Genomic DNA, 144,179 nt, shown 5'->3' on the forward strand with positions numbered 1-144,179 from the left:
TAGAGACTATTACAGTGGAAATGCATCTTTTTCAGAAGTAATTAAATTGCAGACAATGTAGACTAATCTAACACAGTATGGTATATCAGCTGCGTCAAGATGAAAGTGCATTTTTTTTTGCTTGTTGATTCACTTTTCTGTCATTCCAAAATTCCTTTTAGTATGCATTGTGTTTCTGAATGCAAGGTCTTGGTTTTATCTACTGCCAATCAACCCAAGGAGGCCAGGTTTATATCTGGATAGGAATTCAAGTAAGGAAATGGAACAGTTCCTTTCAAAATTTTTTTCCCTGGGAGTGGTTTAACAAATGCCAATTATGGTATGAAAGATCAGGTCCTTTTGTGGATAGATCTTTGTGCGGAACAATGGTCAATTTGTAATTGTTTTAATAGTGTCAGTCAGCACCCCTAAGTGTTCTTTGCTGGTCATGGTGAGGATGCTTGTCAAGTCTGAAGCCACAGGCAAATTAGGAAAATTGCTCATTTGCTCATTAGTTGCAGCACACAAACTTGAATATTTCTTTGCTCTAGACATAACGAGCTTTCTGATTAATGAATGATTTCTCTTTCTGATTTTATTTAATGTGTACTTACTGCCAGGAGCCTAGTGGGAATAGAGGGAATTAGCATAGAAGACTGTAGTGAGATTTCAATACATACATAAAAAGAAGTGTCCATGAGCGTCTCTAAAGTCTGTCAGAAGAAATGAGCCAGATCTTTTGTCATGAGGGCTGTTACTTAAGGTCTACAATAACCACATGATATTTGCTTTCTTTCCTTTCAGCTGTGATTTGGTAGCTAAAGAGATACACCTAGGTCATTTTTACACTAAAGTCTTCTGAACAACCAAATTAAATGTCCAACAGATGACGTGATGTGGAAAAACCGGCTCTATCCACATGCAAGCAGTCTTAGAAAACATAACTGACTTTTACTCTTCCTGATCTGGTCACCTGGAAAATACTACATTCAGCAGCAAGAAAGTGTTTTTAGAAGGCATAAGTATTTCGGCACTCCAAACAGGAGACTGGAGCCTGTTGTTCAATGGGATCCTCACTGTGTTATCAGTGTAACGGAATTATGCTGATTTGTATCATCTGAAAGATGTCTGGAGGGACTGAAATATGTCATCTCACCAACACTATCACTCCAAAAAAGAAGAGTGATAACATCTCGGTACAATTTATGTGAATGCTTGTTTTTCGCTCTCTTTGTGGAAAGAACAAGCATGAGGAGCCAAAGCAAGCCAGTGGCCACAGAGAAGTCATGCTAAAAGCTAACCCCAGCTGACAATTATCTTTCTCTTCTGTGTCACACTTCTTGGTTGGCAGTAAGTTTTCATGTATCATCGTCTTTAACCTCAAATATTGCAACCTGGCCTGGAAATCATGATTCGTAGTCTGATGATTCATTGCATCTTTGCAAAAACCACTGAGATAAAACTTCAGAAGTGTCATGTATGTCTGGTGCTGCCTTAGCCAGTGCAGACCCCTCTGGCCTTATGCTGAAGGCACCTGGTCTCAGGAATGGACAAGAAATCTTAACAGCATCTGCTAGCAAAGATTTCATGGGTGCTGCTCCTCTCTGATGAAAGTGAAGCCTTGTCGTCGGTTGGACACAAGGTTTTCGGGGTGAAGGAAGAGACGAGATGGGCTCCATGATCAGAAGGCTTGATTTATTAGGTTATGATATATACATCTATTATAACTATACTAAAAAGAAAAAGAAAAGGAGAGTTTCCAGAAGCTGCTAGCTACCTAAGAATAGAAAGTAAAGAATGATCAACAAACCTTGCTCTCTCGGACTATGTCCGAGAGAGCTCAGTTCCGGATTGGCCATTACCTCCAAACACTCAATCTGGGCCAATCCAGAACTGACCTGCTGCATTCCACAGAAGCAGATAACCTATTGTTTATGTCTGGTTGCTGAACTTCTCAGCTTCAGCAGGAAAATCCTAAGAGAGGATTTTTCATAAAAGAAATGTCTGTGACATCTGACTCTTTTTTATTTAATTAAATTAAAAAGAAAAATGTTTGTAATTTTCTCTGCTGAGTCATGCAGAGAAAAGAACAAACACCTGACAGGTTATCTGTTGCCAATCAAACTCAATCAAGTGCTTCTGTGGGATGAACAGGGAATTTCTTCACCTATAAAACATAAAATTCTATGATATCACTAAAACAATCTTACTATATAAGAAAATGCAAAAACAATGCAAAACAAAGTCCAAGTCCCAACAGCTGAGTTTCAGGAAAAAGTCCATGGACTGAAGATGTTCTTCTTTGCCATATCTGAAAGTCTCTTTTTGGTCCTGAAACAGACTTGCTGCAGAGAATCCATCAATAGTTATCAAACAGTTCCAAACAATTTTTTAAAAAGTTTCTAAAATGTCTTAGACACAGCCCTTTATTGAACAACTTGGGCTGAAGCTAGGTTTTGGCCCTTCAATGCTTTTTGAGCTGCTGCTGCAGGTATTTCAACCCTTTTTTATTAATTTTTTTTTTTTTTTTTTTCCCAAAAACAGCAAGCAGCAGAGGGGCCTGATAGAGACCCTGGGGGGCCAGGCCCCTCAGGCAAGCTCTGCATTAACACAGGCCAGCACCCTGCTGCCAGTTTGGCAGAGGGGGTGACCAAAGGCCTCCATTCCCTAAAACCACTGACACATGCCAGCAGTGAGGCAATAGAAGCACCCCCGAGAAATTCCATCTCGCGTTTGGGAACATTTGTTCCCCAAAGCAAACGAGCCATGATGGCTTTCCGTTGTCCCTCCTGCTTCTGCCATGCAGATGCAGAGGGTGTTGCTCTCATTTGCCCCCTCGCATCACCCCCATCCTCTCTGGACTGGGGACCGGAGGCAGAACTTTCGAGATCCACCCCCAGCTCGCCACTGGAGAGAGTGAGGGGCGGCGAAGGGATCCGCGCCCCCCAAGGGGAAAAAACTGACCAAACACCCCCTTTGGGCTGCAGACCAAAGGCAGACCCCTTGGGACCCACCGCCCCCTCGCCACTGGGGCACACAAGGGGCGGCAGAGATGACAATTTCCAAGGAAGGACCCCAAACCCCCCAAAAACGCTAATTTTGAAGGCAGGGATCTTGGCTACACCAGCATTCAGCTGATGAGCGACACCTGCTCCACGGAAAGGGAGGCTGAAGCCCTCTTCCCTTGTCCCAGCTCCTCCCGCAGGGACAGCCCTGGGACAACCCGAAAAACTCGGGGTGGGAGCCACGCTGGGTGCAGGGGACGGGGCCTCCGATGGTGCCAGAACCTCTGGGGCGGGCAGCTCTGAAGGCGGTCCCACGGGCCCATCGCCGCACTCGGCATCATCCTGGACTGGAACCGGGTCGGCGGGAGGCGGCGGGGCTGTTGGGGGGTCTGGTTCAGCCGCAGAAGGTGGTGGGGCCGGCCCGGGAGGGGCCGGAGGGGGCGGCGGGTCGCTCTTCTCAGGTGCAACCTCCGACCTCGGCGCTGCGGGCAAAAGCGAGGCCGCTGGAGGCTCTGGGGGCGGCGGGAGCTCGTGCCCCGCCGGGACGGAAGCAGCCGCCGCGTCTCCGTGCGTCACCAAGCAACGCCGGGGCCACGGGGGCGGAGCCATGGCCGGTGCCGCGGCCGGCGCTGCCGCCGCCGGGGCCGCTGGGGCACCTGCCTCGCGGCGCCCGGCTGGGGCGGGGTGTACGGCACCCGGTTGAGCGGAGCCGGCAGCGCCGGCTGCCCCCTCTGAGAGCGGCGGGGGAGGAGAAGGTGGCCCCATCTGCGCGCAGCCCCAAGACGGAGGAAAAAACCTGCAACTCCGGGCGAAACTTCGCGCCCCCCGCTGGGACGGGGGGCTGGGAAGCAGCCGTTTGTCCCCCGCCGAAGGGTCGTCCCCCGTGAGTCGGGGGGAACGGCGCCTGCCCCCTCGCTTCCGCGATCCAGGGAAAGGCAGCTGCTTTTCGTTTCAAAACCGGGAACAGTGCCATGAAGACGGGATAAATGCGAGAAACACGGGAAGTCCAACCCCAAACAGCTTGGCAGACAAATTGCATGCATTCCCATACATACAAATCCAATGCATATAGAACATTAGTAAAAAATCCAAAGAACTTTGCCCATCGAAAAAAGTCATATAAATCTTTTGTCAACAGGAGAATTCCATCCTCCTCACCCCATTTTTGCCAGAGGGAAATTTGTCTCTCCTCTGACGGAGAGAGATGGACCTCTGTTTCAGTGGGAAAATTCGTCCACTTTTCCAGCCACCACCATCGCAGGGCAGCATCTTCAGGAAGGGAAAACCCAATAGTACCTTCTGAGAGAGTCCAGCACTCTCTGGCCAGCTCCTGTTCGAGGCTGTAAGGCTCTCTGGGCATCTTCCCGGAGGCTTCAAAAGGTCCTTTTTTTGGTCAGCCTTGCTGTGAACTCTGTCCAAATCTGGATCTTCGGTTCTTCAGCTCCTGGCTAAATCCACTTCTGTGGTCACCTGTGAGATGACCATCAATGCCACATATTCGGGGTTTACCCAAATGCAGCAATGCTCCTCTGAAGTATCACCAAGTGATAAATGTCCTCAGAAACACGAGGGGTCACCAATTGTCGTCGGTTGGACACAAGGTTTTCGGGGTGAAGGAAGAGACGAGATGGGCTCCATGATCAGAAGGCTTGATTTATTAGGTTATGATATATACATCTATTATAACTATACTAAAAAGAAAAAGAAAAGGAGAGTTTCCAGAAGCTGCTAGCTACCTAAGAATAGAAAGTAAAGAATGATCAACAAACCTTGCTCTCTCGGACTGTGTCCGAGAGAGCTCAGTTCCGGATTGGCCATTACCTCCAAACACTCAATCTGGGCCAATCCAGAACTGACCTGCTACATTCCACAGAAGCAGATAACCTATTGTTTATGTCTGGTTGCTGAACTTCTCAGCTTCAGCAGGAAAATCCTAAGAGAGGATTTTTCATAAAAGAAATGTCTGTGACAAAGCCTCTCCTCCTTTCTCCATGTGGGTCTGGCAAATGAAGGGGGAGAGAAGTCCTGCCCTCTGCCCTTCCTTTGCTGGCCCTTACAGCCTCATTGAAAGTTTTAGGTCTGTAAAAGGATATCCTCAGAAGCTGACCCTAGGTGCTTGATCCAAACAGTGATACCCAGTATGTCTCTAGCTCTCTAGACTGGAGTTAGTTGTCATGTCCCATACCTGACTGGCACAATGTTTTTGTGATTTCATCTCAAAGCATAGGGGTAAAAATGACAATGAATATAGAAATTATGACTATAATAAAATTGAAATAATAATAATAACAACAATAAAAGTAACCATAGTAATAAAATAGTAATAGTAGTGTGTCGGAATCACACAGTGTATGATTTTACCATATTTAAATGAGCAGAAAATGAATCATCTCCACTATGTTAGTCAAACACACAGTAACTGTGTGTACTTCCCTTCTCTTCTGCTGTTCCACTCTGAACACCCACTTTCTCCGAGTTGTTGTCCAGCATTTGCTGCCTCCTTTCCCACCTCTTCCAATGTTCCTGACCACCTCAGCCCAGTTGCTTCAGGTGGGCTGCTCAGCCCACCACCACATTCCCCAAGCCCCCAGTGACCAACCTGTACCTGAGCAGCTCCCATGACGCCAGTGGGAGTTCAGTGGGGCTTTGGGGAGATTGCCCCTTCAGGGGCCAAAGGAAAGTGAACAACACTCTAATTATTTAGGCAAGCTTATTTCTTGTGTGGAGATAAGATATGGATGAGTTCTAAGAGGGGGTTAAATCAACAATATATTTAGAAATTTAGACTTCCTGAACTCTGAATGTATGACAGACTGAGCAGTGAGTGATGTTTGATCCTGTCTACAAGTAACAAGTGGGCAGTGCCAGGATTGTCCTAGTGCCTCCCTGTAAAGTTATCTCTGCAATATTTTGACAGTGATTTCAAACTGCAGACAAATCACAGTGCAAAAGTCTCTACCTCCGTAAAAGCTGATTCCTAAGTTCCAAGAACTCCTATTTTGGGAGGTCTTTTCCAAATTACCTTAGAGCTAATTTATCTTTCCTTGGAGGCTGAATGGCTGAATTAACCCTGCAGTGATTGGTACCCAGACACGTTCAGCACAGGGGCAAGTAAACAATGTTTTATCAAGAGGTCTGTCTTGCAAGTGATTTAATCGAGTAAATGCTACAATGAGTAATAACATTGTATTCTATCAAAACCTCCTACTGCCTTTATTCGAGTAAGTTAGTTCCTTTGATCAATGTTGTGGATAAGTAAAAAGAAAATAAAATTGCGAAGGAAAGTCTTATATTTAGGAATGTGCAACTCCAAAAGAGCTACGGCCTTGTACTTGATCAGGCTAATCTCTAGTTTAGAAATTATTATGTTTGCAAATAGTAATGTCATGTGCTGGTGATAAATCATCAAAATTTTGAGCTTTCAACAGAAGGAATGTTGTTAACAGTTACTTAAGAGCAGAAACAATCTGCACCCTCCACCCTCATTAGTGACAATGAATTAGCCTCCAATTTTTCAAAGTATTAATTAAGTATGTGCCTTTTCTTTCTCAGGAGGAGCTCACTTATCTAAATGTCTGAGGAAAACAATTTTGGCCTTGTCTTTCTTTTGCATCTACCAATTTTGCATAACTGGTTATTTGGTGCTTTGAAGGTAGTTTGTGGCTGCAAGCCAACCTAACAGCTTGCTGCTGCCACTGAAGGTCTCACTCCCTCCTCCTCCCCACTCTGAGACTTCCTTTCTTGCCCCACCCTCTCAGAGTCCTGTCCCCACTATTTTGGCTCACCTTTTGCCTCTTTTCTTGAGTCAGTTTCAACTAACTAACTCAGAGAATTATCTACTTTCTGGTTATTTTTTTCCAGGTCAGGGGGATGAATTGACTGACGGTGGCATCTGAAGACCACTGTGGTCAGCAATGTGTAGAGTGGCAGTATCAGGAACATACAGGAGCACAAATGTGGGAGGAGGTGAGATCTACACTTTCTTTGGCAATGACCAGTTAGATCCATCTACTACATCTTGTAGAAGTGAACCATGGATTGTTTGCTGCCAGCGAAAAGTATGTGTTTATACAAAAATGTGGAAAAGGGCCAAGAAGTTATCGCAGCAATGCTTTACTCTCTTCCATTTGGATTCCCTCTATCTCCTTATAGAAGCAGTGGAAAGTCAGACCAACTCTTCTAGACAGTTAACTCCATTTGAGAATCTTAGGTGGTGCTTGAAGGGGTAAGTAATTTCAGAAGAGGACTAAAAGTGATAAATATACGAGCAATTATTATTGTCCAAGGTCTGGGGTATTTTAAAGTTTAGATACACTCACACACATCAAAAAACTGTAATCCATCATCAGTGGAAGAGATAAACACCTCAAACAAATGTGTCAAAGATGTTCACCATATATGAGTCTTTACAACTGAATCTTCTATATGTTTTACACCAGAGGGTCTGGCCAGAAAGCGGGAATCAGTCTTCAGTTCTGTTCTGTTTATTTTGGCTAACAGAAACTAAAGCTCTATTTTCCACTCTCCCTGATTTGCTAGGCTTTCTTGTTTCACTGTAAAACAAATTAACAAACAACTTGTAATTAAAAGAAAAATGTTCCTCTTCTCTTCATTTTGCATTTACTAATGAATGGGAATGATGTGAAATATATCAAAACCAGGAATGGTTTTGCTCATGCATTTTCTAAAAACTGTTGTGTCATGACTTATGAACATCTTTGCACAAAATCTGATGAAGAATACTAGTAGCACTCTCTCATAGGAGCAGAAAGGTTTTGTTATAGAAGTTGTAGTATCTTTGACAGGGAGTGGAATCTATATACCTGCAGTGCTAAAGTTTGATTTCACCTTTGTCACTGTGCAAAGACCCTGTGTCCCTGTTTATCACACTATTTGCTTGTGTTCCACAGGGGAGATTTCCTCACAGTGTGGGATCATTTGGTTGATACACTAGGACCATATTCAGCTTTTGACTGACTACTGAAGGAGAGAGCAAAGGAGCTTCCCTGTGAGCACCTTCTGATACAGCAGTGTCCTGTGCCGAGATGTAATTGTGACTAAAAGCCTGTGCCATGGTCACTCAGTATACCATCCTCTTTGTCATTGATTATGTTACAGGTATCTGCTTACTCAGAACAGTAAAATGTCTAGCAAGAAGTACAAAGAGCATGGCAAGACAAAGAAAGATTGAGTAAACATAACAGTTGTGGATTATGTGATATTAAAAAGAGCCAATGTATGATGTTCATTGAATATTTTCCCACATGAAGGTTCTTATGTGTCATCCAATAAATTTTCTACATTCTTTTTTACGGCATCATCTTCTCTTCCTGTTTCCCTGTTAAGGTTTTCTTCCTCATATTTATTTGTTCAGTTTTGAGTTGTTTTCAGCATGTCTTCAAGCACAGAAAGAGGAGAGTATCTTTCTTGAGCTCTTTAGTGTCATTATAGGAAAATTTTCCTCTGAGTATGGACCCCAATATCCTGTTAAATGTCAGTGGGTCTGTAAAGGCCTTTTAAAAATAGTTTGTATTGTATTTGAAGAGTGTGTGGGAGAATTGGGGAAGTAGGATCTCTGATTTTGAGCTACTCTCTTTGGTGCCTCTCAGTCTGAGATGGATTGAAACCACCAAGCAAACCTTTATTGTCCCAACATTTGAAGACAGAAATAAGCTTGGAAAGGAAAGACTGGATTTGGCTCTGAGGAACTCAAAATTATATTCTATGTACAGTTTATTGTTATAGTGCTTATTTTAAGAGTGCTTTTGAACTCAATTCTGTTAATGTAAAGTCTACAGACTTAAGTCCATGCATAAAGTGTTGTAGAAGAAAAAAATCAAGATTCTTAATATGTATCTTCCTCTGTAATTTTCAGATGCTTTTGCAAGGTTCCTTGGCCAGAGGGCATGTGAGGGAATTAAAGGATTATTCTCTCTGTTTTCCTTACTATATTTTATTTTCTTACTGAAAAGTCATCGAGGAAAAAAAAAAAAAAAGAAGATTATACATTTTTATAGTGTCTTTTGGAAGAAATCAGAAAATAGTTTGTAAATATCATACATAACTGAATTGTGAATCAGACATTGTTGATTCCTAAAATATACTGCAATAGCTTCATAAAAGGACTTAATATAACAAATTTAAATTTAGCAATCCTAGTCAAAATACTTCTGAAGCTAACCAAATGTCTACTTAGGTATTTTATGATTACCTTGTTTGGAAACTGGCCAGGACATCATGGCTGATATTGCATCTCTTATGAAAAACTCCAAGACATCTGTTTTTGTCACAAGTGAAAAAGACTGTTTCATCCTAAGATTAAAATTTCTTTATGTCTATGTTTTTAAAGCCTGTTCAAATTGCTGCTCAACCATAAACCTGCTGCTTTGATCAAACATCTAAGGACACTTCCTTTCTCCCATGTCCTGAAAAGCTGCTTATTTCTATCATAGACCAATGTCCAGGCAGCCCTTGCAAAATCCCTTTCAATTTGGAGGAAGGCTAAGAAAAGTACATAGTGGGGGAAAACATACAGAATGTGTTGTTATCTATCATAAAACCATGACTTCAAAACTATCCTCCTCAGTATTTTTCATTCTACTTAGTATGCATGTATTCAAATTCAAACCCAAGAGAGATTGAAGAGACATTTTTTCCCCAGAAAATTAAAAGGCATTGTGTATGGTGGAAACCTGTTTCTACTCTTCTCCAGGACAGAATTTTGCCCTTCTTTGCTTTCTAGTCTTACATTTGGTTTGCCAGATTTAGAAAGTCTGGTTGTAAAATGAAGCCCATTCTTGGCAGTACAATGGAATTAGCCACAAGGATGACTGCACAGAACTCTTGGCTATATTGCCAGCCCATGAAACTGGGAAGAGAGAAGATCTTCCTCCAACTTGAAACTCTGCTTTCTTTTTTTTTTTTTTGAGGGAATATTTGTCAGCGTCATCAGCCTGATAAAAAGTCATGCCCAACACAGAAACTCACATACCCATAACAAAGAGATGGTTAATCTCAGGTTCTGTCTGGAGCCATAGTGTCGTCATGATTTTTGGGCACACATGTCTTCATTCAAGGGGGTGCCCTGGCTGGCACAGGGATCTCTGTTGATGATACTTTGCTGAGTTGGCTGCTGAAACCTTTGTTTTCCTGGAAGAAACCTCAAGCCCTGGCAAAAATGGAAAGAAAAGAAGGAAAAAGGAGATCCTGGACCTGTTTTTTGTCTTTTATGTAATGACCATACAAAGCTTGATGGAACAGAATGCACTGACTTCCAGATTCATGAAGCACATCATAGGTAATGCTCTGCTTGTCTTACCACAGACTTGGTGATGCACAGCATATACTATTTTACTCACTGCTATTTTAAAGCTGTGCCAGGGTTTTTCAAAGACCTACTCACCTTCTCTGCCAAAGTTGAAGTATTAGGTATATTCTTAGAAATGGATTAATGTATGCATTTAATAATCTGCTTTTTCTTTTTATTCAGTGGTTTTCCTCACCATTAGTCCTTGCAAGCAGAATAGAATTGACCTTATTCTATGCAGATGATATATTGAAATATACACTGTAAGAAAGTACAGGGGGTTTCACTAGAAACTGCAGAATTACAATTTGTAGTGTATGACAGCACTACAGATTTTGTCAAGTGCTACTTATTTTGCCAGGGAAATAATGCAGGGAAAGGTCATAATGTTTCTTGGCACTGTCACAAAAATGTCCTGTGAATTTCTCTTTCTTGAATTTTCCACCTCTTGCATTCTGTGCGTTCTTCTGGATAGTTAGGTCTGAAAGCTGATGGTCTTTGTCACCCTTACTATTTAGTATTCGGCCCTCTCACAAATGCTTTCATGCTCGGGCTATTAGATCAACTGAAGCTGGTTCTAAGAATTCTCTGTCCACCCTACAATGAACAGTTTGTTTCCATTCAAACTAGTAGAAATAAGGATCCGAGCACATGGGAAGATTTTTCACTGGACAAGGCTTTAATTAACTGTTGCATACATATGGACAGGCTTTGGGGTAAAAATACTCTTAGCCAAGAGGAGATGTATTTAAAAGGAAAAGAAACAGATTTTGGCTACATGATATTGCCTAACTATCTGTAATACAGAAGTTAAAGGGAGCCACATTTGAGAGGAGTTTGCTAAGAATTTTAGGTATTCCTGTTACTATTGACAGGATTCTATTCTCTTACTGATGGTAAACTGTCTGCCAGCTTGTTCTGCTACTTTATTGTCAAAAACACACCAGAAAGTTCTCTTATGAAATAAACTAAAATGAGAAATACAGTTTTGAGGGTTTCTCTCCCTGTAAATAAAAGTGTTTAACTACCTCCATGCTAGTATACAAACCAGTTAGGCACTGTCCAGTTTCAGTCAGTTGGTAATTTGATACATTTCAAATTACCATAGATATTCACTCTCAGCTTCCCAAAACAGGGTGATTGCATTAAAACTGCCTATTGGGAATGGTCCTGGCCCATGTTACCTTCTGCTTCTCTACAAAGAATGATCTGGGAGTTTTGTGGCTGACTGTGATCAAAAATGTGCTCAGGGATTGTAGTAGTGATGCAAAAGCTCCTGTAGTAGTGGTTAGCCTGTGTCCTGGCCATGCTTGGTTAGCTACAGAAATATAGCCCAGGGTTTTTGCTTCCTCAGTCATATATAGTCAAATATATCCTCAGACTCAGAGCCAGAATTACCCTGACTTTCAGCAGAGTTTGAAAGCAAGCAGAAAAATTTTCTTTTTGTGGCCATTGTCTTGTAGAGTTTGTTTAATTGTAGATGCCCTGGTTGATAAGAAGCATGAACATTCATGTCATACACAGTTTGCCTGAACAAACTTCTTTTTACATGGTAAATATAACTAAGGACCATCCTACTCTCTTATAAAACGTTAAAAACTTTTTCAAAGGTTATGAAAATTTTTATGACTGCTATTTAATATTAAATATTTTTAAGGCAATAAAAAGAGATTCACTTCTGCAAGAAAGTGCCAATATTTGCAATTATTTTCATTTAAAAAAAGCTTACTGAAAACCTGTGATTGTTGTTTGGATAGCGAGATGCACCTTTTGACTGTCCATAAAATAAATTTACACAAAAAAGCCCCATGTGTGGAAAGAATCATCTTTGTAGTGGGAATTTTGTGAAATTCAACTGTAAGTGTTTGTAGATTAAAATACTTCCCAGAAGGGCTGGCTGCCTCCATGGGCTGAGGTGTAGGGGCAAGTGGATGTTGCAGGTGTTTCCCCCAAAACAACCTATCAACTTCTCCCAGGTGACAGAGAGAGGCAGTCAGCTCCTGGGCCTGGACTGTACACAAGGGGTGTGGCAGCTAAGTGTTGAAAGGTCTTTCTTTCATTTGATCCCATTAATATCCAATACTAAAGTAAAATAGCTCAAATAACAGCAGAATTTGACAATAGTAATCAGTTTCTCATTGTTTTCCTCTTATCTCTCATTGCCATAAGACATTGATTTTTGTCCATGATGTAACCTTATTGACTGGTGAAATGATGAGAATGTCAGCCAAGTGAACTTTGTGTAGCTAATCACGCCTTTTCTTTAGAAACATTCTTTTGGGGAAAAAAAAAATGGTTTTGCTCACCATAGTCTGAATTTTCTTCACATTATCATTTCCAAAAGTTTGCTTTTCTTCATTAAAAAAGCGTGAAGAATTTCCTCTAATTAGTTTCGAACAGCAAACAACATCTTGACCTCATTTGTCAGAAAACGCAGAGCTGAACTGTATCATTTAACAGGGGAATACCACACATTTATGATTAATGTATGGCACTTTCCATGACCCTATTTGACTCCCTTTGTGAATATTTAATGTATTTATCATTGCACTTTCAATCTCAGATGACAAAAAAGTCAAAAGCTCATAGCACACAGTGCTTTATCTTATCAAATGACCAATAATAAATGAAAAACAGAGGTTTGTTTTATTTTTTATAATAATTACAAAACATAAAATACAATCAAAGGCTGCATAAAAGATATGTATTCCATTTCTTTCTGCTCCTCTTAAATGTAAAAAGAAATACCCTGAGGCAAAGGGAAGGTGGGGATGCAGGGAGGCATGCATGTAAAAAAGCTGTCAGTCTATCCAGACTGGGAAGCTTAGGCAAGCACACCAAAATTCCACCAGCTGGCAGACTGGGATGCCCTATTACACCAGCAGTAATAAAAAGGTCAATGTCATTTATCTCCTCAAAACTATTACTAATTTTTCTGCATATAGAGGATGGGAGTAGCCTCTCTAGAACACAAATCCTGTTGGTGGAAAAACATGATTACCCTAAAATTGAAATCTATATCCTTTTGTCTTCTACAGAACACACCATCCTGCAGAAGGGTGATATCACTTCGCAGTCTTCACCTTTGTGCTCCCCATCCTTCTTGGAACAATGCCCTGCAAGTCAGTCAGACAAAACTCCTATTGAAAGCCTTGGAATTTTCCTTGAGTCTAACATTAAGAAGCAGTTCTTGTTTTGTCTCAAGGACAAAAGGACAAGGAGGATTCCCACTGGTTTTTATTTCTCTTGGGGCCACATTATAATGTTAAGAACTATGTATGTCCTGCTCTGTGCAGCAGGAAGACTATGCAGTCTGTGTATCTTTTTTGGGGTTCACTCTTCCCTCACTCTGAGCCAGTGTTATCCAAGTGGCATACACGGCTTTATAATCAAGTAAATAATAATAAGGCTGGTGTAGAATTTGCATGAGCAAAGAGGTACTCATATTGTAAGTTCACATTTGCTTTGGAATTTTCTTATTCGGATCCTTTTATGTGCTTAGGTGGGTTACAGCTTCATACAGTATGATTTTCTTCCATCTTATGGTTCAAATATGTGAGCTCAAAATATTCAAATTCAGGTGTGGCTGAATTCGAGTATGCTACTGTAATCTGCTGAAAATCAGTAATTTGTGGCTGCACCAGTATAATTTGTCGTTTTGTATTAATATAAATTACCCGAAAGTTAGTAGTTAATGACATGTATACACTGCACTTAATAAAAATTAGTAAATACAGTTCTTTCCTTGGTTTTATTGTCTGGTTTTGGTGAATACCATGGCAGAAGCAAACACAATACTAGGAAGAGGAATTGTGGGTTTGTAGGCATCAATGACAAAATTCTCAACTTTTATAACAAGAACAAATTTTTTCTTTTGATGTAAATTTAATAAGAATATCTGTTTGTGACAATAATGTTGCTTGTCTACAGATGCGTCTACTTTTTATTTTTCTTTGTATTTTTTTCATTCCCATCAGATACTGCTCATTTTAAGGCTAAGTATCTTCCCAAAATGCAGGCTTATTTAAATTAAATTGACTAGAAACACTTGGATCAGAAAAAAACCAATCAGCTAAAATAAGTCTAATGGTTTGAGAAGGCCACATAATAGCTGTAGATTAAACTAATGGACATTTTAACAATGTGGTATGCTCGTGGCATAACATGTCCTTAATCACAGAGAAGAAAAACTAGCTGCATGCAGACGTGGAGAAATGTGAAAGTGCTATTGCAGACTCATTTTCAGCAGCAGTTTGTTACATTTCCACACTTGATTTTGCATGAGTCGTGTTCTGTGTTCTGAGGGGTGAAATGTGGATTACAGATGCACTGAGAGACTGAATGACCCATGAACAAGCCCTGTGCAACTGGATCCTCATGGCCTTCAGCTGGATTTAGGGGATAGAGTTTCTGGAGGGTAGTGTGGAAAAGTGGGATCAGGTTATATAACAACTTTTACTATGAAATGTATTTTTTAGGGGGGCCATGATGGTCCTATAGACCCTTGTTTTGGGTAGATGTAATAATTTTTTGTGAAAGAATGTGTGACAAAAACTTTTTATTTTTTTCAGAAACAGCCATAGTAGGCTTCGAGGTGATATTGGCAGCTATGTTTTTTAAACCAGCTGTTGAAGTCATGCCTTTCACTCTATCTGCACTTATCATTCAGAGCTATTCACAAAAGTTATTCTTAGTCCTGCACAGTGACTTACAGCTGTTTATAGATACCATTATTGCTGCCTCAGAGTTTGTATTGTAATGTAGTTTGTGTAATATGCTGAATTGCACAGCATAAAATGACAGTAAAGCAACTGTTCCTATGTAGACCCAACATTTAATTGAGATCATCTTAACAGAAATGAGTAGCCCAAAGAATTCCTATTTTTCAAGACTCCTTAGATCAACTTGAGTTTAAATCGTTACAAGTCAGTTTTATATTACACTGCAGGAGGAATAACTCCACAGACACCTTCTTCTGAAATAATCCTTTTTTTTATCTTAGGACAATTCTAGCTGACAATTTTTATTATACACATGAAGAGAAAAATACCAGGTCAATCTTCATTTTAGGCCAAGTCTTCCTGGATGATTAATAGACACTGAAATTATAGTTAGACTGGAATGGTACCAGTGAAGCCCTGGAGTTACACCAGTGTACAGTTAAAGACACATTGCTCCAGAGCATTACATGACTAACACATGACATAATATTTATTCACTTGTCATTTATCATTCCAGAAATGTTTCAAGGAATATCTTGGCATTCAAGCATCTTGAAAGATTTTTAAGAGTTTTCTCTCTGAAAGCGATTAATACATCCTCTTGCCTTTGTTTCAAGCTCTCTGAAGGCCACTGCATGGGCTACACAAAACTTCTTTGAGAATGTAAAGAACTTCATGTTGCCTTGCTGCTCCTGGGATCCCATTAGCTCTCATAGGAATGTTCTTAGATGTAACCTCCATTGACAATAATTTTTGAGCTATGGGTCACTCCACAATATGGCATGGTCTTTGTACCCTAGTACTAAAACAACTGAGAATTTCTTGAGGCTAATAGATTTTTGGATTATTGCTTTGAAGTAGTGCCAGAGGCACTTCATGTTGTTACTCTGTCTACATAATGTGGCCTTGGTCATAGTACTGTTTTCTAGTTTTCTGTACACAAACACCAATAAGACAGTACAGAATTATTAGTCCTCCTTGTCTGGCTTTTGTTTCCTTTAAAGATGCTGCTGACAAGCCTCGAAGCTCTTAGCTTTTTCTGTCTGAGGGCTGTTGTGCAAGGGAACCTTGCTGTGAAGTGTGAGTTTGAGGGTTTTACCTGACTTATACCCAAATAACGTCTTTTAGGTAACCAGCACTCATTTGGGTTGATATGATCACGGGACATGGCTGTCTGCCATTAGCTATAAAACCACACATAAAGCTAATTTTCTAGTTTTCTTTTACTGTTTTTTACTATTATTGTTATTATTATCATCATATACTAGCACAACTGTCATTTAAAATTGTCAAGATTTCTCTAAATACACATGTAAAACTACAATACCATAGTATAGTAGAACCAACAACAGAAAGCTGCTTCTGGAATGGAGAAGCAGGTGTGAGAGTGCAAATTAGATAGCAAAATGCACACAGAATGATCTTCCTGAAAAAGCAGCCCTGACATTCACATCCCTTGGCTTTTTAGCATGCTATGAGACTTGACTCAGCTTTGGATTTTGTGTTCTTTGATAGTATTATCATGAAACTGCATTTTTTGATACCACTGAGACACCAAATAAAGGTTTTGGAAGAAGAAGAAATGAGGACTTGCCTCAATAGACATGTCTCACCATATAGACAAGAGAATAGCATCAGCTGTGCTGGGATTCCATAGTGAGTTCCACTAGCATGACTGTGATGGATTGTAATATAATGCATTGGTATTGCAACACTGTGTATAGAACCATTTAGGATTTAGGATACCTACCATGAGTTAAATAATTTGATTTTGTGAAGTTTATGCATAGAATGAAAGGAAAACCTTTTTATCAGAATTATGGTCTTTGTCAATATGCTAATCATTGTAGGATTTTCAAGCAGAAAATGTGTAAAGATAGTTATCAACCACTTCCATTTCACTAGAGCATGTTAATTGTACTGTGAGCTGCAGATATACTCTAAGGATTGTCACACATTACTACTGGGTACCTGGAAGAAAATAATTAAGTCTGAACACAGACAGTTTTTGAAGAATGGTTTATTTTGTCAACCCATATTTTGGGAAAAAAAAAAATTTGAGTGTAATTGTGTGAGTTCTTACCCTTTCTTAATTGTACTTTCAATTGCAGATAAAACTAAGATCTGAATCTCCAGGCCAAATGGCATTTTTGTTTAATTTAATTTGCATAATTTGCATAGAATTTATTAATTATAACTTTTCATGTCTTTGCTAAGGAGCTTCAGTGTGATTTTGGATTTGGAACCAAACGGGAAGTTAAGTGATTTCATTTGTGGATTCAATGAGAGTATGCTCAAGCCTCTTTACAAATCCATTTTCTGGTGTTCACATACATAATGTAACATCTTAACATGATACAATACCAGCTGCATATTGTCATCTTTTGGATCAAATGTAATATAAACACCATTATGTAAATGTAATAGAAACACTGAATACTAGAAATAAGAAAAATACCTCAGGGCACTTCTATACTTGTAGCAGAATTGTTGCCTTGTTTTGACTCTAGTAGTTAAACACGTTGCACTTTTTCAGGTTCTTCCCTCAAAAGGTAAAACTGATGGTGGAACTAGACCCCACTGGTGGAGCTATATTTGTGCTGAAAGCACACATCTCTGCTTCTCCAGCTGCAGGCCATCACAGCACGCTGCTTCTTGGCACACACTCCCAGAGCCCTGTAAGACCACATTCAGGTGGTGCCTTCAGGATATTCCCACAGCCCAGCTCCACTCCATCTTCTGGGCTGCCTTTTATACTCCTTTCCCCTTCATTTCACAGGCAGTTGAACATACATAAAAGTAGTTACAGCAAAAGATCTGCTCTTATGTTGTCTTCCTGTTGGGCAGTGGGCCATTCCTGTTTCTTGGGGAGTGCATGTGGGTATTTTAGTCACCTTTTCCCCTCAAATGGATTTCAATAGATTCTCACATTTACTCCTAAACAGCATGGCAAGTTTACCCACTGTTGTCAACATTTATTAAGTCATAACACAGCAGTATTAAGGGACTTTCTTAAGGGACTGATCTAACAGTTCTTAGATGAGTAACTCTTCCAAAATATCTGTCTGACTCATTAGTTTCTTCCCACATAAACTCCCTTCTAGTTTCATTTGGCTTAGTGGCATTTTTCACTTCCTGTCCTAAACTATCAGACAGTGTTTCTGTGAACTGTAAACAGTGGCAGGGTTTCCACCTAAGAAACTTCTGCACTGGGTGATGTGTAGAGACAGTTTAGGCAGAGTGTGCTGGAAGGCTTTGCAGCGTCAGAGGTAGAATCCAGGTAGGGGGTCAAATTAACTTCAAATTCTGCAAAGTTTTTTAGAGAAAACATTAAAACAGGCTTGTCACCCATCACAGACAGATGGTCACCCTGCTTAAGAAGCATATTTCCCTGTTATTTTATATAATACAGTCAAGGCAGATTTTTCATCCTCTTCTGTGTTTGGTTGCAGCCGTTCTTTCTCTCCCTTTGTGCTCCGTTGCCTGGAGAGCTGTCCTCTCCCCGCTCCACTGTCACAGGCCACTAGTCTGTGACAAAGCTCAGTCTCAATCTCCCACAAAGCTGAAAAAGGTAAAGTCACAAAAGAGTCCTTTTTTCCTCCCTTTTGGCTTTTGCCTTTTTCCTCACCCTGGCTGCAACAGGGGCTGCACACAGCAAGGAGGTATCTTGCAGCAGATGAGAGAGGGAGGCATGTCAGAGGTAGGAGCTGGCAGCAAAGCCCCTGCTCATGATGCACAGGTGGAATATCTCACATCAGAGATCCTGCTGCTGTCTCTGCCTTTGCCATTTGTCACTTTTGCCTGCATTGCTGACAGGTCTTTTTCTCCTTCACATTTTTGAGAACAGTTCTTTCACTAAACTCTCATGTAAGCATGGCTCGGGTATTTTGGGACAATTAATTCAAATGGAAATAGCATTTTTGTTCTTTTTATGGAAATATATAAATGAACTGAAATTGAATATAATAAATATATATATAAAATATAAATGAACAGAAATGTTTACAGGAATAATTAACTGAATATTATAGAATTGTATACAGCTATTTTTATGGACTGATAGTTCAAGAGTGTGCTGATGTCACCATCACAGATTAAAGCTGACTAAAGATTAATAATTACCACTAATGAAATGACCTGAACTTCACAAGACAGTGTGATAAAGTAGAAAATCTACTGGAGAGTCTGATGTTGGGGTTGTAGCCCACACTGATTTTCAAGATCTTAGAGAGTATTTCTTAGTCACTGATAGTTTCACTAAGCATATTTAGATTGCTTAATGTACATCTGTTAGTACAGATTTTCAGTGCAGTGGGGACACAATCTAGACTAAGCCAGTTCTATGATGTTAAAAATCAGAAACCTCCTTTCATTTCTCCTATGAAATGTCCACTCAGGTTCTTCAATAACAGGTAGGTGGGATTGAGTATTTAAGGTTGACACCAATGTGAATGAGAATGCCTCAAAGTTTAGGCATCTCTATAATTTTGTTCTGCAAATGGAATTACTGAGAATTGCCTCTCTCCTAGGGTGCTTGATCCGTGACACCTGCCTTTTCTTTGCACCTTTCACAGTCTCCTGCTGAGCTTTGCTTTGGAGATTTTTTTGGTAAACATTCACAGAAACCATCCTCTAAAAGGGCAGAGATGATCACAAGCTTCAGATGATGTTTTCACATTCACATACCTTTTCTTAACTCAGTAGAATATTGTAGTTAGAGCGCACAACAAGGAAGTGGGAAACTGAGATAAGCTTCCTTCTCTGTTTGAAGGTCAGAGTAGTATTGACACAAATTCAAATTATAGGATACCTTCTTCAGTTTGGTACTACTGTTTTTCTCTGACTTCCATAATCTTACTGACAGTCAGGAGACTTCTGGACTAGGAGACCTCAGTGGATTTAGGGGGCTCAGTGTTGAAGATATTCAAGCTGATATCACCTTTCTGCACGTGCATTTCCTTGTAATCAGAATGGTATAAATGCTTTATTGCCAGACTCAATGAAGAAGAAAGAAGGCAGAAAGGGAAAAAGACTAATTTTATTCCAATTTATTAATTGGACAAATATAAATTACTTATCTGCAAAAAAACTGGAATCTTATTCCCATTAATGTATTGGGTTGGGGAAAGCTAGATTCTGGAGTTCTATTTCATACACCAGCAAATTTCTCCAGTGATTGTTCCATTCAAGCATCAAGGACAGCCAGAGACAGACATAATGTACATCTACCTTTAATCAAGGATTGATTTTTATTTTACTAGTTTGATTATTACCAATTTCCTTATAAGGCAGCACTAAGCTCTAAATAAGATAGCTGTCTGTATGATCCATGGTTTAGAAGTTAGATTATGCTTAGGAGCTTTGTGTCTGATGAGTTGTCTCACTGTTTTTTGTATGCATTCACTTCTGTACTACAGTTGTGTATGGGAAAATGTGATCCAGATACATTACAACCTTTACCTAACAAAAATGATAAGATTTTTTTGGTTCTGTTATCACTCCATTTCAGAAAATGTGTTTTTGCTAAGCTTTTATTTTCCTTCGTAGTTTTACAGGGTGAGCCGAAGTTAGTCCTGCATTAACTCTAGTAAATTTAATTTCATTTTTCTAGTGAAAGATGTCTCTGCCTGCAGGACATGAACTAGATGAACTTTAAGGTCCCTTCCAACCCAAACCCCATTGTATGATTAAATTAACTTCAGCATTGGTTTGGCCCAGTGTATTTCTATTCTGAAGTGATAAATTGTCCATAAAAAGCATAGTCCTTTACTTTGCATGTGATTAATTTCACAAGAATGACAACTATCATTTCTGAGGCTAAACATCCTAGGAGGCAACTCTGCGAATCATGTTGAGAATGAAAAAAATCATTATGCATAGCATCAAAGGCACCAACATAAAGTTATAGTTTAAAAAGTCAGCATTCCTGTGGTATTGAAAGGAATTAATCTGAGAAAAGGACAGAAATCATTCCTCTGAGAGGGCAACACTAAGAAAATATATGTGTGTTAAAAATGTGTAAGTGCTTTACTGTTGTCTAAAATTGAATGAGGTTCCAAGTGAATGAAGGGAAAATAAGATTGTTTGGAAAAGAGCAGTCAGTTGTACTAGTTGATTTAATATCAAAGAGGGAATGTGACAAGCTGTGGCCCTCCTTCACCCAAAAATAAGAGGACACCATGTGCAAATAAAATCATCAAAGAAATCTTCACATCCAAGGCATCTTCACATGTACAAATCATAGAATCCTAAGAATCAAAGAGTATCTCAAGTTAGAAGGGTTTAATATAGATCATTGAGTCCAATTCCTGATCCTTGCAGGGTTACCTACAACTAAACCGTATAGCCAAGAGCATTGTCCAGGCACGCCTTGAACTCAGGCCAGCTTACGGGTGTACCTACTTCCCTGGGGATCTTGTTCCAGTGACTGACAGCCCTGATGCACACCCTGAGCACAGAAATGTGCAAATACATCTTTGACAGGAAATTATCTTTACCTCATTTCACACTGATTCCTCACAGTTTTCTTAGCGAAACAGAAATTCTGTTTGGAAATCAGGACATACAATGCGATTCCTTATGACTAGATTCAGTTCAAAATTAAAATGCTTTAGTGAGTACTTCTGTTTACTGAATGAGTCATGAATTACATCTCTGCTCTCAACACTATTTCAAATCAAGAAAATAAGGCAGGGAGCTGTTAAACCCCTATCTATCCCATTGAACTATCACAATACAGGCCCTAGAACTTGGATACTGTGATAGATTCATCTTGTAATTACCCTGCTCCTGCAATAGCATTCTTCCACTTTGTAAAATTCTTCAAAATCCAAGCAAAAAAGTAGCAAATATAAAAGTAATGGCTGGCTAGTTTATTTTCTGATGCAACACGTGGTTTAAGTGCATCCAAAATGCACTTATTGAAAGTGGAAAAATAAGAGAAAAGACCAACAAATATTCTACATCTTAATGGCCAAGAGTCTTGCCTAAGAGAAAAGTTAATGAATAAGACCCAGATGCCATAAACTGTCTCTAAGTAATTTTTTTTCTACAGTTTTATTTTTTTTAACTGAAATGTGGTGTATTAGCTTGTTAGTTGGAAAGGTGAATAAAACATGTATTACAGAAACAAACTTTTTTTCTTTATTCTTTCTGAACGGCATTATTTTCTCTTTCAATTTTCCTAAGATCAACGAGTTTAAGATCTCTTCTTTGCAAGTTTCCATTGATCACAAAATAATTTAGGTAATAATTAATGTCTGGGGGCCATCTAGACTAATATCTTGCTTGAAGCAGGACTAACTTCAAAGTTATGTCAGAGAGGTGAGCTCCTATACCATGTCACTATATCTACTCAAGGTTTTAAAATCTCCAAGAAGAGAGCTCTACCTTAATTGTTAGAAAAGACTATTAACTCCTGTTTTCTTTATTATCATATTTTCGGTTTATATCTGATAAAAAGCTGTAGTGAAAAGACAATCTGACTTAAGTGTTAGTTATCAAGGACAGTTTTCTCTTGAAAAGGCTTGGTTCTCTAGACAATGAAGGAATGAGATTTATTTTATGTCTTGTATTTCAGGATAGGAAGCTTCAGCAGCTTCTCTGGGTCATCTTCTGAAGGAGGCTCCCTCTGAGGACTTAAAGAACTTTCATACTTTTGGATTACGCTTTGATTTTCCATATTTGCTGACTGTTCTTCAAAACAAGCTTGCAAGCAAGAATCTTGTTTCATTATTCTGAGGTGTTTTGATTGTATTTATTCTTGTACAGGAGTGCTTGTATGACTTCACCACATGGGTTCATTTTATGCTTACTATGTAAATTAAGACTTGGTTTGATTTTGAGCCAAGCAAGTTACTGTTTATTTGTGTGTCACCATATATTCATATGTGCTTCCAGAATTTACACTGTATTCAGTTCCACTGTTTATTTTGAAATTCATTCTTCCTTCATTTGTTGCATCACTAAGAAGAAATAAAAACAAATCTGAACAAATTTTACAGACTCCTACGAACATTTACAAGAGATAAGTGAGATAATGGTTTGTCTCTGCCTCACAATCAGAGCTTTATTCTCCAGTCTCTGTTCTTGGACAGATTGTGATTTTGATCTCTGGTTATCTTTGCAGATCATATGGACTCTGCAAGACATTTGCTTTCTTTATAAGACATGATTCCCCCACAGCCTGATGCCCTCGAGTTGTGACTGCCCCCACATTTATTGTGTTTGCTGTTGCTGTCTCTACAGTTTATTTATCCTTGCATTCAGTCTTTCTGACCGTGCATCCACTTTGTATCAATATATCTCAGTCCTTTGACTGTTTGCAAGCACTCTCATTTTTAGTTCCCTTTTACTGAAAACATGCACTCATCATTTTTAAAAATCAGGTAAATTTCTGTTGGTGACATTTCCTTCAACACTGATGCTCTCATAAAACTTTTGTCTCTAATTAAGCTCTTTGTTAACCATTTTGTTTACATTGCTTAGTTTGGTTGGTTAGATTTGCAATGTAATCACCCACAGTAGCAGCTTCCTGTTTTTGCTTTTGTCTTTCATTTTTGATTTTCTATTTCTCCCCTTTTTCAGTACAGGGGGCCCTAGACATGAATTACCTCTCAAAATTTGCTATTACCTTTTCTGGTCAAGGGGATACTTCAATCTTCTTGTAGTTCCAGGTTAGAGCCATTGGGTTATGCTTCACATTATTTCTTCATTGGCTCTTGACTCATTCAAGAGGACTAAAATGCAGGTATAATTTTTCTAGAATTCCTATTTGGTGTCTGTCATTTTAACTCAGAGTTCCACCCTAAAGACACTGAGACTTTCAGCTATGCCTTAGGTTTGTTTTCTCAAAAATTTAATGTAAATTATTTTTAGGCAATCTAACATGCCATTTAAGTTATTTGTGTTCCCATAATACTTTGCTTTTAAATGTATTAATTTCATTCCATCTTATTTTGTGTATTTCTCTTTTCATTTGCAACCAGTTCTCAAGTCTACATAGAATAATATACTTTTACTGTCTCAAATTTTCTATGCCTCGGTCTTTCTTAGAGTATGGGTCCTGACCACAAAATCTAGAACTTCACTTTACCTTCTTGATCGTCTGTGCTATCTGTTTCTAGTTTGTTACTTGATTAATGGATTCAACTGATTTAATAAGCTAAATGACCATATTTTTCCAGCTTAGTATTCTTTCATCTTAATTATTTGAATTGACTTGGTGAATTACCAGATGAATACTGGATCCAGGAGAAAAGAGGAGATATAAAAGGGTGACAAATTCATCAGTCTGCCTCTGTAATAGTAGAGAATCATTTGGATCAATCAAATGTACTTAGAAAACTGAACATTTCTTAACTTTTTTAAGTTAGTCACTCTTCCTATCATAATGTAATGAGTCTTCCTGATCTTTCCTGTACCTTAACTTCTTGCTTCAAAAAAATTGTTACATGTTATCTAAGATTTCTTGATAGTCCCAGTCATAATATATTGGTATCATAGATATCAATAATGATGAACATTTCATAGGTCTTCAAATTCCATATAAACCTGTGCATTTGATTTTATACACATTTTCCAAAATCTGTATTTCTTGATACTCCTTAACACAGTGTTAGTGAACTTTGTTAAGTCAACAGATTATCAAAGATCAGTTTTTGTAGGTTACAACAATTTGATATCTGGCAATCCTCTTCTCCTCGGAGCTCTTCCAGATCTCTTTTTCCTCCTGTGATTTAGTTTCTCGAGTCTTTGTGTTATGTCATTCCTTACTTCCTTTCCTTGAATAAATATCCAAGATGAACTTGGATATGATGTTATTCTTGAACATTTTGACTATAGACCATCTACTGTCATTGTCTGAGCCTTTCACAGATAAAACCTCTCTTTAAAGATTGACTGTGCTTTCATTTGTTTGGTTTTGTCATTGTCTAACTCATTATATTACCCCATAATTATAATCTAAGAAACAAAAAGCTTTATTTTTATCTTTTCTTATTTTCTTGCTGTCAATCTGATACCCTTTTCCCCCACATAGTTGCCTTTCAAACAGCACTTTCAATTATTAAACCTTTTATCTTGTCTACCATGACATATGAATACTGTCTCTCTTTTTTTTTTAGAGTGTTTTGGCTCTTTTTTATTTTAGTTTTATTTGGTTTTGGTTTTTGTTTTTGGGAGGTTTTTTTGTGGTTTGGTTTGACTTTTGTTTTTTTTAGTTTTTGTTTTATGTAGTCTCTCAACAGAAAACTGACATAAATTCTGAAGACATCTGGTCTTTGATGCATGTTCACTCTGGGCCATTTTCCTACCCTATTGATCACATCATGTTGTGAATGATATTTATAGTCTCTTTGTCAGCTATCCTTATCTTATCTCTGGGAGTTGTCTCCCTGGTTTTAACACGATCTTTTAAAGTTTCAAGTTTGTTAATCTGCTACCAGCCTTTATTTTGGCTATCTTTGATATCCTGTGTTATAATTGACTCATGCCTCTTTTCTGTGGTTCTTTCATGCTGCAATTATTTCTTTCTTGCACGTTCTTATTTGCTTTTATGAAAGAGTGGCTAAAGTCGCTGTTGGCTTTTGGTAGTCAGATGTTAGTCCTGTCTCTTGAATCAATAAATACACAGGGCTGATTGTAGTACTTGCATTCTTTTTAGTGACTTTGTTCAGCACTTTCAGATCTTCAGTGAGCTTATTGACTCCAGCTTCTGATCAATAAAATGTGTTTCCAGGAAATTCTGGAAGTGTTACAGACAACTCTATCACTCTCCACCACATTCCTCCCTCATAAAACTGTCAAATTTTTTGCTATGATTGTTCTCTTTAGATATTTAATTTTCTTAGGCACCACAGCTATGGTGAAAAGGGCTATTGCTAGGAGACTGTTCTGTGTTTCTTGGCCATGCTAACCTGACATGTGCCAATAAGATTACCAAATGTCATATTCCCTCATCATATGACAGGAGCCAGCATCCACTTGAAACAAATGCCTACTAGCTGAATGTAGCTCTTGGCAGCATTTGATTTTATAAGTGGAAAACCATTTCTTTTTCTCTTTTTATTTATTGTAGCAGCATAGAAGATGAAGGGGTTTTTTTTTCTTTTGGCTTCCACTGAAGTTTTATGGAAGCCATTGCAATTTAGAATTAATATTTGCATATAGCAAAGTGTTGACAATGACTTTCCAAAATTGTAAATTTGACATTTAGCAGTATCATTTAAGAGAGCAAGAGCTTTCCAAACTGCAGTTGAAATTAAATTAACTGTGATATAAATGTTTATAACTTTAGTCACTTACTGAGTGGCTAAGGAAGTTTGTGTTACAGCTGGAGACTTCCACATGGATGTTATGAGATACTTCCTCCCCAGTTACCTTGCCAGACATTAGGTTTTACCTCAGGTATTTCTATTTAAAATGCTCATTATTTTATCTTGCACAATTCAAACTAAATTCTGTGCACCAGGACCAGTTTGCTTTAGTGATTTCTTATCTCAAATGCTTTAACAACAGACTACTGCTTTAGTTCATAGCCTGTGAAGGGTTCCAAAGCAAGATGTTTGAGGACACTGGAAATCATACTCAATTAACAGCTATCTGCCTCCATCAGACCTTGTATTAATTTACTACATCAAAATTATTCAGTTGTCATACCCATAATTTACATATTTACCCAGCGAATGAATCAGTTTTTAATGTACTCAGAGAGAACCCTCTAGACTATTTACTGAAGAACCTCTTGAAATGGCTTTTGTCTGAGCTGTGTTCCTCCAAATCGTTCCTTTTTTAGAAAAGGGATTTAATCCTTTCTACTGACTGAGGGACTTGTCTTTCCTTACCACATTCCAGGGAGACAAGCGTGCATCAGATGTTTGGCTTTTTACACCCACATTAGTATTTGAAGAGGTATGAGGCTCTGTTAAGGCATTCCCTGATGTCAGTAAACAAGAGTCCACAGTTACACTAAGTGATTAAGTGGGAAGCTGCCAACTCTTGTATGATGAAATTCATAAGGCCATTGTTGAGGCAGTATATGTTGTACAGATGAACTGTCACGAACTTCAATCTGGGAAGTATTGATGCATGTCCTTGCATCCATCACAGAGGGACTAATTAAAAAAGTAGTAAAATTTACCTCTTTGTTATTTCATTCTGTGCAGCAAGGGTGGAGGATTGCTTTATTTACTAAACGACCAGGACATGAACCCCTGAGTTTCCTTGTGCATTACAAATGTTGGGAGTTTCTCTTTTTCTTCCATTTAAGAAGATCACATATATGATATTGCTGTGATGATGATGATCTTTCAGCATACAAGGTGTGTTTTCATCAGTACCTGAGCACTGTTGAAAGTGTTATCAATAGACATTTATGCAAGACCAACTTGTATTTTAAATAAAGCCTGAAAAAACCCCTTGCCACAGGTAGTTATTTAGCCAGCTAGATTCCTTCCTTCCTTCCTTCCTTCCTTCCTTCCTTCCTTCCTTCCTTCCTTCCTTCCTTCCTTCCTTCCTTCCTTCCTTCCTTCCAAAATAAATAAATAAATAAATAAATAAATGGAAAATAAGAGTTAAAAAGAGTAATTTTTATAAGATAGGCTTTTCTGCAGCCCTCTGTCAATCAACACCCACTCCACCCTGCCCAGAGACAGAAAGTGTGTCAGGTACTTCAGATCCTTCAATATGTGGCAGAGTTAATTAGCTCTTTTTTGTGAATTGCTTGTTTGTCCAGGTGTAGGAAAACGACCCTTTATCGACAACTCACGGCCCTTTAGCAGTGGAATGTGCAGACAGACTCTGCAACAGGGGATTTATCTGGCAGTGCTACTTCCATGGAATGTTTCTTTTCTGCCTGTAAAGCAGTTCCTCCCTCCCCACACCCTGCCATCCCTCCACTCAGTACATGTCTGTACTCCCATGAGTCTGTGATTTACTACCTTTTCTGGAAACAGGAATACTAAATCTATTTTCAAGTATAAAATTATATTCATGTCAGAGGTAGGAAATGAACTTTTTTTTTCCTAGATACTTTGTTGTTGTTGTTGTTGCTTTGTTTCCCTCTGATTTATGTGCAGATTTTTGTAGACTTGTAGGAAAGATATCTTCAGAGCATATACAATCAAAGTCAAATGATAAATTTTGTGATGGGTTATACAATTCTAGTATCAAAATCAGAACCCTCTTTCTTCATGTCTGTCCAGGTAAGTCTCCAAGCCAGTCTGGTCTCTGTGCCTATCATTCTGTAGCTAACAATTAAGGTATCAGTGGCATGGAAAGAATTTTATCAGCACAATAGCAGAACTTTGTATCACTAGGGATATCTCTAAAAGAGTTTGTTCTGCTGGTCATTACGTGTAAATGTTATATGCAGAATGTTTCACCAGTGATGAATTTGACTGTCCCCTTTGAATGGAGTGGTATTTGTTTGCTTTGCAGAGACAATGACTGATAGACAAATATTTCTGTCTCTTATCTGGACCAGATGAGTTATCAGAACTATTCAAGTATCATTGAATAATCAAGGATAAGAATGATGAAGGATTAAAGACAAGTTGCTGCGGAAATTAGACAAGACATGAACTGTATGTGATGGAATGAATCAAGGCCTTTTTAATGTATAGAGTCTTCATTACTGCTGAAAAGGGAATTTGTCAGTGACTATCAAGAGAGAGGACCATCCTTGAACTTCTCTTGACACATTTTTCTCTTTTCCTTTTGCTTTCTGCTACTCTCCCCTTGAAGGACTATATAATATTGCTTGTGTATGATATGTACCTTTACCTCCAGTATTTGCAAGCTATTTATGTGTGCTGATGCTCAATAGAATGGCAGTTGCTCAGTGCTCTTGCATCATGTTAGCAGTTCTGTAGGAGGAAATAAGAGATTTCACTTTGCTTACAAACTGACATTTGACATATGGTCTGTACATGTTTCGTCTTGGTTTTTCAGACATCTGTAGAGGTGTGCACAGAAGCCATGCTCATGGCATGTCTGACAGCTTGCAAATGCACACTGTCTGTGCTGATTGGCTCCTCTCCCCATATCCTTGGGGGTGTTTCTCACACTGGGGGGCCAGGCAGTTCACTCTGGCTACCACCTTCTTGTCAGATGCAGTTCAAAGCATTGGCCATCAGCTGTATCCCTTCCTCCTGTATAAAAACTGAAATGCCACCCCCAATAAAAATATGCATTGTTACTTTTTCAAGAAAAACGTAATTGATTTTAACTGTTTAGTTAATTGAAATAAGCACTAGTGACTCATCTGTCTTTGGATGCTGACCTTGCCATGGATTACTACTGGCCTAATTTTTAAATTATTCCAAACACATATCTAATCTGAGTCATCCATGTTAAAATGTGGGATAAGGAGGGCAGGAACTTCATTGTCATACATGATTTATGTAGGTGGACACTGATTCTGAAACTCCAAGTTATTGTTGTCTTTTAACCTTCCTCTGCCCTCATACTTACTGGAAATGGGCAAAATCTCATGACATGGTATGAGAGTTGTGACCTGAATAAAACTAAATTTTATTGAGAGATATTTTGTCCAGTGTAATTGTCTCAAGCAGAAATGTCTAAATTCTTGTGGTTGTGAGAAGGAAAATTCATCTGTCCAATACTGCCCCAAATAGAAAAGGTTTATATTTCATCATTCCATTAACATCTCTACCTAGTGTTGTTATATGTGCTTATGCCAGATTTTTACACAAAACAGACAAAATGTGACACGTGAGAGTGACATATTTGGCATTCAGTGTACCAGATCTTTGGTATATACAAGAACTGTGTACTTCTGGGGAGCTTCAGACCCTCCATGTTCTTGCTGTGGAGTCAATCACTGCACACACAGTAGATCTGGTGTGGAGCTCTAGGCTTCTGTATGCGCTGAAAGCCAATGCTTCAGTGTGCAGGTGATGTATCCAGAATCTCTTCTGTATAACGTAGAATCTGAAGCCAATATAGGAAATTCTGCTTGGCAGAATTTCTAAACATAAGAAAGAAAAAGGCAGAAAAAAACAGTGACATAATAATACCTCTCATACTCCAAAGAGCTGCCAACCTCATCTTATAATGGATCTCCATTATGGGTCATTTTTCATCCTTCTGTGGGCAGGGACCATGTCTGTATGTAAGTCTAAACTCTGAGCCTGTGTAGTTCCATCAGCATCAAGCTCATATACTTCTGCTCCTGATGTGGCCCCATTCTCTGGCTTTTATTAACTGATTGTTGGTGGTTGGGTTTTTTGTTTGTTTGTTTGTTGGGGTTTTTTTCCCTTTTGATTGTTTTTTAACAGTCACAGAATAGTAAATGATAATAATAGATTGCTGCACGATGGGTGCATCAGCATATGTCTGTAGGGGGATGTGAGAGACTGAACCATGGGATGACCTCCCTGACATTCTCCAAAGCCTTTTTTCTTTTCCCAGGCTTTTTGGGAGGGTGTTTGTCTGAGGGGGGGAATTTATTAGATATGCTGGAGAAGAGATTTCTTATGTTTGCTTGCAGATCTTTGTAGCTTTCATGGAGTGGGATGCACAGTTCCCATAAATATGTGATAATGATCATTTGGAGTGTGAATGTTAATTTGTGTAATGGGTTCCCAAAATATGGGCCATGTGCCTGCTGAGTATGTCTTATTTTAAAATAAATGTGCATGCATAATACACACACAGACACATGCTGCCTGCATATGCATCCATAATTTAAAATCTAAAATTATAATTTGTTTCTGAAGGAGACAAAGCAGCAGCTCCCCAGTACAGCCGTAGCCATTGAGCAGGAGCCCAGCCGTCAGGATGGCTTTGCGAGCCCTGCCGGAGATCACAGTCCCACACGGACAGCTGCAGCTACAAAGCACCCCAGTGACCTAGATTCAGCACTAGATTACTGTGTGCTTTGGCCTCTGCCTCCCATCACTGCACCAGGAGTCTGATTTTGTTGCACAAGCTAACTTGCTTACTGCTCTGACCCATTTTACCATAGCAACCTGGTTTGCTGTACCAGAGGCTAGAAAAAGCACACAGGCGACTTTTTCAGGATTCCAAGATTAAATTCACTCTCTGCTCTTTTTTTTTTCCTTCACTGCCCTCCTTCCCCCCCAAGAATGTGCTTAGCAGACATGACGAAGAAGAACTAATGCTTTCCAACAGCACTGGAAGCCAAGAAAAGATTTAGGCGAGGTATTACTTATGCACTTCTAATACATTGCTTATCCTGATGAATGTTTTTGACTTATTTTGCTTTCCTTGGCAGAATTAACCAGATGTTTCCCTTGCCCCAAATGTCTCTTTCTTGATTTTCCTTCATTCGTCCCCAACCCTTTCTCCCAATATCCTGCCATTTTTGGTTTCACAAGTCTATTTCATTTTGTGCTATTATTTTGATTTTTTGATAACACAGGAATAAGTGCAATCAGATGTGCAGGGCTAAAGCTGCTCTCACTGCAGTATCCTAGCTGTTGTCCATGCATTTGTATGTTTACAAGGATCTATGTGTTAGAAACAGGAGGAGGTAGTTTAAAGGCAGCTCTTCTCAGACATTAATTTAGTCTTTTACAGAAGTAATAATCTGGGGTACATCAGGCACAGCACAGCCAGCTGGGTAAGGGAGGGGATTGTCCTGCTCTGCTCTGCTCTGCTCTGCACTGGGGTGGCCTCACCCCAAGTCCGGTGTGCAAATTTGGGTGCAACAATATAAAAAAGATATAAAGCTATTAGAGAGCTTTATATCGTTAAAAAAGCTCTCAAAGCAGGGCTACAAAGAGGGTGAAGGGGTCTTGAGGGGAAGTTGTACGAGGAGCAGCTGAGGTCACTTGGTCTGTTCAGCTTGGAGAAGAGGAGACTGAGGGGAGGTTTCATTACCATCTGTCATATGCAACTTCCTCGTGAGGGGAAGAGGAGGGGCAGACACTGATCTCTCCTCTGTCATCACCAGTGACAGGACCTGAAGGTGTCAGGGAGGGTTCAGGTTGGATATTAGTAAAAGGTTCTTTACCCAGAGGGTGGTTGGGCACTGGAACAGACTCCCCAGGGACATAGTCACAACATCAGCCTAACAGAATTCGAGAAGCATTTAGTTAACACTTTCAGGCACATGGTGTGACTCTCGGGGATGTCCTGCATTGGACTTGATGATCCTTGTGTGTCTCTTCCAACTCAGAATTATGATTCTGATTATGTCTGAGAAAAAAAAGATAACCCAAACCACCATGTATAACAATGGTGAGATTTGAGAAAATCAGATGATGATGATTTTAAAATATTTTGTCCTTTTCGTAATGTTGTTGAGGTAACACTTTATGTTTGCTAAGCTTGGAAATGTGCACATAGATATAAGAATATGCAAAAAAATATGCAAAATCATAAGAAAGTCAAAAGGAGACAAGTGTTATGAAAGAAATTAGCTTTCCCCTCCATGTTTCATGTATTTCTGAAATGCTCTTTAAGCACCTGAGCATTTTTGCTAGCCAGCCAAAGGAACTTTGCTCAACACCTCTCAAGCTCATCTGTGGTTTTTCCTGCCCTCATGGGTGCTGGGAATGGTTCAGCCAGGCTTCCAGGCTAACAGGCACCAGAAATACATTTCATTTTGCAAAATAATTTGGGAATCTGTTTTGCAAATGACACAGAGAGTCCCAGATATTCACAAATCACAAAATTCTGGAGTCTGCTTTTGGCAGTGCTGCTCTGGGGGAGCGCTTGATTTAGGTTTCTTTCTGCTGTAGACACATAACTCCTGGTTGCGTTGTCTCATTTATTTTTAGCTCCAAAAACCTGTTAAGTGTCTTCATTTTTCACTAATCAGCATCAGTATTGTAAAAGGCTCAAGCTCCATATCTCTCCCAGCTGACTAGTAAAAAAAGGCATGAAAGTGGTACTACGTAAGGCTCTCAAAAAAAGTGCAAGATGCCAAAGTGGTTCTGATGAAATTGAAAAGTACATCTCTCAACATTCCTCCTTCAGAAGAATTGGCCTTATCTCCACGTACATAGATATTTGAGCTGTTTGAGCTGAGCACTCTTTCAAATACTTCAGTTTTAATACAGGGGCAAAATTTCTGAGACAGCTGATGGCCAGTGGCTTGAACTGTGTCTGGCAAGAAGCTGGTAACCAGGGATCCTTCTAACCCCACATGTAAGAATCTTCAAAGACATTGTCACAAGAGCAAATCAGCACAGACTAAGGGGTACTGTGTGTTTGTGAGGCCTGCCCATATAGCTCTCCTTGCCAGTGTGCTGTAACACCATAACAGAGATTACCTCAGAGTCGTGTATTGTACCATATCCTCCGTGGGGGACAGAAGTTGTATTCTGTGTAAATGCATTTCCAAAGTTTCAAATTGTAATTGCAAGATTGTACGTGAACAAACCACTCTGGAGAGGGGAGAGGGGCAAAGAGGAATACATCAACATCTGTTACACTCAGAACATTTCAGACTCCTTATCAGAAGACTTTTCATAAATAATATCACTGGTGTCTTTTAACCCTGCAAAAACATCCAAGAACCTCAGACTTTCTACCTTACTGACTACCCCTAGCTAAAGAAAATAAAAAATGTAGTTGAAAAAACCCTTAATAGCTGCTACTTACTCACCTCAGCTTCTGGGTATTTGACATGATTTCTGCTCACTTGGACTAAAAGTCATCTGCTTTGAAGAGATTGTAGATTCGGTTTTTGGTGCAAACAGGTCTGACAGTGCCAGGGCCAGAAGGCTGCTCTTGGTGGGCAGCACTCCCACCACTCATGCCGAGGCTGGCTGTACACTTTCTTCATCTCCCACGTCCTTTGGCAGACCTAGCTGTGACTAGCCTTGCCACGATAGTGTAGTCTTTGGCTTTCAGGCAAGTAAACATCTCTCTTCCATTATTAGTGGAACAAACCTTGAAATTCTCCAAACTTGGTCTTAATTAAGTCAAATTAATGAAGTTTAATTGCAGCATGGTTTCAATATAAATGGACAAGATGCTGTGTTGACAGTCATTGTTGTGCTCATGGTACAGTACTTCTAAATTTTTCCTCCAGGCTGGCCTAACCTGCATGGTGAACATGGAAGTAAACAAGGAAGTAATTACAATGCACAAGGCATGACAACTTCAAAGACAAAATTACCCTTCCTCCAAGGTTTCAGGGACCCAAAAAACCATAGTTTTCCTGAGAAATTCTGTCTTCTAAACATTGGTACTGAGCATAATTTTCTGGGCTTCCTGAAGAATTTAGAAACTTTTATGTGTAAAGAGAGTCACTCTCATATATCCATTGCTATATGCCCTTCAGTTATTTCGTAGACTGCATGGGAGTCATTAACTTTTCTTGTGGATGGACTCACCTTAGTGAACTGATCATTTTTTATTGCTTCCTGAGGCTCTAATGTTCCTAATCATGAGGATTATTAGACTGCTTGCAAGATGAAGAACCATCAGAGGTAAATTTTGCCAAATGTGGGGTTTAAAGAAAAATATGGTATGTAACCTGAGCAAAATTACAATGGTCCTTGGTACTGTAGGCTTTGTCAAGGTGCAGAACCTTGAAAACCACCCAAAAAATAGATTTTTACAGGCCTAAGTGTTGCCTTTTCTGTCATTTCTCATGTAAAACAGTTGCCAACTGAACAAGGGATATTCCAGACCCCATGACCTCATGGTCCATATATCAAGTAGAAGGAAGAAGGAAGATAGGTATACTTGGAATGATGGTATTTGTCATCCCAAGTCATTGTTACATCTGATGTGGCCCTGATTTCCTGGAGGTGGCTGAAAACCTGCTCCTGGGAAGCAGCAAATTAATTTATTGGTTTGCTTTGCTTGTATGTGCAATTTTTGCTTTCCCTATTAAACTGCCTTCCTCTCAACCCATGAGTTCTCTAACTTTTGCCCTTCTGGTTCCATCCCCAGTCCTTCTGGTGGGGGAGTGGGTGAGCACCTGTGTGGGGCTTGGCTGTTGGCTGGAGTGAAACCATGACAATCACAAACTGCAGATGCTGTTTTACAGATCCTAATTCTAGTGTTCCCACACACCACAGACAAAAACTGCAATCTGCATTCTCCAGTACACATGACCTTTAACCTGGCACAGTCTTTTAAATAAACTTCTCCATTCCTAGTCATCATTCCAACTCATCTTGAGAATCCATTGTGTTTAACTTACTATTTTGCATACCCCCAAAGCACCTAGAAGTTCTAGCTAAGAATGTACAAATGAAGTTTTCCATTTCTTTGTCATATATTGGTGAAAGATAGGCAGTCCTTTTTTTTTTTCTGAAAGCATAGCTGCAGATAAGTAAATGGTAGCTAGAAACAGAATGGAAACAGTTTATTTAGTTAGAAAAAAACCCAGAAAGTACTAGAGAGCTGTGAAAAGATGGAAGCATGTAAAGGTGACTACAGCAAGCAGAAGTAATGAAGCTGGCACAAGACAACTTGCAAGAGAGCTGGAAGGGGATGGAAATACAGGTCTCAAGACCATGGGTAGGAAGTTCCTCAGCTGGGAATAGTGAAGCCAGATTTGGAAGACAGTGCTAGCATCCAGTGTTTATGAAGACATGCAGCTGCTTCTGCTTTGGATGAAACTTTTTTGCAGCTGCTGGCTCTGCTTAGGAATGTCCTCTGCCTTTGGGGCCATATGATACACATCAGTGTTGGAAAGAGATAGAGCACTAGCAAGCCTTTAATTCCATCCTAAACTGTGCTGTCACACAGAATGAAGAGAAACATTTCGTGATTGAATAATAATTTAAACAATGTATTTTTATAATTGCTTAAGTAATGAAAGATTCCTTGGTTTTTTTTTTATTTGTGCCCACTCACTTTTCCAAAAATATTTTCGCAGTAGGTAGGACTGTAAACAGGTACATTTAAAACCACCTAGAAACAAGAGTTTCCTTGATTAATATTAATGCAGCAGGAACTAAAATAAAAGAAGAAAAATAAGGATTAAGGTGATTTTCAAAGCCAGTGCTTTCAGATAGGTGATAAAAAAATCACTTAATTTTTATGACAGATACTATTTTGGACCTGGATGGTCATACCAAAAGAAGAGAATGTGGTGGAAAAAGGAGTCTGTAAGACTGAGACTTGAAGTACTGGGTTTGCTTTAGTTGCCTCTCCTGAGAGGATGTAAGAGATGGAGATTGCAACATGCTCTCCTTTTTCCCCACCTCTGAGTTACTGATGGCAGTAAGACTGATTCTGCTTTGCTTAGGAGACAGAAGTTCACATCTCTTTCAAGCAGGTTTTGATCTATGCAGACACTCCAGCAATGTTTGGATTAAATCTCAGTAGCACTCTTCTAAGAATCTCTGTTCTTTGTGTAATAGGTGCAACAACAAGAAGGGTACTTTGAATGTTGCATCACACTGATTAAAAGCTGGACTGGGCTTCTTGAAGGCAAGAGACAGAGGATACAGAAGACAACAGAAGTTAAAAAAAGAATGACAGAACTGAACCGGGATATGTGCTCCACGAAGGAAGCAAGGATCTTGTTTTTGTTGGAGTCAAGTTGGCCTTGATGAAGGAAATGCAACTGAATTTAAGAGTTCAAGAATGTCTGCTCACAATTTAGCCCTTTGTGGTACGCATACCTTTCCAGATTCAACACCACTGAGTGTACTGCTAAATACTGAATGCGTGTGAAAAATGAGTCTTGACATCTGATTAGGAAGAAGATTCCCATTTTCACAGTGTTGTGCCATATTATTCATAGGGTTGTGAACCAGCAGCATGATGGGCTTTAAAGTTTACCTTTTTGTGTTTTAGGAAGTTATCTATGGTCAAACAAATGCTTCTGATTTTACAGGTGATTAATATTATACTATTCAAAGCTTTTCAGATATTGTGATATGAGCCTTGTATGCAAATTCTTATAGAGAAAAAACAAAAATAACAATTTTAATTTTTAATAGTTCTGCACATGTAGCCTAATAAGCAGTCTAGTCAAATAAGACCAATATCAAAGATATTAGATTCCTAATATCATCTTCCTAAAGAAGATGAAGCTGTGCTGCCTGAAAAGTGAAATAAATTTAGTGTCAAAGTTATAGTTCTGTCCAGTGCTTTCTAGTAGGAGAAATATTTGCAAGAAAAAAAAAATATTAATATGTGACAGAAATACATCAACAAGAACATCAACATGAAAATTATATTCATATGCCTACAGTCAAAGGTTCCAACATTTTGTGACAATACTATTTAATTGCTTTGGATATTTTTCCCATCACACCATCTTTAGAATTTTCAAATTCAAGCAGATACATAATTGTGCTGCTTAAAAGTACATGAAGTTGTTCACAATATGTAGACATTTTGTTTTTATTAAAGCTTATGTGCACATGAGCAAGTGTGCAGTCCTGTCCAAATGGGTGCATGGAATGAACAGAGAGCTGAACACCAGGCGTCTGTGCCACACATTTTTGCAGTGGGAGTTACTTAGAATTAGCTGTGTCTAATCCTGCGGATCAATTTTCATTGTAGTTTACAAAACAGGAGAGGAAATCTTGAAGAAAACCTTTTGTATCAGCTTCATCCAACCCCAAATTTAGTTCAGGTACTCAGAGTCTGCTGTGATACAAACAAAACTATTCATTGTAGCTCAGGATGCACAAGCTGTGCCTTTCAAAAATGCACTAGCATGCTAATGTAGATTGATCCTGGTTTACTGATCATCAGAAAATTTGTTTCACATGACACAAGAGGCAAAGAAGTTTAATTTCTGTCAGTTAAATTCTTAAAGCTCAGATAAGAAAATTCCATCCCACTGTAGGTGTAACAAAGCTGTAATGCATATAGGGCACGTAAGACAAGTTCCAGATAATAGTATTGATGGCTGCAGTCCCAGGAAAGCTAGGCATGCCTTCTAAAGGTGAAGATGTGCCATGCTCTGAATAATCTGGTCTCATTTTCAGTGTTCTGGTTTGTTCTTCGTGGTAATTACTGTGAGGCTAGAGGTCTGGTCTCTAGAGATGACTGCAGTTTAATGATGTTTGGTTGCCAGTGAGTTATCTTCAAAACTCTACTTAGCACAGAAAAGGATATAAAAAGATTATTTTTTCCCCACTTTGTGGGAAAAAAATCATAGAGTAATTTATATTTGAATGGATCTCAGGAAGTCACCTGGACTAGACCTTGTTCAAAGCAGGGCTAACTTCAACTGTCTTCAATGAGAACTAGCACATGCAATTCGTATGGCTTCCTCCAGCACTTTAAAGAAATGTTTTCACATTTGCTTGTCTTTACTGAGCACTCTATAGCAGATGCCCACCCTCATATCCACTTGTTGACCTTGCCTCTGATCCCAGCTCATGAGTTTGTCCTCTGTCCCTCAGCCATTCCATAGTTTTGCCTTTTCAAATAACTTCTCTGTTCATGTTTCATGGTTTTCCCAGTGTCATTTTACATTTCTCGTGAAGCATTTTGTCTCCAGCTCTTTACTACTGCAGGCACAGTCAGTGATAGCAAAAGGCAAAGAGCTTCTGACTGTGTGCTGGAGATGCATATAACCTTCTTCTACTGCTATGCTCAGAGAGTAAAAAACAGGAGGCATTGAAATTATCAGCAGAGAAGAAAAAAATATAAGAAAACACAAAATCTCAATGTATACATATAATTAGAATGCAATATAACTTTCCATTTTTTGCCAGAAATAAAGTTTGTTTGTTGCGATATACTTGTGGAATTATTTGAAGTAGTGTGAAAGGAATGAAACAAAGACATCAAATACAGCTTTCAGAAGAAAAGGGATTTAATAAAGTTTAGGGTATAAGATTATGTATTTTGGGTGCCTCTCTAAAGATAATTAGGGATATATAAGAGATATATATATACATGGAACATCTACATTTATATATTAGTAGATAGGTGCTCATCAGGGTAATTTTGTCAGAAAAGTGTGACTTTTCTTAACAATTTTTCCTTATTCCAAATTTTCAGCACCATTGCCTGGGTAAACAGTAGGGAAGAGCGTGCAAAAGTATTTTTACATCCATTCTATATACACATGACAGTATCATATATGCTCAGAATAAGCTGCAGGGATGTGGGGAATCATTCTAGTTTTCTTCTGAAAAAATTCTGATCTTCCTGAAGTTAGTAGAATTCAAGGAATCAGAAATTCACTCATTTACATGATGATGCAGTGAGGTGTTTATATAATGTTGCCTTATCAGTTTTTGGAGGTATTCTTATAAATATGCATCATGAATGGTCTTTCAAAACAAAGCTTCTGTTTTATATCAAAGCCCTGAGATTTAAAAAAAATCTTTACTTCTTTCATGCTGAAGTAAACAGTGAAACAGCAGAAGTTATTTTGTCGCTGCATTAACTGGAGTGGGATTTCTCTAGCATATTACCTTCATGAATGGGGCTGGGTTTCATTGTTTAAATGGCTATATGGAAAAATGTGTCCTTTTCCAGGGCATCTCATCCCCAGTAACAAATACTTCTTCTTTTTATAGCAAATTAACAGCTCTGTAATGAAAATGGACTATGTGTTTATTCTCCAGTTTTCAGTAGTTCTTCAGGTCTATTTTGAAGCCAGACTCTGGGAATGGGACACTGAAATCTTGAAGTCAAAAGCATGCTAAAACAGGACAGCCTGCATAACAAATTAGACATGAAAAATACATGGCTATCCCTTTACTTAAGAGGCAATTAAAACCACTTTCGTGGATAAATAGCCTGTAATTGTTATGGCAGTCAGGAAGAAGAACCAGTAAGGAGTTTTTGTAGCTAAAAATGAAACAGGAATCAAGTAATCTCTAAGGAGAAAGATGGGAGGAGAGCTAAAGACAACTTCTGCCTCAGTGACCATTTCACTTCCAGACATTTTTTTTTCCTTTTACATGAAAATTGAAAAGTGTTCATGGCTTTAGCAACAGGCTTTTGGTTGTTTTGTGTGTGTGTGTGTGTGTGTGTGTGTGTGTGTGTCTTTTCATATGATAATGGAGAGATTCTATGGCAACCATTGAAAACGAAGGCCTGGAAACAAAAGCTGAAGCAGCAGAGGATCAGTACATATTCACTGTGTCTGCAGGAGTAACGGCAGAGACTCCCTCTTCAGAAAGGTATCTGATGGCAGCCTCTAAAAGGGACGGCTTTGTTTTAACTCAGGCACAGTTAACTCACTCGACAGTTAGTGACAGGATTCCATTACTCCCAAGTTTCACTATAGGTTGGTTTTGCTTGGTTTTTTTCTTTTTTTTTCCCCACACAAAACCATATCTATGGTAGATGTGCAGTTAATAAGAGGTTAATGCTGTTCTCATCATACTTCGGGGGTGAACAACAGAAAAGGGAGACAGAAAAGAAGAGGTTTAGCAGCCAAATTCTGCTAACTTCCTCATGACTGGTTACAGCCTCAAAAAGAATTCGCGTATAAATAGTGTAAGCAGGATTGAGTCTATATAGGACTGATGTAATGTGAAATCAATGCTTAATTGTAGGCTATGAGTAATTACTTATATGTTGGTCCTAAAAACGGCTTGTCATCTGAGCAAATGGAGATATGAAATATCAAGCTCAGTTGTTTGCAGAACAGCAAATTACTGTTTTGGTGATTGTGCTTTCCCACAAAGATGAAGCATCAATCTATGTTGTGTCATGTAAAGTGATAGTGCAGACGTGAAATAGCATGTAGGACAAGTTACTATAAGTGTTCCTATTATTGACTGCAGGAAGAATATAAGTTCATTCAAGCCTGACTTTGGAATAAAGCAAAACAGAAATATTTAAAGTGAGAACTGATGAAAAGTAAAAAATAAGTTTAAGAGCCAATTAAGAAAACAACCTTTCTATTTGCTCTGTAATGTCACTGTTTTTGTACTACTTAGTTTAGAAACCATCACAATGCAGAGATACACTAACTGATGATTACAGGTGGTCTTGCTATTCTTGTTTCAAATATTTTCTTTTTACTTAACCATATTACTTTTTTTTAGTAAATTATTTTATTTTAAAAGCCAAATAAAATTTTTAAAACATTATAGCCAGGAAAAATTTTGCTAATGAACTTGATGATGTATCCTCTGCTTAAAGTGGCACTGTGACTTCATTAGCATGAGTTTCCAAGTGAATGCTGTATTACCAGAATAGTGCTACAAAGTGAACACCCAGTTCATCATGTTTTTCTCTCAGATAACTAACAGTCATAATATCTCATATGAGATTAAGAATGATATGCCAGCTGTTGAAAAGTATTAGTTCAGATAATTTTCCTGTTACTGGTTTTGCAAAACTACTGTATTTACAAATAAATTAATAAACTCCCAGTGAATGAGTTCCCAGCTTCCAAATCAAAGACAGTGTAGGATTAGTTTCAAATTCATTGATAAATTCTTTTGGAAGCTTCAGGCCAACTTACACAGATTCCAGGTGAAAAGATAAGAGTTGAAAAGGAAGGATGAAAGGATAAGGAACAGTTCTGTAAATAACAAGGTACCATTATCAAGGAAGGATGGTCCACACTGCAAATTTCTTTCGCAAATCTTACCAGTTTATCTAAATATTTATTTTCCTCATACTGATATGCTCTTAGACTTTCATATGAGTCCTGTAAATAAATTCAACATACACTCTTTTTCTCCTGCTTGTGTGATTGTGTCATTTTTGTTCTGGATGCAAGTTCACTCCAGTCTGTTACCCTTTCATGGAAAGTTGATCACATAGCACTCCAAAAGCACAAGGGCTCCAATGACTCAGGCCTCCTTACATGCCTCAATAACCTGAGCTCACACTCTCCAAATATTTCCTTTCCACTCAAGATGTCTTTTGTTTTGCAAAGTAGTGGAAACAAGCAAAGAAACATGTATGTTTTAGAAAGTTTCCAAAATAGCTTCTAATTCTATTTTTAACACAAAAAAACTGTGTAGACTTAGTCAAATCATAAAACCTCCTGCATTTTCCTGAGTAATTTTTCTGCTCACTCTCAATCTGTCTTTGAACTTAGGGAAAGTCTCTAGCTGTTCAATCTTCTTCTCACACAGGCCTTCTTCAGACACTGAATTCTCTCCCTCTTCCTGACCTTCCCTGAGGGGGTCTGAAGATGTTGAAGAATTCAGTATAAAAGAATTGTACCAGATAGAAACTGAAGGAGCAAAAAAACATTGAGACTGATGACTAGCTGTAAAATATTTTATGTTTTTTCCTTCAAAGAAGTCTTTAATAGCAGCTTGTAGAAATTCCACTTTTTCTCTCTTCCTTTTCTCATGTCAGATACTGGATTTCCCCAAATAACTTTCTGAAATACAAAAGCAGAAATGATGAGTGGGGGCTTGTGAAGAATTCTGACACAAATATGAAAAAATATTGTTGTTCATTTATTAGCAAAGAATATATTGTCTATCCTCTGCCTGTGATTCTCCAACGGGTTTGGACTTAAAATTCTTAGTTTAACTGCTAAGTTAAAATAGAAAGTTCAAAATATTTCACTGCAATTTAGTAAAAGATTACTGCTCTTCCACCAGAAACAGCAGATGTGGACACAGTGATGTCACAAAACATTGTAGCTCCAGACTTGCTCTCTATTCAATGGGAGTAGATTATATGTCTGCTGAGTTAAATGAACCTTATGAAACAATGTGGATTTGATATAACTTTCATGCAAATATGATGAGTATGGTAAAACCAGTCATGCCATGTCTGGTCTGTGGTAACTGGATGTGAACATAAAAGTCTCAGCTCAAGTCCCTGGACAAAGAAAGGTGCTTACTGTCACTGGGGATGATCAAGGAATTACATTCTTCTTGGCTTCTATATCCTGGCCCAAAAGCATATGTTTTCTTTGCCAGTCTGCAACTTCTGGCAATCCACCTTGGAAATGGCATAGTGTGTCGCAGAGAGAGCTAGATGCCTTACTTTTCAGTAACTTATATTGAAACAGATCAACAACAGTCAGAGAACATTCCTAGGCACTGCAACTCAGTCCTCCGTAGAGCTAAAACCTTGCCACAGCAAAAGGCATAGTTTGGGCTCACACCAGTTAATATTCCCAAAATTAAACTTGGGCATCATTTCATAATTAGTAGCAGCCAAAAGCAATTCCAATAAGTGTTTGGACATCATCACTTTATTTTGGAAGGTAACAGGGTTTAATTTAATTTGAAAAGGAATTTTGCTGGGCTAAATTCCCTAAATTCATGGGAAGAGACAATATGTGAAGCAGCTTATTGAATTTTCTATTCAGTTTTGGGCCCCTGAATGCCAGGAAGATATTGAGGTGCTGGAGTGTGTCGAGAGAAGGGCAATAGAGCTGGGGAAGAAGCGGGAGCAGAAGTCTTATGTGAAGCACAAGGGAACAGGATTTGTATGCCTGGAGAAAAAGTCTCGGGGGAACTTTATTGCTCTCCCAAGTACCTGAGAAAAAGCTGTAGTGAGATGGGGGATCAGCATCTTTTCCCATGTAACAAGAGATATGACAAGAAGTTATAGACTCAAATTGTGACAGAGAAGGTTTAGATTGGACATTAGGAAAAATTTCTTCATGAAGAGGGTTGTCAAGCATTGAAATGGTGCCCAGAGAAGTGGTGGAATCATCATCCCTGTAAGAATTTAAAAGATGTATAGCTGTAGCTCTTAGGGACATGGTGGGCTTGTCAGCTGAGTTAGTTCTTGGACTCAATGCTCTTAAAGGTCTTTTCCAACCTCAATGATCCTATGATTCTATGAAGAGGAGAGAAAAGGGAAAATCCAACATATAGGGGAATTACAAAGCTGAGAAACATTTCTATTTAGCAAAAAGTGACAAAAGAATAATGAAGAGAAAAGGGGAAGTAAAACTACCCTATTCAAGTGTTATAATGGTTAGTCTCTGCTTGCTCTATGTGAGATATTGCCATCAGGCATTCTGTCATGTGGGGGAAGATAAGACACTAACATTAAAGAAACAGGACCTGATACTCTTCAATAGAGCAACATCCTTGTTCATAAGAGAAAATCCACTCTGCTCACATAAGAAGTTTAGAGGCCAAGAGTTGATTCAAAGGCAGTCATGATGATAAAAATCACTAAAATAATACTACGACAATAAAAGTAATTTTTTATGAAAGACAGTGCAAACAATATAAGCAAACCTCCATAAAAACAATGAAAAAAATTGCTGAAAACAATACCCCTACTATATAAATGCGGCGTATTATAACATGCTTTATGCTTTCTTTTAAAACAGCAAAACAATACCTCTTGGACCAGATGAAAGATAAGGAGTGAAAGAGGCACTCGTGGTGCTCTGGCATGATCATTAAACGTTGAAAACATTTTGGCTTTGACCCTTTCTGTGTGAGTCATTTGAGACCCTCTGTATCACTGTACCTCAGATACTAGGGCAAAGAGGCAGAAGGTCATAAAAATGCATTGTGACCTTTTTTACAGGCAATGTGGTTGGAAACACTATCCCTGATCCATTACTGAATGAAAGCTTTCTAGCCAGAACCTGTCTATTGACCTAGAAATGCTAGTTTGAAAGGCTTTAAAAAACCCCTATTAGATAGTTATATCTTCTGGCTAATAGAAATGAAAAAAATATTAATTTTCCCCCTTGAGCTATGTATTTTTATTTATTGTATTAAATGTGCCATGTCTATAGGCATCTTGGACTAGTATTCAAAATTCTAATTAGTTAAAGCAACAGCTTTGGGAGGATTTATTTCTTAGGTAAATTAACCTGTTGAGTTTTTGGGGTTTCTTTCTAGCATTCAGAGGGATATACAGGCTGAAAAAAGTACTGATGTGTGTGTACCTAATTTCATTAGCATTGTATTCTGTGAAACCATAGTTTATTATAAAAAGAAAAACAAAGATTAAAAAAAAGTCTAAATGGCAAAAAGCCTGTGCCCAAGGATACAGACTCAGATCTATGTTTTTGCAGAACTGGATGTTGTCTTCACATGATACTTCATTTAATAAAAATGTGTGCATATATTTAACTTCAGGAATGAAAATATTTCTCTTCAGGTAGGAATTTTCAGCCATTCAATGTTAAGCATGTGTTTAAATGCTCCACTGCATGGAGTCCATCACCATGTTTTCTTGAGAGTACCTTTTGACACAGATTACAGACACCTTATTCTAAAACAGGAATGGGGAAATTTTCTGCTACAGTCAAATGGCACTGACTTTTCCATGATGAATCCCTGGCCTACTGAAAATTGCAGCTGATTTGACAACCTTAGATGCTTCAGTTTTTCACTTCATATTCCAAGGACCAAATAGATGAAAAGGCAAAACAGAGAAAATAGAAATCTCACGGCTCTGCTTTAGCCTGTTTCTCTGTGCCTGTGAATTCAAGTTAATTCTATAACAGAAAGAAATAGAATTTGCATGGGAAATATTTGCAAGGTCTGAGCATGTTTCACTATTTCACCAGTTTTTCATTAGCTTTCCATCAGTAAGGAAAAACAATTGTCAAGGCATCTGATGTACCCTCTTGACAAAAATCACACTACATTAACATCAGTATAAGGAGATGTTTGTGGAAAGGTGTACAGAACATTTTGTTACCTTGCACATTGGTGCTGGTATCACCAGCAAGTGTGCTGCAGTTAGAGGTGATAACAGTAAGTATCAGAAAATAAAACCAGGCTCAGTCTCAACCCTGCTTGAATTTGCTATGCTAGTGTATAAAAAATTCTTTTCCAGCAAACGTGGTGTGGCTGTTGCTAATAATAAAATTCGAATTTATGAACGTAGCTCCGACTCCTCACAGAAATATTGTAACACTGACACTGTCCTCAGAGTACGTGAGGGAAAACTTGTTTCCTGTGAACGCTCATGCGAGCAAAGTGTTTGGAAAAAGAGGCATGAGCATAAAAAAGCCAATTAGTTTTTAAATTCAAGTTACTACTTTGCAGACCCTTTTCCTCCTAGAGTTTTCACAGCTCCAAATAACACTGTTCTAATGACAAGGTTTCACATTTTTATGCTCTTGTAATTGATCTCTCCAGTACACATTCTATGACAGAAAAATTCCCTGTGGATTATTTTTTATCTCTTATATCTATTTCTGGAACCTGAAAAACACCGCCCATTACATACCTCTTTTTAGAAATGGAAGCTTTAAATTTTGTCACTACCTTTTAGTGATCAGCCCTTTGGAGAAAGAGGTTTTAGAAAGAGGTTTTGGAAGATGGTCATTATAAAATATAGTACAAATACGATTCTACCTTGTTGTATAGATAGGAATGGGGGCATTCTGTTAGAAGAAAAATGTTTCCAGGTTTTACTGATCATCTCTTTTAACATATATTCACTTCTTTTCACATTCCCTGGCACTGAAACTGTTATGCAGACAATACAGGAGAAATTTCAGATTTGAGGTCATCAATTATTCTGCTTGTTGGTGGGTGGGGAGACTCCGTGGAGACTGAAAATTGCTTTGTAGCACCAAAGCTAGAGATTCATATAAAACAAAACAAAAATAAAAACATATGCTAGTTTCGTCTAGGGCAGAGTTAATTTTCTTTGTAGTAACTGGTATGAGTTTATGTTTGGGATTTGTTCTGAAAACAATGTTGATAATGTAGAAATGTTTCTATTGCTGTTGAGCAGGGTTTACACAACATCAAGGCCTTTTTGGACACCACTCCACCAGAGAGGGTGCTGCTCAAGGAGTTGGGGGAAGACACAGCTGGGATAGCTGACCCCAACTGACCACAGGGACATTTCATTTCATTTCATTTCATTTCATTTCATTTCATTTCGTTTCATTTCATTTCATTTCATTTCAATGGCACCATACTCAGCATTTAAAGCTGAAGGAAGAGCAAGGAATGGAGATGTGCAGAGTTACAGTGCTTTTCTTCCTAAGTCATGGTTACACGTGTTGGAGCCCTCCTTTCCTGGGGATGACTGAACACCTGCCTGCCCATGTGAAGTGGTGAATGAATTCATTGTTTTGTTTTGCTTGTGTGTGTGTGGCTTTTGCTTCACCTGTTAAACTGTCCTTATCTCAACACACAAATATTTTTCACTTTTACTATTCCAGTTCCCTCTCTGATCCCACTGCTGAGGGTGTGAGTGAGCAGCTGTGTGGTTCTTAGCTGCCAGCTGGGGTTAAACCACAACAAAATACAGTAACTGAACGTGAAAAGAAAGAAACAGACTCTAAAGAAAGTGAAGAGAACTGTGAGAGAGTGGCCATAACTAACTCAATCTCCACTGACATCAGCAGCTTTGGGGTTTTTAAAATTTATTTTAATGAGATTTGGACTGGGTGGCAGAGGGTAAACACACAGAACTCTGAAATAAGTTGATATGCTGTTGTGTAATAGGTAATTGTATCTAACTGCCACATCCAGTTAGGTTGACTCTGTGCCCAGAAGACAGAAAGGGACCAGTTACCAGACTTCCAGGAGTAGAAGGAAAACTTGAACTGCAAAGTACTTGCAGAAGTTTATTGAAAGTTTGCCTCAAGAGAACAGGAGGATTTTGGCAGGTTCCAGTTTACCTGCATGTCAAACAAGTATAGAAAGCTCTTACTCAATGTGGACAAATCCTAATTTTGTTCTGAATAATGTAATGAATAGCATTTGATGCTGCATATGTCCTTAAGAGATTTGCCTAGCTTAAATTAAAGTGACTCCATTACCAGGCATTTCTAATATTCAAGAAAGTTATTCCTTGATAAGAAAGTATTGATTGCTGTGTCTTTTGTTACCTGAGTCTTCCCTAAAATGCAAAGTAATAGTGAGCAGAAAATGTAAACATAATACCAGCTCTGTTTTAGCAAGGTGCATCTTTGGCCTGTTTAGCTCTCATGAATTGGAAGGCAGGGCTTTAGGGAATACATTGTAAATTACTCTTTAAAACTTTTCCAAAGTATTTTGTCTCATCCAACAGTAACTTTATTTCTTTAGTTTACCTGGGCATGAAGTGTTGCTATAATCTACTCATTATAATCCACTGATTGCAAGATACAGTTTTGAGTTAAATTTTATGTTATTTGTCATTAGTCACCTCCCAGGTGCTGTGAAATAATTTTACAATGGTAGTGAGGGTATACAGAAAAACAACAATTTTTCAGAAGGATTTTTATTATGGATGTTTTTTAATGGACGATGTCAGATTAGGGAATTTTATTGACAGGATTTGGTCAGCTAGTATTAGCCTAATTGATGTCTGCTGGTGTATGTCTGAGTATGTATGTGTACTTCAATGAACATTTGCACATCCAGAGAAGTTCCCGTGAAGTATAGACGTGCTCACATCCCTCCAAAAGAGAGAAGTCTGGCAAAGCCCTTGTAGCTGTTTTCAGCACTTCCTGGTCCCAGTGTTAGCCTTCATGGGCAGCTTATACAAACCCCATCCTCTTCTCTGGGGAACTGAGATGACCATTTGCCCCTATCTCTCACAGGTGTAGTAACTCACAGGTGCTGTTTCAGCCCTCTTCCTTCTCCCCATGAGAGGCACTGGACCTGGCAGAAGTGTGATATGTCTTGACAATTTTTCCTTAACATATCTCAGCCTCACAGGAGCCTGGCATGGGGCTTGCTGTGGTAAACAGACCACATTTCCTTCAAACACTTTCATTTCTGCAATCCTGGTCGAGTGATGTGCTGCCCTGAAGGAAGCTTACTGCCGTTGCCTTGCTTCCAATTGAGCTGCTGTGGCAAAATGCCTTCCACCAGAGAGGCTTCAGGGAGGGTTAGGATTACCTAGGCCTGGGTTAGTGAAAGAGACACTTTTTAAAGGATGTACAATCCTTTAGGCCATTCAGATGCTGCTTCAAAGATGGGGAACTTTCTCAATAATGGGGACATGGGAATATCATGCAGGAAAATTTGGGTGCCCTGGATAGTAAGTAGGATGGAAATTTGCATTATGGTAGAAAGGGTCGTGCACTGAAGGATTACTAAAGCTCTGTGTGCCAGCAGTGGTTAATAAGGGAAGAAGAGAAAATGGGTAAAACAGCCTTGGAAAGAGTCAACCGCAATCCTAGAAGGAAAACTGGACAAAGTTTTTCCAGTTGAGGTTAGAAAGTATGATTGCACCGTGCAGGACCCTGAGGAAGTAATAATCTAAGTATTCTATACGGTTTTAGTCAGCCAAGGTCCAGCAGAATAAATTGAAATGGGAATGTGTGCAAAGAGGAAATAATGTATCAGGCAAGTGGAATACCCACATTGCAATCAAAGTCCAAAGTAACATAGTTTCACTAAGTGAATTCTTCCCGTCAGAAGGTCAAAGTCGGTAAAAAGTAGGGAAGAAAGAACAATTTGAGGTAAATGACAATGCAGGCACAAGACCAAGTAAGTATAAATGTGCAAGAATTCCTTGCATTGTGGTGGAGAAGCAGCTGAACTGACCCCAGCATGACTGCACACCAAATGAGCTCAAACCAAACAACTTGAGCATTTCTCCACAGCACATCAACCAGAGTCTGTGGGAGTGCTTCCCATATTCTGCTCAAAAACATTTTTCATGAGTGCAAGAATCAATCAAATTAATATATGGGAGAAAAAAATCCCAGTGAGATCTATTGAACAACTTTCAGCTGAGGAGCTCCACAAGCTGGGAACAAGTTAGGAAGTCCTTGAGCTAAGAAGATATGAAAGTTTCAGGGGGTTGTTGCCACATGCTTATGCCATTGTTATTTTCTTCCATGGATATTCATTGTTGATGGCAGTTTTCAGTGTGTTTTCAGAAGTTTCTCATAAAGCAGAAAACTAATCAGAGAAAGAAACAATGGACCTAACACCAGCCCTCTGTCAATCTTTCCCCCCCAAAAAAACACCAAAAAATTCATAATCCCCTAGGCTATTTTCTTTCTACTAAATACAAATGCATGAGATTTTTGGCATGATCTTTCCTACCTGTAGCCTGGAGAAAAGAGAGGTATCCATCAACATAGTAGACAGTGACTTCGGTGTGAAAGGACAGGCTGTTTTAAAACGTGTGATAAGGAGATCAGAAAGGAGTAGGCTTTGTCATTTGAGAAAGCATAGTTCAGAGGGCCTCTGAGATGCAGTGGAATAAGGGAAGATGAAGCAATATCATGAAATTGCCAGTTTTCAAGGGTTGAAAATTGAAAGCTGTAGCAGAAATTGTTCTGGTGCCTTTGCTGCAGAAGTGACCACTGCAACACCACAATTGAGTGTGTTCATGGAGGTGATTTGCACACGTGAAAGAGTAGCTGGGAGTCAGTTCAGTAACATGAGCAGGTGATCAGTGTCTGTAACAAATCTTCCTTGTCTCCTCCCGTGGGGGAAACCTATCCATTTCTGTAAAACCTGTAGTTCTTGTTCAGGAATAGAGTACCAAATTGAATCTTTCAGGAGTTTTTGGGGTGGTGTTGGGTTTGGTTTTTTTGGGGTTTTTTTGGGGTTTTTTGTTTTTTTTTTGTTTGTTTGTTTGTTTGTTGTTTTTTGTTGTTGTTGTTGTTGTTGTTCACTATTTTCTATTTTTTTTTCCTCTGGTAAGGCAGGGATAATTATTTCTGTACTACATCAAAGTGGGACACATATTTCTGTCTCCCAAACACTCTGCTCCAGCAATTATTGGCTAATAAAATCTGCACCCCAAAAAGGTAAAGAGAAAAGAAGTTTTACATGAACAGTTGGATAACAACCTGCTTCCAGAAAAATGCTCCTTTTTTCTCTCTGTAATCAGAAAAATCTTTTCTGCAATTTATATAATACTGTTCACTACTGGGTTTTTTAAGATATTCTAGTTATTTATGCAATAAATATTCTTTCTTATTGGAAAATATTTGCATTAACATTGCACAAAAATGTAGCAAGATTACCCCTCCTTGCTCACTGCTTATTAGTTATGAATGTTTTTCACTGCTTGTTGCAAGGGCACATGCTACTGTATGAGCTAAGGAGAAGAAAATTCTGTTTGCCTCTCTTGTGTCCACTGGCTCAACCTCTGTCCACTCCAATAGGGCTTTATCTTTTTATTTCTTCTCAGAGAGTCCTGACCTTCATGTCTTTGTTAATTTTTTTTATACCTAAACACATATCTTGTCTACAGCTGCAGTAATTTCTGGTGTGAAGAGTTACAGTCAAGTCCAAGTCAGCTAGCAGCACTTCCTTAATGCAGCAGCATCTCTGTTTATCATTGTTTTTGTCCCTTCTGTGCTTTGCAATCCTTAGAGTTCTGGATGTTAAGTTGACTTTCACTATTGATAGAGAAAATATCTTCACTACCTGTTGTCAAGCCCAGGTCCATTTTAATAGCTTGAGGCAGCAGATGTGAAATTTTGCCCACATCTGAGCTGTGAGAACAGGGAGCATGCTGGCTGCATCCTGACTTCATGCCAGTATCCCTGTTCTCCCTAAAAGGGAAATGTGGAAGGCATGGACCCAGATCTCAGGCTGGGAGGAAAGGCAGTACACAACTCTTCCCAGCCTGTGAGCTGTTCAAGAAACACAAATGGCTTCAGCCCTGGCATCAGGTTCCTTCTTCCCTTGTGCTGATGGATAAAACCTGCCTGCACTCAAATAGCCTCTAGAATGTTCCTATTCAGAGGACTTTGCAAGGCTGAGGGCAAGAATCCAATGGATTGCAGCAGAATTTCTGATCTTTACTGTGGATGGCATTACTTGTTCCTCATGTTGTTATCACAGGAATCTTAAGATACATTTGAAAACATTCATTAACAACTTTGCTACATGGCTTTGATTTTGATAATTAACTCCTTTTAATTTTGCTTGTTTCATTCCATTCACTTTGGAGTTTTTTTCCATCAGTAAACTTTCTGTAACAGAAGATCTTTAGATTTTTTTTTTATCAAGCTACTATAGTTACTGACTATTCTGATAAAGACTTACTATCCTAACTGTGTAAACCTATTATTATCTGGAAAAATTCAAGAAAACATATTTTTTCTTATTTATAATGCAGATATAATTATTTATAAGCAATTGCTTAAAATGTTTAAGTTTCTAAATTATGATATTTGTTCTCTTAATAAATAATTTTAAGAAACATGTCCAGATTTAAGTAAACATATTAGCTTCCATTTAAAGATATTCTCTGGGTTCTTGATTAAAAAGTATTTCTCCTTTTTTTTATATGACAGCTTTCATTACAATTACTTTTGAAAAAAAATATATTGCAGGCAGGTCCCATGCTGTCTCACCCATGTTTATTTCTGCAAATCACAAATTGGAAGGGGTTATGGATTTCTTTTTTTCTTCTTTGCTTTTCAACATTTATTGATTTCTAGTCATACAGTATCATCTATTATTTCTGGAGTACAATACAAGATGGTGTCTTTTTTACTTCATGTGCAATATAATTCATTATTATTGAATTGAATCATATTCAATTAAGAGTTGCTTTACTTATGCAGGAATTATGCATATTAAGTAATTATGTATGATTTTAATAAATAGCAAAATGTTATGAAAAGTCACTTTTTTTCCTCTTTAAATTTATTTCACCTGTGAAAAACTGATCTCAGACTCCAATGTTTCTTTTTCCTATGTTTGTTTTTTATCTTTAAATGCCTTCCTCCTCCTTTTATTTTTTATAACAACATTAGCTCAAGAACGACTACTGAAATTGAATATAAATACGAAAAACACACCTATTAGATTTAAACATAAATTACCTCATTCTATCCCTGGCCTGTGATTCCTTTTCCTTTAGCCTGCTGTGTTTCTCTGAATGTATTCATTTTTGGAACAGTTAATTACCATACCAGATTCTCGTTTAGAATATAAGAGATTTCAAACAAAATAACTTCCATATTCAGACATTAACAGCAAAATGCATCTGGATGGCACAGCCAAATGAGAGATGTGCAGCAGCACAAGCCCAGACCACAGTTTTTAGAGAAAAACTGATTCTTCCCTCCTTTCTCCAATCTGAGCATGGCAGCTGTATTTTCCCTTGCACTGCGGATGTGTGACACAGTGCAAAGGTTGACACAATGCTGGGAAAGCAGAAGAAAAGTGAATGGGACTGTAAAACTCCCTCTTTTGGCTCAGTGGGGAGTCTTCAGAGTTTACTTCAGCAGGGAGGAACTCATTTTGAGTTTTCCTTAAACAAAGCAGCACAGTTAGAGGAGCAAAACTGCCTCCTCTCTCTTTGTGTGCATCTGTTTCTACTTTAATCACTCTTAGCAGGAATATTGTATGGTTTCTCATCCCTTGAATATAAACAAATCTGGTACTCTCCTTTCTTCCTAGAGGATTTCAAGCAGTTCTCCAATATTTTTCTATTAATGTCTGCATGTGTCAATCCATGATTCAACTGGTCCCACAAACCACACGTGCACACGGGCGTACATACACTTGCAGCAGATAGTCACAGAAGTAATTAAAAGTTACTAGAAACACAGTTACTCAGTCCAAATAGCTATAAGCACTTTCCTAATTTGCACTTACACCCTTTTATGGCAATGACATTTTATTTCACCATCACATCTCTAGTATCTATGGCCCTAAGTTGCCCTTCTACTAATCTGCAGCCCCCATTATCACAGATAAAAGATCTTTTGTGTCTTGAGAAACATATATAGCAGTCAGTCTCAAAGGATACCTATTATTTCAGTAGGACTTTTTATGAGTGCCCTTTTTTGTTAGTTTTGTTTGTGTTCTAAAGCATCATGAGCAATTATAAAACTAATCTCTCATCTCTGAAAAAATAGGTTTAGCTTGGAAAACTATAGTGAAAACAGCATATGAGTGGTCATGCGTGTACTTTTCCAATGCAAGCAGATACACATTTCTTTTAGAATTCTTAGTCCAGTTTACTGAATCTTGTTGGATTAGCCAAACGAAAGAACCATGTTGTCACTACTGCTGATCTGTTGACCCATTCAGCCAGAATCCTAGCCCTAAAAGAGTGGTGAGAAGTAGATTAGGCCCCGCAAAGTTTTAAGCTGCTGTCCTCAGTAAGCAAGGAGGTCACTACATGTCTGCCACAGATCATTATTAGCCCTCAAAAATGACTTCATTAGCTGCCTACTGTGTAACTGCTAAATTCACCACAAGTTGGAAGTCACCCAAAGAGCAATGATGCTAACAGGAATGAACTAAATTATAATCACCAGTTAATGTGACAGTGCTCTACAGAGATTATTTTGCTGAAAAGAAAGAAACCCCAAAAAAAACCCCAAAACACCTCAAAAAGTCAGTAAGCAAGCAACCAAGAAACACCCCAACCCCCCTCCCCAAAAAAAAAAACCCAAAAAACCAAAACCCCAAAAACCCAAATGAACAAAAAACCACAAACCACCACATTTGTGAGAAATCAAATGAAAGCACCAGGTATCTCTCAGGACTCCTCATGCCCACAGTTACCCACATTCTGAAGGGTTTGTGTGTCTCAGTGCTAACAGTGACAAACATTGCTGTGAAGTATCACTGAAAGATTTAGGGTAAAGAACCTCTTTGACAATGTTTGCCATTGATGAAATGTTTCCTCTCACCAAAGTATTGCTCAGATTGTTTCTCTTTGTCTCTGAATTACAGCAGTTGTGGACTTTGTGTGGGCACAAATCATGTAAAGATACAGGGTTAAGAAAAGGGCTTGATTGCCTGTGAGGTTTAATTGCTAGCACCCTCCCCTGCAGTTTTGACGTTTTGACCTGCATCAAGCAGCACTCCAAAGGCAGTGCTCATGCATGAACAGGAAATAAATCAAGGGATGTTTCAATGGACAGTGTGATGCAGGCGAGACCAGGACAACTGTGTCCTGGCACCAACCCTATGAGCCAGCAAACAGTCCCTCAGTCTCTTTGCTTGGTAGTGTATTTGCAGAAAAAGCATCCTCTGAGGGTGTAGATTTCAGCATGAGCTAACCATCAGGTCATTCGAAGAGATTACCTTTTGTCCATCAAAGCAGCTGGGACACAGTGAAGCTGAAAGCCTTGGCATGGGCCTGACTCTGCTGCTGCCCTTGGTGCCCTGCTCCCCACCTGCCCAGGCTCCCTGTCACTCTCGCTTCTTCTCTCTGCAACTGGGCAGGACACTAATTTGGCTGAAACTGGAGAGGCACAGATGGTACCAGGGTACTGTCTCCAAACATACCAGCTGCTGTAAACCTTGGAGTTTTTGTCAGCATCCCCAAAATGGCTCTGTTAATAGTCTGTGCAATGGAAAGGGAAAGAGAGGTGAGAGACACTGATTTCTCAAGTTCTTAGTATTAAGTCAGTGAAACTTTTTTCACCTTAGTATTTTAAAAAAATAGGAAGTCAGTAGATTCCCAAGGTCCCTGCAGTTTTCCTCTGAGCTACAGCAGCACATTAAAAGGAGCTTTCTGAAAGGTGATAAATAGAATAGAATAAAAAAGGAACTGGCATTTTCTTGGTGTCAAAATGGGTGGAATGATTCATCAGAGAAGAAAATATGTGGCAAAAAGTGAGGCCTTTCTAAGACATCTGGTGTTTGAAAACAATGATAGATAATCAGAAAGCAAAGACAAAGCTTTTCCCAGCTTTGAAAGCTCATTTATTCCATGAAGTATGGTTACTGCTCCCTCCCCTATTCCTTGTATCCTCTGTTTCCAAGAAACAATGGTTTATATAACATTCAGAGTTCAGCCTGAGAGAAGAAAAAAATAATTTTGTACAAAATTAATACTGACTTCAGAAGAAAGCAAAACAAAATCATATACATTTTGATTTTGACTCAATTAAGTAACTTTTAAAAATTCTTACTGTTACCTCTCACATATTAAATATAAAATAAAAGATCAGATAAGGATTGTAGTTGTCTTAGTGCACACAAGGCTTATTTTTTCTCATACTGTTCATGACTTTGCTATTGTCTACATTCCTAAGGTATATCATAGGTCACAGATCCAAAAGTTGTTTCTACTGTTGTTATAAGTAGATTACAAAACCTCATATAAAAAGTAAAGAATGTATGATATGCATAGTTTACTCCTACTACATATGCATTTAATCAGCTAAGCATATATTTGTATATTTCCTGGTATATACAATTAAAATGTAACTTTATTGTAACAGAAAAAAAACCCAAACAAACAGTAAGATTAATTCTCCACCCTGGTTATGAGCATACTTTCTTCCTGTGAAAATATAAGCAATAGGAAAAGGTAATATTTTAATATTTCATTTTTTGTCATACTTGAGTAGGAGAAATATTGCTTTTCTCTCCCCTACTAGTGATGAATCAGTCACTCATTTCATATGTATGCAAAAATATCAAAAAACTCAGTATGTTCTTTGTAATAATTGATTTGTCAGTCCTTTTCAATACAAACTACTTTATCTGTCTATCCATGTATGCATCCATCCATCTTTTTGTTATGTTTTATTCCTTACTTCTATATTTCACGTATCTTCCAAAAACATGGAAGACCCAAAAGAACAATTTTGTTTATAAATTGTCTCCAGGAAAGCTTTCTGCTAGAATTTCATATCAAGTGCCACTAAGAATCTATAAAACTCAGTCAGAAGTTCATAGACATTAGAATCCTCGTTATTGATGGGTCTTGGGGTCAGACTCAGCTAATGCTAAGGGATCCCTCTCCTGGGAATGACTTTCTTCAATTATTTGGCCTTCTTCCCCAGCTAGCAGTTTTATGAGCAAATGTTGTTGCAATATCTATCTCTGAAATTACACCATGACCATGTTAAAATGATATAATCATCTCAGGCCCTGTAAAGCCCAGTGCTAACCTGCTGCACTCACTGATTAGCCTGGGACTGCTGCAGGATATAAACAAAGCTGGCAGTTGGACTAAAAGGCAACTGTTAAGGCCTGAGCAGACTGAGAAATTTTGGCCTTGGTTATTTGTTTTCTTGCCAACCTTCAACAAGCATGATGCTGCCACTCTGTCCCAGAAACTTTGCTTTAGCCTGGTGTGGGAACAGTCAAGCAACTTTTTAGCCTCCTTTGAGGAGAGCTGGAGGAATGGATAAAGTGTATGGAAAAACAGTGCTCAGACACTTTCAGAGAATAACAGGCTGTTAAAAATGCTTGTTTCCTGGAACCAATATATTTTGTTTTGTAGATGCTCCAACACAGCAGTAAAAATGCTCACATTTTCCTTTAGTTAGATACTATTAGGAAAGTAAAATTCAAGTGAAAAAAGTGAAAGTAAAATGTAAGTGTTTCTGACATAGGTATCCTTTTCTTTGGTGGTCTGACTGCATGTTGCAACTCTCAGCATGGAAAATTGAAAATTAACAAAACCATCCTATATGCACAAATAAATTCCATGGACATTTAATCAGTCAGGTTTAAAAAACCCAAATTTGAGATGTACTCCTAATTCTAATAGGGGTGTATGGTAGAAAATGACACAAAGAGGCATAAGCCCCTCTACACTCCCCAGAGCTAAATAAAGACCAAAACACAAAACAAAAAAAGCCAAAAGAAAACACAGGACAGTAATCACAAAATGTCTTGTAGATTTTTTTTATTTATTACATAGAAGTTGGAGGCACAGGACATTCCACTAGAAACTCTTAAAAAGAGATTTCTGGTATGACTTCCCAAATCTATGAAGTATGGCTAAAATTCTACACACCAGAGGGTTTTTCTGTCTTGTGGTTTATATGACTAAGTATTCTAAGAGTCTGTGATAGATACACACCAATCACAGGGATGAGTCATACAGAGGAAATTAATTCATCATTAATTAATATTAATTCGCTTGAGAGACATCTTAGCAATTGAGACAGGTTAAAATGTGTCAGTGTTGCCAACAAAGAAATACACAAGAAGCAGGCATGGGAATATAGCCCATATTTTGCTGGCTCTAGAAATTTTTACCAAAGACCCACACTTCTGTGTTAGACATGTCAGATGTAGCCAGCTGGGAATGACAATAACACTTCTAACCTTTCCTCACAATTGAAAGGAAAATCCAAACAGAATTAGTATCTGTAAATCCCCAAGCTTTTTAACAGTGCTTTCTGTTTTTGAATTGAAATGCATTTTGTGCAGTTGATATATAATGAAGGGGCCAAGATAGCTAGACTGCAAAAGCATTCATTAGTCAGCCATGAAGATGGAGTTTAGGATTAGTCTCTAGCATCAAGCTGCACCATCCTTTGGGGTTTTTCCTCACATATATGTGAGGTATACATTTCTGATCATGTCCTGTAACATTTTAAAGAATTGTACTCCTTGAAGCATTACAGTATACAAATCTTCCTGGATTAAAAGGTATTTTATGGAAACCAAAACCCTTCATATCTCCACCTACAAGGAGAGATTGTAATTTTGGCAGAAAATATTGAAATATTTGTTGTAAGGAAAAAAGAAAAAAAAAGAAATAATTTGGCCATGTTACCATGAACAATTTTAAGCTAAGCAAAACATTGTACTGTTCCCAAATGAAAACATGACTTTAGATAGGTCTGTTAATTGCTGCTCAGTTTTGGTAAATGTGAATGAAAATAAGAAATTGTGGTGGAGAATAGAAAGTGAAGTTGGAGAGGATGCTATGATCAGCAGTTAGGAAAGGGCCAGCTGGGTTCTCAATTCTGGTGACTGTAACAAAGCTTTTTTTTTCTTTAACCTAATTTTCAGTTTAGCTTTGTTCATAGCTAATTTAGACCCATTTGGTCAACTTCATCTCATTTTCAGTTTAAAATATTTGTTTCTAGGCCAGCTGTTTTTCCCATCGTATATGTAACACAAGAAAAAAATTCACTCACCTGAATAAGGCTTCCCATACTACCACAGTAGTTAAACCTTGCTACCTTTTCCATTTCCCATAAAAAAGGTTTTTCCCTCACCTGATGGTATCCCAGATCTATATCTGCTCTATTCAAACACAGGTGGACTAGAGCAGCAAAATCTTTTTCTTCCTCCATATCCCAGTGCTTATTTCCACCATGCAAGGTCCTTGTGCTTCACCCAGAGGAGAAATTTGCACCATTTAATGCCATACTTTTTTACTTGCAAATGCCCCTTAAAATTTGTACAGGCCCTGAGCTGAACTTGCTGTATGAGTGCAACTTCAAACTTGTCTCAAAGACTGGGGCTTGAGCCGAGTTGTAAGTGCACAGTCCTCCACAAGGCTAAGGCTGACCAACAGAAATTATGCACTCAGCCTTACACCTCCTGGCTAGCACACAAAAATAAGAACCCATTTGGCCTTTTCATTGTCTAATAGTTAACATTTTTTAGCCAATTTTGTTGAGTCAACACTCAGACTGGAGTGACGACCAATTGTCAACAAGTTACTATAAACACTTTAAAAAAATTACTTTGTTATGGGTTCCTGGTGTGTGGGTTCACAATAGAGTGAATTTTATGTGTGTAAGAGTAGACTAAATTTGATGGTTAACCAGAGGGTACTGGGCTTCTTGTTCCTGCGTTTAGATTTCCTTTGGTGCCCAAGCTGGCCAGCAGCCTCTGAATTTTCCTGAAGTAATTTCTGTGATCATGGTGTTGTCATGTCCAGCCCTGTAAGGTCAAGGAGGGCTTGGGACAACTTAAAGAGAAAAGAGAGATCAGTACATTCCAATTGTCTGCTTCCCAGTAGTGATTTACCTACCAAATATAATTGTGCTCTAAACCCTAAAAACCCTTAAACTGCCTTGTTTTGAAATATGAATGTTTCTAGGTATGTGAAATTCAGACTTCACAGCATAAGTTTGAGTGTCTTGTCAGTGCTTCTGTTACCAGGTGAAGAATACGTATAAGAAAGGAGCTGTGGCCCAAGATCTGAGCAAGTCTGTGTCTTGGTCATCCTCTGCACAGGGAAATGCAAAAAACCACTGTTTTGCAAAAAAAGCTGTCCTGCTGCCTGCAGGCAGTGACTTTTCAGGAACTTGACTATCTCAGATTCACAGAAAGTAACTGGATTTGTCTGGGTGGTGAGATTCAGTTTCCACTGAGAAGTTTATAGAGAATGACTTTTATTTTTTAGTTTTGTTTGCTTTTTTTTTTTTTTTAATTCTGAGTAAGTGCCCTCAGAATTTTATGAAATGCCTCTGATGCCCCCCAGATAGGGGACAATTAAGGTGATCCTGGTAGGAAATATAACAAGAGAGAAGTTGCACCATAGCAATTCCTTGCCTCTTCTTTGCCCAGAGACTGCAACATTAAAGTCCAAAACAAATCTGAGTTTTTGTGTACAGTAGAGAGCTCTTCACAGAAAAAGCTGTTCACAATTGAGGTCTGATGTGGAGGAAATAGCAATTAGAGATTCCTTTACTTCAGAATACTCCAAAAGAATGTTTTATATTTATTTGTAACCAAACCAATGACATAGAACTTTAGGGATTGTGGAAAAAGAAACTTTTTTATTTCCTATTCATTTTATTGCTGTCTTCTGAGAATTTCTATGGCTAAACCCTGTATGGAAGGTTAGTACAGAATGCTAGTCCAGAGTTTATTGGACCAATAATGTGTATAACAAATTGATAATTCTCTAACTGCCAATACCCGAATTCATGTGAAAAAGGAAGCCAAACTACCTTCTTCATAAAAATACATGAAACTAATAAGAAATCATAATTGAAAAAGTCCCTTAATTAAAAAAATAAAATAAAGGCTAAAAGACAAAAAATGTATCTAATTTTCATGAAGAAACACTCTTAAATTTTTTTCTTCTTCAATAAGATTGAAGAATGGGGATGTATAAGCAGAGATTGCAGAGCAACATTAATCCTATCAATATTTTGTAGCAATATCTTTATCTGATCTTTCCATGATGAGAAGACTGCCTTGAATACCTTCAACTATGCTGCCTGTGTAAAGACATCTACTGGGACTTTTGTAGTCACACAGAGTCCAAGCTCCTAGGGCAAGCAGTTCTTCTGGCAATGTGTCATTGCTCTGGGACCATGCTGAGGCATGTCTTGTACCACCTCTTTTCCTGAAGGACAGTGTGGAAGAGATGATTTGGGGAAAGGCTGGATTGATCTACAGCCACTTTGCTGTGATTTGCAGAGCCAGCATGCAAAGACAGGTGAATGAGGGAAGAAGTGAAAATAAAAGTTCCATAAAAAAGGAAAAGTGGAGGGAAGAGATGTAATACACTCTTTATAATGGGCCAGCACAACTTCATAACAAGCAGGGATGTAATGCCAAAGAAACCACATAGCTCTTATTTTTTTCCTTCTTTTTTTTTTAACCTAAGCAGTTGAAAAGAGACAGAAAAAAAATTCAGACTTTAACAGGGATCTCTGAAAACACCTTGCTTCTCACGAGAGTCCATCACAGCCCTCCCACACCCTTTGCTGTCCAAATAAACATTGCAAGGGAATGTTCTTTACATTCCCTGTTGAGCATGTATAGAAAAGATTGCTCTGGCACAGCCTGCTCTCTGTTGACAACAATGCTTCCTGTTATTGTGAAGGACTCACAGGCCTGCCTCCAGCCCAGATCTGGGGAGTGGTGGTGTCACAGATGTTTTTTCAGGTGTAAAATTCCTGTTGGCCACACAGGCCGTTCACACAGGATGAAATGGGTGTCTTCAGCTTGGCTCAGTGTGTCTGTTTGCTCAGCGCTGTGCTGAACCAGCTACTCTTTGTGGCAGTGATGAAATTATGGAATGTGGAAGGGAGTTTTAAAACCCTTCCTGTTGCATATAGGAAATGTTCTGAAAACCTGAGATTTCACTTTTTGTGCTTTTTGTGGGTCAGCTAGGGCAGGGGGGAGAAGAACAGGGAATTGTGAGTTCAAGGACTGCATGATAGGAAAGAGTTTTTTCGCTGGAAGAATGTGGTTGAACTTTCTCCCTGAAGAAGATTTATCCTGTTGTGATTTCAAGGACCCTTAAAAAACCAGCCTTAGAGAGCCACCCACACAAGACAGCAGCATAGCAGCTGCATAACAACGCTATCGTGGTTAATGACTGCAAATACAGCGTAGCATTATGAAAAGGTCACTGTGAGAGGGTATCCTGCTGTGCTAGAGCTTATGCAGGTGCTGTGGGTGTATCCATAATAGTATCATATCACTGGTGGCAGGGAATTTTTAGATACCAGCCTTCTCTGTATTAACCTGGAGAGAACTCTGCATTCCATAAACTTATTTAACCCCGACATGAGTGGTTTTACAGTACAGTAGCTACTTCACTAAAACTCATTTCACTGTCACTTTGATGTACTGTCAAAATGTGTTTTTCTTTTTCTTTCCAGTACAAAATCATTCTTACTTTGTAAACACTTTGTTTGTGTTAGATATGTAAGAATAATCCTCAAAATGATTGTTTTGATGAAATGCAGACTTGCCTGATATTACTTTTCCAGTAAAATGTGGAAAGGAAAACTGTGGTCTTCTGTAAAAGTGAAAAACCATTGCTGAGCTGTGTTTGTTTAAAAAGAAAGCTGCAAGGCCTGGGACCTGCTGTTGCAATGAGGGCAGGCTAAGAGTTCATATGATCCATTTCTTCATTCTTTCACTCAATTTTTTTTCACAATGGTTCTTCAGTTTGTTGGAGACAATCCTGAAGCTGACAAAACAGTCAATACTTTGTATTAAAAATCAGTTGTTAAATATTGTGCATGGGAAAATAAATGGTTATTTGGCATGTTTCTAAAACATCATCAACTCTTCTTTGCTATTCAACATATTTGCATAACTTTTTGGGGAATTCATATGAGCAGAGGCCTAAGATCAGTGAGAAAACCCAGAAAAAATAGGCAGCAGTGCTAAAGAGAATCATAATATTTTCCAAATATCCCCCATGTTTACCTCTCATTTTGAAATTTCAACACATTCTGAGACATACTATAGCTGTGGAAAAGAAGTAATGATGACAGTGCAGTCGCACTTTTACCTTTTTTTTTCACCCCAGATCAAAAACAACACAGAAGGAATAAAATCCTTGGTTCTTTATCAGATGTATCAGGACAGCCATCAGTAAGTTATTCAGGTAAAATATTTCTCAGCTCACACCAATGAACACATAGATACACACAGATATATTTGGGGGTGTGTACACTTATTTATGAACAACTGTTGCTAATAGGGGGCTTTTGTCTACTTCAGTGATAACAAATGAAAAGACTAGATCTGATTGAGTTGGTCAGACAATGAAACACTTTATTTTTATGCACCACCTTTCATGCAAGCATATCATGAAATTCTTCAAAGCCAGTTTATCTACACATTCCTGAATGGTGCAACTACAGTGCTCAGCTTTACAGGAAGCATCTGTACATGTTGCAGAGCAGGGGTGAAGATGGAAACAATGGCCAAGTTTCAGGAGAATGATTGAGTGCTAGAAAACTGGGAAGTTCATGCAGTGGGATGAACAATTTTTTTAGGCAGTTGAGGAGGCTCTGCCCACTGAGCAGATGACTGCTGGAAGGAATTTGAAGAGAATTAGTGGGAATGGCTATTACAGATGGCAGAAGGAATCAAAATAGAAAGCCAGTTCCTTAGGCCTGGACTGTCTCCTTTCAAGTCTGAAACATATTTCCTTTCTGTCTTGAATCTTTTGTATCCAGGAGCTCTTTATCCTGCTCTGGTAATAACAACCCAGAAAGAAGGCTCCAGGGGAAAGAAACTGGGGTGAGCTCTGCTTATGACCCCTTCATCACTCAGGCTGATGTGGATAGGACTTGCAAACTTTCTGCCTGTTATGGATTCATAATGTTTGGATATTTTCTCAGCACACCCCAACAGGATCCCCCAAACTCCCTGCCTCCTCTCCTCAGTAGTATTCAACAGGATCCTCCAGCTTGTAAACAGGCCCTGGCTGAGTACTGGCTATTAGCCGCAAAAGGAACATGTGGCAAATTTAAGATAGATTTTAGAAGTAGATTAGAGTAGACCTTGGACAAATTGACACTATTTCTATTTTGGGAACAAGAAGACTCATATTCACCCGATAAATATCAGAAAAATTGGCTTGATTTGACAAAATCATTATGTGGAACAGAATAACTTTAAATTATGGAAGTTTGTACTTCAGTTCTTTTCCTTATAAGGTCTCTTGCTATAAATAGGCAAAACTACATTCACAGTGTATGTTCAATAGATGTGATTTTAAGAAATTATGAAAATCTCCAGTTTTCACTTGAAAATCGTTGGTACAGCAAGAGTCTGAACTACAGATTTTAATAATGCTCTGACAAGTTTAATCATTACATATAGAACACAATTTTGAATTACATGGTGGAAATCCCTTTGGTTTCACTCAGGCAAAGTTCTTATACTGATCTTGCTATTTCCTAATTTTTTTCTCTCTTTTGGGCTGTGACTCTCCTTTTTTCTCATCTCTTTTGTAGAGTTTTTTTTTTTCAGCTTCAGCTTATTTTCTAATGCATTATTAGGTAGTAATAATTTAGTAATTTTTTCAGGGACATGGGGCATGGCTGTTCCATTTGTAATAAAAAAACCCCAACACTTCAGTTTACATGCAAAAAGGGGGATTTTCTGTTTTCATAAACAGAAGTTATGATACTAATATGATTTCAGCATAACAAAAGTCAACATCTGTAATTAAGAACATAACACAGAAACAGATTTCAGGTTGGGTCATCAGTGGTCTTCACATCTTGCTGTGGGTCAAAAATTAAAGAAAAGCAGAGTTGAGTGAATTTGGTGTAAGGGCCTTTGGTCTGCTGTGCTTTCTTGTCTGCTGGGTTAGGTGTTCAGGAATACAGGTGGCAGCTGAGACATTCTTTCACTCCCAGAGCCTGTGCTTAGCTATGGGCAAAAAACAAGGGACCTGGCTGTATACAGCTTTATGATCTTAGAACAGGCAAGTAATGACTTACTGGTGCTTAGTTGGTCAAGGAACTTAGGGCATGATAAATTGAATTTCCAGTTATCTATTCAAAAACAGATGGTCACATTTCAAAACACTTTGTTGCCAGCATGCTAACTTGAAAGGTCACACAGTGCTCTCAGCTGAGTTTTTCTATTGTTTGAGGTTTCTGCTTGCAGGCTGAGAGCAATATCCTGCACATTTTTTTAGCCTGTGGTGATACTAGTCACTGTAATCTGACATAAGTATGGCCTGCCACCCCCAACTGGATGTTCTCTTTACTCTTTAGGGTACATATGAGATTTGTGCAGCTGCTTGGTGATCTGACTCACCCTACAAATACTAGTTCTGGTACAGCTGATGATGGTGGGAATAGGCAGTCTGAGAGAATATGGGGCCATCCTTTCTGTCAGCAGGCAACATCTACATTAGTTCGCAATATCTGATAGAAAGTGCTGAAGTAAAATCATCTTCAGCTTCATGGATAAATTTGAAATATTCTGTAGTTTGGTTGCCACTCCCATGCATTTGTTATATTGCTGCCAAGTATGATTAAATCTGTAGAATAAATTTCACATCATGAAATGCTAAATCAGACAAAACAAACTGTGACATCCCTAACAAAACTATACCTGAGTTTCATGGCAGAGGCTCTTTACACTGGCAAATAATTACATGCTAAATGGAAGAATTTGGAGAAGCTTCAAGTTTATTATTCTCCTTGGTTTGTCTGCCAAGGCAGCAATGAAAGTAATTAACTGTTCAGTCACATCTAAACCCAAGTAGCAGGGAAGAAAGGATAATAGAGGGTAATAAACCTGTTTCTGTGTCCTGTCTGATTGTAGCCTACCACATTTCTAATATCTTAAAATATTTATATCATAACACAAAAGATAGAGATACAGAGACTCTTTAGCAGTCATCTGTTTCAACCACCATTTCTCATAGTTCATTTCTACTCCATCACATCAATTTTTTACCTTTTCATATTCATCTAGTTCTTTTTTTTTTTTTTTTTTATATAACCAAGCTATCATGTTTCATCACCTGATTTTTCCAGTTCTGTCCAAAAGGCCTAGGTTTGCACCCCTGGCCAGCTTTTAAGGGTTTCTTCTCAGTCTCTACAGTTAATGAAGGGCCAGGCATGCAAAAGGGAAGGAGAGTCTCCTGGTGACACTGAGCTACAGTTTCTTCGTTTGTCTTTTACCAGCCTTTCTCCACTTCCTCTCCAAGGAACACACACAGATTGTGAAGGAAAAGGTATTTAAACTCTAACCTCCAAAGAATTAACTGTGAGATTGAGATCTAAAAGAATTAGCTCATTTCAAGCAAAGGGCATTTTTGTTGCATGATCAGTGACACCACTTTTCCTCTTGCTCACACAGACTTGCTAGATCCTTTTTAGTAGGCTCTGTTACATACACCCAAGTGATAGTGAGTACCACAAGAAGCATCTGCCGCAACACGAATTGCTTAAATTTTCTCCTGGTTCCCAATACAGGTGTTTTTTGGAAGTTGTTGCTGGTGGTGGTGCTGCGGTTAGTTATTTTCATGTTTTTGTTTTGTTTTTGTTTGTTTGGAGTTTTGTTTTTTTCCCTGTTTTTTGCTTGTGTGTTTATTTTGTTCTGGTTTGGTTTTTTAAGCTACCTCTTCCCTTAGTGAACATAATATTGATTTCTTTTATTTGAGGCAGTACTGCCTGGTGGTTCTAGGAGTAATTGTTCAGCCATACTGAGCACTGTTGCAATGCTACCTGTCAACGCATTCCTAGAGAGTACAGTGGGCTTGCACCTCATGCCACCACATACAAGCCTGCTCAGGCTCTGCAGCACTCTCCATCACAGCGTGTCTGCTCCCTTCTGTGCTCTATGACAGCACAGATGAAGCTGGTCTGGTTTTTACGGAACTAATGGACCTTCTTTGGCTGTCTGTCCAAAGCAGATTTGTGTCTGTGCACAAATGTATGTGATACAGCCTGAACTTACAGATGATGTCTAAGAGGCTGCTGAAGAGAGACATGAGATCACCCATTTCTCCTCTTTTTCTCCTCACAGCAAACCTCAGAATCTTTGGAATGAGCTTACAAAGAAATAAGCTAGATCTCAGAAATTAGTCATTCTCTTTATTCTCCACAAGATGATCAGGAATGAACACAGTGAAACAATTAAGTCCACTGAGATACTTCTGACATCTTCCCAATTACTTCAGGGAATACTGCTGTTGTCTGAAGATCCCCGTATTTTTCCTGGGAAACCCATGCCTCATAGATGTTGCTTTGTCCTTGCCTATATATTTCATTGCAGTTATTTTTTAAATGTCTTGAACAAATTACTGAAAGTATAAATATGTGTTTCAGATTCCTTTAGAACTCAAATAATATAATTATTTTCCTTGTTTCACACCTTAAATTCTTTTCCTGAGCAATACTTTTGAAACCATCTTGTCTACCCAGCTAAAAGATAGAAGTAGCTTTGCTCTCTTGAAGAGCTGTCTTTTTTGCTTAAGTTCTATGGTAATATCTTCTTTTTCTACGATGACTTTTGTACTGTTTAAGCAAACAAGTTACAATTTGGAAGTCTTTTTTCTTTTTTTTTCAGGTGTCTACTCATTAATCAGTGCTTAAGAAATACCTCCCAAGGCTGATGTCTGAAGACAGCTGTGGTCAAATCAGGATTTTGATTAACTTCCTTTGTTTTTTTTTTTTAGTTTGAACAATAGATTCTTTTATCCCATTTGAGTCTTGCAATGCCTGGAGTTTAAAACTACTATTGAATGGGCTATTATTATTTTGGAAAACACCAGGAGCATGATTATTTCTTGTGAAGCTATTTATATTTGTGTATGGCATATGAAAAATGGGATTTGAATGTAAATGAGTAGAGAATTGTGGTATATAATTGTAGTATTTTCCATGCTGCCCAGTTTTCACAATTATGAAGTCCCGAGGTGCAAAGGAATGCAAAATCATACTCTTGATTAGGAATTCTTTGCCTTTTCAAAAGAAGTTTCAACTGGTAATTTCTTTTTTGTTTCAATTATGGTATTCTCTAGTTGATGCAATTTAGTGTAGCCTGACCTGAGTCAGAAGCATCAGAAAATCTTTGTCTTTGGAATTACAGCTATCAGCTCATACACTTGGGCAGTTATTTCCTGCAAGCTGGCTTGTTTTGCTCTGCAGCAAGTAGACAGTACATATGACAAACTGAGTGTTGTGGCAGCGCATGATCAAGCTGCATGCTTATTACAGATTTTGGAAAGGGAATCCTTTTGTGTACTCTGATTTACAGATGTTGTCTCTGAGTAAAGCATTTCTGTCTTTGTATTTCTTTGTGTCAGTATTTTCTACTTTTACCGTATGTGAAGACATTCAGTGGTAGAAATGTTGTGCTTGCTTAGAGCTAGCAGTATGCTCAGCTTTGTACAATACTCAGCAGCAGACAACCACTGCCCTGGAGAGCTTAAAGTCTAAAAATACCTCAGCTAGTGCTTCAGCTTTTTCCAGCCTTTTAACATTCTCAAGGTTTTCTTATTGTTTTGTCTCATCCTAATAAAACTCAATTTTAAAGTGTAAACCAAAGCAAATCAGCTTGGTTTCTCTCTGAAAATAATCTCGTAAAAGGTAAATTATTCATTTTTAGATATGAAAATAGTGTGGGTTCAATCCAACATTCACTGCAAAGCAGGATCCCGTTGTTATGGACCCCTCTAGGTAAACCTCAGTCTTGCCTACCTGCTCCCAGCAGTGCCTGCAAAGCCCTGTTTGTAAGCTCTCTGGCTGTATTACCTGTCCTCTCTCTGGCTGTAGAGAGCACTTTAATTGTAGCAAACTGCTGGAGCTCTGATTGCAAGTGAAGTCATCTGGGTAAGACATCCTGATGCTTTCATGAATATATGTGAGTACTGTGAAGCAGTGAGAAGTGTGTTTCTCATTTCAAAGCTGTACTGTGGGGTTTTTTCCCATCAGGACTGTCAGAAGCAAGGTGAAGATGAGTGTGATCTGCTAGTTTAGTACTAGGCAAGGGAAGGATGGCATGAGATGACATCATGTACTAATGGAAAAGGACTAAAGAAGAATGAGGAAAAAAACTCTAGCAGAAAGGCTTTGCAGTCCATTGGATACTGTCTCTTTTTGCTGTGGATATTTTTGTATTTTGGATATTTCTGTCTCTGTGGTTTCTCCTTTCTAAGAACAACATCAGTCAGCACTGAATTGTGGTATCTCAGATTCTTTCTAGGGATTAAGCTGCAGGTTTAATTTTTGGGCTGGCATAAGGACCATCTGTTCAATGTAGTTTGCAGGCAGAGTGGGGATATGTGTGTTGTGAACATACAGAACACACTGTAAGAAGAGAAGGCAGAGAATAGACTTTAACATCTTGTTATTTTCAGTGTTATTGTTAATTATGTTGTGCTGGGAAGAGAGTGCTTCCAAAGGATGAAGCCATCAAGTCCTGTTCTATACATGGTGAGCTAAGGGAGGACAGTGTCAGGCTCCTCATCAGAGGGGTTGAACTGGGTGATGGCTTACAGACTTGGTAAGGGATGGAGACATTCTCTGTCCCAAATCATCTACTATATTGGGGTGGCTACAGTAGCTTAATGATTTTGAGGAAGGGAGCATTTTACTCTGTATTCACACCTTTGGATTTCCCATCTCCTCAGCACATACCTTGTACTGACTTCCTATTCAGCTCCATTCTCATCCCATTAAATCACTGTATATAAAAAAAGTTCTCTTTGCTATTCCACCTGGCATGAAAATTATGCCACAAATCACTGCAGGAGCCCTACACACTTTTGTGTTTTTCACATTAAGGCCTACACCCATATTACCCCCACCTGACTAGGGCTGCTTCTGTTTTATAAACCAAAGCCTGTTCTCAGCCTTGACATGATACTGGATTACCAAACTAGTTCTCATGCCTTCTGCTACAATTCAGCCTCCATCTCCTCCATCATACATAAGAATGGTCCTCAACCTATTTCCTTATTGCTTTCAAAGGTGTCAAGTTGCTCCTTTGATTTAGAAAGAGTATATTGTATCTCTTTTCAGGAAGAGGGAAAGTACAATAGGAGGGCTCAAATCCAAGAGAAGATTGAAGAGTTAGAAAGACAAAAGAAAGAGGTATAGAAAGGGTCACTAGGTACCCTGTCACATACAGTTAGCCTCTCTTCCCATTCCTGTTCCATCTGATGTTAACACCAAAGATAGGATATTGGAGATTCATAAGGGAGAATCTTCAGAAATTCATTACTGACTTTAAGGTATACCTCATATTCTTTAGCTACTGCCCTTACTGATCTCCTATCTTCGCTCTTCATTGGGAGCCCCATTTGTTATCTCTGTAAAAGGCATTTGACTCACTGAGTCCTGATCCACAACCTCAAGAAGGCTAAAATGAGACAACTATAAAACATATCTCTTTGTCATATACTACTTGCATGGATCTTCTTCTGCCTGCAGATCTAGATTAGCTGATCTTGTGGTATTCCCTCAGTCATGAATGATAAACATGCTTCTGTGTGCTGCTGCTGCTCACAAGCACCTGAGCCATCCCTGTGGGAAGGAGGACACACATGGGGAAAGGAGAAGCTGACAAATGGGCATGGGAAGACTTCACAGTGATCCCAAGCCATGACTGTGACTCATAAATCAGAATCTTACCTCTAGTGAGCACATCAAAATATAAGCAGATGGATTTTTAGAGCAATTCAGGTACAGAGAAATGAGAAACATCTTGGTAGCATCAGCTTTTTCTGTCTGCTCCTCACAGCTCTGGCCCTGTCAGGTCCGCTGCCCCATGGGCAGGCAATAGCGTCTTTTAGTCAAATTAACCTGATGAACAATCTGTGTTCCTTAATATATTTCACCACATTGTGCAAGTTTAATCCAGATCAGGCATGAATGCATGAATCAATTCTGCAAAGTTAACTGTAGAGTGTGATGTACATTCTGACTTTATTCCTTCAGACTGGTTTGCACTGTCTTCAGGACCCCAGACCATTTCTAACCCAATATGAAGATGGAACAGCACGTGCAGAGAGTACCAGAGGTAACATCAGGTCTACTTGGACAAAATTACTTATTTAGCATTGTGTGAACCAAGCTGAAGTGGCAAAGTGTTTGTACTGGTGTAATGTGTCTGTGCTATGCAGCCACAGAGTTTTTAGCTTGATGCTAGTTTTCAGATGCTTTTAAAAACCACTGCAGGCTTTCACACTTGATTTATCATCTCATGGTGCTACAGCACTCAAATGTACTGAATGCAGGCATTTGCTATTACTGTTCTTTTTTACTGATGCAGTGTAAAAGAATTCCTGCTTGGCAATCAGCATAACTGGATTTGCCTATTAAAAGTCAGCCTGCAAGTAAAGTGGTTCAATACTCCTGGATGTTTCTATTTTTTTTCCAGAAAAATGCTACTGAGCCTAAGCAAATGCTAAATAAGCATGAAAGATGCTTTACATTTGTGTTAATAAAGTTTTGGGTATGCTATGGATTTTTTCTGCTAGTAGTTGTGAGACATAAACGGCAGGATTTTTTCAAATGTAATTATTAATTTACAGAAAGAATGACAGAATGAGAAACAAGGGACTGCAATAATGTTCCATCTCTATTTTTTGGAAATTTTACTTGAGACAGTCCTATTTTCCTCCAAATTCTTAATTTTTGATGGGTGACAATCAGGGTATAGACCAGACATAACAACATTAGTACTTTCCATGCCTTCTCTGTACTGCTTTTACATGAAAAGAGGGAACTGTGGTATTTCTGGATGACAACTTCCCAATGAATTGCATATGAGAACTTTTTATTTAGAATAATTCATTATAAACATATTGCAGCATCAGGATGAATTTTTGTAGAAATACTCTTTGCTTCTTAACTTTGCCATTGTGATAAAAGCATTCTGTTATCATGTGTTTTCATATTCATTCACCTTCTACTGTATTTCTCAGCTATACCATAATTAGTTTAATGCAAGAAGTCTCCAGGGTGCATATGTAATAACACATAGGCGAATTAATGTCTTGTTCATAAAATTTAGGCTCCTGAATAAAGGAAAACAATAAAGATTTTATGGTATAAGCCACCTGGTCTGTAGAAAAATCTTTTTAGTTTCCTTGAGAATGATTACTCTCACAAAAAATAGAGTTGCATTGTCTGGACTAATTATCTAGGACCCTATCCCTCTTCCCTTGAGGCACCGAGCCCTGGGCTTACATTTCTACTGCTGAACACAGATAAAATACTATTTGTACAAGTTAGCACTCAGCCCTGTACCACATGTGGCCCTTACAAACCCAAGGTGTCTCATGTTTGGGTCTATTGTATCTGAAATAAAATGTGTGGTCTTGCACCCCAGGAAAATGATGTTTTTGTAGCAAGAAACTGCTGTGCATCTACTCCCTGTCATGTGGGAAGATATTTAGGATATGTGGGAGTACTGGGGAAAATAACCAGGTGAAAATTCCATTGGGTTAGGATTGCAGGAGAGCAGGATGTCTGGCATGCCATACCAGTCCATTCTAAAGAACTTCAGTCGCCTGCATTGTACTCGGGCACTATCTGGAAGACCTGTAGCTCATCCCTGTGTCAGACTACTCTCTCAGTTTGACAGTAAAACAGCATTTGGGGCTAGTGGTCAAGAATGTGTCAAAACCAGCAGGACTGGACAAGCCTTGCTTAATTTCCCAGAGTAGAGATTATCTGAGTGCCTAATCATAAATAAAAAAACCTGTTATCTCAGCAATGAGATGGATATTAGATCAAGGAGGGTCTGGTGCCAGATTTAAGAATAGCACTTAAGTGCTTCCTTAATATTTACATTAAAGCTCATGTGTCTGAAAGACTTTGAGACTCACTTTCCCCAAATTTCTGCCTGGGTGGCTAATGCATCACAGTAGTCAGCATGCACTCTACATAATAGAAATCACATTTTTAGATATCATTTGGTATCTAAAAAATTCCTTGTTAGTATGAGTTTGGTCCATGAAAGCACTTTAGTATAAGATATGAAACCCAGCAAATTATAGCCTATCTTAGAAAGCTTAGGTAGTTTGTCCTAGATTACTCTTCAACCTTATCTCTCAGTTTTGCAAAGAATGTTTTTAGGAATGTTTTCCTTCTGCTGTTTCCATTCACAGCAATTAAAGCATTTCATGCTCTTTAAAGTTGCCTTGCGACTGTCTTTTGTAGATGTGTGAATGGAAGAAGAGACAGTCTCAGAAAATTGAAGCTAGCCCTGCCCACTAAATTAATTGAATTTTTCAGATATATAGCCTGCAGACAATTTGAATAGCTTTTAGTCCAATCTGGTCACCACATCGCACGCAGATTTTATATTTCAGTGATATTGAGGGCAGCATAACTCCCAATTTTTTCCTTAAACCTCCACTACAGTGCAGCAAGGGTCAGAGGTGGGACTAGCAATCCACAGTCACTCCATCCATTTGTAGCCAGAGAGAGATGGGATGATTCTGCTGTTTCATCCAGAAGGGCTTTGTAAAGCCTTCTTTCCCCTAACAAGCCTTTCCATTTGACAACTTCTCACCTATACGCTAATGCTTTTGGGAGCTAGGTGTGAAACCAAGAGGAGAAATACACCTGTTTGCATAGTGATTTTTTCTGAAGTTAATAGTGGGAAGTATTATGTAACATGACTTTTGCAAACAACTGGAAGTTTAGCTTGGCAAATGGCAAGCAGCCTCTGCACAATATTGTTCCCTGCATGTGGAAATTCCCAGCATGACTGATTCGAAAGTTTAACATAACTGTCACCTTGCTGGAAAAAAGTATCTCAGACAAACTGAAATTAAGTCTTTAAAACACTAGGTGTTCAGACATTAATCTAGCCGTGCTGAGGAATTTAAGTTGCTCATTCCAAAAAGAGGAGAATAAAAGAGAATAAACCTTTCCTCCTCGTGTTCCTAGCATCTTTGTTTCAGCAGAATGCTGCAGTGGTGGGTTTAGCTCCTTTATACATCAAAGGGTAGCTGTAACCCATTCTGGAAGTGGGTTAACATGTGATAATTAAGTGACTTTAAATATTCATTGTCCTATTTAAAAGTAATATTGGCAAAGAAAGACATCTCTAATAAGAGATAAAATTACATTATAAACATTATTTCATTAAAAATGGGGCTATTCAAGTGTTTCTTTGAAGCCAAATGAGAACTGATCCAGTGTCTGAGTACATTCCCAGGGTGCTATGAGTAAGCCAAATTCTTTTCATAATTGTTTGGCAAACTTCTTCCAAAGCACACAGCACACAGACTTAAAATGCATTCTTCCTGTTGTGTGTCTGTGTTTATGGGTGAATACCATATGGACTTTGGTCTGAGCTCTGCTCATCTGAAAAACTCGGCGAGAAGACTCCATGTTTCAGTAAACTGTTTCCCATTAAGCAGACAAAATATGTTCATCTAAAGGAATCAAAAATGACAAAGTTATTTTAAGGTAAACAAGCCATTTTGTTTCCTCAGGGTGTGCAGTAATTTCATTTTTGTTATTCACATCTGGATTAAAAGGACAGATTAGGTATCATTACTGTTAACTTCAGCTTTTCTCAGGGAAATAAAGACAGGATTTGAATAGGAAGCATTTATATAATTTGAACGCTAAGCTGACCCTGAAGGCAGTGATCAACTCAAAGATTTGTCCTATAGTAGCATATTGATGCGAATGTTGAAATTAGGTGGATGTGCCTGATTGACACAAGGTCAGACAGGGCTGTGTTCTGAGAAGGGATTCTGAAAACTGATAAAACTGGTAGAAAGTTATAATAAATTTGCTCTCTTTTACAGTTAAATTTATCAGTGGTTAAGGAAAAAATGGGAGCATTTGTGTAGATTGTATTGCATCAATGTGACTTTGTACCATATTCTATCTCATGCAGAGCAGTGACTGCAAACTTTCCCATAGGAAACAGACATCAGTAATAAAACATTGTTTGGTTAATATAGGAAATGAGTGAATTCTGCTATTGAGTTTTTTTCAGGTCTTTTTTTTTTCTGAAAATGTTGCTTAAGGCCCAATTCTGCTGTTCTTGTGCCAAAAGACATTTAACCAAATGAATGTTGAATTTAGTTCTCTGTCCTTATTCAATTGTTTTTCTGAGTTAAATATTCATTGACTTCAACAAGAGATTTTTGCTAAGAGCTGAATTAAACTAAGTAGAAACATCAGGACCTAGCTAAGTTCCTGACTTCTCCCACGTCCTTAGAGCTCAGTATACTGGAATTCATTAACTCTCATAAAATGCAATGCTAAAAGTTGATGTGTTATTGAGTAATGATAAGTGGAGAGTAACATACATGCATTAGATTGCTTGTTTCCAATTCTAAAATACATAGTAGGAGACTGTTTCCCCACATAGCTTTTGGACATATGATTGCAAAATTGTGATGGTTAAAAACTATTGGCATGGAATTTGTAAAGCTCTCAGTTCTCTGAGTGACTTGATCTAGGCAGGTGGTGAAAGAACAAGAAACTGGCTGATCAATATGATTCTCAGAGTTGTGCCTTTTATCTTGATACAGCTTGTAATTCAGTGATTAAGCAGGAGGAAGGAAATCAGGAAAAGGTTAGAGAGGGTTGTGTTATAAATTCAATAGGGAGTGAGTGAAATGGAGGAGAAGTTCCACTGATAAAATTACCGACCCATTTCTATGCTGAGATGGACTTAGCATAAGACTAGCTGTTGTAAAAAACATGAGAATGTCAGACTGCTTCAAAGTTTAAAGTAAGGCAATTTCAAGAATATTCTCCTCTATTCCACAAGGACATGTTCCCAGCTGATCAAATGGTCACTGACAGCAATGAATTCTGCTGTACTACCTACCAAGCCAACTTGTAGAAGTGTCAGGGCAGCAATAAAAATATTGACAGCAAGATTTTACATCAAGAAAAGTCTCCTTATGTAGGGAAATTCTTCACTGGCTTGCAGAATAAGTTCCCCACATTATGCCCATGTTCCGTCTTAATTTCGATTAAGGGTAATATGAAATCTGAGTTTCCTAAGGAGAACAGTATTAGAAGATATAGGGCCTCTCTGACAAATTTTCTGCTGGTCTATTTGTTGATGCCTGTGTAGACTATTTACCTCAACAGAAAAGTGTTTCTTCACAATGAAAGAGTAATTTGAATTGCTCTCCACTCCAGTTGAAAGACTCAAAGATTTGGTCTCTTTCTAAAAACAGATTGCTAAGGCTACATAATTTGTATGAATATTTGATTTTTTCCATCAATGGATTCTAATAATGAAATAAGATTTCTGTTCTTTGTATTTTTTTCATGGGTTTGCATGCTTTTTCTGCTTGTTTTGCTTGAGACTATTAGCACATAGAGACCAGAAAAATAAGATTGTATATTGACCTAAGCAGATTCACTCCTAAACAAACTATTCCTCAAATATTTCCAGAAGGCACCAGCAACTCTTTAAGAAGTAACAGCCTACAACAATGTTATTTTTCACAGTTAAGCAGACTTTGGTCTAAAGCTGTGCAAACAAGCCTCTGAATCCTTGTTGCTTCCAGGGACTGTTTTTGGGTGTGTGCTGATCTATAAATCAAAAGGATTTGAAACAATGCAAGAGAAAATGTTTAAAGAAAACAAATACAAAAGGAAACATTTTTGTCTTCTCCCTCCTGCAGATCAGGGTGCCTTCCAAAGGAGTCAAAGGCATTACAGGGATGCAAAATTTGAGTACGAAAGAGGAAACTAAAAAACACCTGGTCCAAATCCCGCTGAATTAGTGCCAAACTTGTCCTTGACCAGAGCGAGTTTTTGTTGAGATCCCATGCTCTGATTTTGGCAGTCAGGTTGGCTACCACATCACAGTCCACTTCAGTTTGAAGCAGATAAAATGCAAACCAGAGCAAAGAAAGTTAAAAGAAGGCACCAGGTCAATGTGGACCCTACCAGACTCCCTTATAAAGAGTATGTGACTCTTTGTGAAACCATATGTAACAGTGGCATTGTATAAAAAACCCAAATGGCTTAAAGGCTTTGGAGTAGCATTGATGTGAAAGTCCCTGAAGCAATGGGACGCTTATTAATGCCTTGCCAGTACTGCAGGATAATGCATCCCCAGGTGTTCTAAACCAGGCAGCTTGCATTGGGTCTTACCCTGCTGCTAGTGTCAGTGGCAAAACTCCTGGAGACCTCAATGGTGAGACAACCCCGGCAGTGGCGATTGAAGGGAATTTATTTGCTCTGATGGGAGCAGAGCTAACTCTGAACAGTCCCATTTCTCGGTGTTGATGTCCTCCTCTTGTCAAAATCCATGCTTGTGTTCCTGATATCCAAATGCAGTAATAAGAGTTCTGCCTGCCCAAGCAACCTAAAACTAGAGTGTGGTTGGAGGTGAAATCTCTGTCTATGAGAGTACCTGTAAGAAACTTTTTTTTCCTGCCAGGATCTTCTTAGAGAGAAAAATAAATAAATGGCAAATTTACTCTTACTGTTCTTTTTAAATAAAATGAAGGTGATCATTTTAGAAAAAAAAAAAGAAAAGAAAACTAATAACAAAAGCCCAGTAGTCATTTAAACAGCTGTAATTTTATTTGGTTTAAACAATAAAAGTATAAGAAAAGATAAGGCTGGATCAGGTGCTGTTAATTGATGATTCTAGGTGGGTTTTTTTTGATTTTTTTCCTCCCTCCAAGCATGTACTGACACTCATAGTGTTATCTAAAAGAATATAAGCATCTTAGTCCATTATCAGTATTAATTTTTGAATAGCCTGTCTATAAGAAAAATTGCTTCTCTGAAAAATTGGTGCAAGCTTATCCTTTGCATTCAAGTCAATGACAGTGTTGTTCACAGAAAAGTTGTCCCAATGCAGCTATCCAGTATCCCTGAGATCTGTGAGGGAACAGATTTTGTCCCTAAGGCTTTCCTTTGTAACTTTTTGATTAGCCTGCAAGACCATAAACAGCACATAGCTTTGATGAGTGTTAAAAAGTCCAGCCAGCGTCAGGGCTGCAACAAATGACTCTGTGTGTGTGTGTGTGTGTGTGTGTGTGTGTGTGTGTGTGTGTGTGTGTGTGCGCGCACGTGTGTGTGTGCATTACTGCCAGGTGGTGCTTGGGTCTGCAGTTTGTTTGCTAGTCCTGATCACTGCCTGCCTGTTCTGCACAAATCTTACACTTGAGCTCCCATTTAGAGTCAATCAGCCACATCTCTTTTGAAACAAACCATGGATGCAGCTCTGGGGTAACCCCATTCCTGGGACCACTACAAATAAGCACTGTGGCTAAGGGTGCACAGTCCTGCATTTGTAATCTTCCAGGAAACTTTGCATTTAGTCATCTCCAGCACATGCAGGGCATGCAGGACTTAACAGCATAAAGTCATAATGCTGATATGCTCCATCGCTGTCCTCATGGTGTTTCAGACCCTTTGAACTGAATAAAATACACAGAAAATCATAACTGTCTAATGGCCTGAGGATACCAAAGAGGGCCCAGGAGAGACCTAGGATCAAGTGCTGTGGAATGTGAACGCAGCCAATGGCCTTCCCCTTCAGGTGAAAGAGTATATAGCAGGGTAAATATTTACCAGCTCCAAGTGTATGTCAGTCATGGCTAAAAGGAATTTGTCTATGAAAGATGATAATTAACATGATCAAGTCTTCAGTATATTTTTCAGGGCTACTGATTATAACAACTGATGGAAACAGTCAGAAGAGTAACAGGCTGTGAGGTTCAGCAGACCTCAATCTTTTGGAAATTTAATATGGTAATTTCCCATTTACTAAGAACAGGGTGCCAGGTCACTGCAAGTTTAGATTGGGATATTAAGTATGACATACTATCACCATTTCAAAAACTGCATCTCTCTGACAGTTTCTATTTTAATATCCAAACTACAAGTGTGACACTGTGAATGCTGAAAACATAGAAAAGACATTTACTTTTGTTTCCCTGTAAGAGAAAAAGAAGCCTTTTGGAATTATATTTGCAGTCAAAGAAGTCGAATGTTTTGTCCATCAGATCTCCTCAGAGGTTTCTTCTCCTGTAATATATTTATCCTGCTGGGTGGGTTTTGTTTTTTTGAGTCATATTTCAGTATCATACAATTTTTAAGGCAGGCTAGGGAAAGACAGAAATGGCCTGGTTCATTGCAACATTTCTATAGGGAGATATCTGTAGTCCTGTCAAAATAAGACACTCTCATAAGTCCCATTCTGCAAGCAAGATCATGTGCTTATCGTATTCTGAACTGTGAAGATGATCGACTCATTTGCTAGTGTTTGTTAATCTTACATCACTGCATTGCAATTCTAATAAATGTTCCCTCTTCTTTCTCTCACATCTTATTGCTTACATCCTGAGGTGCAGGAGAGTGTGTATTTTTCTTCATTGGACTGCAGACATACCCCTATGGAAATGCTTCTGCATAATGATTGGACTAGATGATCTTGAAGGTCTTTCCCAACTGAAACAATTCTTTGATTCCAACAGCTGCAGAGAAACACTATGTGAGACATTTTGTCAAGTCATTGATAAGCACAAAGGACTCTGATTTCCAGAAGTACTGCTGTGAGACATCTTTAGTCACTGAAAACCTGATTCCACAAAGCAAGGAAACCATCTCAGTCCTTCAATGTGATGGTGGATTTTCCTTGGAAAATTTTAGGAGCCCCTGAGGGTCCCTTCCAGCATATTAATGATGCAGTTTAGCTGCACCTGCAACCTATTAAGATTTCTCTTTCTAATCTGGATGGCAGGCCACCAAGGGTAAATCTGATCAAAGTTCCTTACCCCCACACAGCTCAGTACATTTTGGAGACAAAACAGAACTCACTTTTTCATGGTGTATGATGAAAAGGAGGGACAAAGCTAAAAAACTAGCCATGGGCCATGTTCACCAGCCAGGCATATTCTTAAAGAAATTAAATGCTGATAAATTCTTTTTCTGGATTTCAGTATGGCATTTCATTACACACTTTCCCTGTTTTTTATATTTGCATAATGAAAAGCTGAAGCAACCAAAAAGTTTTAGGCTGAAAAATGTAAGTCTTTTTCAGAGCAGAAAAGCAAACCCAGCATCTTCTTGAGCTGTTAAAACTAAATCTTGTATCTTCAGAAGTTGTTTACGTGCTTCATATCTGCAAGCCAGAAAGCATAACCCACAAAGCCAGACTTGTCCCCATGACCCACTGACTTTTTGACATCTTGAGGTCATGCATCCAAAGCATGCACAAGCAGGAAACGCAAGGCTTCTTCCAACCACATCCTGGTGCGTCTGTAGTGTAAATTAGAGCTGTGAGAGCTCTGGGAAAATTCATCTGGCAAGCACGCTATGTTTCTTTTCCTTTTTCTTATAAATTGTGCTAAAGGGTTTGAGCTTAGTCTGAGTCTAATTAAAATTAATAAGAATTAAATGTAAGGGAAAAAAACAGAGCTTGCCCATAAATAATATGTGGTAGGGATGGAAAACCTGTATATTGAGCAGCAGGAGCCTCCTGTACCTCAGGACTGATGTAAGTAATAAGATGCAAGAGAAAGATGAGGGAACATTTATTAGAATTGCAATGCAGTGAAGCAAAAGTAACACATACTAGCAAATCAGCTGATCATCTAAATCATCCAGGATAAGATATGCACACATTTTTGCTTGTGGAATGGAACTTATGAGACTGTCTGTTTGGTGGTTGTTTTTTTGACAGAACTACAGACTTTTCAATTTCCAGTCCAAATAGAGACCATCTTCTCATCTTTTACTTATCTATCAATTTACTTATCTAGCAACTGCATTAATTCTCTGCCAGTGATATCCCTGTTGTGTCAGCCAAAGCTGGAAGGAATTACTCAGATGTCACTGATCCCTGCTGAGAACCTACTATTGAAGTGTCTCAGATAGCTCTTAAGAATAATAATCTTTTATGAGGCCTATGTAAACAAGAAGCAAACAAGAAAAATGAGACGTAAATGAAAAAGCAGAAAGTGCAAAGGGATTCTATCCACTTTTGGCTTCAGGATAGAGTCAGCTGAGATTCAAAGAAATTATCTTATCCTATATGATCCTTATCCCTGGTCCAGTTTAAAAATTAATGATATGAAGTTCCAAAGTGATCATCTGAAGATGAGGCTATTGAACATGGTACCGCATGGCTGAGTGTCAAATAAATAACATGGATGAACAGGGGCAATACTATATTTAAAGAAAGGGGAACTGCTGAGATTCTTTCCACATAAATAAAACAAAATCAGATAGGACCATATGTCCTGCACTGGCCTAATTTCTGAATGGCACAAAAAAGTTGTTGGTACAATTGAGATACCAGTGAAATGGATTGGAAAAAGAATTATCTTGCGTACTCAAACAGGAAAGGAATACACAGAAGCTGTAAATTTAAAAATTTCCCCAAGAAACAACTTGGGAAGAAGGACTTACGCAACAGCATTTTTAGTTTTGTTTACAAGCAAGAGCAGGTGCAAGTCCAGCTTGATAAATACCATAAAAATTCTGCAAGTTTGCAAGTTCTAAGTACTGCGGTACTGAAGCACCCAACTGTTCAGGCCTTGAAGATTTCAGCTGGATAGATAATCACATTTATGATCCATTGATATGGAATGAAGGTTGTCAGCAATACACAAGACTAATACTAACATTCAATGAAGCGTGAAATCTCCAACTGACTAGAGCAAGATGTCAGACTGGACAGAAAGAAGTGAAGCTCAGAGAACACAACTTCAGTAATAATGAATAAGGCTGACACATGGGATCAGAAAAATAAAGATGATCTCAGCCTTGGTACATCCCATAACAGCCAATCTATTCTTTTGACCACTCAGCAGTGCAGCGAATGTTGCTGGAATCTACTTACCTCTTTCTGACTATTCAGAATGAAGGACTTCCACTAATAATGCAATGTTGCAAGCTCACATTCTGAGTTCATTGTCTGATTTGATGTAATACAGAAAAGTTCCTTCAGCTGCAAATTAGCAATGCCATAACTAGCCCAAGATGTTGCTTTATGACTTAGCTTTGTTTTAATTTTTGAAAGATTGATGAAAGAGATCTGTCTGACGTCATTCAAGTCATGCTGCAAATACTGAAATTTTAATATTAAAATTCTATAATGCAGCTCTGCCCAGATGTTTTTTATTAGAAATAGTCTTGTTTTCTTCATTTGTGTATTTTTATTTGGCAGATCTTATAATCTCTTTCTTGTAAGTAGAAAGTAAAAATTCCATGCCTTTAAATCATAGAAGTCTGCAATAGCTGCACTCAGTGCAGTGCAGAAGGTTTACACAGTACATGAAAGGGTGCCTGTAAATGTGAGCTGAGCAAGAAGCCCTCTGTGCACAATCTCCCCAGAGCAATGCAGCAAGTGTGTCAGCGACAGTACAGAAAAAAATTTCCATAACTGAAGCTCTCATAAGTCTAACATAACAGTACCTGCAGATTACAGTACTCAAGAAATTGGAAGGCAATAAAGAGGTCATGCAAATGGAAAGATATTTAAAGACTTCTGAATAAGATTTCTGTTTCTCCTTAACAGATGAATTAAACCAACTTTATAGCAAGGCAGAAAGGCTTTGCCTGCAAGAAAGTTTTGCTTGTGACAAATAAATGAATAATAAGAAAAGTTTTGTTAGGTGATTTATTTAATCTATGGGGGTTATAAAGGGTATATCAAACTAATAATTCAAATTCTGAGTGTTCACTGGTTTTACTTCCATCTTTGTATTAGAGAATAAGGCAGGAAGCTGCTTCTCTCACAGCATGTTTGAACTGCTATCAGTCACTGCTTGACTGGCCTGTGTATTTCACAAAAGACAGTACTATGAGGTGCATTTTCTTCCTACTCACTGTAAGCAGCTGAGACTTTTTAAAATGACATTGAAGAGACATAAGCATCAAGCATGGTACTGCAGAATGTCAGGAAATGTGAATTGAAGACCAACTGCCTATAAAACCTAAACAAATGTTTCCATCAGCAAAATGAGTAAACACTTTCATAAACATGATGCAATTAACAGTTGCATATGAATGTGCTCTGGTTTACCACAGTTCTCCTCAAATCAGTACTTTGAATTTTCTTGCAATTTTGGGAGTCAGGTCACATATCTTCTTGGCAGATAGTGTGTGGGTATCTTAGCAATGATTGCATTTCCTGGAGCGTACCATGCACTCTCTGCAACATAGCACAAGTGTGAAAGAGAGTTATTATCAGGCTTAAATCAGTAACTCCTGTGGGTGGAACCATTATAAAAATGAGCCATTTAACACTTTGCAACATTACTACACATCCAGCTTCACTGTCCAGTCAGTTTCTCTACTACAATGCATCATTATTGCTGGTTTGGGCAGAAACTGTACTTCTAGTCATTGAAAATCTATGATTATGTGTACATTTCTGTCTTCCATAGCATGTTGTAAAATGTTTAGCCCTTCATCTGTTACAACTCTTTGTAGAGCTGCCTTATCAGCCAGGTAAGAAATAATCCTGCCTTCCAAATGATTATTGATTTCAGGCTAAAGCAAAATATATTAAAACTCCCTAAAATAGCTGTTTTACTCCTTTTTTGTTGGATCAGCTGATTTTCTTTAATACTTTATTTCCAATAGGGTTGAACACTTACAATTTGTGCCATAGTTTTCTGGCTCAAATGTGATTAAAAAAAAGTATTTATATTTCTGTGTCTTCCCACAACTCATTTAGTTTTCATTTTTCTTCTCTTGCCTTTCCCTTTTCCTTTGAAAGCATAGTTGTTTGTACTCCTGTACTGGCAGTTCTCCCCAGGACCCTCATTCTCAGATTCAATGCCAATACGCCAATACGCCAAAAGCGTATGTGATGTGTTTAAGGACATATACACCCCATTCTTCCTTTTTCTCGTGGCAATCCTTGTAATTTATGGCCCCAGGAGTAGTGTTTACCTGTCTGTACCCTTGGGCATGCCAGTCTTCCTGCAGCAGCTCAACCCAAACACTGTCATGAGAAGGCTCAGCAGAATTGGCCTTACAGCTGGTAAACCTGCTCACCTTGCTGAAAAACATGTTGCTCTCCAAAGGGGGTATTGAGGTGCTTAATTTGTTTTGGTCCTCCTATGTCATGCCAAAGGTAAGGTAACAAAGAAAAAGTCTGACAAAAGGGCCAGTTGAGACCTGTATCAACTACCTACAAAGAAAATTATGGTGTTTGATCCACTGTTTTCATCCTGGGAAGTATCGCTGAGAAAGGAGTATCTCTATGGAAGAATAGCAGAGATGTTTTTCTCCTCTTTATTAAGAACATGAAGGAAAGGGATAAGAGACTGCTTCACAGCAGGTCAACCAACACAGCTGAGGATCTGCATCAGGAGACAAACCTTGCAGAAGGCATCAGGGTCAAGAAGAACTTGATCTGTTTCATTTTATCAAGTTAAAACAGTTTTGTAGAGTCCTAACTCCTAGATCCATGTGATTACAGATGCCTTAGGAAAGGCTGAGGGAGCTGGGCCTATTCAGCCTTGAAAAGAGGTGACTGAGAGGGGACCTCATCAATGTCTGTCAGTATCTGAAGGGGGATGTCAAGAGAATGGAGCCAGGCTCTCCTTGGTGGTGCCAAGCAACAGGACAAGAGGCAACGGGCAGAAACTGATGCACTGGAAGTTCCACTTAAACACGAGTGAGAAGTTATTTACTGTGTAGGTACCCAAGCACTGGAACAGGCTGCCCAAAGTAGTTGTGGAGTCTCTCTTACTGGAGATATCCAAGAACTACATGGACACAATCCTGTGCTGTGTGCTCTAGGATGACCCTGCTTGAGCAGGGGGTTGGATCAGATGATCCACTGTGGTTTCTTCCTGCCTGACCCATCCTGTGATTCTGTGATTCTGTTGCCAGTGGAATTTCTGTGTCAGTGAGTCACAGGAGCAAGTTTATCTCTCCCACTTCATGCCCCCACAGACACACTTCTGGTCACACAGAGATACTCTCTTAAGGATTAAAGTTCTCCTTCACAATGGAGGAAAGGTGACTTCAGCCGTAGTGCACCACAACTCTTCAAGATTTGCACTCTTCAAGATTTGCACTTCAACAGGAAAAGATAGTGGCCCAGCAGAGAGGTGTGAGTAACAGTGAGGTGTCCTAGTGGGAGAAGATTCCTGGGCTGTGTACCTATCCTCAGTTCTGTTGAGTCATCAGAATTTCAACCTACATTAGAAACAAAGGATTTCAATTTTCCTTTAGGTAAATCCTACCCTTAATGAGTATGGATGTGATCCTTCTATGGAGAAAAAAGTTTTGACAGCACCAGTATGTTGAGCTGAGTTTTCAAAATGATTCAACTGAATTGTTTTCCTAAAAACCAAAAAGCAAAACCAAACCAAACCAAAAAAGCTAACATTTTGAAAGCAGATAAGATTCTGCCTTCAGAAGTTAAAATGGTTCATAAATATATTTACAGACATTAAAAAAGAATAACCAAAAATGGAAGAATCTTCAAACTGGACTGACTAACTTTTTTTTTTATTTTTTTTTACTTGGTTAATATTTTTTTTAAGTGAATATTCTTTGGGGCCAAAACAAAATGTTACAAAATTCAGACCTATAATCAAAAATAAGTTATTTATACTCTTTCATGATTCCTTTCTAAAGTCTGACTGGCATGATATTTTTGAGTTCACAACATTACCAAGTGGAAAAATGTTGCAGCAGTATATATTATCTCTCAGATCATTCCTTCATTTTCTGGTATCCCCTCTTCCCCCACGACCCTATTACTCTTTCTTGGCTCCTCCCAAAATAATTCTCTTCTGTTTTCTTTTTTGCTGACAGTTTCCATTTAAAAGACCTTGGTTTCTGCCCCTTTGTATTCATTACAGAATATAAATCACAAGATCTCTGATTAGCCTACTTCCTTGTTTCTTTTAGTCAGGATGATGTCAGCTCAGCTGAGAGAATAAAGATTATTGGTTACATTGTGGGCTCTCTGCTAGCCAAGTCAAGAGAAGCTCAGAGGTATTCAAAAGAGTGGAAACTTGATGTAAACAACTATAATTTATATTGCTTGGAATCATGGTGAGAAAGAAAATTTGCATGCTAGATGTGAATGTGTTTTGTGATCAGGCATGGGTCTAGCTCAAGGAAGAAGTAAAACTGAGTTAAAATGTCACAGCTCCCCTTTTGTTCTGCAGGAACCAACCTCCGGTGTACTTAGTGACTCATTTGTTGAAAGGTGTGTTTGGCAATACCCTCAGAACTATTACTTAAAACATTGACATGGAAAAGGTTCAGTCTCTTTCCTGATAAAACAACTTATTTAAGATTCACAAGCCTCACAAACCCTCAGGAGGATTTAGTGTTGCCACAAAGACTGGCTCTTCGGTGGAGTGCTTGGTGGCATTCAGGTTCCTACAAAAGATAGCTTGAGAGTATTCTCAATGCTTTCTCTTATCCATCTTTTATGGTTTGTTTTGTGCAGCAGATATATTTAACACAAGCCTAAAGACCTATAGTATCTAACAGCAAGGCTAACCTTTATCATCTGACAAGTCCAATTTGCTGTTTAGAGTCAAAATCACATTCCATTAAGAAAAGTCACATCAAGTCATATCCCCACTGCTCTGTTTTTTTATTGAGAAACCATGTTCTCACCTTATTTCTCAAACCATTCTGATCTGTTTACTTTAAAATGAAGTACTCTCACAATGAAGAAACATAGATTGTATTTTCCCAAACATGCAATAAAATTTCTTTCAGAGCAGCGCCAACTGTTGGCACTCCAAACCAGATTTAAATTGGTGAATCTTAGCCTTGCTTGTATCATTTCAGGGTTTCACTCAGGGCTGTGAGAAAGACATTTTCTTTTTGTATTTCCCCCAAATCTTGGTGCCAGCCCCTCACACTGAGACAGGAGTGTTTTTGCAGGGCTGAGGGCCAGTTGGTCATCATGCCTGAGACATGCCTCTGTCTAATCCACCAGATGTGGACTTCTGTGCAGTAGGGGGGTCTCCTCTATTGTCCAGCCACAGTGGGCTGAGGGAACAGCTGTGAACAGCTTTCTCTCCCCAGAAAGGTTACCCTGGCCTGCATACCCATTTCCTGGTGAACACCAGCAGTCTGCACAGATAGGTGAATATACCAAAACAAACCTGTGACACTGAGTTACAGCAAACCTTCTGACATGAGGCAGTTTATTTAACTCACCTTGAAATGATGAGGTGCTGCAGTGAGCTTTCACACCTGCATTCTGAAAGGATTTGATGCCCCCTGGTCAGGGCTGTGCTCCTGTGCTCTGTGCAGAGGTTTTACACCAAATATCTTAGGGTCTGAAAGCTGCTTGCTCTGGCTGCAGGTCTTCAAAACTGCATTTCGTCTCTAAATGTCTGAGATTCTGTGAACATTTTAGTAAAAAGGCAAAAATAAAATAATATTCAGTGGCCTTTCACTTTGCAGGTAGTTATTAGAAATTTTGTTATTTGGAATCTGAATGATGTTATACTATTTTCCCCCCATCTGAATAAGGACAAATTGAAAGCTGGCTTTTTTTTTTCCCTGAAAACAATCATTCCACTTTGAGACCTAAATCTGAAGATTTCTGAAAATGGCTTATTTTTCCTGGCCACCTCTATAAATGGAACTTATTGTAGCTGATGTCTGACTTCTTGAAAGTTTAGAAGATACTTTGAGGCTACAGGAATCTGCATGATTTTGCTCAGAGAGCCATCAAATATTTTCTTTTAGTTTAAGAGTACAAGAAATTAGAAGACTACTTTTACCAGAACTAATTGCATAATCTGCACTGACTGGCTTCTCATTTTTGAGTCTCAAGTGGGCAGAATTTGGTTTGTAGAATGCCACAATTTTTGTCTGGCTTTTATTAATTAAACCACATTTAGAGTAATTGATCCATTTAATTAACTAGAAGTTTTTTTCACTAGCTGTAGACAAAATTATTGTTGAGAACCCTATTATATGAATAATAGGTACCAAAAATTTAAATTTAGAGAGACATGCATGGTTATTCACAGACACGCATTGTTTGGAAATAAAGAGTCAAACATTGTTTTTTGTTCTCCAGTCTTACATGTATTGCCAAAATGCCACAAGCCTTTAATTCTTAGCACACACAAGGCAGGACATAGGACATGAACTAAATCCCAGTTTACAGTGAGGATTGTGTAATCATTTCCTATCAGGCAAACAAGAATGTTAGCACGGAAGAAGTCAGGCCAAAAGAAGGAGAAGCCACTTCAAGCTCTGAATTTTAAAGCAAATCTGTATAAGTACTCAAGGCCAGATTGCATGAGGCTTTGAGCAAGCTGGTCTAGTGCAAGATGTCTGTGCCCATGGCAGGGGGCTAGAGCTAGACTGTCTTTAAGATCCTTTCCAACTCAAACCATTCTATGATGTTAATAATCACTCAAAAAAAAATCATAGAATCATTGGATAAATCTCTTGGGTCATTGGGTCCAACCATTAGTCTAGCACCTGACACATTCTGTGCGGTTATTCCTGGCTACAGTGCTTAACAGGTCAGGAAAATTTCACTTTTTTTGTACAAGCTTTCATACAAACTCCTTAACAGATGAATGCAACTGGGAATTTGGAGTGTGAAGGGTTGAGGACTTTCCCAGTTGAAGGATGCCAGCTTCTCTAGGCTGCTGTTTTGGAATGGCCTTAGCTTGGTATGGAAGTGAAAATTGCTAACATACTGCTCAAAACCAATCACCTGTGGGAATACCTACATGACTGACAGGGTGTGCAGTCTGAATTGCTCCTTGCAGAAAGGGAACTGATCAATCCCTGCAGGGCAAGGAGAAAGCATGCAGGCAGGCCAGGGGAGGGTGAACATGCTCTGCTTCTGCCTCTGATTTTGCAACCTTTTGCCTTCCTCTGGTATCAGGCTGATGCTCCCCCTGGGTACACAGATTTGCATGGCAAGAACTGTGTGGTTCTGGACATATAAACAGACACAAGGGCTCCTAAGCCCCACCATTTATAGGTTAGCCTGTTGAAAACATGCTTGTTGGAGATTAAAGGCTTAACTACCTATGTTGCCAAGAAAGCTATCATGAGTTTTCCAAATTAAACATAAATATTCACCTTGCTGTAAATGCTGTGGTCAGTTATGTTAAATCCTGCAAATAGCTTCTCTATAAACAAGTATTTTGTTAGTGAAATTAGAGGTCATCACTGCTGATGCATAGGGATAGATCATTAATTCTGATAAAATCAAAACATAACTTTCATTCTGTCTTAATGAATTTTAAAATCAGTACATGTGCAAACTGAAGCAACTCCTCTTTAGTAATATCTGTGTTTTCTCAGTCACTTAGATTTCTACATATTTCACTGTACCAGGACAAACCATTAAACCTAAGGGACAAGAAGACAATTAATAAAAGGGCAACATGATGCCACATCAATAAATTAAAAATCATTATAAAAATGCATGATCACTAACTGGAGTGCTGTTTTTCTTTCTTTTTCTATCTATAGCTCCTCCCAAAAAGGAAATAGAAAAATGGTGGCTGAAAAATCAAATTATAATATTTATTGTACCTCATCATACCAGCTGCATAGTCTTACCAAGTTTGGTTTTTTGCCCCAGAGATCTTAAGCATACAGTGAAACTCACTAAATTACTATCTAGCACAGCATTGGTCAAAATAATAAATTAAGCTTTGATTTTTAGCTAAATGTTGGATAATTTAAAAAAATGTTCAACAGGAGGGTTAATTTCTCTGGTGACTATCAGTTTAGAGAAATTATCAGGCCACTGGATCTTAAATGAAAGGCTCAAATTTCTGCGCTGAGTTTCTCAGACCGGCACTTAAGGATACAATTTTCTTATTGATCTAACCATCCACTCATCAAATCCATCTCTCTCCAATGTGTAGAGAAGGATGTTGTGGGTGACCGTCTCAAAGGCTTTACAGGAGTTCAGACAACGATGTCTGTAACTCTTATCTACTGCTGGAGTCCCTCCAGCACAGAAACCCTCTCAGCTGGTCAGGTGGGTCTTGCCCTTAGTGAAGTGGTGATGGCTGTCCCAGATCTTTTCCCTGCCCTTCACATCCCTTAAAACAGCTGTTAGGAGAATCTGTTCCATGATCTTTCCAGACACAGAGGGGAGTCTGACAGGTTGGTAGTTCCTCCTTTCTATGGGTACAGTGCTTCCCCTTTTCCAGTCACCTGGGTTTTCCCCTGATTGCCATGCCTTATCGGGGAGAGTAACTTGGCAACTACATCAGCCAATTCTCTCAGGACTCTGGGGTGCATATCATCAGGCCTCATGGACTTCTGCACTGAAGAATTTTAATATTGCAGTTGATTCTAAGTGATTTAGGAATTCCCCAAAAATACCTTTGAGTCACCAGGCCTTTTTGCTAATTTGTGCACACCTCAGTCTCCCTACTCATATGGAATTCTGAAGTAAAAGCTTTCTGCCTCTTTCTGACAGTCCTGGTTTTATCTTTTTTATGTGCTTGTGCCATTGCCATTTGCTACACTCCATGTTTCCATCTTTGCTCGACCCCCTCCATGTGCAGTGTCTGCTGAGGAAAGGATTAGCATTCCGATCTAGTCCAAAGAGCTGGAGCAAACAAAAGAAAAAATAGTTAGCGTTGTCACTAGCTTCTTGATGATCTTTTGACATACTTGGAATAGTTTACTTAGGCCATGTAGATAAGTAAATAACCTACCAGGTAGTGCATGATGTTTGAGTGTGTAACAGAAAGAAACCATTGATTGTACTTCTGATTAAAGGCAAGGAGACAATATCACTGAGAAAGGAGAATGAGATTTAAGAAAGTGATTTCATGTGAAAAAAGACCAGGTGTACATTCCAGAACAATTTTATATTTTGGATGCAAAATTATTAAATTTATTAAATTATATTAAATTTGCTTGTATGCTTACTAGATGTTCCCTATAGCTTGTTGTCATTGCTAAACCAAACAGTTTAGCAATACTACATTTTCCATGCTGGAAGAGGAAGTAGGAGATTAGTTTATGAGAAATAAACTGCATGAAGCTATAAGAGAAATCGTAAGGGTTTCCAGCATGTAACACACTGGAGAGAGATTGTTTTATATGGATTTTAATGTACATATGAGTGTACATAATGTGTTTTCCTAAGGAGCTCATAATGTATTTTATTTGGTTTTCTCATTAATTGAAAAAAGGTCTTTAGTGCTATGTATTGTAATCTTTCCATTTGGAGTTTATTGATTTGGGTTTTTTTTTTGTTTGTTTTGTTTTTTCTTAATAATCTTTCAACAGAAAAATCTCTGCTCTTATAGGATATACTAACCTGTGCCTTCTCAGTGCTAATTGTTAATTATGGCTCAATGGGTTGTGTGCAATTTTCTGTAAAGATTTCTTCTATTGTCCCAGTGGGCCACTTCACATAGATTAAAAGAAACATATTAGGGGTGGATATGATATGCTTCTAGTTTGAAAACCTGTAGCTTCAGCACAATTTGTGTTGCACTTTGAATGGAAGAGTCCACTCATGAATCTGAGAAGCATGGCAGGAGTTAAAAGGAGGCTGACAGACATGTAGACTAAGCTATGACCTTAACTACACTTTAAGGACTGTTTGCATGTAATGTAAGCTGTATAGCCCAAGAGCCATCTGAATTCTGAGCTCAGTGAAAGTTTCTTTCACCATTTTTTTTTAGGGTTTTTTTCATTATTTTGGGTAAAGAGGCAGATTTAGTGAAATCAAAACATTTCAAGAACATGTTTTACCAAATCTTTCCTTGACAAATGTAAACATTCCAAAAATTCCCTGTGACTAACTTTGACACATTTTTAAAATTATATGTTGCCAGTTGAGAACTGGAATGATTTCACAATTTAGAAAAAACAATTTAATTTGTTGCCATTAGAGAAAAAATACAGCCTCAAACTCAAACCATGAAAACAAGACACTGTGATTTTCTTGACTCCACGGGATTTCACAAGAACTTTTTTATTTGTCTAATGAAAAAAAAAAAAGATCCAAACAACTACATTTAAGTTTTTCTATGTGTGAACATCTAGTAAGCCAAAGGAATTATGTTTTCATCCTGCTTGACAACCCATTAACAGTTTCACTTCCCTTTCCTCCATGGGTAGGCATGAAATGTAGGTGTCAGACCAGAGGAGTTCCTTCAGAGCTCTCTGCAACATGACCATGGGATAATTGACCTTGAAAGCAAGAGCCTTTGACTAAGCAGTGACATAGCTGTGGAAATCTCAGGCTGGTGAGACAATTGCATACAAGGATGAGCAGATGAAGCAGCAGCTCCTTTTTTTTTTTGGCGGGGGGACTTCCTTTATGTGATAATTGAAGATAGAAATGTTGTATTTTTATATTTTTTCCTTCATCTTGTGTTCAGTAACTGCTGCTTCTCCCCTCCTCCCCCTATCAAAAAAAAAAAAAAAAAAAAAAAGAAAAGGAAACAAAAAAAGGAAAAAAGAGAAGAGAGATTATTAAAGTTATGCTAGGATTCTGTGCCATGGATAAATCCAGGCCCCTCCTCTGCAACTTCAAAGGAGCCATTTGCAGTGGAATGAGTGTCATTTGGTGGTGGAAGCAGGAAGCTATTTGAGCAAGAGGCACGACATAAATGAGACAAGAGGCACGGGAGCAGGACCTGAGGACTTCTGTAGAAGGATTTCCACCTATGAGAGCATGCAGGTTGTTTCAGCTGCTGGGATACAGGAGGCAATTGCAGGGCACTTGCTGCTGTCCTGGGTGGGGGGAGTTCACTTCTGTTGGCTCTGTGCCCTCTTTCCCTGCAACGTCTGTAAGTGCTGAGCCTGGGCCCAAGCGCTGATGTTCCAGTTCAATAGCACACAGAGCACCATCACACTGAAACTAGATGTGTCCCAAAGTTCCCTTTCTCTCGGAAAAATCTGACTTCACCTCCTGCCCTAGCTCATACAATTCTGAAATGAACCACAGAGCCTCACTTGTGCTTTATATAGTTTAATGAGCTGAAAAGAAAAATGCCTTTCCTTCCCCCCGAGAAGCGGACCTTCACTTTCATTAAGACAGAGGGACCTCTCACATCCATTGCTTCATACAAAAAACCTTACTATATAAACCTTTTCCATCCTCACTCTTTTGTTTGTGTGCAGGTTTTTTGGGTGTAATTTATCCAAGTTTTACTTGCCTTATATTTCTGCAGGCCTCATTTGGATACAATGCATACATGCCTTACTTCAGTTCCTGTAGACAGTGATGTATTTGATCTGCTGGCCTGAGATATGCATTTCTTTCAGAAACCCTAATGTAAACACTGGAAGTAGTTTATGGCTGTGAATCAGCATCCAATGGCCATGATGATTTAAGGCTATAAAGAAGTGACATAAAAAAAACCCCCCTACACTCCAACTCAGAGTCTTAAGGTGGTTCTCTATTCCATTCTTGAAGCTACAACTAGAAATACTATAAAAAAAGAGCTTCTGGATTTCTTCTTTGATTTTTCTTCTCTTTTACTTTCCTTATTTTTTCCAGTTTTGGTCAAGCACGGGGAAGTATTTTTCTGCTGTGTTGACTTTTTTTTCTGTGCAGCATACTTGGAGCTGAAACAGAGTCCCACTGACAGGATTTAATATGAGGAAGTTTTGCAATATGCTTTACAGCTGGTGTAAAACTTCTTGGTGAATATCAGAAGGTAACTGCTGTGATAAACTAGTTAGGTATTGTTGAGCATATTATTTGAACAAGATGCTTTCTCCTCAAACAAATGCTTTATTTGGTACAGGGTTCTTTCAAGATATCCACCCGAATTGTTAAAATCTGCCATTTAACCAGCAAAGTAAGTTTATGTGCACTTTAAAGAAGTGGCAGACACAATCCTTGAGAATTGCATTCTATTTCGAGTCGTCATTTGCAAATAAAAATGTAATGAATTGTTTTTTTAATTTTTTAATGAATTTGTGCTAAAAATCTGAAGTGGTTAAGAGTGATACCAAGCAACTAGAGAAAAAGGGTGTTGTGTTTTTCTTTGTTTTCAAAAGGATTTGAAAAGTGAAACCTGCTTTTGTACATCTTGTTAGCACATTTCACTATAGTTGGCAGTTTGTCAAGGATGAAAAAATATGTTTGTTTTAGCTGGCAAAGCTGCTCAGCGTATTGGCCTGAGCAGAGCTCTGAGCATCTGGATACCTGGAGTTTATTCCCAGCTGTGCCGCTGCTTTGTTGAGTGACTCTGAGCAAGCACCTCTTTGCCTCTTTGCTTGGCTGCTTCCCTTCCATGTAGTTCCTTGTGTCTAGTCAGCTGGTGAATGCTTGGAGCAAACACTTTCAAGAGATTTTTATCTGTACAGCACCTAGTACAGCTGACTCCTATCTCACTTGGGATCTGCAGGTGCTTCAGTCATGCAAGCAGTAGCAGCAAAATTAATAATGTCTAATAAAGTCTTTCTTCTCTGCGTTTATGAGAAGAGAATGAAGTAAAAGTAAAAGATAAATGAAAATGATTCCTTTGTTCCCTTTTTTTTTTTTTTTTTTAGTGTGTGTGTTCATGTTCCCAGAGTCTTTCAAAGACTGGAAAAGACAAATCCCTGATTAGCTGTGATATAGCCAGGGAACACAGAGAGCACCATGCCTTTCCCTGTGACTCCCACTGCGTGTCCTTGCAGTCACCAGAGTCTAAACAGAATTATTGGGGTTTTTTTGCCCTTCTGGACAGGAGGAGAGTTAAGCAAAACCAGGGACACAGCTGAAGAATAATGAGTAATAAACAGTAAATAGCTACTGGTTGTTTCAGTTTCTCTGTAGTTCTTGGAACTCCGGGGTGTACACGACTAAGCAGTTCCTTGTGCATGTCTGGGGCAAACTGCTACTAGTATGGGAAAGTTAGACACACCCCCAAACCTGTGAGTCACTGCTAATATTACGCAAATAATCAATCAGGTTTTATTATTATTTTATTATGCGTGTTATAGCCAGCAGATTGCCTATTTTCTTTACTTACCCATCCTCATATGGGTTTTGAGTTATCCACATAGGTTTTGACAAATTTTACTGCATCAACTGAAGCCATGTTATTCCTTCATATGGATATGAAGGAAAGTCAAACCAGGCCAGGAGCTGAACTTGTGGTTGCAATTCTAAGTGATCAGCAGTGTTTTCCTAACCTACTTCTTTTTGTTGCTCTCTTGAGCACTACAAGTGTTTGAGACTTGCTGCCTGGTCAGTGCTGGCAGATGAATCTCTTTGCCTCCAGTGCAGGGTCCTCATGGAGGCATTAAGCCCCCATTAGTGCTTCCCACGACATGCTGACTTTGCTGGACAGCAGTTTTGTACTTCTGCAGCTCAGAGTGAGTGTGAATGTGAAGAGTGGATGGCACTTCACACAAAATGAAAACTGTTTCAAGACCCGAACTAAATCCTGAAAACTTGGAGGATTATTTCCTCAGTTCATGCTGAGCATGTGTTTTTCTGAGCTGCAGACTTGATTCAGATCCCAAAATAAACAATTATTGCTTCAAAAGAAAGTGTTATGTTGTTAATGATTCCAACAGGATCTGCTGGTTCACTATTTCAAATTAAGTGATAAGGGCTTGGAAACTAACTGTAGGCAATTATTCCAGAAAATTTTGGACAACATCCTGTAACAATACTAAATATTCAGGATTAACAATCAACTATTCAAGAACACATTCAGATGATGTGTAGTAAACAAGATGTGAGATCATGCAGCAAATGAGTACCAAAGGAGAGTATTTGAAAAAATATTCTTAAATCTGTATTAATAGAAATAAATGAAACCTAGATAGCTAATGTTTTCTTATGTTTTCCCCACTTTATTCTGAAGTTTTAGTATTATTTCCATGTAGACTTTTTCTAATAAAATGTACACTGGCCCTTTGTTATACTGAGTTATTAATTAAATATGAAATCATAAAGTATATTTAGAAAAAAAAGTTAAAACTAAAATGCAGTAATCAACCAACTGTAGTTCTCTGTGACCTGTTAACCTTGCTTTTACATGCTTGGTCACTTGCAGTCTATTTTACTAATTCAAAGAATTTACAACATGTCTCTCAGCCATTTCCAGGAATTTGAAAGAGCTTTTTGTTTATTCTCACTTCCAACAGGCTTCTTCACAAAATTCTTCAAAATATACCAAAGACTTTCTCCTCTGAAACAAAACTTTAGGCACCTAAAAATAACAATCTTTTTTAATGGGCTAATTAGTGCATCAAATTATTGCTCAGGCCCTTTATCTGAGACTTTGGGTAAAATCCAAATGGAAATGAGCTTGGCCGGTGCATTTTAACCTACATTTGTCAGCCTCACAAAGTCACCATGCAATTTAGCCCAGTTGGCAGCTCTGGGGCAGAGACAGGCAGGGCTGGCATAGCTGAGATGTTTCAGGAGGTGAGGACTGCAGCACTCTGACAGGAGTGTGGCCGCACACTCTCGCTGTGTTTCCTCCTCTGGGCTTGCTTCTAGACCCTGCTCCCCCTTCCAGCCTGGCAGCAGCATCTGCTGGGCTCTGGTTATTTGAGACTTGCAGTAAAAGTGGTTCTTAGGAAAGCAGATAAAGCATCCTAAACACGGACATGCTGCAAAATGAGTAACAGCCCACTTCCAAAGCAGAAGAGGGATTCTCGGCTTGGTCCCGTTATTTACAGCTTGTGCCAAGCCAAGCAGTGCTCAAAAACCTCTCTTGCCAGTGTGGCCAGCCCGGAGGCCATTCCCAGGACATGCACTCACGATGTGGCAGTGGTGTGAGCACAGTGGCAGATCTGTCCTCTTTGAGCTCCTGGTCTGAGGGGTGTGGGCTCTCCTGTGCAGGCTCTGGAGTAAGGGTTGCGATGGTTTGTCGGCTTTGGCTGCCTCCCAGGACAGCCCTGATGAGGAGATACAGTATCTCAAAGAACCATCCTGTTACAAAACCATAAAATAAATAAACAAACAAACCCGAATATTTTAGGTTCTGAGCTATTGCATCACAAAAATGGCTGGAGAGAAGGTTGTCTCTCCAGCCAACAGTGAAAGAGGGGACTTACATGCACAAAAAAACCTTTTAAAATTCTGACCAAAGCCACAATTGCATAACCTCTATGAGATATCAGAGACATAGGAGAAATTCCTCCTTCAGTTACAAATCACTGTATTTTGTTCACTTTTTTTCTGACACCTGATTGCAAGATCCCTGTGATGTTGTGTATCTCACTGATAGCACAGTCCTGGATAAGCTTGATAACTTGTAACACAATAAAATCAGCAGGCAGAAAATAACTGTCAATCCATCAAGGCCAGGATGAAACATCCCTAAAGAATGAGGTGGGAAGGAGGGTAGGCACAGCTTTGCAAAACAGCAAATACACTTTTGCAGAGCTTTGAAAACAGCTTATATTTTTAAGGGAGAGAGGTGAATAAAATCAAAGCCTAAAAGCATTAATAAATTCTGTCTCATTACTCAAGGGAAGAAAACAGAGCTTTTGCAACTGCATTTTCTTAGAAAAAAACTACAGATAAACATTATCTATTTTATGACTTGTAAAATATTTGGTAGAAAAAAAAATGCCTCATGTTTTTATTTGTCACTGAAGACTCATAAATATATTAGTATACTTTAATTTAGTCAAAAAGTGTATTAATATATTTATCAGTATACCCTGCAGATTTTTGTCATGGTCCTAAAAATATCTTGCAAAATACGCATGGAATATGCAGAAACATTTTCATTGACAAATATCTAGTCAATCCTTCTTATTTATTTTTAATAGATCCATTTTTCTTTCCACTCTAGAAATGTACTTCAGGAGAGACACTTAGTCTCATACAAGATAGTGAGAAGATATTCCCAAAAGCAGAATAAAGAGGGAAATAATTTCATTTACTTTCATTTTATTTTCATATAAAACTACTAGTGAGAGCATTTCCAAGGTTTCTTCCGTTTTCTATTAAAATCCTCTAAAGAAATAAGTGTTATTCTTTTATATGATAGAAGTTTTCCCTTCATATCTAGGGCCAGTATATTTGGATAACAAGTTTCTGCTGAAGTAAAAAATAATACCAATTGTTGTATTCCTTTTAATAGCTACCAAAATCCTGCAGGTTTTGCAGATTTGACACACACATGGAAGATGAAAAATAGAAAATTTTAAAAAATATGATTTTAAAAGAACAGCAGCATTTATACCCTTATTTAAATTCAATGAGGGCAAAAGAAAACTAATTTTTGAGGGAAGAATTTTCATTATTGTTTCAAATTTTTAATAAATTATATTTCAAAAGGCACCTGGAAAAATACATTTCTTGTTCAGCACATTACATCTTCTGGTTAGAAGATGTGCATTTGGAGAAAAACATATTTATCTCTTAATTTTACCCAGTACTCTTTTTCTGTCATGCAACACAGCCAAGACAGTTTGTATTTATATTCTTGTTATTTTTTCAGCTTCATTAAAAATGTCAGTGCAGGCAGTGCAGGGTTTATTTAGTTAACATCTCCCTCCCAGGACCAGCTACCTTTAAAAATCTTTGTCAGCTACCTACTTAGTCAGTAGGGTGCTTGAAAAACCTGTGTTAAGACAAGGTAGATGTCACAGCTGAGGTGGTCATAAAACCAGGAATGTTTTTCCAGATCCTTGACTTTTTACAGTATTCCTCATTGCTCACTCCTTACATTTTCTTTGCAGTCAGGATTGTGCAGCAGAAGGTTATCCCAAGGAAGTGGGGGATGCTTTGCTAGGGGCACAATGGGCTCTTCAGGACAACAATCCACTCTCAGTGAAAAAAGTACCATGATGCTTTCACATGGCACCCCTTGCAGCCCTATTTTCTGATATTCTGGGGCTGTGTCATTAGTTTTGTGAAAACCTATAAGCAATTGTGTATCCAGCACAATTTTGCTTTGAATGAGAGAATTATTAACAAAGCTGAGTCAAGCTATAGCCTAGGTGCATGTGAGCAGGTTACATATCCAGAACTGAGAAAGTAGGCAAAGGTCTGCACCAGACTCAAGAAATGCAAATCTCACTTAAGTGTGAGATACCTCTCTTTTTATATCTAGGTGGCTGACAAACTGGCTAGTGCTAGTGCAAAGTATATAAACTAAAATAAGACTTCTTGGTACATCTAGCCAGAAAAATGACAGGACTATTCACGCAGCCTCATGTGCTCGATGGAAGTCCAGTGTTTCCAGTGCTGTGAAAGTACTGAGAAATGGTTTTGTGTAATCTGATGAATTATGGATGATGGCAGTTACCTGGGTATTGGGAAGAGGTTCAGAACTAGGTTACAGAAATCCCATTAAGATAAAACCTGGAAGAAAGGAGGAAGAAGAAAGACGTAAGACTAATTTAATTGTTTTCATTACGTCAGTCTCTGGGAATGTTAAGCTTCAAGGAAAAGTAAATTGTTTAAAAGACAAACATTTAGAAGAGACAACATAAGAACTAAACAAATAAGAAATTACTGATCTCCTGGTAATAGTGGCAAGTTTTGTGAACAGGTTTGCTATGGTTTAAACAGTTATTTTCTATTATTTCAAGAATCAGACTTAAGGTAGAACATACCCAAAACATTTGCACTTTAGAGATTATAGGACCATTCATAATATTGCAAAGAGCAAAACACTGGTGCTGACTGTGACAGCCATTGCACACAACATGCTACATTATTATTGTCCTTTTCAAAATCCACAGAATTTTACCAAGAGTTCTGCCTTGTTATACTGGTTGTTTGCCAGCAGGGACAGTAAATTACTTAAACATCTAAGTAGTTGATTAAATATTGCTTTGCTTCCTTAATAGATGCTTTCTGAAGTGACAGCTGTAATCAAGGAGAAGATTTGTCTGGAAATTCACTTTGATAAAATGAGCACTAATAAGGTTGTGGAAATAAGGATGTGGTGCCCTTACATCAGAGCAACATGGACCAGTTGATGTTACTATCTATCACACAGAATCACAGAATTTGTTGGGATGGAAAAGACTCGAGAAATCACCAAGTCCACCTATGACCAAACACCATCTTGTCACTAGACCATGTCTCTAAGTGCCACATTGAGTCCTTCCATAAACACTTCCTGGGATAGCCACTCCATCACCTTCCTGGTCAGCCCATTCCTGTGTGTAATCACCCTTTTTGTGAAGAAACTCCTCCTGATATCCAAACTAAACCATTCTTGATGCAGCTTGAAACAGGCCCTTTCAACCTGTCACTTGTTGCCTGGGAGAAGAGGCTGAAGCCCAATGGCATTCAACCTCTTTTTGAGTAGTTGCAAAACATAATGACACCCCACAGCCTCATTTTCTCCTCAGACTGGAAACCTCACAGCCCCAATTCCCTTAGCAGCTTCTCATAGGGCTTGTCCTCTCGGCCCCTCATCAGATTGGTCATATATAGTGTTTTGTGGTACAAAAACATATGGTGTATGGTCTGTGGTACAGCCTTTGAAAGGTGTCAGCTCATGCAGAGAGGAGATGTTAATTGCAGGAGGGTACACATGGTGTCAATAGTAGTGCCAGAGATTGAAGGCTTCACATGGTCAAGTATTTAGCAAATACTTGCATAGAAAATTTCAAAACTTATTTGAAGGTATGGTAAATCTCCATTTTTCATGTCAGACTCACATTATCTCACCTATCAGACTACTCTTGGTCTGGTCAGCAAAAAGACTGCAATGTAACCAGCAAATCCTATTTCACAGCATGCATTGGCAACAAACCAATTCTATTTGTGACACCTCTTCTCTGCAAAATTTACACATCATCATTTGTCACTCGTGCTTAAAGAAAAATCAAAACTGATACCAAACCAGAAAGTTATGGTTCCTTATCACCATCTCAGGTTTCTCAGTGCTTCAAGACAGTCAGTTGTGTTTTAGCCACTTAAATAGTCTTCAATAATTGTGTTCTTTTAATAAACTGGTGTTTTTTTTGTTCTCCTACTACAAATTCTAATAGAATGGTTTAGCTGGGCTTATTCAAAAATTAATTTGTGATAATGCAAACAAATCTACTTCACATGCTTCCTTATTATCGTCATAAATTCTGTATCATATAATTTGTACTTCCTAGGGGACAAATTCTCAGGTGATCTACATGGGCAAACTGTTTACTTGAATATGATTTCAGTGACTGATATCAACAGACAATCCTACCTACATAATAAGTTGCATTTTCTTTTATTGGTTGGTTACCTAAGTCATACTTCCAAGGCAAGGAAACAGTAGCATGGGGCTGAGTTAATTTTGCAGCCAGAACAAATAAGCTGTAAGAATGTTGGTTTAGATTTGACATAAGGTAGAAGTTCTTCACTGTGTGGATAGTGAGACACTGAACAGGTTGCCCAGAACCACTATGGATGCCGCATCCCTGGCAGTGTTCAAGGCCTGGTTGGATGGGGGTTTGAGCAGCCTGGTCTAGAGGAAGGTGTCCCTGTCCAAGGCAAGGAGATTGAACTAGATGATTGGCCCTTTCCAACTTAAAACTTTCTCTGATTACATACAGTTTAAGCACTTGGGAGGAGAGCCGCTCACAAAGAGTGCAACAATGAAGAACATTTCTCTTGGCAAAGTTCCTTTAGTAAACCAGAAGGGCTGGATTCAAGTCAGAAATTGCTTTTTGGGGGAGGTCCTGTGGTGTCTATTAAGCAGAATACATGACCAAAATGGTCCCTTGTGCCCTCCAAGTCTATTCAACTGTAGTCTGAATTAATGGTAATTGTGAATAATTTATGTAGAAGTATTCTTGCAAGAAGGCCAAAGTAGTAAGGAAAAACTTGCAAAACTAAGCCGTAAACAAGGGTAATGTGATGGACTTGCCTGCTCTTTGTCAAAATTGATGGAAGGGGTGAAAATTTCCACCTTTTTGCAGGTGACCTTATGAGGCACCTTATGATCTCTGTTAGGATCAGCACTGCAAATAAAAGGCCCTGCCATATCCAGCTTCAAGATTATTTTCAGTTTTAGTTTCCAGTAGCACTCTGAGATACTGAGTTAAACTTGGTTGAAGAAATCAGAATTCATAGTAGTCTTTATGACTTTCTCCATATGTTCAGGTACTATCTTTGACTTTTTGAGTGGTATGGATTTGGGAGTATTTTCTTTCCTTCTTTTCCTTCACCCCCCAGAATATCTGCTACTTGGCTTTATTAGGAGATGTGGGAGGTTTAGAGGGAAAGAGAACATTCCAATGTTTGCTTCCCCTGAAGTGTTAATGAATGTCAGAAAATTTGCCATATTATGTAAGTTTCATGTCTCTCACCCCTACTGAAATATAGCACAGAGGCCTTGATGATATCACTAATGATGAATTTGGTCTAAGATTGTTATCTAAATGTATTATTCTGCTGCTTTCCAGTCTTACTTGACTAGTAAGTAAGCTGGTTTCCCAACCCACCCAACCCTTTCTAAGTGACTTAAGAGAAAACAATCTTGCTGAGTTTGCTGCATTGCTTCAGGGAGGGTAAATTTTATAGAGCAAATTATTTTCTATTGGCCTAGACAAATCCAGTCTGCAGTGTCCAAAAAAGAAAACCCAAAAAAACCAAGCAAACAAGGACGCCTAAAAGCCTGTGCTGTGCAGGCACCTTTAACCATTTATTAACTTATTCTAGCTATATATGAATCTGATGTTGGATCAAACTCTATTGATTTAAAAATACAATTTTATACTTCTAAAAATAATCTGACTCACATCAATTTGGTATTTTATCTCATTAGCAAGAAAAAAGAAGGAAAACTGAAGCTTGTTGTATATCATTAAGTTATTTCATTTTATTAAGAAGTTACTTTCATACCACAGGTCAATATTTTTGTGATGGAGCCCAGGGATTTTGGGGGACTGCAACATACAGATCAAGTCAGTTCGCTAGAAGTAGGAACTGAAACTTTTAAGAAAAAGTGGAAGAAAATCAGAAACTCCTGTGCTGTTCTGTGTCATGAAGGCCACATCCTGGTTCCTCAAAATGAGTGAAGCCCTTTGGAAGGTCGGGATCCCCTCAGGCTCACACTTCCAGTGAATCCAAACAGTGGGGATTGAAAAGGAAGGTGTTTGCAGCACCGTGAGGAGGCACAGCCTTCTTCCTCTGCCCTGGGAAGGAAGATCACTGGGGAGATAGCAGGGAGACTGAAGCTGTTCGTGGGGGAGATGTGGATTCAGTGCATACCTCAGCAGGCTCTTTCAACAGGAAATGAAAGCTGCCCAGATAAGGTGTTGATTGCCTCACTGACACTGCCCTGGGCTGCAGTTATTGCAGCTCAGGCTACGTGCAGACTTGAAGAGAACTTAAAAAAAATTAACTGGGAAAAAATCCCACCACACATGAAAATCAATCCCTTTTGTACCATTCTTGCCACAACTTGAATCTAGAGTTCACTGATTAACCTTAAAATGTTGATAGCATCACAAACAATCCCAACAACTTCAGGAATTCAGCAGCTTCATACCTCTAAGGAGGGAACAGTTGTGGCAAAGACATGCAGATAACTAGCACCAACTAGGTCCACACAGGGGGGAAAAAAGCTTAATTGCTCTGATTTGAAGGTGGGGGTTGATTTTTTATTTAAACTTTTTATATATACACTTTGTAATGCAATACTACACTGGCTTCACAAGCAATACTTAAATACTTCAGAACTTTTGGAATTAGGGCCCTAGGGAAAAATAAGGAAAAGAAAATGTGAATTTTACCAGCCCCATAACATGATACAGAGAGAAGTTAACCTCAAATAAGAATTTGAAATGATGAAAAATGTTTCGAGATAGAGCCGTAGTGGCAAAATGTAAGCAAAAAGTTACGAAGTAAAACTGTGATTGAAAGACAGCTGAATTCACACTGGCATATTAAACAGTGTTGAGTGATAGGTGATAAAAGATGAAGTTCATGTCCTTTTTATTGCTGTAAGCAGAGAGCTTAAGATGATCAATCTGACCAAAAGCATCAAAGACCGCAAAAAAATCACAAGATAGTTTGAGTTATTTGGAGAATGATCTTCAAATGCTTCTCCCTTATTCCCCTTGAGAAAGCCAATTAGTAAAAACTAAGTGAGTTTGTGGAGGAATACACAATGTGGAAGATTCTATGCAGACTCAACAAAACAAAGACAAAATATTTTATGTTGGAAGGAGATAGATTTATTAGTATTAAACTCCTCATGAGTATGAGCCCAAGCTGGGAAAAGAATTTTTGTGGGATCACTATGAATCTGTTTCTGTTATTGCAATGCTGTGAAACCACTCTGAGTCTTGACTCTATATTCTTCTGGGTATAGCTAGAAAGTAAGATCAATAGGCACATCTCTACTAGTATTATTAGTTCAGAGAACATATGAACCTTGGAAGAGAGTGTTCTCTTTGTCCTCACCTATTTCACTTAGGCTCTTACCATGGAACGCCTTGGAAAAAGTGAAATGGGTTCCTCTGGGGTGAAGTGAAACCAAAAGATGTGCTCCTCTAATGTCTTTTACTTCTCATCTGAAGTGAAATCCCTGAAACACCTTTAGCACAGATGTTGAACCTTCAGCAACAAGTGTTTTGCTCTAGAGACCTAATCTTTCTGGACCATATCACTTGTTGCCATAGGACCCAATGGAGTGTAGCTCTTTCCACCTAAATTTAGATATATTGATGCCAGCAGCTAGAAGGAAATAATGACTGCAAACCTGATTTACCAACTGGAATGATATAGCCTCTACTCAGATAATAATTTTTTAAAAGCTACCATTTTCTCTGCACAAATAATGAGTCTAAATAATGAGGTTCTGGGTGAAGGTTCACTCAGTGAATCCTGGTCAGTTTGAACTTATAATATTGCCAGAGAATAGGAAAAAGATTCACAATGAAATGGCTTGACTTTTTGGAGACCAGATCAACTGGCCTGTGCTGGAGATGGTACTTGACCTCATATTTTTCAACTCCTTATCAAATATTCTCTTTTTACCCACAGTAATTATTAGAATTATTTAGTTGGCTACTTAGTATGGTAACTTAATTTTTACTTATGTTGTATTAAAAGGTTTTTTTTTTCTTTGAATTGCAGGCCAGAACTACCACTGACATGTCTCTTTATTTTGTATCTATTAAGAGGAATGTCTCAGTTTTTTCCAGCACTGAAAATACTTGCTCTTTTGCATTCTTTTCATCACAGAACTTATTATGAACATGTTATTAATTGAATTGCACTATCTGTACTCCATGATATCAGGTTTTATTTGTCAAGCAGTATTTAGTGAGGTCTTTTATGAACAAAAAACAGTCTAGTGACCTGGACTCAGTATCCTTGTAAATATAAATACAAACCTGAACTAGGAAAATAAAACTATACTTGAGTTTAGTTTCTAAAATTGCTGCTTTTGAGTTAATTAGAAAAATATCAATGATACCATTAATGACTTGTTTCCTGTTACCATGTGTCAGAAATACTATTAAAAACTGGTATAAAAATATTAATCTTGTGTCATGCTAAGTGTGTTTTCTCAAACTATCTGTAAATAATAACAGCAACACTTTTAGAGATAGATATTCATTTGTTTGGTTTTTATTTGCAATGAGTCACTGACTGAGGAATCTTATTTGCATTTTGCTGTGTGGTAGTAGGTACAATGACTAAGTAAAACTGAAAAAACAAGGTTTTCATGCAGAGAGTTAAAAAAAATGCACTGGGAAATCCAGTTGCCTAAGATTTGACCTCTTCAGTTAAAGATCTATTTTAGAAAATCCATTTTATTAATATGCACCCCAATGCCTGGGCAACCTGTCTGTGGTGCTACAGAGGCAGAACATAATTTCAAGAAATGCAGTCAATTTTTTGGGAGGAGAGTACCTGTAAAGAAATCAGGCATAGTTGGAAGGACTCTGTCTCAGGTTCTGAGGTGAAGTAAGCTAAGAAAACCCACAGCAGATGACTAACGAGTGTAATCATATTTAGCATTTCTCACTTCACAAATTCAATAGCCTTTTTGTGCCAGGGAACATGGATGTCCTTTTAATCCTGCTCATCTTTGTCTCTTTCTCTTTCTCTTTCTCTTTCTCTTTCTCTTTCTCTTTCTCTTTCTCTTTTTTTTTTTTTTTTTTTTTTTTTTTTCTCTTTTTCTTTTTCTTTTCTCTTTCTCTTTCTCTTTCTCTTTCTCTTTCTCTTTCTCTTTCTCTTTCTCTTTCTCTTCAAGTGATTGCCAGCTTGATTCAGACGGTGTTCTGCAACTAGAGTCCCAAGCAGACTTTTGCTCTTTCTGGCTATCCCACCACAAAGAAATTGGAGAGACCTGTTTCTTCTGCCACCTGATGTACTGTCTTTTTCTATGCCACCTGATGTACTTTTCAAGATCTGTTTTAAATTTAGAACTTTGTAAGGAAACCACAAGTCTTAAAAGCTTTCTTAGTGCATGAAAAAAGAAACTGTGTTCACTTCAAACAAATGTCTCTTCTGAGATCCAGCTTTTTTTTTAAGCTGGAACCCAAGCTAACACTCTTATGTCACCTAAACAAGTCCAGCTTATATTTTCCACTTCAAGAATAACTTAATGCTGGGCAGCACCATTTTTGTGCACTTTGCAAAGGTGTAGGATCTTGCAATGAGGAAGTAAATTCTTACTGTTAGGACCGTGAACTGAAATAATTTTGAATATAACTCCTTGGGGCAGGCAACCTGAGGGGAAACAGCTGAGAAGAGCAATTTTTATGACTGATCCAAAGTCTGTTTTAAAGGGCAATTTTTTTGAAAGAGGTGTCTTTGAAAAGGTATGCAAGGAATTCACACATTCAAGGTGCAATTCATTCTGAAAGCATGAGCTGCCAAATTCAAGTCCAGATGGTGAAAGCAGTACTATAAATGGAGAATAAATGGGGACGTTTGAGAGGTATAGAGACAGCATACACAGAAAAGAAGAAAAGAAATTTATGTTCTAAGATTCTTCCCCTCCACTAAAGCATGAGGCAACACCCCTAGAACACCAAGATGTGGTCAACATGGGACATGACACATGGAGTATGGTTCTGTAATGCAAGGTGTAATGATCTGGCTCTATCTGCTGTTTACTCAATTCCATGCAGAAAACAAAAGAAAAAAAAAAGAAAAAATAAAATAGATAATAAACAAAATACATTATATAAACACTAAAATAATATCGTCTGCCACCAGCTGAGGTACTCAATCTCCACTGTTTCCCCTGAAGCCAACTGCGTTTGATTCTGGTTTATTTGCTCCTCAGTCAGAAGCGCTTAATAGTGCAGCTTTCTACCCATGTCAGACCTGTGTAGGAGTGTTCTAGGACTCAGAGTCTTTTCTTCCTGATGTCTTTCAGCACTGCAGATGCATATTAGAATCTAAAGCAATCTCTTCACCTGTGCAATAAGAGAGCTGATTCTACAAGCTTTTTAAGTACTTTAATCTGTAAGAACATTAGCTTCAAAGTGAGCACCTTGGCGCTTGGATTTGGAGATATACTTCAGAAGATTGCTAAATTTGCTCAAAACACTCAATCTGAATGAAAGAAATGTCTTGGTCTTGAAGTGTTGCTTATCCTGAGAGTGCTGACATTTGCTTTAACACACAGCCTACCTTTGGGACTGTGGATTGCTGGTTAGATGTCACCTAACACTTTCTTTACTGCACATATTTGAGAAGGACTTGAGGATTTATCTTCTCTTTTGCCTTAGAAATGTCTTTAACTGCTGTTTCTATGTGCAGTGTCCAAGAAGTATGCCAGAAACAGAGAAAGGTGACAAGCATCTTGTAATATTAATAGTAGCAACTAACTTTGGTCTGATCTGTAAATTATTTTCCTTTAGCTTGAGTGGCCTTTTTCCTCATGGGATATCTGAGAATGTCACTGTTGTCAATACATAAGGTGTAATAAAAATTAAATATTTAAGATGTCATTTTAGTGTTGGTATCCAGAGAAACTGTAGTATTTGAAGACTTCCCTGTTGCACAAAATATTGATCTTTATATAAACACTACAAAAAAGAAGCACTTTAAAAATGTTTTATGAAAGATTAATTTTTTTAGTGATAACCTTGTTCAATAGACAGAAAAAATCTATGTAAGCATCTGAATTGCTATGTAAAAAACTCTAGGAACAAAACACATTTATAGTAGTCAGTAAAATAATCCTTATTTAAATACTGCGGTCATATATGCCAAAATGTGATGCCTGTGTGTCAAAATTCCTCAGCAAAGTAAGAGGATTTCCTCACAAAAGTTTAAAAATTGTTTACCAACCCAGTGAAACATAAGATATCTTTATTTTATTTGTGTTTCTTTTATGTCAAATTAACTTAATTTCCTTTCTTTTGAGCAAGACAACCTTCAAGTTAACTAAGAATAAAAACAAAAAATTAATTTTAATTTTTGGATAATAGAGGCCAGTTTCTTGGTTAATTTAATGCATTTGCAGGACATATTGTTAAATATAGTTCAACAAAATCAATATAAATTACCCCAAGATTATATTTTTTCATATTTCTGATTACATCCCTTTTGCAGAAGCTTTGACACAAATTTCGGATACATAAACAATACATAAACATTAACAGTTTTGTCTCTGCTGAGTTGCATTTATTGTCTAGATTTAAGGGCCTAAAGTCTTCAGTTGTACTACATCTTGATACCCCTCCTTACTTTACAGAGCTAATATGGCAGGGTGGACTTTACAAAACTCAGCCGGGTTATGTATGTCAAGACTGAAAAATTTATACCTTCAATTGAGTGGAAGTTTACAATCAGTAAGAGAAAAATTTCTCAGTTACATCTGGACATTTCTTACATAGCTCTAAAACCTGACCACTATTGACAAGTTGAAACATATAGGAATTAAAATATTAGCTTTGTGTATACTGATTTTACGGAGTGAAGCTAAAATCCTGTCCTGTCCTGTCCTGTCCTGTCCTGTCCTGTCCTGTCCTGTCCTGTCCTGTCCTGTCCTGTCCTCTCCTCTCCTCTCCTCTCCTCTCCTCTCCTCTCCTCTCCTCTCCTCTCCTCCCCTCTCCTCAGATCTAGCTGTTTCCTTCCCCTTCTACTGGATCCCAGCCTTTAAATTCTGCTACTTCCCTACTTGAACTTTGTTCCTGCAACGTTGTCATTGGTCGCTGTCAACTATCTTACAATAAGACAAATTAGCAAAAAAAAAAAAAACCCTTCCATACTTCCAGAAACAAGCTTCAGGATATGAATCCCAGTGAGAACTGAATCAAATTGAATTCCCCTTGAGGTTTCTCATTGACAATAAGGATGGCCGGCATCTCAAACCTGCCTACAAAAGAAGGAAGTGAAAGGTGAAAGAATGTCCCATTTGTTATTTAAATGATAGGAAAAAAAAAAAAAAAACAACCCAAAACCAAACTGGTTGCAAGTGATATTCAGGAGACTGGGAGCCTTATTTGTACTATTGAATGCTCATGAAAGCAGTACTGCACTGGACAAGTCAGCGTGTTCTGGTGACCCCTTTTCCCAGCTGCAGTCAGGCAGGCAGGACGTGCTGAATGCCCACACAGAGACGCCCCCTGCCTGGGCAACCCATGGCCCAGCCGAGACAGCATCTGCATTCCTACTTGAGGGGCCTCTGCTTCTCACTCTGAATAAAAAACCTGGCACATCTGTAAAGTTTTTTGTCAACACAGATCTTTGTGCTGTTTCCAGGAACCCAAAATACCCAAGACTGGCACTGGCATATCTCATGTGTTGTGTCAGCCAGTTTTGACTATCAAGGGATTGCAAAACGAGCATGAAAATTAAACCCGAAACTGCTTCAGTAGGCAACTTGGAGAGACATTCCTCTGCTGTTCCCTTTTTCATTTCTTTGCTTTGAACAGTGTTTCCAGTTGATGGTAAATTCCCAACCCCCAGTCTCTCTACCAGATATCTAATATTGGGTCTTTTTTCTTAAAACAAAAAAGCCTTTATGCTTGTAAAGTTCTGTGTTCAGAGTGCTAAACACAAGACTGATCACTCTACTATATTGTCGTACTTAACAGCATGACTTCTGTCCTTTAAAAATTTCTTTCTAAAACATATGTCCTATGTACCATTTCACTGTCTTCTCTTATTTATTTCACTTTTTTTTTCTTTATTTTTAATTTCTCCTTTCTGATGAGACTAAATGGAGGGCAGGATATTCTGATCCACCCTTTCAGATTCCACTGTGGGACAGAACCTGTCTGTAAACTGAATCTCCACCATCCTCTTTCCCATGCTGAGAAAAAGTTGTTGTCTAGTGCTTGGGTCTAGTCCTGTCTGTGGGAAGACCATTGCATTTTTTCCATGAACCACAATCCATTGTGAAAGGGTTCAGGGAATGAAAAGAAGGCACAGAATTTCTTTTAGTTTGTTATCTGTAATAGCTCGAAAAAAAGCCATCCTAAATCACCAAACTCATTCCTTATATTTAGAAAGAAAAAAAAATAGATTCTAAAATGAAAATTTATTGCAAATAAAATTTTATAATTCTTAAGAATTAAAATATAGTGCCTTTCCATTATACCAGCATTCCATTTGATTAAAAAGTGAAACATTATATTGAGAAGGAAATAAATATTTGGTGAAAAAAATGGCTGTTACTGAAGCTTGAGATGAAAATAAGTGAACAACAATAGACGCTGTGGTGTGCAAACTGAATTTCAACTAACATTTTAGCAGAAGTTCATTCATTAATTAGCCTCGTTTCTGAGAGAACAGCAACCTGCAGCAGTCAAGTTACCTCTGTGAATGATGAGCATGTAGCCTATCCAGAAGTTATCTGAGTTAATTGAGATTAATTTCTTGTGAGCAGAGCTTAAGTCCCCTGGGGTCTCATCAGAATGATGGTACTTCTGATTTATACCCTTGTAGCAGTGTTATTTATAGAAGAAAGTTCCTCAAAACAAAATCAGAATATTCCTTACTTCCCCTGCATGACAGCTGTTCTACTCAGCAATATATGTGCAGTTTCTCTCTTTTGCAGAGCCTTAAAATCCTTTACTTTATATGGATTCAGAATTATTAAATGTAATGAATCGTCATAGGATAGCTATCGGCAGATGATAACTAAAAATGGTGTTGAATTCTCCATGTTAAATATGAGATGAAGATTGTTTGGGTTTTTTAAAAATTATTTTCCATTTTTTACAGAATCAGAGAACTATTTAGGTTGGAAAAGACCTCTGAGATCATCGAGTCCAACCTATGATCAAGCACCACCATGTCAACCAGACCATGGCACTAAGTGTCACATCCAGTCTTTCCTTAAACACCTTCAGGCATGGTGACTTCACCATCTCTGTGAGCATTTAATTCCAATATCTAATGTCTCTTTCTGTGAAGAAATTCTTCCTAATGTCCAACATAAATCTCCCCTGGTGCAGCTTAAGACTCTGTCCCCTTGCCCTGCCACTCGTCTGGGAGAAGAGGCTGACTCCCGCCTGGCTACAGCCTCCTTGCAGTGGTTGCAGAGAGTGATGAGGTCACTCTTGAGCCTCCTCTTCTCCAGGCTAAACACCCTTCAGCTGCTCCTTATCAGGTATGTGCTCCAGACCCTTCACCAGCTTCACTGCCCTTTTCTGGACTTGCCCCAGAACATTTTCATGCCCTTCTTGAAGTGAGGGGCTCACAATGACACAGGACACGAAGATGGCAAATGAAAGATTGCATTATGCAGTATGACTCAGATGGGAAAATCTGTCTGAAAAGCCGTGGATCAGAGCAAAGGTTATTCTTAGAACAGCCATCAGCACATGCTCTCTGCAGCTCCCAAATGTTGTAGATTTTTGCATCTCTTTTCCTCCACCTTTATCCTCGACCTTTTCCTCCACCTGGAGTGATCCAGACAGCTCCCTCTTTTATCTTTACAATGTTTCAGAGAGTTTGTGGAAGGTCATTGGCCTGGTACATTTTTCCTCCTGCCTGTGAACACAACTGTTCAGAATTGCTACTGCACTCCTGAATGTTTCAAGACATGACCTCAACTAGCTTTAAGTCAGGTATCTTGAAGCTTTTAGATTTAGGAGAAGAAAGTCCAGTGGGAAAGCTATCCAGCCTCTTTTGCAACAGGATGCATCTTCTGTCTCTGTCTCTTCTTGCTACTGGGAATTTGAAACACAATGTGGAGACTCTTTTAGAAGTGTGAAGGTTTATCTTGAATCAAGAGACGCTAGGCATTTATAGAAATGGTAATAAAGAGAGAAGAATCTGAATCTGGAGAAAAACAACAGAATCTGGTAGATGCCCTTCCTCAGAGATGTGAAATCCTGGGACTCAGTCTGAGGGAAATTCTGGGACAATAGATGAAAAGAGGGCATGTCATTAAAGCATGCCATGCTAATAAGTGTGTAATGCCTCCACAGAGACTGTGTGTTTTTGCGTACACCCACCATTGCCAGCCTCTGTATTTTTTAATCTCCCAAAGGAGTATAAATACCTTGAACACTTGAAAATTTTTTTATGGCATGACACATCTTATCAAGAGGAAGAAACTTCGAACAAATTAGCTACTTTCATAGAGACATTGAATGATATATGGATGAATCTTTATTTTTAGCTGATCTAACCTCACAAGAAAAGAAATACAAAAGAGAACTAACTCCTCTTATATTTAATGTAATTTAAGGATTTTTTTTTGGCACCACTACAAAGGAGTAATCTTTGGTCTGCAAGTGTATGCTGGAGTTTTTTACTGGTATTAAATCTGGAACAAGAATCTGAAAGAAGTTTCAATCTTCCCTCTATTGAAATCAAAGCTTTCCCCAAGTCTGTTCACCCATTCCAAGGTCTTCTGGAGCATGGGCATGGGGAAGTTTCCAATTTTCTCAACCCTTTTCTAAAGCAATCTGTGCCACTGCCTACACAAGAAGCACATGGAAATCACATGCAGACAGAGGAGAAGTTCTACTAAATGTCAGAGACCTGGTGCCTGCACCAGACTTAATACCATTACTTCCTCTAAAAGGGAAGATTCCTTATTGCTGACAGTTTGCAGAGTTCTTGCATTTTTATTAAAACACCTTTATGAAAGAGACCTTAGGCTTCAATACCTGTGCACAATTTGAGCATCAAGGCTTTGCAGAGAGGCAGAGACACAGCAGTCCTAACGCGGATGTTCCTCCCTGCCACTTATATTGGAAAGGAGCATTCCCTCCCTTCCAGGATTATAAATTAGGATCCCAGGCATCACTCTGGCTCCAGAAAAATCTGCATTCTCTGTACAAGGCTCCAAAGAGGTTTCCCTGTACCAAAAGACAGTGAGGTATTGGCCTCTTTTATTGAAAACCTTCCTAAGGAAGTTACAATTTCAAACATATTAGATGAAGAACTGCTCCAACTTGAGCAGGTATTTTCTAGATCCATGTGACCAGAAGTCAGGCCAGTTCTCAGATAGAGTTTGCACAGACTGATTCTACTGTAAATGTTTGATTTGCTTGTATTTTTTTCAGGAGAGGCACAAGGCTTGGATGAATGCAATGTATCAGCCTTTTTCAGGCCTAAAAGGAGCTCCTTTGAGGTTCAAAGCTTTACCTTGATTTTGTGTATATAATGTTTACCTATCTTCTCATATCTTGGAGCTACCAATAAGACCTCTTGCAGTTGCCATAATTTCAAAATTTGGAGGGATACTCGTGTGGTGGTGGCACAACTCACCAGAGCTTCAAAGGAAATCAGTAGTTGAAAATCCAATATGTAGAAATCTTTTTCTAGGAAGAAGTAAAAGACAGTGGAAAAGTCTCACACACATCTCTACTGTTTGGATTTGGAAATGCCTGAAACTGGACATTTCCCCTATATCTAAGATTTCAAGTGCTGCTCTAAACTAAATTAAAAGTTTGATATTTCTCAGTCCATCATGATTATCTCTTGTATCCTTTATTTTTATTCATGGAAATAAGATACATTTATCCAAATAAATAAATACCATTCTTTGTCACCATTCTGATAAAGCTGGCTAGATATTTATTCATATGAGTGAGGATGAGACATACTTTTCCCACAGTGGTAAGATAATATTTCTCTTTTGGGGTACAGGGAGCTACCCACTGACATGCATCGCAAAATGCCCCAGCTGCTTTCACAAAAGAGAAAAAAAAATTGCAGACCTCCAAGTACGGGATAAATAAGCAGTATAAATATGGGAAGAAATAAGAAACAATTACCAGGCCCTCAGTTTTAATATGTGCTGTCTCCACAAAGTCCCATTTGTGGCCTCAGAAATTATTTCATCGCTTTTAGTTTGTTTTTAAAATACAAGCCACAGAGAAAGGAGCTTTCCAGCACTCAAATTAATGTATAGAATACTGCAGTGGTAAAAGAAACTATGCTAGCAATGTGTATGTAAATTTATTTCTGTCTTTGAACTCTGTTTATACATTACTGTTGAACTCAGCTGCTAATATTTAGCACCAATATAGTCCTTGCTTGCAACATTTTACTGCCAAGGAAAAAAAAATAGAGGATTTCCTTTTCTTTGCAAGGGCTTTCAATAAGACAGGGAGAAAAGAGACTGCTTTTGTTGAACTTACCTCACACATAACTTTTTTCATTAGCTGTAAAATGTCCACATCTGCTGTTAGAAACAAAACTGATAGATTTCAGTGATCCGAGGTGATACTATTATGAGGGAAATATCAGCAATTCTGTGATTCAACATATATTTTTCTTGTAAAGGAAAGCCAAAATGAAAATATTTCTGCATCTGAGTTCAATAAAAGTCTCCTAATTTACAAAGATATATTCTCTTGAACTTGTCAAGAGAAGTAGTACAAAACTGCATTGCTCAAATGTCACTGCTTTTTGGAGAACAGAAAATTTTTCTAACACCCAGATCAATGTAGTGTAGAGCCTTAATCAATTCATACTGAGATACTTTGAAGTTCTTACACAAAAGCCAGCTGGTGGAAGTGTGCTGTAAAAAGAACTTGCTGAATTATTCATTGGGAATAATCTGTGTTACGAACTTACCCTCCCACTGCCCCACCTCCTTTTCAGGAGTTGTCGGCAATGCAACCTCATTTCTGTGAGTATTTGGCAGGTGGTTTACATTAATGTATTTTTATATGTTCCAAGAGTTGCTGGATCCCTTGAACACTATTATTTACCTTGCGAAATTTTGTGACTTACAGCATGTGAACACAATACCATATAGTAAATAATTTTATGGTAGTATTTCAGTACACCAATGGGCTGATTGACATTTCTAAACCTAGAGATTAATGAAAAACTGAGCTCTGCTCTTTGGTTGTCTTAGTAAAGTGAACTGATATATGATTTTCTGGCCTGTATTTATCCCTTGAAACTTTAGGCAGTAAATTAAGGTGGCTGAGATGCAGACATCATATATAGGCTCTTTGTTCAACTGAGGGTGAACAGCTGGCACTCAGAGAGGCTGAGGCAGATCTTCTGTGTAATTATTGTTCTTTGGAAGTGTCTACCTACTTATTATATTTATAGTTATTTATATGACTCATATTATGTATTTATTATATTTATAGTTATTTATATGACTCTAATATATTATGTATTTATTATATCTATTTATTATATTTATTGTATTATATTACTTATTATATAGGGAACATGAAGTGTCTATGGGATAACATCAGGTTGGAATGATGGAATTCCCCTGTTTGAGGTCATCCTTCTGTAATAGAGACAGAAGATTATCCAATGCAGCTAACAACAGATGACTTCTCTCTAAGGTTACCTTTACTGTCAGTAAGGAAGCATAAGTCCTTCAAGGGAGTAAACCATTTCCTCCTGAGCAGAAAGGAAACAGCTTATGAAACAGCTATGTCTTATGCCCTAAAGGCCTTATTTCTCATGGGGGCCTGTGATGGGAACTTAAATAACCAGCCCGTATCTATGTATCTCTATATCAAGGACATTTACACCCATTCAAATCAATTTCTTATACACATCTGCCCACTCAGATTAGCACTGATAAATACTAGCAACACTAGTCCTTTTTCTGCTACTGGAGAAGAATTTCTAGGGATAACACAGAGTGTTCAGTGTCATTGGTATTTACAAAGCATGCTGAAATATTCAATGTCTCCTATTTATTTTTCAGAGTTATCAACCCAAAAAAGCATAATGAAGAAATATAATGCTACTTACTTGCTCTGCAGGTAGATTACTACATTAGGGACCTACTTACATATTTCTTAAACAAGTCCTCAAAAAGTCATTTCTATTCTCCTAAGAAAATTCAGGCTAAGTGGGTGCTTCACAGCTCAATAGATGCAACAGAAGGGTGACGTAATATCTGAGTGATAAAATTTTTGTGCACTGACTCACAAATAATTCAGTATAAGCTTCCTGTTAATGAATTTAATTGTGAAATGAAGATAAATTTCGCCATCAAAGTACTAAACAACCTTTGAAACAGCCTTCCAAGAGATTATCAGGGATAAAAATGATGGAATTTGATAGGTTTATGAACAAGACTACATAATATTGTGTCTGTTTTAAGAAGAGGCTGAACTCTAGATGTCCATTCTAATCCTGTGTTGCCGCTAAAACTGTTGTTGACTCTTAGAATCCTTGCCTGTCTGAAGTTTGAGCAGACTAAAGTAGCACTTTAACCATATGAAAACTCATGTTAATTCTATTTGGTGTATTCACCTTCAAGAGTGAGCTAGCTAGATAAAAGTGTCCAAGTGATTGTCATGCAAAAAGCCACTTTCCTCTGAACACTCATCTGAGTCACTTCTGTGCAACGATGCATGTGTTTTGCTACAGATGCTCATTCCAGTTTTTCAGGAATTCAGGTCTTGCTTCGGCTTATCAGCATCTGCCTGTTCATTCCTTTTAATATGTATATATTCAGAGAGGCACAAAAATGCTCAGTAATCTATATGCATTTCAGAAAGTCACATATATATATATATAAAGATATCTATATATATACAGAGGCAAGTGATAAGAACGATTTATTATATACAGAATAAACAACAAAAAAAAATTATTCTATTAGTTATAAAATTGTAGGTCATAGATATAGTTTCCACGAAAAGGATCATTCATTGTTTGGAGACAAGATCAAAGTATGACCTTAAGTTATTTCAGGTAATCTTTTTGTCTTTGAATTCAAATTCTATTTGCTCAGCATATATTCCAGCACGGTGGTGATGGAAGGAAAAGCGGGGAAGAGAAAATGTTATTTTATTTTTATATTCACTCTTCTATTCTGTGTTTGGCTGGGATATGACCTCACATTTTCTTTTACCAAATGCAACAATTCCAAGATTAAAAGTCATTAGCCTGAGATAATGAAAATCTGGAATCACTCTAGCACAAAAGGTCTTCTAAGAAGCTGGAATGGTGAACACAGATTTTACTGGCTTGTGATGTGTTGATCCTTTGCCATCAGGTGAATTTAATAGAGTTCAGCACTACTTTTGAGAGATTTGTGTTGGCTTTTCCTATGGAAAGCAGTCAAGATGAGGATTATGTCCTTCAATACATGATGTCTTATCCACAGTGAAGAATGTGTTCTACCTTTGGCTATGCCTTTTGTTTAAACTTGTCCCTTCACTTTCTCAAAATAAATGGAGTATATGAAAATTCACTATGGGTGTCTTGATAAACTTTGTGGCCAGCTGAGACCTGCCAAAATTTAGCTTTAAACTGGGGGTTCCTCGCTACTGGGACAGTAGTGTTGCTAAGTTTGAGAGGGTGTTAAAAGGTACAAAATGTTCCTGCCCACAGGATGCTGGAGAAAATATAAAATCAGTAGCTTTCCTTATATTCCTATTGATATCTCTCTGACTTTCAATAATGTTTAACAGATTTATTCTTCTATCAGTCTTTGCTGGCACTTAAGTCAAATTAGTGTGCATTATGGGTGGAATGCAACAGAATCAAAACAATTTAATGTTATGTCCACCTGATACAAGTAAAGAGGAAATTATATTCATATATATATGGTTTGACCAGCTATTCTTTAAAGATTTGGACAGTTTTTCTTTTGGGGATTTCTTAAAGAAACACTTTCTACTGTATTTATACTTTCGTAATTTTAAGATATAAAAATAAAAAAGGAAAAATTTCCAGGAAAGGAAATAAAAGGAAATAAAAAAGGAAAAATTTCTAAAAAAAGATTTTAGACAAGGCTGTTTTCAGAAATAATTTTTTTCAGCATCATTATTTACAGATGGATTGAAAGAATGGGATTTGGGGGTCAGCATTGTCCTTGGGGAGGGTTTGCTTCTCACAGAGGATGATGGAGGAGAAATGTGACCCCACCTTGCACAGGGGCTTTCTGAGATATGCTTTAATTGATAAGAAGAGTATTTTTAACAGTGTTAGTCTTAGCCCTGTCCACTGGTAAACACATTCTCACTAGCCTGGAAAATTTTGCTGCTGTAACAGCCTGAGGCAAACTTGTTACTGTCTGGTGACTCGAGCTCTTCCTGGCAGCTTGTCTCCACCAAGGAAGACTTATTAAGACATATTACCCTGCACTGAAGTCACAGCTGATATCTAAAAGGCAATGACTTTCATATATCTGCTTTATAAAATAAATCCCTTTCACTTTCTAAGTACATATTTTCTGTAGCTGATATGACAGCTTTAACCACAGTTATTTTCATTTTTCCTTTAGAGACGTGGGAATGTGTACACAAATACTGCTACAGTACACTTGGTACACATTCATAAAGCATCACAGAGAAAAGATGATTCAACAATGCTGGAAAAGAGAGAAAGTTACAAGTGACATTGTGAAAAAAACTTCTAGAGACTAAGGCAGCTTTAAGACATAAAAAATTCTTTTCTTTATCTAAAAACATTATTTATCTTAGACAGAAAAGCAGAGTCCAAAAAAAATCCACAAATTGTTCATTGCTATGAACTCTTCCCTGTTTCATCAGGTTGAAAATTGAGGAGATGGGGACACTCCAGACATTGCATGTGCACTGTGGGCTCTACAGCACAAGGCTCTAAGTAGGACTCAGGTGTGCTTGGAACAGAAGGTTGTCCAGTCAGAAAGCTAAGATTCTCTGCAAAGAATCTAAATCCACAGAATCTTTTATATATTGCCCACTGGTGATTAATAGTCTGCGTTTTGCACATACAGCATGGCCAAAGCCACATGTTCTAAAATAATTTTGAAAAAGCCCAGAAGATTGCAGTAAAAGCCATAAGATTCTATTAGGAAACTTTAATACATTTGCTTTTGAAGCATTTAAGATAGAAAGATTTTTCTCTTTTTCTTTTTTAAGAGATTTTTCAGGTGATCAAGGAAGATAAGGTCTAAGAAAAATGTTAACTATAATGGGAGGTGTAACAAAGTTCAATGAATTTGCCACAGCCACTGAAAATAAAATAGATCTGAGGAGGATAAATGACATGAACGCAAAATTTATTAGATCTCCAAATAAACAACATGACTATCTACATTCTGCTTCCAAAAGTCTCCAGCTACAAACAAGCCAACTAACAACTATTTCTATTTTCCTAGCTAGATCACAGAGTGTCTGTTGATGCCTTTGTTAATTTATTTTTCATTAAATTTCTGTGGTGGTTTCCTTGCTATATTTTCTCTTTCATTAAAAACTCTTTTTGCCTCTACTTTTTTGTTCCACCTGTAGTTTCTTACACAAGTTTATCAGCTTGCTCTTCTGTTGTATTTTCTGCTGAATATTTTATAGCACTCTGTTTTAACATATAAAAACAACACTTTTAACATATCAAAAAACCTGTGTGAAGTCTATCAGTCCTTCAAGGAGAATAGGAAAATCAGAAATTCTCACTGATCTAGTTAAATATCATCTGCTGATAGTCCTGTTCTTAACACAACCTGCTTTATTGAATTTAGGGTGTGAAACAAGCAAACTCAAAACCTCAGCACTGTGAGCTACTTTTTTTTCAGATATGTGAGACACAAATACATAAAGGCAAGACGATTCATGACTTTATTTGCATTCCTCATTCCTCTTCTTTATTTTAGTTCAAAGATATTAAAAATAGATCTCTTGATGTATATATTGTGCCTGTATTATTCAGTAGTTTCTTTGCATTGATTCATATTACAAACGTGTTTTGTGAAAAGATTTAACAAAAGAATAAGTGTTAGACTTTAATTTGAGCAGAACACTTGAGGAATCATTAGGAAATGAGATAAAGATAACAGAAAAGAGAAGAGAATTACTTGGCATTAGGCTGGGCCAGTAAAAGATGCAATTTCATTGATGGGTCTACAGGGTACTATGAAAAAAAAACAAATTTAGCTGAAACTCTCCCTGTGTAGCCATATATATATACCATTTCATCTCTTAGTGATATTGAACTGCATTATACTATCTGCCTTCCATTTTCTCTTTAATTTTGGTGAGAATATGAAGCACATCATGTCTCATAATAATGATAATGACAGATAGAGCTCTGAAAGTAATTGTATCCTTGAGATGAGAGACCCAAAGGTAGGATTTGAAGAAGTGGTAAGAGCCTGAAACAAACCTAATACTGTGTCTTTTAAATTGTTCTCTCATGGCCTCAGATCTTGTTAATACAACAGGAAATATCCCACCATATGGTGGAAGCTGAACCTCTACTTCTGTGTTTAGTCCTTAACTTTCTTGCAACATGAATTGTAGGACAACTGTGCTGTCTCTGTGGACATGCTGTTGTGAATAGTTTAAGCATGAGTGTGAGGCTGGGGTTCACAACTGTGAGTCCTACTCTAGATGCACCTCCAGGGCACTGCAGCCAGGACCCTTCTCTCTTTTAAGACCTTCAGCAGCACTATACAGGGATTTCTTTGCAGAAAGAGCACCTGCAGCATTTCTAGACTTCCTGACCTGTGCAGGACAAGGTTTGCTTCCAGCATCACCTGTGCTTCTCTGGGGGGACTAAATGCAAAAGGAATTAGAACCTCACGTGGAAGACAGGATCCAGATCACTGAAACAGTGCTTGAAATATTTAACACTAAACTTCATTTGCATTCATCAAAAATGAGGAATAAGTCACAATCAGGGCTTTCCAGAGTAAATGCACATGGGTTAACAGGGTATTGCACAAATTGGAGCACACATCTCTCCCTGGTACGGTGGTTTAAGCTCTCAGGGGGGAAAAGGAGAAATTAAACAACAAAAATCTGAACTAACTGGAACAGGTACTGGAAACTAAGCTAAAGCAAGGCTGCTCTGGCAGCCCATATGTGTGTTGGGAGAGGGATTGTGGGAGTATTTTCCTTTGTTCCCTTCCCTAAACTTTAATTACCCAATAAAGGAACAGAACCAGGCACTGCACACATGGTCCCCCACAGCAGCCAAGGTGAGAAAGCAGGAGCAGGCTCTGTGCTATCACATGTGGTGAGGTGAGAGCACAACACCATCCTACACAACCCAGCAAACCCAGCTCCTGAACACTCCAGCCAGCCTCTCACCCCCCATAGCCAAGCTGGCCCTGAGAACCAAGGCCTCCTGGCTCACACCCTGAGCTACCTGCCTGCTGCTGGATCCTCCTGAACGTGCAGTGGGAGCAGGTGGGGTTGTCTGTACCAGACTGCAATAGGTGCCAGACAGCAGTGTTTTCAGTTCTCGTCTCTGCTTTGGCTGAGAGAAACTGAGTTTCCTTCCCACAGCAGCATCTTCAGGCACTTAGCTGGGCCCTGCCTTCCTCAGCAGGGTGAGCTTAATGAATTTTCATGGGTTTGGCAGCTCCTTAGCTAGGGCTCTCCGCCTTGGGCACTGCCTGGAACAGGAGGGTGTGAGTTACCTTTTTATTGTGGCATGGTTCAAACCAACAACTTCCATTCAACAGGAGAATGAATAAAGAAGTAATGAAAATAAATAAGTCAATTGCTTTTGTCTCTTGAAGTCATTTCTGAAGGAGAAGATGGGAGTTATTTCATTATCTGGCTTTTGCCACATTGAAGATGGTTTAAATTTGAAGAAATGAGGTTCGGGAGATATGCTTGTTCTAAGTGCAGTGATATTTGTGACACTACACTCAAATAGATAATTAATACATTATTAATCCAGATACTTTAGGCTGATTTGTTGCTCTTTTTTCTTCAGCTGTGCACATTTTGTGAGCTGACTATGTAAAAAGAGTAAAACAAATGAAAATTCTATTGAAAATACAAGGAACTCTTAGTTAAACATTGTTATGTTGCAGCAAACATAATTTTTGAAAATCATACTGTATAATAGAATCCCAGAGATTAAGAAAAAAAAATCAGAATAATGGTACAAGAAATTAAATGTCTGTCCACTTAACTCATTAAAAGGAAACACTAATACTCTCAAGACAAAAAAAACCTTTTAGATCTTTCACATAAACCAAAAGATATTTGTAGTCCCCTCTAGTTCAGTTAAAGGCTAATCTCTTTTAAATCCTCACTCTTGTCCATTTTTTACTGAGGCAGTAAAATCTGATTATTAACAAAGGTGATGGAGTGCTTTGGCAACCAGCTGCTGGAGCTCTGTGTCAAGCAGAAAAGGAACTGGCTGAAAAGGCTCTGAGGAATACGAGGAGAAACCCATGCTAGCATGAACACCTGACAATATCCAAAGCACTTCTCAAAAAGACAGATGGTTAAGGGAAAAACTCCGCCACAGTCATGTAACAACAAAGAGGAGACCTAATAAGAAAACGTCTGAAGTCATCCATATGGGTGGAGAAAATGAACTGCATTCAAATGGAAATATGGGGAACAAGACATTTTCCAACAAAAAACCTAGCTGGAGCTAACGCAGCTGGAGTCAGCTGAGCTCTCCTGAGGAGGGAGGAGAACGAGTCCCCTTGGTGAGGTGGGGTAAAACCAAAGAGTTCAAGCAAAGGTTATGGCAACTTGCGGACACAGCGTCTCAGGATGCAGCCTGTGTTCGAGAAGTGTGCAGCTCAGCATGGGACACCGAGAGGCAGGAGACTCTGCCCTGCACTGCTTTGGTCATCAGCTGACCAAGTGAACTCATCCTGCCTTTCATCATGTGGAGCTTTCTGAGACTGGATCCCCCAGGCTTCCCTATTGGCTCGGGGTAAGCTGAAAGCCGACAAAGGCTTTACTAAAAGCTACACAGACACTTCCCAGTTGTGCCTTTGGGCTTGCCTCCTATTCCTCCACCACAGTGGTCCTCTCCCTCTTGAGTCCAAGGGGATGACAGTGGCAGAAAGGAAAACAAGGACATGTTAGACATGTGCTGACAGTACCAACCCCACAGCATGAGGGGAGGGAGGAGAACAAGCTGCGAGATGATCCCCCTAGGGTGAGCCGCAGCAGAAACAAGAACCTCTAACAGAGGGTACTGCATGCTTGTTTCTGTGGTGGGGTAACTTACAGGTATTGTAAATGACAAGATTCCTTCACTCCAAAATGAGGTTTTGATTCCCACTCTACAGGATCCACACTGATGAGCTTGGAGGATAAAATTTCCTCCAGCTCACTGATCCACTGAGAGTTCTACCTGGCAAGGAATGAGAAAATCCAGTTATTCTTTCATAGGAATCTGCACCATAATGCTGTTTTGATATGAAACAGGTTGTAAGTATGCAAAGCTGCCAAATTTACTACAGAAATACTCTTGATTTCTCTCAATAGAGACCACTTTCCTAAATGAGAACATTGCAATTACTGTGATATGCGCAGAAAGAATCAAATTCTGCTGTGGTTACACATCACAAAATGTCACTGCAGTGGTAAAAAACATAGCAATGTAATTATTAATTTTCATCATTGCATTGGCTGCAATATTTTATATGTTACGTTACATTTGCACAGATATTGCTGGAAAAGTTAGATTTGAATCTTAACATCAGAGTACTATTTTCTTTGTCTCTGTAATTTTCGGAGAACAGAGGTTGTTAATTCACACTGTTTTGCATGTTTTGATAGCAGAGAGGCTCATTCACGTCACTGTCTTGTCTTGAATTTAAATTTAGATTGCTTATATGTGTTCATATTTTCAATTTATATTATTAGATCCACTCCTGCTCTATTCTTTGCTCATTAGGGACTTCTGAACACCAGCTTGAGGAAGTTCTGTTAAATGAATCTCATGTCCTTTGCAAGAGCTCTGTGAATGACATGTGTAATTATTGACAATTAACAAGATGCTAATTATACCTTCAAATTATAATCCTACTGAGCAAAATAAAATCCTTTATGGAAGAAAAAAATGTTAAAGGCACAACATTATATTAAACCAAATGACAAAAAGTTTGGCAACTTCCAACAGTATAAATCAAACAAACTGCTGAACACATTGTGCAGCTTGCCAGAATGGCTCTCTGCCAATTAGCTTTTCCTTGCATATTCAATAAGCTGGGGGAGGGGAGTGGGCAGGAAAGTGAAGGAGGAAGAGAATTTCACTGGGGTGTCTCTGCTCAGTCAGTAAAAAGAAGTCCGAAAAGCTGTAACTATTTAAACATTGCAGTGTGTGTTGTCTTACAGTTCCATCAAACTGACAGAAGGGGTTTATCTGAAGGGTTTGAAGCTACAGCCACTTTAGCAAATCCAATGTTTGCAAGAAAAGCGGCAAGAAAAAGCTTGCCTGTGAACATATCTTGGATCCAGTCTTGTAAATGCACACAATGCATTTTTTTTTCAGCAGTTGGCATAGGCAGTTTTGGGTCTTTATCTGCACTCAGAGATGGAAACTTTTGCAAAAGCAATGCAGCTAGAATTAAAACTCTAAGTTCACACGGTCTCAATTATCATTAGTTATGTCTACCTCTGGTACACTTTAGCTTAAGTATCTTGTTCTTAGTTATCCTGGATCAAGGCAGTCCTCAAGGACTTGCTCAGTTCTGTTATAAGACTAAAGTGCTCACAAAATAAAAAAAAGTATGTGTCCAATCTCTTGAAAACTTAAAAAAAAAAAAAAAATCCAAAGCAAGCAATGAAAATACCTCCTACCTGTCCCCAAAAAAGAAAAAATCAGCAAAAACCCCCGTTGGTGTTCTCAAAAAAAAAAAAAAAGGATATCCCTACCACAGCGTAGAAACAGAGATTTCAGGTACAGTGATAATTCTCTAACATGCTTGGCTTTTGTAATACTTTTATGGTAAAAGATGTGATGTAACTTAAGGAGAAAAATATTAATTTACAGAGTTTTCCCAATAGGGTAGAATTACCAATGCTGCCCTGCAAGCATGTCTGCAATTTTGGGCAATAAATGTCAGAGAGGGAGAGGACAGATTTTGCTGTCTATATTATTGTTCTTCTGCAAATACACAGTGGGGCACAGTTTGGGTTTTGTGGATTTTTTTGTTTTGCTTTGTTTTCCTATGGACAATTTCCAAAAAGCAGGAATTGTTTTCAATCGCTCACTAAGGTACATTAGGTGATCTGGTTGGCCAAGGTAGTGGTTGGGATAGGTGCCACGTGGCTTCTGGAACTGTTTTCAGGTAATGAAGAGTGATCTGCAAACACTCCAAGTGAACCCTTTGCAAGCATCTGACAGGCTGGAATTCACACACTGCTGATTTGCCAGCCTCAACAAAAGGCTCATTAAAAAGTCAGTTTGTTTCCAACAAGTACCCTATCCAACTGAAATTTTGAAATTCAGAAATCCTTGGAAGTTTTTAACTCTATTCTTTGTTTTACTAAGAGGAGTTTCCAAGCCAATGCCTAATTTTTTTAGCTATTAAAAAAATGCTGCCTCCTTTTCTACTGTATAAAAAGTTACAGCAAGTTTTTTTTTCCTTAAGTGAAAGTAGAAACTACTCAGAAATTACTTCAGAAGACATGCCATCAGGAAAGCAATGGGAAATTGGATGACAGCATTTGTCATATTCCATCTGTACTTAACTTTTCATAACCTATCTTATCTAAACATGGCAAGGGAAGACATTGTTTAATTTAGGCCTCATACTACAACCATTTAATAGCCATTAATTACTTTCTTCTCTATGAGAACACAGGGAAAAGCAGACTCATAATTAATCTAGATTTAAATATCCAAGGAAAAAGACATCCTGATCTGCCAGGACTCTATGCAGCACAGTAAAAAAGAATCTTATTTCACTGAACTCCTCTGCTGGAAACTGAAGGGGCTGATGACTGATGGTTGGCAACCAGATTCTTTTCTGTACCACCCTGCACAGGAACTTCTCTAAGACTTCTTTAGCGTCTATTCTTTTTAAATCACTGTATACATCAATGTAGTTTTCCAAAACATGCCAAACTCTTCTGCTTTACTTATCTATGTTTGTTTGTTGTTATATTATCATTCCATTCTTACGTGGTATGCCTGGATTGATAATGTAGGACGCTGTGTTGCTACTGCTCTACAGACCTGTAAGAGAAAGCGTCCTATCTTGACTTATGAGACTGTGCCTCTAAATACTTGAAAAAGAGCAAATGCTTCTGCATCCTCTTGTAGAAAGAGAATGATTTTGCCTTCCAGAGAGAAGTGGTCAGTGTGTGAAGATGCTGAGTTGTTTTTGCAAAGAAAAAAATTCTTTCCAGAAAGCCAAGTGTACCCAGATGGCCTGACAGCAAAAAAGTCCTATGAGTTTCTTAATCTCTTCAAGAATTACCTGAGGAAGACCTATCAAAACCAGGACATTTAGAGTAGTACATTCCATACACAGAATATCTGAAGGCTTTAAATGGTCTTCTAAAAAGAGGAGGAGAAAAAATAGGAAAGTAAAAAGTATGAATGACTTCAAATGTCAACAGAAAAATTACTAACATGAATTTGTAAACAGTTACTTAACTGAAACTAAATAAGTTTCTTCATAAATTCTATTTGCAGAAAAAGGAAGTGTACATTTCCCCCCCCAAAAAGGAAATAAAGCTGATGTAAGAACATAAAAAAACTTATTTTGTTAATTTAAGGAACTTCAGTAGAACAAGAAAGAAGAATGAAAATATAGTTACATATATTAATTGAGCAAGACATAAATCAAATTAAAATATTAGGCAGAAAATTAAAGAAAAAAAATACACATCATCCTGCTGAGTAACAACAAAAAAGCCCACTTCAACAAACTCCATCTACTAACAGAATAAAAATTGTATTACCAGGAAGATTCACAGAAACAGCATGAAGTAATAGTCTGAACAAACACAGCTTTAGTTATATCACATAAAACAATGGGATACAACACAACAAAGAACTTAAACATCTGTTGTGCAGTTTTCTATTATGATGTGTGGTGGGTTGGACACACTTTCCTCCTTAACTTCTTGTTTTATTAATAACTTCCACTTTTAAGTTACCAATAGATTTTCTCATAGCTTCATTACTGGACCTACTAGGGATATCCCCCTTTTCTGAAATATTTGTGTGTTTAACCACCTAGTGAAGAATCAATAAGGGAATTTAAGGATTTTTTTTTCCAGAAGGAAGAATTTCTAAAGCAAGCTACCCTGGTCAAGCTAATGTTATAAATGTAAGGATGAGTATAGGAGACAAGAAGACACTTTTACAGAAATGTCTACCTAAAATGACAGAGCAGTGAAGGAGCTATGTCAGATTTCCATCTGGAAAACATCTTTGCAGAAAGGGTCTGGGGGTTCTGCCAGTCCCTGAGGTGATCACTTGACAGTGGTGCAGCCTCCTGGGCTGTGCTCAGTGCAGTAGCCAGTAGGCAAGAGAGGTAATCCCTCCCTTCTGCTCAGCACTGGTGAGACACACCCAGAGTATGGGCCCAGTTCTGGCCTTCCCAGTACAGGAGAGACATGGACATACAGGCAAAGGGTCACTACACTCCTGGAAGAATTGAATCATCTCTCCTGTGAGGAAAGGCTGAGAAAACAGGGACTATTAATCCTGGAGAAGAGGATGGACGTCAGGAAGGATGTCATGATGAGTGGTGCTGGGGAGTAAAGAACAGAGAACCAGACTCCTCATAGTGGCACGCATTGATGGGACAAGAGGCAATGCATAAAAACTGAAGTACAGGAATATTTATAATTTTTTCAACTGAAAGCCTGGCCAAATACTGGAAGAAGTTGCCAAAAGATATTCCGGAACCTTCATCCTAGCACATATTAAAAATATGTCTGGGCATGACTGGCTATGAGCAAATTGCTCTAGGTGGCTTTGCTGAAAGAGTGGGATTGGATTAGATGACCTCCACAGGTGCCTTCCTACATCAGCCATGCTGTGATTTTGTGATAGTGAGTTGAAAATGAGAGAGACTCAAAGAGGACAAAGTCCTACTAGGTGAGTTCATTTTTGCAGGTGTATGTAGGTAAATTTACCTAAAGGGTAATCAACTGTAAACAACTTTAACAAGTTTCTTGGTTTTGTGGAGCCTTTCCATTTTACAGAACTGTGAGATAACAGACTAGAAATAAATTCAGCCAGTTTTCATAAGCCTGAAAAACCAGATACCTGCTTGTGGTGGGTTGGATAGATTGAATCACAAACTACCATGAAAACAAATACCATGCTATTGTTAATCTTGAAAAGACACAAGCAGCAGGAGAAAGAAAAAAAGAAACAAGAAAACATAGACTAATGATGAATCCAAAAGTGTAGATGAGTGACAGAAAAAAGTCAAGCTGCTCTTTTTGGCTCAGAATAACCTTTTATATTCATTTGAAAAAGGCTGGAGAAAAGGTAGGTTTGTCATACTTCAAAGTCCATACAGGTGACTAATCCACCTATCTACCTTATCAAGACAGAAAACCAGGCGTACCCTTTTTAATGCCAGCTTGCAAGCACTGTAAGCAAACAAGGAAAGCTTTATTTACAAAAGGGCAGTATAGTCATAGCTTAAGATAACCAGGTCTAATCCAGTAATTTTAGAAGCAATGTTTCTAACTTTTCTTCATCACTGTCAGAACCTATCTTCAAAACAGTTCTTTTGCTGCATCTTATTACTTGCCCAGTGAACATCTTTCACCAGCAGGAGAAGGACAAGGACATTTGGTTTTCTCTTCAGTGTGGCTGATGTCAAACTCTTTGGTAAATCAGATTCACCAGACTCTATTCCATTCTCATCTATGATGAATTTAACAGGAAATTTCTTTATTTAATCTGTTCTGTTTCTCACCATAAAAGTGGTATGTTTGCAGTCATTATTTTAGTAATTAATGACTGCTCTTTCCTTGTCTGTGCAAACTCAGTTCTTCCTACTTAACAGTAACTCCTGAGATTGCATGCTAGGAGCACTGGTTGGCAGTTTATGCAAAGTAAGCTGTCTGGCATCCCACTCCTTATTCACAGCAGACAGCTTCTCCTTCTCTGGTTTGATCTGGATTTTGGGGAATGCTTGGGTGGAATTTGCTCCAGTTCCTCCCTGCAATCTTGCATCAGGATTAAGTATGTCATTCTCTTGGGCTCATTTCTGTAAACACTTACGCATCTGTTTAACACTTGTGAGCAGTTCCACTGAGACCCACAAGCAAAGTCCAAGTGACAGAGGATCAGGGTGTGATTTACAAGAGGAGTGTATAAAATGGCTGTTTAGATCCCCCTCTAATCTAGCAAGGGTAAGTGTCGATTTATTCTTCTTCTTAATGGTCTTGTGAATTATCCTCTCCCTTCCAGCACTTTAGTGCTGAATTAAATACAGATTTTCCTCTTTTATACTGAAAGCTATATTAACTAGCTTGCATAAACAACTAATTAAGCTAACTGAACTCAGTAGCTGACTTTTCTATATAGGGAAGTAACTGGTAAATTCAAAATAGAAGGAGAGAAATCCTAATTCTCTAGTTTTTGAATGAATCACCCTCAGAAAAAGGAATGGTTCTGTGGAAAATAGCCAGACTGCTTACTCAATCATATGAACTTCTACAGTGACTGCTGTGTAATCTACTGCTGGCTGAACCAGGAAAAAGTGTTGACCACTAAGAATCAGATACCAATTATCTCTGTATGCAAACACCACATGTAACATTCCTCTGCCTCCTTGTCTTTCTCTCTCCCTTTGCAAACAAGGTTTCTCCTGGCTGCTCACCCATTTCCACATGCACACGCATACCCTGTGTATGCAAACCACCAGCCAGACCTGCTTGGGCTTCTAGTTCAGCACTGCCATCTTCATCTCACAGAAGTCCCTGTGAAGCCTCCACCAGTGGACTATTCTGGCATGTTATTTAACCAGCACAGAATCAGGAGTAAGTACTGAAAGAAATGCCAGGTCAAGTAGTACAACAAAGAAATATTATCTCCGTACGTAAAAGAAATTCTGAATCTGCTGGTGCCTGAAGAGCTGAATTCAGTAAAAAAAAGTAAAGAAAAATTTGGAAAATAGTAATACATAGTGATTTTTCTAAAGAATAACTAGGAAGATTAAAGGAAATACTTTGAAAATATGAAAATACATAAATTACATATGTACATTTTTCTTAGCATATGAGCAATATTATATAGCACCAAAGCTACTGGCATAATTTAAATTATTTCTGAAATGTCCAAGGTGATCAAGGAAGCTTAATATACTGGAATACTGAAAAAAATAGAAGCAGACTGTTAAATAAACTTTGCAATGTACATATACACTTGCAGACTCATCTGTTCTACTTAAAACATCCTTTCATCTCTAACAAGAAATACCTATGCATTTCCTCAAATTTCTCAAAATGCTATTCAAAAACACCCACTTTGAAGTTTGCCCTAGCCAAGTGAAGACAGCTAATAACTTAGCCACCAGAAAGATAAACATGAGGTCAGAACAAAGAGTGTACATTTTTTGAAAAGGAAATGGATATGAGGCTTGCACAAGGTTATATGCTGAAATTAAAGGCTTTTTATTATCAAGTTGAGGGAGCTGAAAATAGCTATGGGTACTGTAATGTTTAGGTGGTAAGATGTGTAAACTGAGGTTGGTTAATGCTGGCTCCACAAGTGGTTTCCTTGATTTGAAATGATTGTGCTGATGGGAAGTGCACTTAAGCAACCTAACTGTAAATGCAGAATTTTGGGGGATTTGGGGGTTTCTTAAGGTTATTTTTCCTCCTTTTAAGTTTAGAGAAAGTATTTCTCATGTCTTAATTTTTAAGCTCCTGGTTTTCACATGAAGCCTTCCTGTACACCCACTGCATTCCTTCCCCTTCTACTTGAAGCTCCACCCTTTCCCTGCTGCCTTGAGCAGTTTCCTTTCCTCATAAACTGCTCCTGTGACACCATCCCTCCCTATTGTCATGCTTCATCTTTCTCTTTATAATTTCTATCCACTAAAAATATGCAGAGTTCCATATGGTCATTCCTTTCTGTCTCCGTTTCACCACCGTAGATGTCACAAAATGCAGAACTACAGATAGAATTTGAGCATTAGAGAACCATGGGCAGAGAGAGAAAGAAGCCTGAAAAAGGGAGAAGCAGTGGGAAAAGTGGAAGGTGGTAATGGGAGCAGATCTTTAGCCTGTAGGAAACCATCAGGTAGTAGAACAGTTCTTCTGTGTGCAAAATACTCCTGCCGCAACCCAGTTATCAAAAATAATTCTTTTAAGAAATAGGAAAAATCCAAAAAGTATTCCTGAATACTTAATTCCTCTACCACACCATCCGCTTGAGGGCATGATCTAGGATGAAGAAAGATTAGGCAGTCTTTTATTAGAACATTGACCACAAACCACCCTTTCCAGCTTTCAAACCTTCAAAGAGCTCTAATATATTACTCATCAAAGTGATTTCCAGGCTATACTTTACTGCACTTATTTCAATTACAGTCAATCCTAGTAACCTCAGCCTGCCAAAGATTAATACTCAATTACTTACATATTGTTTACATTGATAACATGCCTGTTAATGTATTTCCTCAATAAACAGAAGAAAAAATGGTTTTTGGGAGGTTGCCTTAGTCTGTCAAGTCAATATAAATGTGAGATATTTTAAGGCTGTTTATATTTGATATCATCTTTGCTATAAGAGATCTGTCTTAGTTCTATTTTTAAGTGAGGTTTATAACTATAATTCTAAGTACTTTAAAAACACGCTACTGCATCTGGAAACTTGTACAACATCATCTACTATTAAAACATAATATAATTTGCTATTTAGAACAACTTGTTTTCTTAACAAAAATGTCTCAAGAATGCTTATTCTCATTATTTCAAACATATACAAAAAATATTAATGGAGTTTAGAGGCTTAACAAGTTCTTGTTTAGTCAAATATTTCTGGAAAGGAGGCTGATCCTGAAAACACACCAATGTTTAAGTGGTGTACCAGCAGGTACCTTCATAATTAAATCTCTTCATTCTTTATTGACAGTACTCCTGTCAATCTCTGGAAGCTCTTCTGTAATCATAAAAAATAGAAAAATAAGCAAATGTTTACAGATAGTTCTTCTTGAAGGGCTATGATAAACCTGGTTTAAAGTTGAATGCTACCAACCTCATGGATCATGAGGTGGGGAAGTCTACAATGTATTATCTTAGCTTTAGCCCAGAAACTTTTACAGAAATAGGTCAATATGATAAAAAAGATGCTGTGATCCTCCCAGAGAAACAGTTCACTCTGAAACATAAAAAGTAACAATGTACTTCCTTTGTGCTCTGTACACACACCCCCCATTTATAGGCCAGAGCATTCTGTCTGAATTCTAGACATGAGCATTACAGCTGTCCTGAATATTTCTTTTTTTTTCTTTCTATAGGGAGAATGTGTACTAGCCTCAGTGCTTCTACAACACCTTTGATCAAAGATTTATACATGCACAGAGAGCAAGAATTTTAGAATTATTTTTGTTTGAGACTTTGGGAATATTGGACTGGACAGGACATTTACATTCCAAGCCAAATTCACCCAAACTCAGGTCAAGTTAGATGTAATTTGAATTCCAAAAGCCACAAAACAGCCCATTCAGCAATAAGTGGGGGAAAAAAAAGAGAGTGTCTCTGATGTAACCTGATATTGTCACTAAATACGAGCCCCCACTCTGCTTAAGCACTGTTGATATTGTGACATAAGCTGACAAAAGCCAGAAAATTCAGCAATACACTGACACCTCATACTTTGCTCATAGCTTTGTGAAGAGAAGGGGAAACATATACCAAAGCATGAGCTGAAGACAGTATCAATCAGCCCTAGTTTTCTGGCTCTTGGTCAATTTGCATCGCAAATTTAATGTTATTTAAACACAAGCTTCACTTCAGTGTAACTTGAGGGAAAGAAGACATTATGAAGTAAACATGCTCACATTGCCTGTAAGATTGAAATAATTTTAAAATCTGTTTTTACAAATAGAAATCAAGTAATTTAAAAAGAATGTTAATTTTCTAATTCTAGCTCCCCAGTAAATTCACTTATTATACAAATACTACTTGCTGGGCTTGCTTCTTATGCTCTCTTATTGTATAAAAGGCAATTATACATTTTGGTTCAGGGTCAAAGTTTTCTGTATTTACATTATTTGTCAATTTATAATGGTTTCTGTGGACATGATATGGTTCATTTATAAAATATTAGTTAGTTCTTGAATTGATTGATTGTATTGAATACAACCTATTATGCTAATCCAGCTGTCCCATGTATGTATTAAGCCATAGAGAAGATGTGTACTATTAAAAGTAAACTAACTTGCTCATTCCCATTCTGTTCCTCAACCAGCCTCCCCCCTTCCAAATTCCTAGACATGCTACTCTAAGCTATACATGAAATATTTGTTGAAAGCTTGCACTTTATTTAACTGTATGGAAAAGAAAACATATGTCACATATTCCAAATTATGTTTTAACAAATCCCGCATTAAAAAAAAGCCAAGAAATTGCTTTCTGCTTTTTATAAGTACCAGCTAGAAAAGTTACCTAGTTTGTAAGCTGAATACACTCTACAGAAATTTAAGAGCTTGCCTCCTGCTATATTGATTACAGCACAGTTGATTGCCTTAGCCTGTACTAGATTAAAGCGGGGCAGGTGAAGGGCTTGACCTCTGCTTTTGGCCTCACTCATACACCCCGTTGTTCAGGCACAACTTGCACTCTCCCAGACACACCCCTGCACCATTTGGGCAACAGAAGGGGCCCGGGATCATTCCCAGTGTGCATTTTGGAGGGGACCACCCATTTTTTTGACCAAGAAGAGTTCAACTCTAACATGCCAAGAGTATTGTGCAATTGGGCTTAAAGATAGAAAGGTACATTCCACTTTGCAGTAGAGATGTAACTTAGCTTATATTTGATCCATCCATCCAGTTTTCTCTTCTTTGCCTCAAACACCACACATGAATAGGCAGGAAAGCATCATGGATGATTTTCTCTGTTATCTCATTACAGAATTTATATACTCTAATCTCTCTCTCTGATTCTGTGAGTCTACATATTTGAACAAATATGTAAGTTAGATTATGTAGCTTATGTAATATGATGATGGAGAAAATCCCCTCAGGAAGGCACTTTGGGAATTCACCTGGCTCAAGGCAAGCCAACTTTGAAGCCACATCCTTCTCCTAAGGATGCTGCTATGATTCTGTTGTTATTTAGGGATTAAAAAAGAAAGTATTTTTATTCTGTTTGAAAATATCCAAACAAATTTCAATACTAAAGAGTAAACATTAAATCATGAATCCCTTTACATCAAGATAGACTAATTGCTTCAATGTATGTGCCAAAACCTCTAAGAGGAGAGGTACAAAACCACCCAGCTGACTGCGGGGCTCATAGAAGGGCCAGAAAAGCCCTTTGGGCCTGAATTGCCTTAATGAAAAAATGTTCTCTCTGCATTTTCCAAAAAAGCACTTTACCTCAAGATAAAAAAAGCCACAGTAGAGGAGCAATATCTGAGGGAATCTCATGAGATGTCTTCCTTCAAACAGGAAGGACACAAGTTACTCTGAGGGAGAACACTTGCAGGAGCTACTCTTGGCTGGTACTGTAAACTGTGAAATTATCCCTCAAACTGTCTGATGCTATTCGAAATTCCAACAGGACACTGATGTAAAATGTAAAACTAATAATTTTTCATCAAAATCAAATACATTTTCATACAAGAAAATATGTATTTGAATGAGAGATGTGATTTTTTTTAAAAAGGTCTTTTTATCCTAAGGAAAAAATACTTTCCAACCACAAAGGATATTGAATACAGTGGAAAGAGTGTTTACCTAATGTAGGTTCTCAGTATAATACTGACAAACACAATTCCTGACACTGTTTATTTACAGAAACAGGTGCCAAGAAGTTAATGAAATTCACGAAAACCCAGTTATACACAGATCATAAAATTGGACAGATGTGAGAAACATTTAAATCACAATTTTCAAAGTGGAGTGAGAGCAATACATCTGAAGATGCAGGGCATTGTAGATGTTGCTAAATGAAATTACATTCAAAAGTATGTCTTTTTACTTTCTTATGCTGCCTCCAGCACTCTCACAGTAGAATATTTCACATGCCTTTGTTTTTTTATTTCTCATTTTGTCCCAGGAGAAACAGCTTGATTGGTATGTAGTCTGGGTATCTGTTGTTTCCTGCGAACAATTTATTGTTGAGCAATAAGGTTGAAGAAACTAGTTCTTAATTTGAATCAGAAAGAAGATTTACAAGCACTTGTAGCTTGCAGAGCAAGAGATTTCAAAGCCTGTGAAAGGCCTATGGAGATTTCACTGGCATCACAAAAATGTTCCAAATAATTCAGTGTATGTGTGTATGCGTGTGAGTCTGTCTGCCTGTGTACAAGCTGGGGCATGAAATGTTTTCCCAGAGCCAAAAATATTGAGGTAACCAGTTGTGAATATCCAACATTCTTAGAGGCTCCTGCTATGTGATTGAAACAATACTAGGGTGATGGGTTGTTGTGTGATGCTACTGTTCTGCTTTTTTTTCCATAGGGCTATTTGAACTTCCAAAGGTAGAACCAAAATAAAACAACAGTACAGATATTGAGAATCAGTTTGACATTCTGAGGGCACTGGCCCTTCATGGCAGAGGACACTGGAGAACAGTTTGGACCAGTTATCCAGCTGCTCTTCATTCAGTTGCTGATTTGGTTAAGATAGGAGTGACTTCATATTTAGAGTAGAATTAAGTAATGCAAAGTGGCTTCTGTAGAGCTGGCTATCATAATTTTGACATTGGCCAAACACTCAATGAGGCCAAAATGGGCCATATTTTATAACCCTTGGGTGTTGCACAACAGGAATTGGAACCAGATGAAATACCTGCGTTGCAGAATCAGTTCAGGAGCAATGCTTTCCCAGCCATTCCAGCACTTACACAAGGAATAACAGTGATTAAGACTTCTGCCTTTTCTGGGAAATTAATTATGAAAAATGAATATGATCAAACTCATGAGATAGATCCTTGATAGTTGATGTGTTAAATTAATACAGGACAGATCTTTTACATTATAAATGTTTCAGTGAGTAAGTGCAAAACAATTCCAAATGTCTCTAGGAACTTTCTAACATTTCAATAATTTTCTTGATGATCTCACTGCTTTTATTTATTTGTTATAACACCATGTAATTTATGGTCATGTTGAATTATATTTGGCAGCTATTTTCAGTGAAATTACAAATTTTCTGATCATTAGCAGATATATTGATCTGCACACCTAGGGGAAAAAATACAAAAACAATCAATTCATCCTAACAGTCTTTAGACAACTGAAAGTGAAAAGTTTAATCACTTGAGGCACAAAGCATCTCTCAACAGTCAGTGAAGATTTTCCCATTTCTAGACTTGGTCAGACAGACTCGTCTTAGTATATTTACAGAGGCCACAAAATCATTAAACCTATTAAATGATGCAAGAATTAGATTTAGACTACTAATGAAACAGCTTCCATGTAAAATTCTGCTGTCTAGGAACATTTCTTTCCTCTCTGCAGAAAAGGAAATAGGTAAAAGGAAATAGGTGAAAGGAGAAGGAGGGTTTTGAACTGAGTGGTCCTTAGAGCTATCCACTCTTACCATGTAATGGAATTTTCTAGTCTTGTGCTCAAAAAGTCTTCGTCTTTCTATGGATTTCAAATAAAACTTCAACTGCCATTTAATCTAATGTATTAAACTGGCTTAGACACCACCTTCCTCCACAACAAAATGGATGGAAAGCAAAAGTAGTTTATAAATTATGATTCTGAGAAAAATCTCCTCCCAGACTCAGAAAAAAAAATATAACCCTGCATTAGAAAGATGGAAAAAATCTAAAAGCATTCTAGTGCATGATTATGTTCTTTTGCTATCCCTGCTACTGCCAGATTATGAATGGGTAAAGCAAACTCCACCATAAAGCATATCCTTGTGTTGTGGTGTTGTGAAGGTCCCCAGGACGAGGTGAGAGATGAGAATTTGACTCCAAGTTCTCAGAAGGCTGATTTATTATTTTATGACATTATATTAAAAGAAATTATATACTAAAACTATACTAAAGAAAGAGAAATGAGACATCAGAAGGCTAGACAAGAATGATAATAAAAACTCGTGACAGACTCAGAGTCCAACACAGCTGGCTGGGATTGGTCATTAATTAAAAACAATTTACATGGAACCAATCAAAGATGCACCTGTTGGTAAGCAACTCCCAGACTACATTCTAAGCAATCAGATAATTATTGTTTACATTTCTTTTCTGAGCTTCATTTCTTTTCTTCTCAGCTTCTCAGGAGAAAAAACCCTTTGCCAGCAAAGGGATTTTTCATAAAATATCATGGTAACACCCTTGCCTCAATCATTACAAAGTCAGAAACTGCAGGGAAAAACATGAGGAGAAAAACCTTCTCTCCTGTGCTTCAGTAGGAATAAGGAGAAGCCAAATTATCCACAGGTAGATTTTCATTAGTCCAGAGAGCCTGCTTCCCATTTGGTAAAAGGGTACTTCTTTTGTTCCTAATCCCATAAATCCTTCCTGATCAGCTAGCAGCGTGCTTGGGCATTCAGCAAGGTACCTGAACACAAGCCATGGAGTTGCTCATGTGTTCCAAGCCAAGAACTTGCTGCAGCTCCTTGCTGCATCAAGCCTCCATCATCTGGAGTCTGTCTGGAGTTACTATTCCCGCTGCCATACTGCTTCCATTCCTCCCTCAAAAATCAGAGGGAGAAACAAGTGGCTTCCTGTTGGATAAGTAACAGATCTGTTCTGTCAGAAAGGCTGTCTCAGACCTCACAGACAGAGCCAGTCTGGGACATCCTGCAAACTTTCCTAGACACTATCCAAAATATATGGTGCCCTGCTTTTCAAATATCACACCATTTATCTGGTGCTTTCTGGAAACATTTCAGACAGACACATAACATACCAAGATGATTGCTACAAAATAGAATATTCTTTATTCCTATCTAAATGAAAAATGATGGCAGCTCTTTCTTTGGAGTAAAATTAATGTTCACCAGCACAGCGCATGCAGAAAGATTAAGTCATACTCAAATTACAAAGTGAGTGCAAACATAGTGGAAGTTTGCATGAGGGGGGAAAAGGAGGATGGAGGGGATATTTGGCCAAAGTTTATACAAGCCTCACCATTAGTGTTAGACCTGTGTAATTACATGCATATATAATTTTCCACCTTTTTATATATTTTAATTTTCAAGGAAATTTTTGAGATTACTTTTGGGAATAATGAGCAAGAAGCATGACATAGAAAAGAGAAACTGTGATGCATTATTAGTATACTAGTTATCATATTTGATTGTCATTTTTGTGTATTATAAATCAATACATTAATGCTGGCAATAATTCAGCTAAAACATTAGCAACTTTGCCTTCTTAGGATACAATCAAAGAAACAGGCATAATTGGAGCTCTCGATATCAAATACTTCATGCAAGTAGAGCTTAGGAAAAGCCCTGTTATTACTAATTGCAACCATCATTCAGTTATTTTTGGAAGGGATTCACAAGCCATCTAGCTTGACAAAGAGTAAATGGGGAAAAAAATGGTGTAAAAGTTCTGCAAACATTTTTCCCTTATATGCAGTGGTTTTATTTCTTTGTGAAAGACATATCATACTGTTATTTTATCTTAACAAGTAATTTCTTACACAGGACAAGAATAATAATTCTGTTCTTTAAAACAAATCAAGCTGCATGTTGAAATCATAAACAAGAAGTGCAAGGATGGTGCAGAGTTTTCCCTGTACTTAACTCAGGTGCATAAATGGAGGCCCTTGGTATCCTTAAGCCTTTTATGTTGTCAATGGAGAAAGAGAGAAGCTCCCACCAGGGAGTGCTTCAGAGCAAGGATTAATTTTAGTGTTCTGAATTACTCCCTGGGAAAGACCCTTAGAAAAATACAGAGAAGGTCACCAAGGGTGAGCAATGCTTTCTCTACAGGGAATGAGTAAATCAGGTCTTCAACACAGAGAGAGCTAGCTAGGGCACGAATACAGCACAGGTCTATGGAAACATGAAGGGCACCAAAAGGGTGAATGGGGATCCATTTTTATTTGTCCTCTCTTCTTTATAAGGCGGTGGCCATCACATAGCAGCTGGCAAGTTCAAAGTACAGATGAAAAGGCAATTCCTTATCCTGTAGTTGGGGAGCAGTGGAACTCATTGCTGTAAGAATGTTTTATATATATATTAAAAAAGCAGAGTGGACAAGATGATGTTAGGGAATTACAGCGCAATTTGTGAGACATTGCTATCCCTGTCTCAGGAAGTCCATAAACCAATCTACTAGACCTTGGAGAATAATCCAGAACTAGAAAAATAAACTTTCCTTTCTCCTTCCCTTGGTACCTATGCCTGGTCACTGCCAAAACTGAGCAGCAGGATGAAAAAACTTCTGGTCAAATTCCTGCATCTTACACTATGTCTTTCACAAATTAACTTCCTTGTATAAACAGGAGTATTAAATGCTAAAAGTAAATTTCAGAGGAAATCATCTTCATGGGAACAGGTAAAACTCTTGAACATGTGAAGACAGAAAACAACTGCAATGAACTCTAGTGCTAAAAGTTAAACCCTGAAATATAAGGTGAATGCATTCAATCATACTTCCCTCGCAGCAATCCCAGAGACAGACTGGTGCTCTCTTAGTGAGCTTTTTACTATTAGTGGGGAAATATCTGACACCAGGTGTGTTTCAAACAGCATTTCTTGGCTAAGTCAGCACACACACGCTGGTTGATCTCTTCTGGAAGAACTGGGAGAGAGGCTGGGATTATTTATCCCATCAGTCTCAGTCCTGGCAAACACACAGATGGGAAGTATTTACTCTCTGGAAATTATATCTCTTGAGCTTAAAACTGAGATGCCTAGAGAACAAGGGACAGTTTATGAATCTCGATTTTCCTGTATGGCTAAAAGCCAGGCTATGATCTGGATGTAAGTTTAACACTGTCTTTTCTCAGATAAAGTCCAAACTTCAGCAGTCAAAATTTGTCAGAGTAAGAAAAAAATAAATATAACATTTTATATCTTTAGATTTAAAAGTAGATAGAGAATGAAAATTAAAAAGTGGATTTGAATATTTTTTTATTTCCTGAAAGGATAATGATAACGTAATTTATTTCTCCTGAGGCACTTAATTGATAAAACACTCTCTGTTGGTTACTTTCTCTTTAGCAAATAGGTCCCCGGTTTGAGACAGCCAGCAAGGCTGGATCATGTCTTGAACTGTCTGATTGCTTTGGTACAGCTTTGACTAGTTAAGGGTCCATTGTGATTAATTTGAATTTAGGCACCTGTTTTTACAAATAACTACTGAGATCCATCTCCTACTGTGGTACCAGTTTGAGCTGCTTACAACTAAAAACATTTCTCCTAATTTTTATGGAAATGGCAGCAATGAGGATTTCTTGTCTTGTCAACCATGACGTTGTAGACTACAAGTTGGAGCAATAGGCAAATTTTTTTCCATCTCAAAATTTAGGAATCTATGACTACTGTAAGTTTCAAGGTTTATTTTGAGGCAAATGAGTCCTGAAGTCAGAGGAAGAAAAAATTACCAACAAAATGATAGAAAACCAGGAATTCTGTTAGGTGAAATTTGGAAAAAATCTACTTTCAAGAAATTACAACATAGTTCTTTCTATAATCATCTATGTTTCAAAAAGATAAAATGTGGAGCTAAAGAGACATTTACAAAATAGTTTATATTAATTTAAAATAGATGTCTAAGGTGAATGAGATGATCTGTTCCAGGAGTGCTTGTATTTTTGTACTGACTATGGGTGGAGCATAAGTAATTTAAATTGGATGTATAACTTTTGGGTGGCTGAAGTCAGGGGAGTTCCACTTCAATTTTCCTGTTGCATAGTTTCTTTTTTGGACTTCTTCAGCTGGCTGTGCATATCAGCAAATGTGTCTCAAGGATAACAGTGTCCCAGGGATTTCTTGATCTCAGAGCTAAAGAAAAAGACACTAGATGCTTCCATGGACTTTTAGGCAAAAGCAAGTGAGTAGCAGATACTGAGGGCAGGATAAGCAAGAATGGGCTTCTTGACAGTAAGAAAATACAGTAGTATAACATGCTGGGGAAGCTATGACACTGTTTCCATAAGTAGCTGTGGACAGACAGTTCGTCAATGATGTATAATTACAAAAAAATTTCTTTTATCTCTTGGAGTAGCAGGGACTGAGGAAGCTCTCTCTGCTGTAGAGTGTGTTTGGTTCTGCATCTCTGGGAAGTGTTAGGCTTTCCTTGCCACAGTCCCTAGAAGGGAATGTTCACTTGCACCCATTAATGTGTAAATCCACAACTGCATTACTCTTAATTCACCATAAAGTTTCAGTGAATGCCTTGGGGCCACAAGCCACTTAACATCACATGTGAATGTTCTGTGGGAATGGCAATGGAATTATATCATGACATGTCATCTAATTGGCACAAAATTCTACCAATTTCGACCAAGGTGGACAGGCCACCTATACTTACCCTGGAAAAGGAACATAAACAAATTATATGGGTTCTATAAATAACCCCTGTCACGTAGGATGTGTAACCACACCATCATTTAATGTGCAATTTTTGTTAAAATAAAAAGATGGTTTTCTCCACCTTCCAGTTTACTGGAGATTAAAAGAACAGTTTGAAAAATGTCGACATGGAGAAACAAGCTGAGAAGCTGAGAGAGCAAGCAATGCTTGTATCTCTGTGTGCTGCATATATATATGTAGCATATATATATATATAATGACACACATTTGTTTGACATCTTTCTGCATTAAGGAAAAGTGGCATTGCTGACAATATGAGCCCTTTCTGGGACTTTCAGTCCAAAGATTAAATCCTATAAAATCTATGTTTGGCCCAGTTCATTAATGATGGACTTCAAGAAACAACTTAAGCTTCTTTTTAATTACACAAGGTAAAAATGAAGTGGTTCTAGCTCTGAGCTAACCATGAATGAGGTTAATGTACGGCAAGCAATAATGTGAAGAAGGAACTAACAGTAGTACCACGTGGATTTTCTCCATGTAGCTCACTCCTTGGAAGCCATAAAATCTGGTTGGTATAACAGAAGTGTTTGTAATTAGAGTTAATAGAGTTAGTTGAGACCACAGGAGGGGGAAAGTAGCTTTGATCCCAGGTGGCCTCATAGCAAGAAGGCTCACAGCAAGGGAGCACTCTGAATTGGAAAATATCAGAGGCATTTGCTGCAAAACCAAGAAGTCACTGCTGGAAAATGCCTAAGAATTTACAAGCAGAACTAATTTAGTTTCCCATCTCTATCACTTAAACTTTCTCTCCAGTCACAACATTCAAAATAAGGATGAGTTTTTTCCTGTGATCTATTTTTTACTAAATATGCTAATTGATTCTTAGAGTTTGTACTGTCTTGGTCACATTGTCTTGATCAGGAAAGAAAAAGGTATGATTAAGAAAATCTATAAAATCATTCCAGACAAGGAAGCAACACATTCATTTTTATTATTCATGTCAAAGTACTGCTTCATAATAGCTTAATTATTCATTGTCAGAACTCTTGGGTCTTCGTATTGTGACTGTTTCTCAGTGGGCACTTTTGGAAAACCTGTGACATAATACTGTATTTCATGAAAACCATAGTGAGATTCCAACCGGCTGAAAAACAACATTTAGAGACTCTCTATAGTGTGATCATTCATTTGGGACAGAGTTTAGAACATTACTTAAGAGATTCAAAATTATTCATTACTTAAAGCCATTTGTGACTTACACCAATGAATTTAGCAATAATTTGAGATTAAGCAGATAGAGTATTTGCAGCATATCTGTTTTCATCAAAAATATTCTTTGAACTGTACTTGCACTTACCCTTGTTTTCATCCTTCCATACTCAATAAATAAATTAATTTAAAAATCTATCCCAAATGTCTTGGGTAAAAACAAAAATAATCAATAGAAAGTACAAATTAAGGAAAAACATGAGAAAAGTGGGGAGGGGCTTTGTCTCTTGCTGATAACTAGGGTTGGAATGAGAACTGCTGAGAGCGAGTGCCATGCTATTGTTCCAAATAACAGAATCTACAAAGACAATCTGTTTATCAGTTCCAGCATCTTGCTGCCATCATTACTTGAATATTAAAGAAAGAAAATTATGTTGAGATACTTCAGGGGGCCTCAGGTTCATAGGAGTTTTTTAAAATGGGAAGGTGACTTTAAGTGTGATATGAGGATATATGGGAGAAGAGCAGTAGCTATGATCTAGTCACACGTCCCTGGATTTATGGAAAGGGAATTAGTGGGTCTGGCCTTTGATGAACTCTCAGGGGCTTTTGAGGTAATGATCCACAACGATCTTGCAGAGGAGACAAAGAGCATGTACAAGAATCTTAGCAGAGCAAGGCTGATGTACTGTGACTGAAGAAGGGCATAAGAATTGTAAAAAAACCTCTTAGGATCTAGAGGATTCAGATGAACCTATGTGTGTAGACATTTACCAGTGAAAACCACCTTAGGTTTCATGCTAACCAGGAACAATCATATGAATGGCAAAGGCACTCTTGATAGCAATTCAGCAGCACAAATGATGGCAGAAGGGAGAGTCAATTGGCTGCATCAGCAGCTGGAGAATACATGGTCTGTGAAGACACAGCAAAAAATTATTGTGCTGTGCCAAGAAAGAGCTTAATACGCTTAGTAGAAACAGAAGTAAATTTATTATTTAATCTAAAACACTGGTAAAAATTCCTAGTAAACAGGCAAACCTTAGAATGCAGTAATAATGCTAATGCTAATTTTCTGAGAATGTTTAAATAGAGAACATTTAAATAGAAATTGAGCCTTGGAGGTGTTCAGCATTTGAAGGGTGGATTATGTATAGGCAAATAAAGTGTTGGCTTTGGGAGGTAGAATGAAGGCAAAGGGAGTTTCAGTGCAATTAAATATAGAATCTTGAAGAAGCTTGTGAAAGTTTTTACACAGCTTGTTGTCAGTGTTCTCATGTTGATGACCTCAATATCCTGCATTAGCAATAGCCATTTAAGTATAAATATTTCAGCTTTACATTGAGTGTCAGAAAGGCAGAAGGAAAAAGACAACAAACAGGCTGACCTCACATCTCTGCTAAATTCTCAAAGTTGCCTCTGACATTTCATTACTTCTGTCACAGGCATACAAAGAGATTTATGTGTCCATCCAGTCCTGTAACTGGATTTATTAAAGATGGTATTTCCGGCTGAATGGAAGTGACTGCCAGCTCCATCCATTCCCACACTAGAGCAGCATTTGGCAAAGATAAAAAGGAATTTATCAGTAAACTTTTTGTTTTGTTTTCTGTGCACCTTTCACTCCCCCATCCCTTATTTTTTCACCAAATATCAACATTGTCTATGGAAAACAGCCGCTTCCTTTCTCTCTGATTAACATCAGTAGTGAAGGAAGGGGAGGAGGGGGATGGAAGGGAATAAAGAAAGAACCACCCAGCGCACTGGGAAAAACCTGAGAGGAATCAATTAATCTGTTTTCAAACTATGAGCTGTGCTGTCTTG

The sequence above is a fragment of the Camarhynchus parvulus genome, chromosome 3, assembly GCF_901933205.1.
Source record: "Camarhynchus parvulus chromosome 3, STF_HiC, whole genome shotgun sequence".
Classification (NCBI taxonomy): domain Eukaryota; kingdom Metazoa; phylum Chordata; class Aves; order Passeriformes; family Thraupidae; genus Camarhynchus; species Camarhynchus parvulus.